Source organism: Pyrgilauda ruficollis, unplaced genomic scaffold (assembly GCF_017590135.1).
Source record: "Pyrgilauda ruficollis isolate IOZ18807 unplaced genomic scaffold, ASM1759013v1 scaffold97, whole genome shotgun sequence".
Taxonomy (NCBI): Eukaryota; Metazoa; Chordata; class Aves; order Passeriformes; family Passeridae; genus Pyrgilauda; species Pyrgilauda ruficollis.
In genome coordinates this window covers 1,182,974-1,325,258 of record NW_024531821.1, presented here as the reverse complement: position 1 = coordinate 1,325,258, position 142,285 = coordinate 1,182,974, and the positions used below count along the sequence as shown (strand labels likewise).

Here is a 142,285-nt window from a genome sequence, read left to right as displayed (position 1 = left end):
AATCATAACACTTCTCCTTGGTAAAGCTCATGCAGATCCTTTGCTGAGAGGAGCTGTTGTAAGTGAGACACTCGTTCACATGGGGGAATTTTAGTTTTTTCCTAGATCTGTATTAAAATTAAATGGAGAAAATCTGTGTTATAGTTCCTGGAGCAAATACCTCGTTCCTACTCACATGGTTTTATCTGCAGGACAGGGAAAACATCCACAGAGAAATGGGAAACCAAGAAACAAAGTGGATTGAAAACAAAGTTTTTTCAATACTGTGATTTCTTACCAGGGATTTTTGCCCATTAAAGGATTGTGGGAAAACAAACAAGAAGACAATGTTTGAAAAGCAAAGAATTGTTTTGAAATTATCTATATCAACTCATGGGGGGGGCCTTGTGGGTTTTTTTTGGTGTTTTTTTTTTTTTTTTTTTTTAATCTATCATTATTTTTTAACAGTTTTCCCCTTCACATGAAAAGGCTGGTTCATGGCAAGCACCACCTTTTCTGAAACCACCTTGCTTCTGAGTCAAAAAAGAAAAAGAAAGCATTCTGACATTATAAAATGAAGAATTTTCTCAGATTAAAGTGGTTTATTTTCTCAGGAGCATAAGGAATTCTATAATTCATGCATATTTCATGAGGAAAGTGGCCAGTTTGTGGATATTTCATGAGAAATAAAATTTCCACATCATTAAATGGCCAGGGAGCAAAGTGAAAAGGAACAAGTGTAATTCTTATGAGAGCTTTTCAAGCAGTTTGTTGCAGTTTTAGAAATTATAACGTGATTTGATAATCCTGCTATTGCTGCCACTCATGGAAAGGTGAGCTGCACCTGCCTGTAGTGACATCCAGGCCCCCAAAATCTGGATAATGGGAAAAACATCCTTGTGCAAAGGGGTTTTTTCACAGTGTGGCTCTGGGAGGAATTTTGGCTGCTAATTGTCTCCTATAAACCTCACATTTAAGGGGAAAAAAAACCCAAAACAGCCCAAAACCTGGGCTTGATCATGAAATCTTTGGAGTGAAAAATGTCTTATTTCTTCTTCCCTGCGTGTGAGTGCATAAAGCTGCCTTTGCCTGAGCTTTGTGCTGTGCTCAGTGCTCATCATTTGCCTAATGCAAAGTAGCCAAACACTGCAGCTGGTATTTGAGCTCCTTTTATCCATCTTTCCTCACACACACACATCCCCACGCCCAGACAAAAGTTGGTTTCCTTTAGGCAATCGGGAGCCCTGGGAGAGTGGCAATTTCTTTGATTGCTTATTGTAGCTGGAGCACTGGAGATAAAAGTTTAATGCATTCTTATTGTCTGGGTGCTTTGAAGTGTTCAGCTGCAGCGAGCAGTGCAGCCTCGTGCCCCAGCTGAACGTGGGCTTTGGGCTGGGCAGATTGGGTGTCACTGCTGCTCCTGGGTTTTGTTGGTGCCCGTGGAACCCTTGGCATTTGGGGGCTGTGACAGCCTCTGGCAGATGGGGAGCAGGCAGCTCAGGTGCAGGGCAGTGCCAAGGAGCAGCAATGAGGGGCTTGGAACATGAGGAACGTTTGGAGGAGCTGGGGTTGTTTGGCTGGAGAAGAGGAGGCTCAGAGGTGACCTTATTGCTCTCTGCAGCTTCCTGAAGGGACGTTGTGCACAGGTGGGGTCGGTCTCTTCCACCAGGAGCACTGACAGAACAAGAGGACACAGTCTCAGCCACATCAGGGAAGGTATAGGTTGGATATTAGGAAAAAAATTTTCACCAAAAGAATGATAAAGCACTGGAATGCTCTTCCCAGGGAGGTGGTGGAATCAGCATCTCTGGATGTGTTTAAAAAAGGCTGGACATGGCACTTGGTGCTATAGTCTAGCTGAGGTGTTAGGGCTTAGGTTGGACTGATGATCTTAGAGGTCTCTTCCAATCTCATTATTCTGGGATTCTGTGAGATGTTGCTGTGACAAAGTGGTCTGGAAAAACAAACAGATATGGAATTTTCCTGCTGTGCTGAACTGCAGGGATGAACATGGCTGGTGTGGGTGAGAGCTGGGCCACGAGCTCTGAGAGCAGGGCACAGCCCTCCTCTTCACCATTTTCCTACAGGGGAGAGGTGGAATTGTTCCAACCAAGACATGAATTGCAAAGCCACTCCCATCAGACAAAAACAAAAGAAGACCGAGGCCAAGTTTTAGGCTGTCCCAATTTTAGACCAACACTTGGATATTTCTCTGGCCTTTTGTCCCAGCCCTGGTTTCCCCTTGCAGCTCCTTGGGAGATGCTTATTGTGCTGTTTTGCTGGCATTTCCTCTGCCCTCTCCAGGCCACCATTCAGCTCCTGTTGCAAGAGGGAGGTCAGGAGAATAATGCCCTTTTGCTGACACACGGGTAACCCAACCCTGCGCCCTGTTGGTCTGCTCTGCTGAATTCCAGCTCATCTGATTGCACTGAGGGCTATTGGAGTGTCCCTGCCATCAGAGCTGGGTAATTGATATGCTTGAAGGGACTTTAATGAGGAAGAAAGCTAATTAGTTAATGTAAGGAGTGAAAAATAAGTCCGACAACCTTGTAGTCCATTTTGTTCCATTGCAGCTTCCCCCAGTGCTCAGCACAGAGCCCAGTTTCAAGCTGGGCATGGCTGAATGGAAAGCTTGGCAGATCCTGGCAGCAACTGGGAAGCAGAACTGGGTTTAAGTGCAGGGTTTGGGTCTGGATGGGGTGTGGTGGGCTCTCTGCTGCATCATTGCTAAAACCCTTTAATTTCAAACATACATTGTGTGGCCTTCTACAATTAATGAAATTTTTTCTCAAGGCTAGACACCTGAAACACTACAAAAATTGTTCCTTCTCTCTTGGCATCTGGTCCCTTTTCTCTTGCTCTCTTCTTCTCTGAGGTCTGCCACAGCTGGAGCCTTAACAGGAGGGATTCACAAACTATGAGTGTCTGTGAAAGGGGGATCTTCAACCACTGAAATTAAGAATGAACTCTGAATCAGGAGTCAGGGCTATGAGGAGCAGCTGAGGGACCTGGGAAAGGGGCTCAGCCTGGAGAAAAGGGGCTCAGGGAGGATCTTCTCACTCTCCACAGCTCCCTGAATCCATCCTGGCATAACACAATCCTCACTTTTTTAGCCACGGGAAAAAAAGTCTGAACTTGGTCAGGGAGATGGGCCTAGAATCTCTCATGGCATTTATTTTGTTCTCTGATTTAATGACCTCCCCATACATGGACACTCACTGAGGTGGTTTCTCTGCCCAGGGAGAAGAGGGCAGAAGGCTTGGAAGGTTCCAAAGTTGTGGAAGTTTCCTCCCTGATTTCAATGGATGCTGACCCCATCCTTCAGAGGGGAAGACAACAAGAAAGGGAAAGCAAAAGGAAAAATAAATGTGATAGGAATACAGCTAAGGGATGTATAAAGAAATCCAGCTGTGTTTGTGCTGAATGAGTTTTGTTTCCCAGTGTGGCCTCCAGATTTGTGTTCTCTGTGCAGAAATCCAAGTCCTGTAAACACCACCTGCTCCTGGTGCTGGAGATAATGAAATGGGCTGGAACTAGACCAGACCTTGGGCACAACTGGGGTAGAGGCTGATCAAAGTGGGGCAGCAGGAGGAGCTTATCAATTATTTGAGAGAAGAGTCAATAAAAACCTTCCTCAGTATAAACAGAGCCCTGCTGAACGTGGTGGGACTCTGGGGAGCGAGCTGTTCACACGAGATGAAACTCTTCTCATTGTTGATGAGCAGTAATGTTTGAAGACCTCTTTGAGATTCTGATCTGGGAGCTGTTGCTGTGTCCTTGCTTGCCTCACTCCTGCCTGGAGAACCTGGAATGGTGCACAGCCCTGCCCTGCAGGGTCAGAGCATTTCCAGGCTCTGGTTCCTTTTCCTTGTCACCAATTTCCTGCTCACCTGAGGTTGTTCATCCCAGAGTCATATCAGAGCAGGAAGGCAAGGAGAAGGGAGTCTCCAGATTTAGGAAAAATGTATTCAGAAAACCCAATTCCTATCTCTGCTGGTGGAGCTGTCACCCTTGACTGTTCTTAGGAACTCTGGGTTGTGCTCCTAAGCATGTCTGGGGTGTTGTGTTCAGGACCAGGGAGATGTGGAGCTACTGGAGGGAGTGCAGTGAGGGATCACCAGATGACTGAAGGACTGGAGCATCTCTCCTGTGAGGAGAAGCTGAGAGTTCAGATTTTTCTGTGTGGAAAAAGGAGGCTCAGAGGGGATCTCATCATTGAGGGAGCTGGGAAAGGGGCTCAGGATGGAGGAAAAGAGGCTCAGGGGGGACCCTGTGGCTCTGCACAACTCCTGCCAGGAGGGGACAGCCATGGGGGCTACCATGACAAGAGGGAACGGCCTCAGGCTGGGCCAGGGAAGGCTCAGGGTGGACACAGCAGGAATTCCCCCATGGAAAGGGTGCTCAGGCACTGGAACTGCCCAGGGAGGTTTGGATCCCCATCCCTGGAGTGTCCAGGAAGGGCTGGAGGTGGCACTCGGGGCTCTGGGCTGGGGACAAGGTGGGGATGGGGCACAGCTGGGACTCATGGGTCAGCAGGGCTTTTCCAACCAGAATGATCCTGTTCCATTCTGCTTTGTGCCAATAACTGAAGGGAGGCTGTGATGAGGACAGAGCCAGGCTCTTTGCTGTGGTGCCCAGTGGCAGGAACAGAAGGAATGAACTCCCAATAAACCACAACAGGATCTGTCTGAACATTGCAAAGCATTGGAACAAGCTGCACAAAGAGTTTGAAGACTCTGCATCCTTGGAGATACTGAGCAGCTGCCTGGACATGGTTTTGGACACCTGGCTCTGGGTGGCCTTGCCTGAACAAATGATGTCCAGAGGTCCCTGCCCACCTCTGCAGCGTGTGAGATGTGATGTGTGTTCACACAGCCCTGCTTCTCCTGCAGTGCTGCCTTCCACATTGACTCACACACTGCCCAGAGAGCAGACCCCGTGCAGAAATCCTTGTCAGGACACACAGACACACACACCGAGACACAGTTGCTGTGTGCTCACAGGTGCCTCACACCTACACTCTCCCTGTGTTGCTAAGGCTGGTGCAGCTCAGTGTTTGTTAGCAACCATGAGAAATTTTCCCAAAAAAGGTCCTTTAACAGAAGAACTCTGAAATTGAAGGCTACTTATCTCTGCTGTCTGGTAGAAAAGGTACAAAGCTGCCATTAGCAAACGGCCAGCTCCAAGGCTTGGGGTTCTCAGGCCTTTCCCACTTGCTTTTGCACTCTGGACCCTGGTATTTTAATGGTATCTATGTCATGAAAATTGCTCCATCCTGTTGTGTGAATATTCATCACATCAGAGTTCTGACAGCCACACTTGGAGACCCAAGGTGTGTTCAGTAAATAGTCTGTGTCAGAAGAACCATTATCAGAGGCAGTACAAATGTGATACTGAATAGTATCTGGGACTTACTGAGGCGTTCTGGGTTTTTGCCTGTGCATTTAGTTGCAAAATTGAGGTAGTTCCTTACTGTCTGTGCTTCCAGCCTGATTTCCACACTGTGCAGCTTGACCTCCTGCCCATCCACTGCCTCCTTGTCCTCCCAGAAAAAGCTTTTGGCCAATTTTCAGCTAAATTCATCAAATCACAGAGAGAATGAGTTCTTACAGATTTTGTGCAAACTGGTGAGTGGATAGCAGAGCAAATCCAGTATTAATCCCCCAGTGAGAGTGAAATAGGCCAAATTTAGAAATCAGCCACTGTTTGTAGCTCCCAGCCAGCCAATAAACAAGTTTGGAGTGGTGACCCAGCTCTTGCTTCTGCTCCCTCTTGCTCTGCCAAGCACAAGGGAGATGTGGGAGGGAGATCCTGGCTTTGGGACAGGGAGAGGCCATTGCACTGGGAATTAAAGTTCAGGGATGGAGGGCACAGAGCTGCAGGGAACCAGGCTTCATTCCTTGTGGTGTGTGTGGAATAACTTGTTTTGATAAGTGGTTCAGAGGCCTTACAAAAATCAATAATAGTAACAGTGCTCCCTAGCAACCCTACAAAAACAAAGCAGTGTGTGCAGCCTGTTTTCATCAGCAACAGGATCTGCTGCAGTACAGCTCCAGGTTTCAGTCTGGGCCTTTCCAGGGGTCCCCAGCAAGCAGAGAGCAGGGGAAGGACACTGGCCCTGAGTGATGGTGCCCAGTCCTGCATTCCTTGCATTGAGGAGTTCATGGAAGAATTGGGTGTGAGGGGAATTCTGACTTCAGGTTTAGTGCACGTTGAGAGCTGAGCAGCAACAGCAGTCATGTGTGTGAACATGAGACAGTTCTAAAGCTCCTCTGTTTCCCTGCCTGCCTTGTACTTTGTCTGTGGAGTACAAAGGATGCAGGAACTTAATCTCACATGAAAGTGTTTCTTATATAATAATTACTGTCAGGGTGCCCAGGAAATGTTCTAGTTAGGATCCAGCACAGGTTGCTTCTCTGAGCACAGGGCTCTCAAAATCCTTCTCCCTCAGCCTGAAACCTTCTCAGTGGCCTTTATTTAGAGGCAGATTTATCAATTTAGGAGAGTTTAAAGAGGCTGAGGAGCAGGGTTGGCTGATGGACCATGCATGGTGCAGGGGGAGAAGGGTCAGAACCCCTCTGCAGGGTTGGGTTTGTGCTGGGATGGGAGCAGCAGCCCTTTGTGTCTCCAGCAGGGCTGAGATGCTCTGACATTTCCACTATAAACAGCCCTCACCACTTCTGTGTCCTGGCATTTGTGTCTGTCCCACGTAGGGGTGAGGTTAATGCCAGTTTGTTTCTGGTCAGGTGATAAGAACAGAAGTGTCATTGTCCTCCTGTCCATCCTCCTGAGCTCGGGTCACTGCTGGCTGACTGCAGAGACACCCCCTGCCCTTTTCCAAGGAACAGGCTGATTGCTTTCAGCTCCTTTCTGGAAAATGAGCACAGCAAAACCCCCTCCTGCATGGAGGACAGGCCCCAGCACACAGAAAAGAGCTGCAGGAAGTGCAGAGCCTGAATCCAACCCTCAAAGGTTCCCATGGAATTTGGAAGCACGGGGAGAAAGGCAGAGCTCTTGGAGGGGATTACTGAGGCTGCAAACCAGGAGCTTTCCCTGTGCTGCCGTGGCAAAGGTGACAAACACAGATGGGCCCTGACTGCCCTGCCAGAGGCTTGGTGTGAGGGACTGTCAGGGTTCAAATGTTCTAAATCTGATTAGCTGGGTTTGGTGGGAGGGAAACCATTTGTATTTCTATTACTCACATGTGGCTGGGCTCGTGGACCCTCAGTGCACATTTCCAAGTCTGTCCCAGACTGCAGCCCTGGTTCAGTGCCTGGGGAAGTCTGCAGCACCACAGGGTCACCCAAACTTGTGCTTCCACCTCCTCCCTGCTCCAGCCTGTCCACAGCACCTTAATGCAGGAGGAGGGGAAGTTTCCCAGGTCTGACACACTGACTGTACATGCTGCCTTGAAAGGGAGTGTGTTCATGTTTTGTAATGACCTCTGGGATCCCTGAACAGATTTGGGCGAAGCATATGAGGCTTCTTTTTTGGCTGAGCTTTTCCCAGATCCAAAGGCAGTTAGCAGAGTGGAGCAGAATTGAGTAACACATGGAACAGACCTGGAAACATTTCAGATGTGTTCAGTGGGTTCTCCAGAGAGCCACTGAGGGTCCCTGGAGCTGTAAACCCTACAAACCGCAGCGCTCTGCCCCAGCAGGACCTGGCAGTGCTATATAAAGCTGTGGTGTCACAGCATGCCTATGTGCCACTGTCACCCTGCAGTGGGCAGCTCTGTGACCTCCTCCAGCAGGCAAATTCCCAAGGGGAGGCATCCCCAGGACGCTCTCCAAAACAGGCAGTGGGAACAGAAAGTTCAGCGCCAGCCCGGAGCGAGCTCTACAGTGTCCTTGAGTGCCCTCCCTCTGCCCCAGCCTGAGCTCCTGCAGCTTAACCCATCCCACCAAACATTCCCTTCTCTCTCTCCACCTTGTCAGGCTCTGCTCCAGTCCCATTTCCTCTCTGCCTTTTGAGATCCCCCTTTCCTGAGATCCGAGGCACGAATTTCTCTGCGCGTCGCGGTTCTCTCTCATTTCGCTCCCTCGGTTGCTTTGTCATGCAAAGCATTTGGGACAGTGCGGTTGTAAGATGTGATTAAAAATAGTGTTTGAACTCTCTTGGCATACAGGACTATTAATCCCTGCTGAAGCTCGGGGAGGAGGGAGGGAGGGTGGATTTGAAGGTGAGGATATATTCCAGTTCAAAAGTACATAAAGGCAATTTGCATTTTAAAGTATTTTGCCTTTCTGGAGTAACAAGGTGCTGTTTTTTTTCCAGTACTCCCTGCAGTATTTATATTTCCCATTGTTAAAATGCAGAGAATTTGTCTCTCAGGATGAAGATTTCTAGGTCTGTCTCCTTAGTGATCTCTGCATCAGGTCATCAGGCTGAGACAGAAGCTTGGAGTCTGAGAGCTGATTTTATCAATAATTGGTGCAGTTGCAGATATTGGGGAATGCTGCTTAATGCAGAGTTTAAAATGAACAAACAGGAACCTCTGTATTCATTCAGTTCTGGTTTGGGAATACTGAGTGTGTGTAAAAGTGGAAAGCTGTCACTTGAAGCAATATCCCTCCAAAATGTCCCCAAACCTAGTAACAGTCAACCTCACAGAGCTTCTCCATGAAGGCGGAGAAGTGCCAAGCTGTTTTTGATCCTCCTTTGCTCTCTGCACTAAAATTAAGCCAGGTTCTGATTTCATCCATGCCACTGGAAATCACCAGAGCTGTTTATTCTGGATAATTAGAAAGTTTTCAAATAGTGAGCTGACAGTTCTAGAAATTAATATGATTAACTTCAGCACAGATACTCTACACTGACACAGAGACAAGTGATAAAGGTTTGGCCCTTACCAAGGAAATATTTTCTGGCTTTTTAGCACACATGGAGAAGAGAATATCTCAGAGATTCTTTCCCCAGGCTTTGCTCAGTACACTTCAGTGCAGCCACCCCAGTCTGGTTGCACCTGAAGTGGGACCAGTGGAGATAAATGGTGTTATGGCAAGAGGATGATTGAGAACAATAAGATATTTTCTCTTTACTTGCACCTAAAATGTCTGATTCCCATCTGGGCAGAGAGCCCTGAGGAGCTCCAGTGTCACTGTGCAGAGCCTGGGCATTGCAGACTGGGAGGATTTCCCTCCTTTCCAAACTCCCTCCTTCCCCACCAGAGCTGCAGCCGAGAAAGCTGCTGGGGAGAGGTGCCAAAGAAACCCCACAGTGTGGAGAGCTCACCCTGGGCTGCGTGGCTGAGTGCCACAGGCCAAGTGACCATCATCCTGCAAAGCAAACACCTCCTCATCCCGACCTTCTGAGCTATGCAGTGAAGACGTGAGCCCAACTCACCCTTCCTGCCTAGGTAGAAGATAAGAAAAATAAACCACATCATCTAAAAAACTCAGAAGTCCCATCTCTAACTCACTCAAAATTCCTTCAAAAATCCCCATAGCCCAGGGTGGAGCCTCTGAAGCGACAAGAAACAACACAGAGGGGGGAAATGAGAACAATTAAAAAGATGAACCTGCTTGACCCTAATTTTGCAAATCTCTAGCTGTCAAAGAACGTACCTCGACTAATTATGTTTGGATGTGAAATTATAGAATCATTATAGCTGTGATTACACAGGTCCCCCAGCTCTTGCCTGCCATGGTGTCTGCGTGTGTGTGCTTTCTAGTGTGATCTTTCATTTTAGATTTGCCTTCTTGTTTTAGCTGTCCAGTTTTCCAGAAATAGGCCTCCAAAAAAGAAAATAGCTGCATCCCACATCTGAAATGTGCAATTCTCAGCTCTCCTCCCACCTCCCTCTCTCCTTTTGGCCTTTAGAGACCAGAGTCACTGCTGAAGTTGGCCAATTATGCTTCAAAGCTGAGGACTGCACTGAACTTGGCCAAAAACTGCTGAAGCAAGGGCAGCACTTTGGCTTTGAACCTGTGGTGTGGAAGTGCAGTCACTTCCCGCTCAGATGCTCTCAGGGTAAGAGCAGGGAAGCTTAATTGCAAATATTAATCTAATATGAATGTTGGGTGGCTGAGAAACAGAGTTGAGGGAGCAAATTAAGCCTCTCTGATGCAAAATGTGTCTTTGGTTCCGGGATAAGGTCTGAGGTATTTTTCAAGATTTCTGGTTGTTTGTGAAAAAAAAGTTTCCAGTTTTTCCAGTTCATCCAGCTCAAAATACACCCCCTCTTGTGTTATTTTTGTTCTGTAACCCAGCTCCTGGCAATGTCCACCCTCCTTTTCACCAGGCTGCTGAGATGCTCTGCGCAATACCAGAATAATTCAGGAATCCAAACCTTTATCTGGGACCTTGCTCTGAGAAATCAATATGAGCTGCCATCCTCACAGCTCTGCAAAGAGCCCTTGCCTGCAGCTCTGATCACCAGGAACAGCTCTGCAGGAGCAAATTAATGGGCATAGCCTTGCTCTTGTCATTCTGAGCCTCCACATCCCCGTCCCAGAGAGGACAGTGGTGCGAGGCAAAGCCTCAGGATCTGTAAGCCCTGTCCTTGCCAGCAACTTCCCAATAACGAACCAACTTTCTGCATCTGCAACAGAACAGCTGGGGAAAAAAAAGCAAACAAAACAAGCCTCTGCTGCAAAATGCCACTCCCAAAATAGATTTTGGAGAGATTATTACATGAAGCAGCGAAGGGAGGGAAGGATGATTCAGAAAATAGCTTGAAACAGTCTTTTAAGCAGCTTGGGATTGTGTGGTAAATAATGCAGGAAGGAAGGGAAACTGCAGGCTGTAAATGGATGTGCTGGAAGGTCTCATCAGCACCTGAAATGCCTTTGGAAACCTTCCAGCAGCAAGGAAACACATCACAGGCATAACCAGTTATTCTAACAGCCCCCTTGGCCTCCCTGCATCCCTGCAGAAATGAGAATTTCTGAGAATTTCGGGCCAGTGGGGCTGAGCCCGGGCTTGAGGGACAGCCTGAGCTCCAGCCCTCAGCAAGTGCCAGGGCTCAGGGCTCTGTGTGCAATTCCTGCTGCAGGGAGCAGAGAGGGGACAGGGCAGGGTTTGGGCATTCTGAGGTGAGGAGAAGTTCAATCCCATCACAGAGCAGGATCCTCCACAGCTCCCCTGCCCTCCTGGCCTCCATGGCATTCCCAGGAATTCCCTTTGTGGGTTGACTGCTGGTCTCACGCTGCTCCACGACAGCAACTGGTGCCAAAAATTTCTCCTCTGGCACCAGAAATTGCCAGGAGCTTTCCAGAATTTTGCCTTTCTGGTCTCCCCAGCTCATATCCATGTCCCAGAATGATGTGATCTGGCAGCACTAAATGAGTTATGTGAGCTGATGGAGAACAGGTATCCTGTACTGTAACCCCCTCCTACGTATTGCTGTTTTTGTCCCCTCTGTTGGATATTTTACACTGTTTTTCTCTTTTTCATAAAAAAAAAAAATATGGTGATTAATTAAAAAAAAAACAAAACCCCACAAATAAACCCTGAGCTTTAATCAGGGAGGAGATGAGGACCTGGAGGGTGTTGTGTGATAAGGACACAGCAGGGTGAGGAACAGGACCATGTGCCCCTGACCCCTTATCACCCAGCACAGCCACTGTAACATGAAATCACCCTTCACTTGTATGACAAAACCACTGAAAAGCAGTTCCAACTTTTCTCCCAAGGCCACTTTGTCCTTGGTTTGCCCCCTTCTAGAATGTGGCTTTTAGGCAGTGCCTGCATGGGCCTGGGGACCTGCTGTGCTGCTTCCCAGAAGGAATTCGTGCTCGTTACAGAAAATGGGCAGCAGATTATTTCGTGGACGTATATCCTGCATCCTGACAAGTGTTTATGGAAGCAGGCTGCGTGCTCCATCACCGTGCCAAGCAGACACTTGCAAATGTATCCTTGCTGAGACATTAATGTGTGTCAATGTGTGTGCAGCAGCAGCAGCGCTTGCATGCTTAATCGGCCACGTGGCCTTTGTTAATTAGACAGTCAGTTAATGCTTTATGTCTGTGGGTCTGCATGGGCAATCATTTGCCCAGAACCTCATTAATTTTACTGGCTGCCCCTCCTGTTGGAGTTCACAAATCAAGCTGAGCATGCACACAAATCCCTTTGAGTGGGTTTCTCTAATAAAGCAAATCAGAGGCAACTCTCAGAGAATACTGAGAACAGCAAAGCTGCAAGGGCCAGCCTGGTGATTTTGCAAGTGGTTTTGTGCTCTCGAATGGGAGCTGCAAAGATCAGCTGAGAATTCCCTTTTGCAGCCAGGGGCAAGCAGGACTCTCCTGACTTTTAGTTATTTGCTCTGTGTGTGCCCACACCCATATACAAACATGTGGTCGTTGTCCCTGTGAATTTTGTATGTTCTTGGTGTGGATGTCTCCTCTGAGGCCTCTGCCTGCAGAGTGCAGCATCTGCCAATTGTCACAACTCAAGGAACAGCTCAGGTTCACAGATTTACCCTGTACAAGGGCAGATTGCTTCCACAGGCTCGTTCCCAGCCCAGGAGAAAGGAAAGCAGCCAAGGGACTCAGTTGAGAGTGAAATTGGAGAAATAACATTATCACTCACTGTCCTAGAGTGAGGTCAAGGGCAGTAATGAGTCCCCTGGGACTGGTGGTGACTGAGGACATTTGCAAGGGTCTATTTTCCTTCTTAGTGACCAAGAGATCTGTGCAGCAGAGGGCTGGGAGATTCTTGTGTTCTCCCAGTTCCAAGGCAATGAGCATCACTGAAACACGGCCTAGCACTGATCCCAGGCTGGGATCCTCAACCCCACAGGCTGGGATCCTCAATCCCACAGCGTGGGATCCTCAACCCCACAGGGTGGAATTCTCAACCCCACGGGGTGGGATCCTCAATCCCACAGCGTGGAATCCTCAGTCCCACAGCGTAGAATCCTCAACCCCACAGCATGGAATCCTCAATCCCATAGGCTGGGATCCTCAATCCCACAGCGTGGGATCCTCAACCCCACAGGGTGGAATTCTCAAGCCCACAGGCTGGGATCCTCAATTCCATGGGCTGAGATCCTCAACCCCACGGGGTGGAATCCTCAACCCCATGGGGTGGGATCCTCAATCCCACAGCCTGCAGTGCAGAGGATTTCACTCAGGACCTTCTGGCCATCGTTCTGTGCTGTTGCTGCACCAAAGATCCTCTTGTATGGACAGGAAGGTGAAAATGCCTCAGGAGGAGCAGCCTCTCCTCCCCTCCTCACTTCTCCGAGCTGCTCTGCTGCATCACCCAGGGCTCTTGGCAGAGGCACAGCAGAGTTGTGACTGTGCTTTTGCCATCTGCACTGCAGTGCCCATTACGGATGCAGTGCTGAGCAGCTCATTTCACAACTGACTGGAGACAAGGGGAGCAGCCTGGCTGTGAGGCTGAGGTTCTTCCCCTCAGCACCCAGACCTGGCTTTGGGGGCTTGGCAAGGTACAAGCTCCACAAGGGCAAAAGCTGCTCACCGAAATGTGCTCTGCAAAAATGAAAGCAGGGGTTGTTGTTTTGTAAAGGGCTGACCTACAGCACAGATAGAAACAACTAAAAATGGGTTAGAGCTGCAGCAAGTGGAAGCATTGGTGCATGTTTCAGCCACATTCATAAACTGAACTGTTTTTCTGGACTAACCCCATGCTAGAGGAGTTTTATTTCTGTACTGCAAATACTCAAGAATATATGTGGAAATGACATGGATCTGTTCCACCTGTGTCTCCAAACTGGACCATGTTATTACTGTGCTAAGGGATAACTGATGGAGAAAGGGAGAAGTGCAACTCGGGTCTTAAAACAGAGAGAGGCTATTTTGCTTTTTTTATTTTCCCAGCTCTACTTGCATAAATCTAGACTTAGTTCAGATGTTACAGGAGTTCCAATTGCATTGGAAAAAAAAAAATCAGTTGTAGTTGTTGTGAAATAAATGTCTCTCTGCCCTGGCTGGGAGGGCTGGGGTGAGACAGACAGGCTGATGTGTCTTTAGCTGCCCTGAAACAGCTCCACAAGTAATGTTTAATCAAAGCAAGCTGACATTTGTCTATTGAATTGTTATCAAAATTGCTTAGTCATTCATGTGCCATTGTGTTTCAGAACTGAGAGCAGGGGATTTATTCAGCTTGACATGAGCTGCTCCCAGCCATTAGCATTTCCCCCAACATCCAGCCCAGATCTTCATTTCAGCGAGTCACCTTGGGGCCAGGGGACTGCTGACCCCTCTGCTCATGGCTCCTGATTCCAGCCTTCCTGGGAGAGATGTTCTTATTAATTCCCCATCACCAGGCCAGGTGTCCAGATTTCTGGGAGCAGCTCAGGGGTCTGCCTGCTCTTGGTTCTGTGCCTCCATAAGGAACCTGAGAGATCTCCAGTAAATATGTCCAGGCCCAGCTTTGCTGGAAATGAGGCTGGAGGATCAGGAGATTGCTGTGGGATTGCTGGCATTTGGGGGCAGTTTGGATCAGAATCTTTGCCCCCTCTTCCCAAGAAACAGCCACACTGAATTTATAGCTGTGTGTGGGAGGAAGAGCAGAGGTGTTATTTGGAGTGGAAGGGAGGGCTGAGTGAGGAGAGAAGGGATGTTTGGTTTGTGTGTGTGAGGGAGAGACAGACAGACAGACAGGGTGAATGTGTTGCTGAAAGCAGCACTGAAATCCAGGCAAGGTGCACCCTGTGCTTGGTAGTAATAGCTCACAGCAGCACAGCCCATTCCCAACCTGTGGGAACCAGAATATTTTGGGGATATTTTAGCTCTGTGCTTGCATGCATCTGCCCAGGGCATGCACAAGCACAACTTACACATGACTGTGGTGAATACACAAGTGTCCATGGGCACAGAAATCCCTGCCTAGTGGCATGGCGCTGCCTAAAGGAAGATATTCTGCAAAGCTGGAGTGGAGCCCTGGGCTTTTTCTTAAAGGAAGCAGAGCAGTGGCAAGGGCCGTGCAGGTGGAGCAGGTAGGGAGGGGAAGTCCCAGCTCAGCATTACCCAAAAATGCCTGTTCCCCTCTGGAAGCTGAACAGGAGTGTGGAAAGAGCCTCCTGAGCAGGCAGAGGATCTTTGCCTGGGTGGGCACAGGGTGGGCCACGGGAGTTCTCCGTGGGCGTGGGTTTAGGCTTGGTTTCAGCTGATCTCAGTCCCTGCTGTTGGGTCATGTGTTCTCTTTGGTGCCAAAATCAGCTCTCGAGCGATCTGCCAGATTAGGAATCTGATCCTTCTGAAAACTAACCCAGCAGAAAGGGAAAAAGACAAGCAGACAGTTTCCAGCTGGATCAGTTCCCTGCCTTGGCTGATGCTCATGCCAACAGAAGGACAAAAGGTAGGGACAGGAGCAGGGAGAAAGTGAAAATACCCATTTCCTTGGCAGTTTGAGCTAAAATCAGCTTACTTACAAAACCACAGCTCCTTGAAACCCTCCTGTCTGCACCAAAAAAAGCCAGGAGCTGGGGTGAGGAGCACAGGGAGCTGGTGAAACACTGCTGTGCTTGCTGGTGCTCAGGGAATATTGGAAGGACATGCTGGGCAGTAACACTGCAATCCCTTACCTCTGATTTTAGGCACAGATTGCACGAAGCTTATTAGTTAAGAGGTCAATGTCCATGAATCTCCACAGCCCAGCATTCCCAGCAGGTCTGGAAAGGAGTCAGGGATTTACAGAATGTCTGTAAATGGGGCTGAAACAATGTTTGGCTGAATCTGGACAAGAGAGAAAGAGAAATTATAGCACCTCTCACCCAGCACACCACGTGCTTTGGGTTGCATCTTTTGTATCGAAATGGAAAGCTGAAAATCTGGGGTCTTCCTGAGCATATCTTTGTGGGGAAAAGAATTCTACTGGAGTTTGATCCTTTTAATACAGTTCCTGTTTAGATATTGCCATGTCTGCTCTGCTGTGTAGTGAATGTGCCAAATTGATGGGTGTCAGTGCAAATCGAACTGATGTCACATGTAGGTGTCACACAGACGGGGGGGTCACACAGACAGGAGTGTCACACTGACAGAGATGTCACACAGATGGGGAGGTGACACAGTCACAGGTGTCACACAGATGGGGAGGTCACACAGCCACAGGTGTCACACAGACAGGGGTGTCACACAACCAGGAGTGTCACATAAGCATGGGTATCACACAGATAGGGACGTCACACAGTCACAGGTGTCACAGACAGGAATGTCACACACACAGGAGTGTCACACAGCCACAAGTGTCACACAGATGTGGGTGGCACACAGGAGTGTCACATGGCCACAAGTGTCACACAGATGTGGGTGGCACACAGGAGTGTCACATGGCCACAAGTGTCACACAGCCACAAGTGTCACACAACCAGGGGTGTCACACAGCCTGGGTGTGTCACAAGCTGCTGGCAGGTGCAGCTGAGCTCAGGGCCAGCAGGAGCAGTGGGGCTGAGGGAATCACTGCTCAGAGCATCCCTGCCTCCAGCCCTACCCCGAAACCAGGCCTCGAGGTCAGGCTGAGGCTCTCGTGGCTCTGCTGGGTTTCGGCTCCTTTCCCTCACCCTCTGTGTTTTTGTTCCTCCCCTCCCTGCCCACTGCAGCCCAAACCCAAAACAATAACTAGAGGAAACCTCTGGCTGCATAGTTCTCATTCCTGAGCCGGGCTGCATATGGCTTTGCTTTGGGTGGAGACCAGCTTGTGCTCCAACTTGGTTTTACTCCTTTTGTTTCCAACCTGAGCAAAGCACGACTGTCCCACTCCCTGACCTCTCTGCATCCACCCTCCCACAGCTGCAGTGGTGGTGAAACCCTCCCAGGCCTGAAATTTGGGAGGCTGTGAGATGGGAGTGTGGGCTGCCTTCAGCCTCAGAGTGCCAAGCACAGGCAGGGGTGAACAGGAACCACCAAAACCTCTGTGCCTCTGCTCTGAGATGCTTTTCCAGCCCAGAGCAATACCTGGGCACTTACCCCTGTTGTGAGCAGATATTGCTGTGTGTGAGCATTAAAACCGTGCCATGTCAAAGCCTTTTGCATTTGTGCTCAGGATGCCCCATGGGTGATCCTGCTTGGGTTAATGGTTTGTGTGAGAAAATAATGGACGTGACCCGGCAGCTCCAGCCTGGGCAAAGCGTCTGTTGGGGAGCGGGGATAATCAGAGATGGGATCTCCTGATTTCAGCCTCTTGGATTTAATGGTAGGTTTTATTTTGCACGGCCTTGCTTTGGAGTAATTTGTGTCTTTGTGCTGCTGTGAAATCAGATTTTCTTTTTTGTGGCGCCGCAAGCTTGGGAGGCGTTTTCTGAGGAAAAGTGCAGAGACAGGACCTCAATTTTTTCTGAGTGACCATACAGCAAATGTGCTGCTTTGAAATGTCACTGGTTCCCCTACCAGGAAAAAAATGAAACAAAACCAGAGTGGATGAAGAAAACAAAAACCAACAAAAAACCCCCAACACGTGGAACTTCAAACTCTGGTATTCTCTTACAAGAAAAGGACCGTGCCCACAGAAGTTGATGTAAGGGATAATAAAGCTGTGCTTGAAACAGTCAGGCAAGAAGCTCTGATGATTTAGGAGGTGACAGGAAATCCTTTTTCCTGCTGCTGGGAAAAAAATATGGAGTGTGAAGCAGATGACTTAGCTGTGTGCACCTCTCTCTAAATGGGATGTTGCAGGAACCCCTCTTTTTTTTTTATTCAGGATTCATTTAGGATTAATCCTCCTCATCGTGTGCTCCCTGGTCACAGCAATGGGCAGAGAGCAGAGGAGACCCCCCTGCTCCACCAGCTGGGCCTCACAGGAGGTTTGGTGTGGAAAATGGGGGGTTCTGACCCACCAACCCCTTCTCTTGGTCCCAGTGTGACCCAGCTCCAGCCTTCAGCCCCTCGTGGGGATGAAGGAGAAGGTCGGGGAACCCCTTCCTAAACTGTGAGGGTTTATGGCATTTTGAGGTAAACTGTCACTTAATTTAGGTTTATCTTTGGGCGCTGGTTGTGAACTGCTCATCAGACACAGCTCCAGGGGTAGGGTAGATGGAGGCAGCTTTACTCTTCTCGTCCCATCTGCCTGCATGGGCCTGGCTGTGATTCTGGCTGTACAGCAGAACTGCAGCCATCCTGGAGCTGTAGCTACAGCCGAGATTCCCTCTATATTTTTCAGTGCTTTCACACCAGAATGGGAACTGCAGTAGATTTTCTCTTGCTTTGTTTGTCGTATCTATTTCAGCTCTAAGCTAAGACCACAAATTACTGCTTTATGCACCATGTCTCTGCAGCAGTGGGGCAATATGCAGACCTCATGCAGTCTGGGACTTCTGGAGTCCCAGGAAAAGCTGTCCCTGCACACTTCAGCTGGACAGCAGTCTTGGGGCAGGGGAGAGTTCAAACAGAGGGATTTGGTCTGGCTGGAGACGACAGCAGCTCGAGGATGCTTGGCTTTCCAAACCCCATGGAAGCGGGAGGTATCACATGGCCCCGTGGCCGGGCTGCTCCTCACAGACCTGCTGCTTGCTGTGGGTGGGCTTGCTCCAAGTCATGCCCTGCCTGAAGGCACGGGCAGCCACAGAAAGGGTTTGTTATCTCCTGAACCCGAGGCTGCAGTCTGGGCAGGATCCTGTCACGTGAGGCCTTGTGGCAGCTCTTGGGCTGGGAGATGTTCTGGATGCTCTTTTGAACTGAAAGAAGTAACAATCCTACTTCCCCCCCCCCCCCCCCCCCCCCCCGCCCCCCCAAAGAAGCCCATTAATCAATTAATCAGTGTGAGCATTCTCAAAATTAGTGAACGTATCCTTCATGTTTATGTCTCTTAATGTGGATGGGAAAGGCAGCTTTTTTTTCCTCTCCCTGAAAGGCCCTGAACCGAGCTGCTTGTGTGCACAAAGGAGAGGCTTTCTGTGTACACAGCAAAGAGCAGCAAACGCTGCCAAAAATTCTGCATCTCCGAATTGAGATGTTCCCTCGCTTTTCCACTGAATTACCCAGAGCTCGTTGGTCTGGGAGGCTTGGGCTGGATGCTTGATGGGAACAGATGTTCTTCCAAAATTTCCAGCGTGTTTTGTTTTGGATCAAACCAGGAATAGCAGGAGAGCAATCTTTTGTAGTAGCTGGCACCTCCTGGCCCTGGCCCCAGCCACAGTGCAGACAAGAGGCTGATGCTGCAGTGAAGCAAGGGAAGAGCAAGCTGGGATTTTCTGGACCCTGAAAAAAGGCTTTAAACCATGTTCCAGAGTTTGTACTGGTTCTGACAGTAATTCTCCACCTTGGCTTTGGTTATTGGGGTGTGGTTTTTTAAGGAGAAATTGGTTATTCATGATGGATCTGGCTCGTGGTGGCTGTGCTGCCTTGGACTGAGACCTTGGTGTGTATTTTGGGATTGAGCTCAATATGGTGAGTGCATCCCTTTGTTCCAAAATATATCTGTGTTCTGGAGAAATATCACTGCTGGTTGTGCTGCTTGAGCCTAGTTCTGACTGCCCAGAGTCCTTTTCTGCACCCAGACATGCAGCTCTTCTCTCTCCATCTCATTCCCAGCTGGTGCCAGGAGCACAAAGCTTTGGAGTGTTTCAGGTCAGTGGGTAACCAACAGCTTTGCTGGAGAGACACTGCTGGAAAACTCCCCTGTAGGAGGACAGAGGTTACTGAAAATGCTGCACAAGTGAACAAAGAAACGCAAACCACAGATCTTCTCTGGGGAAAGCTGCTGAGGGACACACCTGAGTGCTGGTATGGGAGGCAGCTCGAGCCCCTGAGCTAGTTTCTGGTCTTTTCCCGTTCTTATTCCGGGTGTTTCCACACATTTACTGGGATGCTCTGTGCACACGGTGCTTTCCTGGCATCAGCTGAGGCTGCCATGAGCACAGGAACCAGCACGTGGCACCACCCCTGCCTTTGATGTGTTCCTTTGATGTGTCAAGGTGCTCTGTCACTTGCCCTTTTGCTTCTTGCCAGGGAAGAGCTTTTTTTCTTTCCCCTTTTAGCTCCATTTTCTAAGCACAGTGAATCTATCACGTTCATTTGTGTTGGTCCACCACATTTGCCAGTTACTCAGGGAATTCTGTGTCTTCAAATCTGATTTATGAGCTGAGAAACACTGCCCCTCTGCTGGGCACAGCACAGTCTTTTGGAAGCGAAATATAATAATAATCCTGATAATCACCATGACCAATAAAATACAGCAAACCATGATTTGGGTGTAAGGAACCTTTAAAGCAGCAGCCTGGGGTATCTCCATGTTTTAATCTCCAAGCAACATTCCTGGTTACGGCAAGATGAAACCCAGGCTGGGCTGCCAGCTCCTTGGAAACTTGGAAATGCTCTCATTCCTTGTTCACTTTGGTTTCTGCACTGCTGCAGATTGGCTTTAGAGCTCAGCTAGAAATTGCTTTATCGGTGTGAGCTGTAGTGACTGCTGTGTAAACATCCCCGCATCTGGGCCTTTTCTCCACGAGATTTTGATGATTCCAGTGAACTTGCTTTACCTTTATGCAGCACAATGTTTGTCCTGCCCTCTGGGTTTTCCTCAGAGCCAGTGGGATATCCTTATCAGGACAGGATATGTTCCACACCAGCCAAGTGCTTTTACCAGCCTACCAAAAAGACATCACTGCTGGTCTTTTTTCCCCTGCAATTTTTTTTTTTTGGGTGTTTCTTTTTTTTTTGCAAATATATCTATTTGGCTGAGCCAGATTCCTGCTGGCAGGTGCAGGGAGCTCCATTCAACTCTCTGAGCCCCAAAAGCCTCTTCCCTGTGCTGGTGGCCAAGCTGGCCGTGCCTCCAGCCGCCTGCTCCCGGGGGCCCTTGGCACAGGGACATGGGACAATCCTTCCGCTCTGGCCGTGCCCATTCCAGCCCCGCTCCATCTGCTCGGGGACCACGAGCTGCTGCTCCTCACCAGAGGGGAGGTGGAGGCTGCTCATCCCAGTAGCTTTTCCCCTCTCCCCTTTGTTCGTGCCGGGAGCTCTGCGCAGCCCAGCTCCCATTAGCGGGAGCTGGCACAAATTAAAAACAAATTTAGCCCCGGTGACTGTGTTCGCAGCGAATTTCACCTCGGCTGATTATTTTTATGGCTTGTTGACAAAACGGGAACGTGTGTGCGGGGAGGTTCTTGCAGGTCCCTGGAAAATGCCAAATGAGTCACTTTGGGAAGGCTGAAACACATCCCTCCACATGGAGCACGCACACGTGGGGCGGGAACGGGGGCACGCACCACGCTCGTTTGTCTCCGTAAATGATTTTTTTTTTTTAATTTTTTGCTTTTTTTCCCTTTTCTGGCGTGTGTGCTCTCGCTGCTTTGTCGTGATAGCTGCATCTGCTGTTCCAGGCTCAGCAGCGTGGCCCCCTCGCCCCCTCCCCGAGTTGCCAGGCAGCGGCTGATGGCTCCGACGCCCATTGGGAGCCCATTACTCAACTCCTCGTGTGCGCTCGCGATTATTCGCGTTCTGCTGATGATATTTACGGCCGCAGCTGCTAAAACGGTGTTTGCAAATTTATGCTGATTTGATTAGCTAGTTTAGTCATCATAGCTTCTAAGAGCAGGATCTGGCCATAAAATTGCTTTCTGCTCCGTGTGACTCGCTAATGGGGTGTCACATGAGAGCACGAGCCCGGGCGCCGAGCAAGGGCTGCAGGAGACCATATGGTGCCTCAGAGTCCCCTCCACCACCTCCAGAAAATGTTTTACCCTCTGCAACAGCACCGTGGGCACGGGATTATCAGCTCTGTTGAGCCATGTTCATCCACCTTAATGATGTACCAGTGGGTTTGCAGGGACTGGGATAAAACCAGCCCTCAGTCGGACACTGAGCGGACATTTTCCTACCCCGTGTCATCTTTTGTCCTCTGGGCTGCTCAGAGGCTTCTCTGCCACTCACAGAGGTGCTTGGAGCATGTGGATTTTTGTATCCTGGCTGCCCTTTGATTGAGAAATGCCATCCCCAGTCCTGCTCTGAACCTCCACTTGAGGCCTGTGCCTGATGGATTTGGGCACGGCTCACCATCTGCCATTATCTGTGGGTGATGGAGCTTTCTCTGCGTCAGCCACGACAGAAATAAACTCACTCCACCTTAAAATTCAGCTCGCTGCCATTTGAAAGAAAGAAAAAAAAAAAAGGCTAAAACCTTGTTTTCCTCCAGAGAGATTTCTAAATTACTACCAATACTATAGATATTTTTGAACCATCTGTGTAATTCTGAAGTCTCTCTGGGTGAAGAGGAAGCATTCCTTTCATACAATAAGTGCTGCCTATGGTGTGCTCTTAATATTTTTGGTAACATTCATTCCACCTTTCCTTAAAGTGGTTTTTGACCTGGGAGGCAAGGCTGTGGTGGATCTGGAGACACATCCTTCAGCTGAACTCCCTCCTTTTCCCAGTGCCTCCCATTTACTGCTTCCCAGCCACTGCTACCATTTCAAAGGATCCTTTCAGAGGCAGTTTCCTTGCTTTCTTCACCATGACTCTTTTTTAGGGCTTTTCAGACAAGTGCACTCACACACTGCTGTGCCTCGGGTTTTTTCCTTGGTTTCTTTGAGCTTGTCTTCCTCTTCCCCTGATCCCCCAGGCCTTTCAATTACTTTTTAATGTTCTTCTGGCCTTCTTCCTGAAAAGTTCTGTGAGCATTACCTTGCCTGTGGCCCTATCCAGACAGGCTTTGAGCAGGCTATAAAGCAGTTGCTCATCTGGGATGTTGAAATTGGAGTCTCTCTGTCAGACATCCATAACACTGGACCTTCTGCTCCTCCCAGGCGCACTGTAAATGGAAGGGGACTAAGTTCAGCATCAGGTTATGTGGATCTTGGCTCCCCTGCCATCATTCCAAAAGGGGAAATAGGCCCTGTGTGATGGGTAAAGAGGGGAGGTGGTGGCTGGGTGGAGCTGGTCCCAGGTCTCCATTAGGGGACACCCATTTCCCAGTGGGGAATGGTGAAGGTCGAGGAGAACAATTTAAATTTCAGGAGAGGTTGGCAGACAGAAGCAGAGCTAGCATTTGTAGAGGACATGAGTTCATTAGCAGTTAATATTTGTGTTTGGGACTGTTCTGAAGAGAATCAGCTCGTCCAAACCACTCACTCCAAGCTGCAAAGTTCCTCTCCTGGGACCTGTGTAGCAGTGCCTTAATCATTTATAGAGAAGCCCTGTTGGATTCCTTAATTTTGTTCTATTTCAACCAAACGTTTTGTTGTTTTTGTGCCATAAGGATTTAACACCTTCATCAGGGCTTTGCGTTTCCTGCCTTGAACCTGAAGCTGAGGGTAGAGGGCAGGTTCTGGAGAAACGTGCCCAGATTTGTACCAGGTTTTGATGGCGCTTATCCCTCCTGCACAGATTGTTTGCCCATATGAAGCAATTCCCCACCTTGCCCACATTAACATTTCCTGATGAGCCAGTGTGTTAATTTTGTGCTCCATGGCTCTCTGCTCACGGGCTTCTGCTGGCAGAACGGCTGCCTCCCCTTCTGTTAAACCACCCCGTGCTACCCTGCCCTCAGCTCTCATCAGGCTCTGCTGGCTTTGGGAATCCATCCCCCCTTCCCCTCTGAGGCAGTAGCACATTCTCTCCCCCCCCAGATTTTATCCAAGAGGAGCCTTTTGTATCCCCATCTCTTTAATTAAACAGAACGCCCTGACTCGATCGAGACATAAAAGGCATGGCACAGAAGCTCCCTGGCAAACCATCAAGCAGCGTCCCCCATCTGAGCTGATAAACTCAAGGAGAAGCTGCCCTTTCAAGCCTCTGGAAGACTAAATACCAAGCCAAGATGTGATACTGCAAGGCCACGATAAGAAAGGGACTAAATCAAGAGTGCTGATTGTGAGGGAGGAATAAAGGGAGAGAGGGAGCCCCGTGTGCACCTTTTATATAAAAATCATCACAGGGAATCAGGTGGGAGCAACAGCTCTTCCCCATCCTGGCACGAGCACTGCTTCCCATCCCAGATCTGCTGTATTAGCAGGGATGGAAGGAGCCAGCAGGGGAAATGCCAGGGAAAAGATGCACTCAATTAAAAATAGAGAGAAAGTCCCCAAAGCTCTGACACGGTTTTGTCAGACAGGACTTGCAACAGATGATTCCTGTGAGGATTTCTCGCTCTTGGGAAATGCTTTGCGGTTTGTCATCGCCGGGGAACGGGCAGCAGGAAAGACACAGGGAACAGAACAGGCCCAGGGGGAGAGGGTGTTAAAAGAGCCTCAGCTGAAAAATCAACATGGAAATTACATTAGAAATGTTTGCTCTCGCTGTTGGCAACCCGGACATTGCGACAGTAGGAGGCAGGAAGTGAAACTGTCTCTCGACAGCCAATTCCAGGAGCTCAAATGCTGTGGTTCAGCCCTTCATTCCCCTCAAAATTAGGGGGACAGTGCAAGAACCTCCTCCGTCCCCTCAGACAAGGATGCTCTGTGTCTTCTGAGCTCTGCATCCAGGAGGACTACGTGCTTCTTATAGAGAAAATATGAAGTGCTGCAGTTGCTTTCCCTTGATTCCCAGAGCTAGTGCTTTAAGAAACATCCCTCCCACCCACCTGCCCCTTCCCTGCACCTAAAATGTCACGAGTGTTCCAGTAAACCCACAGGGACTGGCAAAATCGCTGCACAGCAGCGGCTCTGTGATACCATGGTGATGGTTGCTACCGAAAATCCTTCACTGGGTGGGAGCAGAGCCGTGCCCGAGCGAACAGCCCGACTGCGCCTGCTAAATTTAGATTTTCCACCTCTGGTTCTTCCCCCTGCCCTGGTTTAGCAGAGCTCTCAGTAATAGCTGCTTGCTAGGAGCTTCTGCTCGCTGCTGAACGCTCCAGCAAAGGGGCCAAATGTGTTGTCAAAAAGCCAAGGAGCCACAATCAATATTTCAGTGGCTCTGCTCTCGCTGGGCCCAGGTGAAGCACTGCCAGCTTTTCCTGGGAAAAAAAAAAAAGCCAGGAGCTTTTCCTGCTGCCTGCTCCGGGGTCCCTCTTTCCCCAGACCTTGCCTCTCAGTTTCTGTGGGGCAAGCCAGAAATTCCATGTAAAAACCACATCAGGATAATCAACACACACTGACACAGGTCTACCCCATCACCCAGTTACACCACGGGGCTGTGTTTGATCCCCATAAGAGAATAGGTTTGTACCTCCAACATCCCTCCCTCTCCGTGTAGTAATTTTACTTTGCCTATTGTGCCTCTGTGAAAATGCTGAACTTCAGCAAAATCCACTTTTGTATTATTTTATACAACAACGCAGTGACTTGATGATTCCATTTTTGGATCACTTCATTCAAGCTGCTTTTCCTCGGCTTCTCTATGCAGATGCTGTCTCCTCTGTCTGGCTAATGACAAGCTTTTAGTGAAAAGTATGTCTGAAAGATGCCATTATGCTCCATATTCTTTGCAGTGCATCAGGACATCTTCTCACAGTGGCCTTGTTTCTTATTAACACTCGACTTAAGCCATCCAGACTGGCTGTGCTGGGGGAAATGAGGGGGCTGTTATTTATTCTGACCTATTTGTCTATTAGTTGCAATGACTATCTGGGAATGCATGGGAAGAAGAAAGCTTCAGATCTTCCTCTGCAGACATGTTGGAGCAACTCACTCTTATCAGATCAGCAGAGCTCAGACAGAGAGATAGGCTGCTTTGCTCTCAGCTTTTTGCATATCCTAATGAATCTCATTTGCTCAGCCCCCAAGGCAGGTCATCAAACGAGTCTGTCCTGCTGCCCAAACCTCAGAGGGAACTGGGGGGTGAGGATGGTAAATCCAGGCCGTGCTGCTGGAGGGGTGGGATGGCAGGAGGGAGCTGGGCTGGCACCATGGCCAAAGGACAGGCTGGGCACTGGGGCTTCTGGTCAGCTGGGGTGAGTCAGCCAAGGCTGTGTGTGCAGACAGCTGTGGGTAATGCCCCAGCAACAGGGCTGGGCTTTGTCTGCCTCCTGCAACAGCTGTTTCATTCCTTAAAGCTTTGCTTTAAAGTTTTTTAAAGGAAAAACCCCTTCTTCCTTTATATTTGCTGGTGCTTTGCAGGATGTAAATATGGACAAGATGGCAGATCAGATTTTGGAGGCAGACAGGCGGCTTGGCAGGATTTGTGCCACACTTCCAGAGCTTGAACAAGCATTATGTTAATGCCCTGAACTTCCAGGAGATGTTATCAGGGTGCTCACTTCATGTACACCGAGGCAGGATCCTGCTGAGCACCACTGTGGGGTCACACCTTTGGACCTTCCTCACCCCTCCTGGTGCTGAGCACAGTTAACCCTCAGGGAGTTGCTGTCTGTTGGCTCATCTCAGTTTTTCCAGCCCCCTGACATGTTCCAAAAGCACAAAGGTGATTAAACTCCCCAGCTTCATGGTTGCCCATTTTCTGAGAGTCCAGCTCCAGGCACACACAGGCGCTGGGGAAGCCTGCAGTTCATTTCTCAGGGGTCATGGCTTATATCAAACAGCTCTTGAGCTTGTTTGCTATTTTAAAGCATGTTAAAATTGCCTGTGAACCACAGAGCTCATAGGGCATTTGGGCTCTCTGTGCCAGCTCTGTGCCAGGTCCAAGCCCAGTCAATCAAGGTCATTTTCATAGAAAAAGAAGAAAAAAGTCCCATCTTGGAGTCTGTCAGCTTCCTTAACCACTCCAAGCTGTCAGTTCTGAAAACTTTTCAACTACCTGCACATCAAATGCATTCTGCCATTCTGATTTTTGGTGATAACTTTAGGTTCATTATTTATGCTGCTTTCAAAGTTCACAGGAAATCTATTGATATCAGAAATGAGCCATCCCTTTATTGGGTACTCTGGGAAATGTCTGAGGACAGCAAGCACCTGAATTCCCCTGTAACTCCCCAGAGATTTATATCCAGGGTAATGAGAACGAACACTGAGCAGCAAAGGGACACCAGAGATGTATAGCTCTGCCTATAGGTTTGGAAGAGGATGACCTTTGCATTCCTGGCTCGTGATTTGAATAGGTGCATGAGGAGAAAATAACTGAGGAGCTGCACAGCCAGAATGCAGCAATCTGAAAATGAACAGCGGGGCTGAAAGTGAAGCAGACATTTATCAGCTTAGATGGGAGGTGGCTGAGGATGAAGTGGTTTGATGCAGCTTCTGGGACTGACTTCCATGTGAACAAGGAATGAGCAGGGGATGTTTTGGGCTGCGCCTTCAGTGCTGGCCACCTTGAGGACCCTGGGGTGTGCTGTGAAATTCCAGGAGAAATGCAGGCTTGAAGCACGCTAGAGGTGAGCTGGGGTGAGGCACTTTGGGGAATTTGACAGCAGATTGAGTTATTTGTCTAAACACAGCTCCTTTCACTCTCCTGATTGTTTTGAGCTCTCAGGTCTGAATCTGGAAGCGCTATCTCAGCTGCATCACTTGCCTTTGTAATGAACTTTCCAGGTGAATGCACGTCCAGGAGAGAACAGAACTCCTTGTGCATTACAGAGCATTTGTTTTAGTGCAGCACAAGCACTACCCACAGCCTGGAAAACAGAGTCAGCAGAGTGTGAATGATGCCAGGGAGAAGCATTAAAGCCAATTCTGCTACAAGGGGAAGCTGTTGAACCTGAGACACTTTTTTCCATGATATTTAAACATGGAGCATGGTGTTTAGGGGAGAACACTGGGCCTTGCTGCCACTTACCACAGCTTTTAAATAGGTTTACAGCTTTCAAACTGGACTCTGCATTGCTGGTATTGCCAGTACACCAATCAACGGGCATTTGTGTCAGGGACACACTGTATGGGGTCTGTCCTGTGCCCTTACACAGACCCCCTCTTTGAACTTCATTTAAAATGCCTCACGAGTCCCTTAAATGCCAGTTCTGGTTTTCTCACAGCAGCCCTGTGCCTGGGTAGTAGATGTCACAAAATATCAGTAGATAGGGGTATAATTTTAGCTCCCTGAGTTGCTGTCCAAGTGGGAAATAGTCTCTGAAAAGCCTGTGTGTAATAAGACATTTGGGGCTTACTCATCTGGGGTCTTGCATGGGCCCTTTTGTGGTTCCTTTTTGGGGTGACAAGGCAGAAATCATCAGTGTCCATTTAATGGAAAGTCCCAGCACCTCGTGCAGATGTAGGGAAGGAGATAAACACAGCTAACATTCAGACAGAGAGGCACAGCCACGTGTGTGCTGCAGCCTCCACCCACAGGTACCGAGCCCTCAGCAATCAGCCATCCTGCCTTTGTGCTCCCCAGCAGATGATGTGGCCATGCATGATTTATGCAGCACAGAGCTGGCTTTGCCTGCCCTGGGAGGTGGCCTTGGTGCCTCTCTGTGTGCTCAACAGCACAAGGCAGGAGCTTAATGAGGGGGTTTTGCACCTCTAGAAATGATCCTGTGATCACTCCGAGGTCTCTCTGAGGGTTTCTCCACATGAGGGAGGGTGAGAAATGATGCTCACTTCCAAAAATTTAAAAGGTTTATTAAAACCTTATCAAAAATACAAGAGAAGACTGAATAGATAATCTTTCCCACCACATGCTCACCCACACAGTGGAGGTTTTTTGCCTTTTAACCCTTTAGCCCCTCCCAAAGTTCTGTCCATTGGCTCCTTCTCTGTCCAGTGGTGGAGATCACTTCTTTACATCTCAATTGGAGGTCAGCCGTTGCCATAGTAACAATCCCATCCTCCCAAATGTCCCAAACCCCGGGCACCCCTGATAACAACACAAGGGGGATAAAACACAACTATAAAACTAAAAACAATAACTAAATCTGTAAAACTTCTCTTAACATATATACAGGATATTTGCCTTTTAATTGTGAGAGTCAGCCATGGCATTACTCATCTATCACAGGAGGATGAGGAGGCAGCCAGTGGCTCTTCAGCCTCCATCCTGACACTTCCAGCTGCATTTATTCCTTTTTTTCCTGCTGGAGGTGTTTGCCTCTGGGCTCTGGCATGGCTGCTCCTCGTCAACATCTCCAGCCCAGAGTTTCATGACAAACCTTGGCTGTGACACACTGCCCATGCAAAGAGCCAGTCCTTCTCATTGAAATCTCCTCCCATCCTTCCAGGCACACAGCATATCTGAATTCTGTGATTGCCAGGGTGTTACACCATGAACTGTACAGGTAGAGCTCACCTTGGCACATACCCAAGTTCTGCAGTTGAGGAAACACCCCCATTCCCTGGATGAGCACCTCAGAAGCTGTGGACAGCCTTGTCCTCTCCAGCAGCTCCACTTGTGACCAGTTTTGCAGCTGTGTGGGTCTTGAGTATCCTGGAGAAAACAGGCAACACCAGGAGGGAAAACATAAAGGGGTGGGCTGGGTGATGTGATAAAGCTTTTGTCTCTCTTGACATCATTTATGGATTGCTACTTAGAGGATGATACAGGGAATAATGTATTGGACTCGTGGTTAGGGAATTTTGTGCTTCATAAATGGTGAGAATGTTTAAAATACACTTGGGTTATCCTGACAGGGGTGAACTGGAAGCATTTACACACACAAGGTACACCTGGGGCAGGTACAGGCTAAATACTCACTGAGGATGCCACACATTGTCACCTCACAGCAGAGAATAGTGAGAGACCCCAAAACATTGGGGTTGAGCTGGTGTGGTGCTGTGTTCCCCCAACACCCCAACACAGGGAGGATTTCTGGTTGCTGAGCTTGGCTGGGATGGGCTGAGCTTGGAGCAAAGCAGGAGAGATGCTGGAGACCTGGACAGCCACAAGTGCACTCCTAGCTCTGGCCTTCCTGCCTGCCCAGTGAAGGAAAACATTTCCCACATCTCCTCTCCCTGTTTTCCTGTTTACTGGGATCCCAAAAAGGGTGTTTCACCTCCCTAGCAGCTGCCAGGCTGTCTCCTCCACACTTCTCCTCGAGGAATTTCACAAATAGGAGGCTGGGGCAGGCTGGGATCGTGCCTGTGGAGCCAGCAGTGTCGGGCTTTTTGTCTCTACCTGCTGATTTCCTTTGTGTCTGTGTGTTTGGGGAGGTTGCTTTGGTTTGGATGGTGGTTGTTTTTTTTTTTACACCGCTTAAAAATAAACTCCAATCTGCTGCAAAAGTTGGCATTTCACTCCCACTGGTTGGGTGCTGACACATTCCTCTAGATGGGTTTTGAATTCAGGAATCTGGGGAGTAGGAGGCAGGTTTGGTTTGTGGGTGCTGGAGGAGCCACTCCACCCTGCCCAGCATCACAGAGAATGTCCTTGTCCTTTGGGACAGCAGGGACCTGCCATGCCAGGCCTCTGGGGGCTGGCTGCAGGTGTCATCTGCAGGGATTTGGGGCAGACAGCAACTGCTGTTCTACAGGAGCAGGAGCAGAAATCAGCCTCCAAACCTCTGTGAGTGCCAGGTCAGAGCACGTTTCCCCAGTTCTGGGTCACAGGTTGGAGCCAAGGGAAGGAAACCTTGGGCCTCCATGGGATGGCAGTGAGAGGCACAGGCTGTCCCATGGGCTGGGCAGGAGTCCGTGGATGCATTCAAGGCACAAATGTGGCAGGAATAAGTGGATCTGGGCTTGCTCTGACCCTCTCACTGTGACTGGCTCTGGAGATGAAGCAGTGACACCATCTTGTCCTGCTTCTCTGGTAGACATCTGCAGCCTGTGGTGGGCACAGGTAACCTGTGGGATGTGTTTGGGTCAGGGCAGGACACCTGCAGTATCACACCAGGGAAAGGCTCCGGGGGAAGTTTTGGCCCCCAGACATCCTGCAGCACCAGTGAGCAGGTTCCCACATCCCCTTGGTGTCCTGGGCTGGAGAAGGGTGGCAGTGACATGCTGGCCACCTTCTGCCACCCACAGCAGCACAGCCTGGTGGCACTGGGACAGCTCGGCTGGCAGCTGCCAGCTCCTGTTCTCCTTGGCCTGGAATTTCTGGACAGGCAGCTTTGGCCAAACTCAGCACCAACAGCCACAGGCACTGGGGTGGCAGCAGCACCCCAAAAACCCAGGGGCATGAGGGCAGGAGGGGCTGCAGGCTGGAAAGCCACGTTGCCATGGCTCTCAGCAGGGCCCCACAAGGCAGCCTGGCACGGGAAGGGGAATGCTGTGTGTGACTGGGTCTGTGCAGCTCGGGTGCAGCAGGTGACAGAGGCTGTCACCCACACAAGGACCAGGCTTAACCCAACACTGAGTGAATGTGCTGACAGGGAGAGAGGGATGGCAACAAAGGAAATGACTGAATCCTATCATGCCAGTCTAAGCATTGCTGAGAGCTCATGGGCCAGTCTTTGTGAACAAACACCTCGCACCAGGAGCAGACTGGGCTGGATTGTCTGAGCACGGGGAGGATTTTGCAGTAGTGAGAGGTGCTGTGTTAACAGCTACAAAACACAAACTCTCCCATCTGTCTTTAAGAGGGAAGTTAAATGTGAGCAACAACAAAAGGCTCCTCTGTGCCATCCCACCTCGGTGCAGGCTGGCTTTCCAGTCTGTTCCCCTGACACATTCCATACGTGGCCCTGGGAAGGAGTGCCAGCCACGGGGACAATAAATGCCAAATGTCACGGTGCTCCTGAGATGGAGACACTTGCCCAATGGAAACTGGCCTGGAGCCAAGCTCATTTAGCATAAGCCATCAAACAGTCATGAATTAATTGTAATCTTTGACAGGTGCAGCAGGAATACTTTTGGAGAGGCTGCTGTTTGCCCTGGGTGCATCTGGAGATCTGTGCCCACAGCGACAGCAGGGAAATGTTGTCACACACTGTGCAAAGCCAGCAAACAAACAGAGGTTTCTAGGAAGTGACTTGCATGCTTGAATGGCCTTCTAGCAAGGCATTTGTGCTGCTTCTAAATATATATTTATATACAATTACCACTTCTAGAGGCCCCATCCTTTGCTGGGCTGCACCTCAGCCACCATCAGTGGCATCCTGCTGAGGGAACTGAGCAAAGTGACTTCAGGTGATGTAGGGAGCCAAGGATGAACCCAGCCCTGGTGCCCAGATGGGAGCTTTAACCACAGAACTCCTTCCTGCTAAGTGTGTCAGCTGCAAATGCAGCACTGAAACTCTCTGCTCTTTCAGGCAGGATTTATGGATGGCACACACAGGAATTGTGAACCCCAGTGGCAGCAAGAGGCAGGAGGTTTAAGTTAATGTTACTGCTGTACATGTCCAAGCAAATGCCTGCACATTGTATTTTTGCTCTTTCAGCCATTTACAGAGTTCTTTAATACTCAGCTCCTCCTGCAGAGCTGTTCAGTGATGTTTTTGGAGAACTTGTGCCTGTGCACAGGCTGTTGATCAACTTTTGCAGGCAGATCTGAGTTGAGTTGGTTCAGTGCTTGTTGGGAACCCCTTGAGGATATCACCAGTCAGTCAGAGGATGATGTTCTGCAGTGAGCAGTGCTTGTGTGGCCACACTGGGAAAATACAGACAGGGACTGATGGGAAGGCATGGGTGAGCCTGGTGATGATGGCTCAGCTCCACCACCAGGGTGTTTGCACTGCACAGGTCACTGAACACAGCAGTGGGTGCTGTGTCACCACCTGGGCACTGGCTGCTGTCATTCCATACAGCACAGAGACCCTTCCCCACCCAGACCCTTCCCCAGGCACAGCTCAGCCCAGGACCAGGCACGGGCACAGGGAAGGGCTGCTGGGATTATGCAGGAGCAATCAGGATGAGCATTTCCAGCAGGCCAGGGAGGGACCCTGCCCTTCTCCCCAGCTCTGGGAGGCACATCTGGGGTGCTGTGCCCAGCTCTGGCTCCTCAGCAGGGACAGGAGCTCCTGGAGCTGGGAAAGGGCCGGGAGATCTCGGTGCCCAGGGAAAGCTGAGGGAGCTGGGGCTGCTCAGCCAGGAGAGGAGCCCCAGCTGAGAGGCGCCTCAGCCCTGGGGGTCCCTGAGGGTCCCTGGGTGTCCCTGGGTGTCCCTGTCTGTTCCTGGGTGTCCCTGTGTCCTCCTGTCTGTCCCTGTGTGCAGAGGTCAGAGCAGACCCAGCTCTGCCCCGGTGCCCAGGGAAGGCTGAGGGAGCTGGGGCTGCTCAGCCTGGAGAGGAGCCTCAGCTGAGAGAGGCCTCAGCCCTGGGTGTTCCTCAGTGTCCCTGTCTGTCCCTGTGTCCCCTGTCCGTCCCTGTGTCCCCTGTCCATCCCTGTGTGCAGAGGTCAGAGCAGGCCCAGCTCTGCCCCAGGCCCAGCGATGGCCCCAGAGCCCCGGGCAGGGCCTGAGCCCAGCAATTCCCCTCCCAGGAGGCAGAACTGCTGCCCTGGGCAGTGCCAGCCCTGAGCAGAGCCCAGAGGGGCTGTGGGGTCTCGTTCCAGAGCAGGCTGGACACACTGCTGTGCCCTGAGCTCGGGGATGGCCCTGCTGGAGCAGGGAGGTGGCACCAGGGACCCTCTGTGGCCCTTCCAGCCTGGCCCATCCTGGGATTCTCCGTGGTTCAGGGAAGATGATGCTGCCCTTGAAGGGAATTCAGTCCCCAAAGGCACTTCAGGGCTCTTCCTCAGGGACAAAGTTGGAGGAAAAGGGGAGCCTTTGCAGGATTTTCCTCGGAGCAGAGACACCTGCTCGGGGCTGCAGGGAGGGCACAGTGTGTGGAAGGAGAAGGAAACAGCAGCAGGGACTGCCAGCACATGGGATTGCTGCTCAGCTGCAGAATAAACAGCACCCAGGGGCTGCCAGAGAAAAAGGAGGCTTGTCAACAGCTCTGCCACCGGATCCCCAGCTTAACTAGAGGAAACTGAAGCCCTATTTCCACTGGGCTCAGACTGATGACTGGAAAAATGTTTCTCTGTTTACAGGAATCTGAAACCTTGTCATTCTCCTCTGCTCTCTCTCCCCCCAGCAGCCAATGGGCAGTGGGCACATTGGGAAAGGAGAGTTGATTCCAACTCAAAACCTCTGTAATTTAATAACAAAAACAGCTTAGGAACAATAGGAACCACAGCAGCAAGATAAACTATTTTAGAAGTCCAGGGCTAGAAAAGTTTGGGCAAAGTGCCCTGAAATCAGAGATGCTGGTGTGTTCTGGGACCAGCACCAAGAGGACAAGCAGCTGAGCCCAGCAGGGCTGGGGAGGGAAGCAGCACCTGGAGAGCAGAGCAGAGCTGGGTGAGCTCTGCTAGGAGCTGTTTGCTCTCTTGCAGCTCTTAAATTTCAGCACCAGAATCTCCTGATCCCGAAATTCTGCTGATTTGAAAAGCTGGGATATGAGAACCATGTGGCTGCTCCCAAAATGTCGGGTCCTGCTGGTACAAGGCTGCGTGCACAGCCCGTGGTGAACACAGGCAGTGAAAAGTTCAGGTATTTTTAGAAGAAAATTCATCTGAAATACAGTCTGTATCCCAGAAAAATCCTGATACTGCATAAAAAAAAAGGCCTCTCCTTGCCTTAATAATTCATTTCCCAGGTCACTGTTGATTTTCTCAGGCTGGGCTCTTGTCTCCTTTCTCAATTCTTGGGTTTTATTTCCAGGGAGGTTGTTGCATCTCCACTAGAGGAAAGTTCCTAAAATTGCCATATCAATCAGAGGAACAGCTTGTCCTTCTGTTTCAGTGTTCATGGGATAGAATAGAAATTATCAGGAAAACAGAAGGAGGATGTTTGGAGAGGCTTTCTCCAAATCCCTCTTGCAATTGCTGTGCTGTACATTAATTCACTTAGCTTTGAGTTCAGGTAAAACAGGAGCTGGATTCCAAATTTGGACCCAGGAATTTTCTCCAAACCAGCAAAATCCTGGTGACGCCTGCCCAAAGCTCCTGGGGTGTTCCAGGCACCAGCAGACAACCCCCAATGCAGGAACACAGCTCAGAAAGCTGCACGTTGCTGCACCTGCTTTTTCCTTATGTTTTCCCCCTTTTTGGAATCCTATTGTGAATTATTTTGTAGGTTAATGCTGAAAGATTCAGCTGCATTAACTCCTTGTTGCCTGTGTGAAAGTGGTAACTGGGAGAGGCACCAGTAACTTTAGCACCCAGAGGTCAAGGTGGAAATGGGAAGGGCTGAAGGCTCAGGCAGCTCAGCAGGAATTGACCTTCCTCAGAGTCCCTCCTATTTCAAAATCAGCAGTGTTAAATCTGTAGTATTAATTGGGGACTGTGAGTGTTTGAACACTAGAGATGCATTATTTACCAGCAGAAAATTCTGGCAGGTCTGAAAATTCCCTGAGATCCTAAGTGAAGCAGGAACCTTTTGAATTATTCAGAGCCTGGATAGACAGCAATCATTGCTGCTGTTGTAACAAGTTTATTATTTTAAATTATTATATTCTGCTACTCTCTTGTGCACACGCATGCCTTTTTAATGCCTTCTATCTTTCTTTTTCCCCCTTACATTCAGCAAAGACTTACAAACTTTCACAGGTGTGAGTTTTGCAAGATTCCCCCCCTCATTGTGAAACTTTGCTCCTGGGGGTAATTGGTTTTCATGGAATATTTTACCCACACCTGACTTGAGCAATTCCTGATGGTTGGCATGGGCAAAGTACCAAGAAAAGCCATGCCCCTGCCCTTCCAGAGGAAGGAGCTGCACCTTTTCAACTCAGTTTTGTATTCTGAGGCCCAAGTTTTCTTCTGAGAGATTTTTCTTTCTTCTTCCCCTTTAAATCTTGTAAATAGGCTCCTCTGCTTCTTGGGTAATTACAGTTATTTTTGGAGCAGCGAATTCTCGTTAAGGCAGAAAGTATTTACAGCAGAAGGCTGTAAAGGCAGGTGGAGAATTCCTGCACGAGGGGGGAGTGGTGTGGGGTGGCTCTGCTGCCCCCCTGGCACTTGAGGAGCCACCTGAGCTGTCCCCTGCTGGGTGGGACATGTGGCTCTGTGTGCAGGGACCTGTCAGAGAGCCACACTGCCGTGACCTCTGCCTCAAGGAAAGTCAGTTAAGGAGAGCAGGGAACAGGGAGTGGCCAGGGGCACCTTGGGCAGTGTGTGACCTGTGCTGGCTTATCTGCTGCTCTCCTGGTGCCAAGGGAGCAGAGCTCCCGAGGAGCTGAGAGCCAGCGTGTCCCCGAGCAGGTGAAAAGGACAGACAGTCCTTCCAGGTAACTCATGGCTCTCTCCAAAGAATTGGGATCTTTGTATCCCTCCTAAAAGCCTGAGCTCCCCTCCCAAACCAGGGACAGATTTGCTCTGGTCTTGCTTTTATGCAGATATCCCTCCATAATCTCTCCCCTCCGTTTTCCCCGGCTTTTAAAAAGTGAATTTGACAGTGGGAAGCACTGCTGTTGTGATAGCCTGTAGACTGGACTCCTGAAAGAAAAAAAACCCCTATTGTCATTAGAGAAGAGCTGAGGGAGCACTGTTTGGATTGAGTTGGATCAGTCTGGGTGATAGGATTCAGCATTCAGGGCTGAGCTGGGGCTCAGCCTCTTGTTTTACAGCCATCCAGTCCCATGAGCTGTTCCCCTGAGAATCCAGCTGTGGATACCTTATCAGACACCTTATCAGAACTGCCACAGCCCCCCAGGAGCTGCTGCATTTTCAGCTGAATCTCTCAGAGAAGGGCTTTTAAGATCAATTCTGCAACTGATTTTTTTCCAGAAAATCATGGAATAATTTAGGTTGGAAGGGATCTCTGGAGGTCCCCTTGTCCAACTCCTGTTCAAAGCAGGGTCAGCTTCAAAGTTAGATCAGGTTTCTCAGGGCCTTGCCCAGTGGAGTTTTGAATATCCCCAAAGCTGGAGATGGAACAGGGTCTCTGAGCAGTGCAAACACTCTCATAAATTTTTTCCTATATCCCATCTGAATTGTCCTTGCTACAGCTCATGGCTGTTGCCTCTCCTCTCTTTTCTGTGCACCTCTGAGAGGAGACAGCTCTGATTTTTCACTTAGGTTGTGAGAGATTGAATTAAACACCTCCAGAGTTTCTCATGAGTGCTCAAACCCCTCAGTCCCTCCCCGTGGCTGTGTCCCCCTGCTCCCCAAACCTCAGTGCTCCTCTGCTCCACTCTCTCCTGCTTGCCAAGCTCTTCCCTCTCCTGGGGAGCCCCAAAATGCCCCAAGTGCTGAGGAGAGAAGGATAACCCCATCTTTTGGCTGGCTATGCTCTTGTTAACAAAACCCAGAAGGTTACTGCTCACTGCTCTGAGGGCACACAGTGAATTTCTGTTTATCTCAGTACCAATCAGGATGCCAGGCCCTCTTCTCTGTTCCCCAGGCAGATCCCTCCTGCTGAAATTATCCTTTACCAGTGCCAGACTGGGATGGGACCCTGGGCTCAGTTCTGCATGGCCAATACACCTTGGAAATTCCCTTTTGAGAGCTCAGCTCCAGGGGCTTCATGTGACAGTCACATCCCTGCTCAGGCCAGGAGATTTTTCTCCAGTGCCTGTAAAGCTTGCGGAGATATCAGTCACAGGAGAAGAAATAGGAATAAAAACTCAAACCTGGAGTCAGGCACGCTGTGCTGCTGTGTCAGACCAAGGGGTTGCCATCCCCTCAGACGTGCCAGCAAAACTGAAAGTGTAATTGCTTCTTATCTCAGCTCTGTCACAATATTTGTGGTTCCTTTGAGTGCAGGGGAAGGAGATGATGCTGCTGGCAGAGCAAAGATAGGAAGGTGACAAAGGGACTGCAGCTGCCTTGGGGATAGGAACCTGCAGGCAAGGAAAACTCCAACCTTTGCCTCTGGAATATGGAAAAGCCAGAACAGGAGGCTTCAGCAATTCCATGAGAAGGCTCTTATGCATCCCAGGTATTTGCAGGTTCTGCTTTTTCCCACGTGAGAGTTTTGAAGAGGTTTTTCAAGAGCACAGATGGGGGTGAAGCCCAGTCACGCTGATTTTTTTTTTTTTTTTGAAGGGCACATAATTCCCTTGAGCATCTTTGCAAAACCGAGTTAATTAAATTAGACTTGCTTGAGAATTGAGGGGAATGAAAGACTCTTGTGGGCAGAAGGATGTGCTGTTAAATTGCACCAAAATTGGTCATTTTGCTGAAGTTTCTCAGGTAGACTTGGAGTGGAAGGGCTCCATTTGTGTGTCTGGAGCAGCAGCTTCAGTTCCCTTGGCTGGGCTGTGGCTTGCTCTGGGATTCCAGCATATTTGGGATGCTGGGAATAGGAGGCAGCTCAGGGCAGTGTTTTATGTAAGGTAGCACTCTGCACTGTGTTTAATTTTTTATGATATGTTCTAGCATTTTAATAAAACGAGACACGCTCTTCCTTTTTTTTACAGCAGCAGCAAAATCTGCTCTGGGGCTGCCCTGCTGGACAGCTTGTGGCAGGATTATAAAAATGAGTTTATTCTGGGGCTATATATAAATGCTACACGTGGGTGGAGGCACAGAGTTGTCTGCTGGGTCACATCCAGGGTGCAGAGCACCCTTTACTCAACTTTCTCCTCCAGATGCTGGCTGTCAATAGCATGGAACTTGTTTTTCCCTTTTTTAAAAAAATTAAATATCACAAAAGTGGGTCTGTAGCTGTATCAGCCTCTTGGTAGGAGGTTTATCTGAATCATAAGGAATGTTTAATCTCAGGGACGAAACTGTGCCTCACATGCGGGCATTGGCATTGCCTTCTCATTGCTTCGGCCTCCAAATAAACCCAACTTCTATGTCTGGGACATTTCCCCCCAATTCTCCCTTCATTTTGTCTCCATAAAGTAAATTTGGATATATTTACAGACCTGATTCTCCAGGGTTTTCAAGTCCAAAGTCATTTTGTGAGAGTTAAAATAAATGTGCGCCCCCTTTAATCATGTGAGCTCAAATAATCATGTGTAAACTTCATCAAAGTTAGCAAGAACTGGCTCAGGTTGGAGAGTTTAACTGTGTTCAAGTGGGTTTTATCAGATTTTCCTGAATGATTCACCTCCAGGCTAAAAATAAACCTGGAGTCACTTTGGGTAATTTACAAAGGAAGGGAAGCAGGGTTTGAAGTCAGAGCATCTTCTCCTGCACAGCCAGCCCTGATAATTCTGTGTGAACAGAATCTGGAGAAAAACAACGAGGAGCAAAATTTGGCAGATTCATGGGTGTTACTCTGTATTTTTACTGTAGGAGCTGATGATAAGAACTTACCCAGCAGGCTTTTAAAATTCAATAATGATTAAAAAAAAAAAAGGCAAAAACAAACCCTCATCAGTGTAGGAAAGGACAGGGAAAAAAAAATACCTCAAGACAAGATAAGTCATTAGAGATGCAAGGAAACACTGCTGCTGTCTCCAGGCAAAATCTATGGGAACAGGGAGCCATAAATCCAGGATTCATTGCTCCCTCTGCTCATTAGCTGTGTGAAACTGTGACTAAGCTTGAAGGTTAGTTGGTGCAGCTCAGGATTATTGTCCTCACTGCTCTGAATCAGGCTGCCATGATTCACACACACTGCCTGCCCTGCCAGGGGTCAAATTTCCAGATTTCCACTTTTTTTTTTTTCCATGAGGGGGAAGATTCTGCAGCCTTGGGTGTCTTCTGCAGCCTTGTGTGTTCTTCTGGCTCCATTAATTTCTGCCTAGACAAAAGGAAAATTATTTGAGTGGATCTCTTGTTTATGAAAGAAATTGAATTTGTTCTCTAGACTAGACTGGGAGTGTAGCAGGCAGAGATGGGAAGGATCTGAGCCCAGTGGACATTTTTATTCTAACAATGAAAATATGCAATCTGTCTCAGCAAAATACAGCTGCTGAGCAAATTAACTTGTGTTGAATGCTTATTGGGGACCCACAGCTCATTCTTTTGTTCTTTCTGTTCAGCAAATGTGTTTTTCTGACTGGGAAATAATAGACTGGGGCTCTGTGGAGCCTTTCATCAGATGATCTCCAAGCACTTGGCAAACATCAGTGGTTTGCTGCATATCCAGTACCTGGAGAGCAAGGTGAAAAGTCCACTGCAGCTGCTCCAGAGGGCTGCAGAATGTTCAGAGACCAGGGGATGAAGGGAGACCAGTCCTCTGAAGAGGTGTCTGCTGGTAAAGTCCAGATATTTCTATTGTCACTTATGGCAACATTAAGAGAATATAACAGTGAGGTTCTAATTTTTTTTTTTCCAAGCTAAGGTGCATGTACCCACCAAAGAGATAGATAACTCCAGTGTCTGTGAGGCCTGGCTCCCATCCAGGGCTTTGTTCCCCTTTCCCCATGGAGAGCAGCCCATCCCACCAACCAGCTGGGAATTTCCCTGACACATGGGCATTCCCTGGGTAACCTGAGATGGCAAATGGTGCTGTGCTGCAAGCCCCTCATCCAGGAGGTGAGGAGTGTCAGCAGTGACTCACGTTCAGAGTCAAAAGGCTTTGAGCTGCAGCCCCTCCCTGCTCTGACCACTCCACGGGCAGCAGGAGCTAACCAGGAGAGCCCTGGTAGGGACTGGAGCAGTCTCCAGTCAGGTCCAGAATTAGAGCAGAGCCAATTTTCTGTCTTCCTCATTGCTCCTACTGAAGTTCCTCCTGTGTGGAGTTGAAGCCTGTAAAAGGCAGAGCTGGCATTGCCCCTCTTTGCAATTTTCAGGCTCCTGTGGCTGTTGTGCTGCTCATTTCATCCACCATTCAAACCCAAGTCTGCAGAATTTCAGCATCAAGTATCTGCTCTGCTGTTGGTTATTTCACAAGCTTGGACAGTCGTGGCTTTGGAGCTAAAGCTGCAAACCTGAGCCCCCCTTTTCCAGCTGTCTGAAACCCACAGAGGAGGAAAGGAAAACTTCTGGATTAAGAAATTATCCCCACAGCTCCCAACGGGTAAGAGGACTCTCCTGCTTCAGACCAAGGCAGCAGAATCCTTAAATAGTGAAAATACCACTGGATAATCCCTTTGGAAGCACAGCCTTAGGAGAACAGCTCTGACTTGTGGTAACATTGGACCCAAGCACGTGTTCTCTTTTAGATCCAAATTCATTTGTAATGTGACTCTACCATGGAAGTCTCAGAAATCTGCAAACCATCATCTGACCCAGCTCCAGACAGAACCTGTGAGAGCTGAGGTTTCATTTGGTGTTGCTGTAACCCAGTGGAGCAGAGAGAGAACGGGGCAGGACTGAGCAAAGCACTGAGTGCAGCCCCAGAGAGAGAGAAAAAGAAAACTTCAGCTCTGCTGAGGGATTTACATAATGTCAGGAAAAGCGATTTAAATGCAAATAGCCTGGTAAGATTGTTAGAAATTTTGCAGTGGCTCTGGCAGCCAGGTGTAGCATAATGAGAATAAGAGCTAAACAAATATTTCCTTCCTTTGCGAGTTCATTTATTCACAACCCAGGTTCATCTCTTTGGCAGGTGTATTTTCCCCTTCATCTTGAAGAAAACAAACCTGATAAAAACTTAGAAAAAGGCTGGCTAATCCCTCTTTCCTAAAAACACAGCAAAACTCACACTCACCTGCAGACAGAGATCAGCCTCTCTAGCTGCAGTGTGAAATATGGATTTACTGAATTTGCCACCAAGTTCCATCAGGTGAGGCAGGCATCAGTGTTTTAAAACAAATTCCCTTCTCCCTCTGTTGTGTCATGGAATCATGGAATGGTTTGGGTTGGAAGGGACCTTAAGGATCATCCGGTTCCTGCTTTTCCACTGTCCCAGGTGGCTCCAAGCCTTGTCCAACCTGGCCTTGGACAATTCCAGGGATCCAGGGGCAGCCACAGCTGCTCTGTGCCAGGGCCTGCCCACCCTCACAGGGAACAATTCCTTCCCTAAGTCAGAAATTTCTTCTGGCTGATCTGAGGTGACACTGCTGATGTTGCAGCTGCAGCTTTCTCGTGGCCACTGGTTCCTTCTGTCAAGATTTTGGGAAGATCTTTTAAAACTCCTAAGGGTGAACCTTGGCTGTAGTGCCATCCAAAGATCTTTCTGCACCTTATTAGAGCCAGTTAAGGTCTTCTTGCCTCAGTTTCCCCCTCTATACAGTCTCTGGAATTCTGTGAGAGTCTCTTTGTTTGCTGCTGCTACAAGGGACACCTGAGGATCTGTTCTTAAAAAAAAAAAAAAAAACAAAAAACAAAAAACAAAAAAAAACCCCAAAAAAACAAACCAGGAAAGAACCAAAAAAAAAAAAAAAAATAGACTGTTACGTAGGCAGTAACAGCACACACTTTTCCAAGACACTTTTTCTGTGAATTCCCACAAGAACAATAACTTTTTCAGCACTAAATGACACCTTAAACACTCAAACACCAGATTGTATCGCAGAACCTTCCATGTACAAATAGAAGAAGTATCTCTCAATGGCACACAACAATTAGTTAATAGCCAATAGCAGAACTGAGCTGTTTCTTTAGACTACCAGTCAGCACTTATCTCAGTCACCTCATACTAGATTTTATGGAAAAAGGAAGGCAGAGAAAAGAAAGGTTTATTAAATCTCTTATACAGTCCCGGAAAGCGTTAATAGGAAAATCTGCCCTTACAAAATTGTTTTGATCCTGAAAGAGATTCAGTGTAGCACGTGGGGAAAAAAGCAAGGCTTCCACTTTTCAGAGCCATGTGACAGGAGAAGTGGCTGGACATCAGGCGTAGCAGGGTATTGGAACCACTTGCACTTTCAATCCCTAAAAAAAAAACCAAAAAAACAAACCAGGAAATAATTAATTGCACAATTTGTATAAATTAATTATCATTCACATTCATTGTTGTAGCCTTCCTGCTGCAGTTACTGTAGAGGACACTTGCACTGGAATTGCTCTGGAATTGCACTGGAATTGCACTGGAATGCACTGGGAATTGCTGGTGTCAATCCCTCCCCAGCAAATGTTTCACCTGCAGGGCCACTTTCTAAATGGCATTTTTGTTCTTTTAGAGATGCTGCATTCAGAAATTTGCTGAGCCTCCAACATCTCATCCTCCAGAATGAAACCATGGACAATTTCTGAGAGAAAAGAACAAGCTGCAGAAAGGATCCATTTCACTCTGCCAGTCTCTCAGTACCTGGGCACATTTCAAGTACTGCACCCATCAGGCAGAGAGGAAATAAAAACATCCTCAGAGCTAAAACCAGGGAGCATCTGCTCCAATTTCTGTCAGCAGAAACACACTGTGCTTCCCAGAAAGGCGAGCTGCTTCTCCAGAATAGCCTTCACCAAGATCACAGGCAGCCTAAATTGGTAGGATGGAATATTTTGGGATTCAGGAAGGACTCACAGTCGGTGTGTCTGTCTCGTGTCACCAGTGCAAGGGCTGGTGGAGAGGGAGTGGGAGTGAGGATATTGGAACACCTCCCTGTGCCCAGAAGGATTCACACAGAGGGGTGGCAGACTTCGTGCAATTTCAAAAAGAAAACCATTTGTTCGAGCAGGGACCTGCATCCCAACTTTCTGAATTTAGATTTGGAGGGAGGGAGGCTTGGGCTTGTGCTGCCAGCACTTTTTCTCCTCACAGACCTACCAGGGAGCCTGACCTGCTGTGGCAGCAGCCAAAGGTGTCCAGAAGTCTCTAAAGAAGTGAAGTTTGGCTTTTAAGGAGTCTCCGGGCATTTTTTCCAAAAAAAAACTGTCTGAGAAGGCAGTTGGTGCCCTGGCTGTGCTCCCTGTGCCCAGGGTCCATGCACAGGCAGCTTTGGTCCTTTCTGCTCCTGCCTGGCTTTGGAAGTCCTCAGTTACTGCCATGTTCCCATGTCACAGGTCTGTCCTGGCCCAGGGAGATTTTTTTGGAGTTGTTTTTAGACCTTTCACAGCATTGTTTCCCCCTTGTGAACTTTTTCTTTCTCCAGACTCTGCATTTTGCTTGTTGACCTTTCAGTCAACTGGCTCCAGTCGGAGTCCTTGGCTCAGCCAAGCCTGTGAAGGTGTTTTGAGATAACGAGGTGACTCTGCACCTCCATGATGACATTATTTACCCTTTAACAGCCTTTGGAGCCATCCACCCCTCTCCTCTCCCTCCTCAGCTTTTCCCAGTCCACCCTCCTGCAGCCACAGGGCTGGAAAAAAAGCTCTCCCTGAGATTTGCAATCTAATAGGGGAGCATTAATCTAATCTAGCAATTATCTTCCCTGGTGAGGGCAGATGGGATGGCTCACCACGGGGAAGGTCATCCCAGCAGAGCCCAGGCACCACGTGCTGTTTGCACACCCTGATTGTTGGATTATTGCAGATATTGGGGCCCAGGAGGAAGAGGCATCCCAGAGCTGATGGGATCAGTGGGGTCTGCCCATTGTGACTGGATTTCTCCTGGTCACACAGGAATGTTTGCCAAGGTGTCCACGCTTGGTGCTGCATTTTTGCATGCTCCACGTGGTCGTGTATTTGCTTGGATCTCCAGTGAAACTGTGACATTACAAGGGGTGGTTTGCCCTTTGTTGGTTCTCTCAGGGTTAAAAAAAGGTTAATTAATGATCTAATATAAAATCTTGCAGAAAGAAGATCTTATTTTTCCTATTTTTAAGCACTGTCATAGTTTATCTCCCCAAGTGCTCAGTTGGATTTTGCAGTATTTTTATTTATTTTATTTTTGTTGGAGTATTTGTGTGTGTGGCTGGATCTGTTCCCTCAGTGAGAGAGAAGGGGGGTAGGGATCCTTCCTCTTTTTGGTAATCTTTATGATTTTCATATGCTTAAATCTGCATGAATAGCCAAGAGTCTCCAGACCACAGACTGGAGAACCATCTTGTGTTTAAGAAAGTTAAAAAAGACACAAATAAAAAATTAGTCAGGAGCAAATCATTGAAGAGATAAATTACCCTCTTAGAAGAAAAGTTTTTCTCCCAGGCTGAGTGGATTTCTATGGGTACAGTGTTGCTGGCTGAGAATAATTAAAAATATCTTTACAAAGCAACAGCCACTCTCTGGTAATAAAGTAAGTTCTGCTACTCCTAACCCAGATTTTGCTATCAAATACACTCTAAGGCTTTGCTTGGTTTCATTTTTCCTCTCTAATTCATTGTTGCTTCCTTCAGACAGGTTAATCAATACTCTGAAGGCTATTTTTAGATTCAATGACAGACTGGCAACATCCTCAAGGCAGAAGGGAAAGTTTCCAGGTCTCTCTCAGCCCTTGGTGGGTTTTCAGAATATTTTTGTAGCAGAGGGAAAATGAGACTTGCCAACAGCACAATATTTTTAAGCACAGTTTGCTCCTAACAGGCCCAGGTTTTCAAATGTCTCACTAGTAGATAAACATGACTGAAGCTGCCATAAAAGTGCAGGGAACAGTCTTAAACCTTTTCCTGCTGATTTTCAGTGGTTCCTGGGCTGTAGGTGTTGTTCTCTCTGGGCTGAGGGCCCTGGCCCCAAGCTCATCCCTGCCCTGATCCCATCCCAGTCTCCAAAGCCCCTGGGTCTGGGTCCAGCTGAGCTTGGGGTCCCTGTGCTGAGCAGCTCCTGGATGCCCACCCAGGCCTGTCCTGCAGCCCCAGCTGCCCACTGGCTGCTTCTCCTGGTCCCTCTGGGTGTCTCCCATGGATCCAGCTCTGTCCTGTGGCTCTCCAAGCTCTGCTCTCTGTGTTTTCCCCCTGTGGTATCAGAGCACAGGACGCAGGTTCAAAGTGTGGGGTCCTACAGGCACTGCCTGTGGTTTGTCTCCTCAGCCTCTGCAGTTCCTTTTGTCTTTAACCTCTACGTGTTTGCTTCGCTGGGGTTTGAGCAGATCACTGCATCCTTCTGCTAATTACAGTTTAATAATTAGTGCCTATCAAAACACTGCCTTTCAACTGCCATTCATTTTGCTCTTTGCTTGCCAAGTAACCTCACCTTCCCCTTGCTGCAGACACTGTGTTCAAGGGTGACAGCATTTCTTAATTTCACATCCAGTTCCTTCTCTATCCTGTACTTTACCCCCTCAGTGTTCTCAGTTTTACTTCCCAAGCCAGGAGACAAATCCCTCTCAACAGACAGGAAACATGCTGTGAATAAACTGAAATAAACTGAGCCCAAAGATCTCCTGCACAGCTCCAGAGCTGATCCTCCAGCAGAACAAAAGCAAAAGGGATGGCAGTCAGGCTTGTCAGGGCCATTTGAGGCTGGGGAGACTCATTCAGGTTTAAAGTGTTCTTGTGAGAATTACAAGAGCCAAACAAGGGGTTAAAGTGAGCCAGCTCTCCATTCCCAGGATTTTAGATGCACTGAGATGGAAGAAAGTGGCTGAGGAATTCTAAAGTCAGAGGAAGATGACTCCCTGACCTTTTAGCCCAGTGATCAAACTGGCTGGCAAAACCAGGGAGGGTTTGGGAGCTGTGCTGGTGCCCTGGTGCCTTTGAAGCCTGGGGATGTGTCCATTCCCATCTCTCAGGATGTCAGTGTCCTCTGCAGCAAATGCAGCAGCTGCTGCTGAGTGCCTGTGAGCGTGCTCTGGAGTGAGCGACTGTGCACCAGCAGCAGCTGGAGAGAAAATGGATTTTGCTTGCAGTGGAAATCATGGATCAGAAGGAAGCTGAAAGTTGATTTGAACAGTTTTCAAGGATTTCGGTGCTACATCTCATTAGTGTTAATTGCAAGCTTACGCCAGTGATTAATCAAACATTAGATTGATGCAGGCCAGAATCTCCATTATGTGGGCTTTGAGCTCTTTCATCACTTCTTGCTGGGGGATATTTGATCAGTTCCTCTTCGTTTTACTTTGTTTTAATCAGCACAATCAGCCTGTCACTGGCAGCAATGCTGCAGAAGCCCCTTGTACTTCCAGTGGTGGATCAATAAATGTTCTCTCCCTGCTGTCTGCCCATTCACACATTTGTCCTCCAAAACTGGAGGTGTCCGGACCTCACCCCAGGGCTCTCAAGTTGCAGCAGCCCAGAGCTGTGTCAGTGATAAGCACACTGAAATAGTTACTGCACTGTCACTTTCTCTACAGTTCTGAGGTTAAAAAAAAGATCAGAAAGGTGTTCCAGCAGTCATTAAAACCAGAAACCCGACCAAGAAAAAAGAAACCAAAACAACAAAAACTTGTTTAAAGGTGTTGTAGCAGTAGTGTGGGTGTTAGACATAAAGCCAGGGTCTGAGTGGGGCCAGGTTGGCCACGCTGGGCTCTGCCCTCCCTCCTCTGACCCTGTGGGGAACTGGGGCTTGATCCTTCAGATCTGTCAGCAGCACTGAAGTTACAGAGCTCAGCCAGCGTGGTGCCACTCACAGCAGGCAGGGAGAGGCTGCAGACCAGCCCTGGATGGACCAGACTGTCTTGGTCTGTGAGGCAGCACTGGGATAGGTGTGGGAGGGGCTGGTGATGGAGCCAGGCTTTGACACATCTTCCTACACTGCAAAAATTACTGCTGGACCCACCCCTGGGGCGTTGTTCCCACTTTCCTCCAGTAGGGAAATAAGATTTCCCACTGAAATGAGCCCAGTTTGGGTTAAAAATGCAATGCCTCCTCAAAAGATTCATACCTCTGAAATACACACACTTATCTGCCCCCTCTACTCTTTTCAACCATTATGAGCACAGGAAACTTAAAAAACAAAAACCCCAAGTGCAGATATGTTCAGATCTTGGTTGGAGACAGGACATGCACTCTTCATCCCTGCCCTTATCACCAAGGGACTGCTCAGCTCCTGCTGGCCTGAGCACAGAGCTGGGTGGAGGGAGGGAAGACCTGACAAAATCCAGATCTAAATGATCACACCAGTAAATGCTGAGTGCCAGAGTGAGGATCTCCCTGCTTCCTGGAGATACTGGGCTGCATTAACGGGGCAGGACAGATAAGAGCTGCTCAGGGCAGCAGGATGTGGGCTGCACCCCACAGCAGCTCAGCAGCTGATCCCTGATCCTTCTCCTTCCCCCCAGCTCCACAGGAGCTCCTGTTTGTCCCAGACACAGAGGGAAGAGAGCCCCCAGCAAACCCAGGCTGTTCCTCAGGAGGGACCAAGTCTTGGGGGCAACACACATGTACTTTCATAATCCTAATTTCTTCTGCAGTGCTTGTTCTCACATTAGCATCAACAAACAGGCTCTGACCTTGCCTGTTGATGCTTTAAATGCCCTGTTACACAGCAAGCATGGGAATGAGTTAGTCACATGGAAAGTACTTAGTCTCACATGGGCTGTTCATGTGCAGAGAGGAAAAAAAAACCCAGTCTCACAAATACAATAATCTCTGCAGGAATCTCTCTGTCCCCCCCTTTCTGGAATGATGAAATGCAGGCAGGATTTTTGCTTTAAGGCAGAACCATATCACGGTCTCAAGTCATTTTCAAAACACAGACAAATCAATACTTTATTCTTCTTAACAGCCATGGCATTAACTTTGTCACAAAGGCCACAAACTGCCTTAACAGACAGTTAAGAACCCACCTTTCAGCACACAATGCTTCTGCACCTCAGCAGGGCAGGGCAAGAGTCTGAAAACCAAAATCCCAAAAGCTTCTGAAGGCAGAGGGGGCAGAAAACAGCCCAATGTATTTCCCCTCCTGGCTGGCTGTTGCCAGGCCAGAGGTGAGCTGCCAAAATACGTGGAATTTGTGGAAATGCAAGGAAAGAGGTGGCTTTTCTGGCTGTTTTTTTCCAGGAACACGCACTCAGCACGCAGCCAAGCCAAAGGCACTGCAGTGCTTGTTCCAGACCCTTTCCTCACTCACCTTCACCAAACAGCCCTGAATTTCAGCCATAATTTAACAATAAATCTGCTTTAAGCACACAGATCTGCAGGAAGCAGCAGGTTTGGGGTAGGTGGCACAGACACTGTTGTTGTGTAGATCAGTCTGTGAAACTCTGTTGTTTCTTTGGATTTCATTCCTGTGTGGTGGCTCTGCCAGGTACAGAATTCACTGGTGACACCCAAAAAATTCTTTCCATGTCTCAGGGACACGGCAGCAGGTGCACGGACAACATAACCTTTCCTCAGCTGGAAAACCTTCCTGAACAGCTGCAGGGGGCTTTATTTGGGTGGCAAGAGGATCCTCTCTTTTGTTCCAGCTCCCAGAATAGCCCCTGGCAGCGGGGCTTGGCAGCTGAGGCTCAGTGTGGTGCTGGCCCTGTGGGATTGGGATCAGGATTGGGATCAGGACTGGGATGTGCTGGGTGGGCAGAGCCAAACACACATCCCTGGGCCCACCTAGGGTCTGCCTGCTGCTCTGCTGCTGCCCCTCTGTGTGGGAGCAAATCCACAAAGCTGACTTAGCCCTGGTCTGGGCTGTGGGGTCCAGCCCAGCCTGTCTCTGTGCTCTGTGTCCAAGAACTTCTGAGTTTCAGGAATCCCCCTGTTTGTTCCTGCAGCTGTGAGGCTGCAGCCCTTCTGCTGGTGACAGATCACTTGGCTGATCCTCCCTGGCTGTGCTGGAGCTCCAGCAGCTCTGGGATGTGGGGATGCTCCTCTCTCACAGCCAAGAGCCAACGCCAATGGTCCCTGTGGGATTTCATGGAAACCTTTGGCTTCTTCACACCCCATTGCTCCTGTTTATGATTCCTGCACACACGTGGGTGCCTCTTCCCCCTGCCTTTCCCAATCCTGCTCCAGCCCTTCCTACTGCCTGAGATGCCCCCATTGCTCCCTGGGGCAGGATGGAAGCAGCAAATCCACAGCCTCCATCTCCCTTTGGCTGGAGCTGTTCCCCATGGGTGTCCTTGCAGTGCATTTGTGTTTTAAATCCCTCAGAGAGTCATTTCCTTGGAAAACAGTAGTTAGAAAGAGTCTTTACCTGCAATGCTTGGTGCTGCTTGTTCTTTCTGGAGCAGAAAACCAGGTTGTGCAGTGGCTGCCACGACTCAGTGCTGCAGTGCATCAGAGAACTGGCAATTGCTCCTGCTTTCCCAACCTGTCTAATGCCAGCTGGCCTATAATACTGTTTCTTTTACTTTTTTTTCTCCCTCTTCTGGTACTAGAGTATGATTTTATGTGGGTTCAGGGCTTGCCCCTGCTCTGTGGTGCAGATCCTCATGGCAGGACTGGTGGGATGTGTGCAGGGCTGGGCTCACGTGGAGGCAGGAGAGCTGTGACACCACTGCCAGAGCAGCCTGCAGAGAAGAGAGGTTGTACTTTTGGTTTTTTGGAGCTGCTGGGCTAAAATATCAGCCTTGCCCCCACAAGTGTTTATTCAGAGATTGTCTCTTTCCACACCAGCCACTGGACTGATTATATCAAGGATGAGAACTGAGGCCTGATCACTTTTGACAGTCCTCTAAAAGTGGTTCTGACTGTAATTTCCCTCAGCAAAGGGTTATCCCCTCCACAGGCTCCTTCAGAGAGGCAGATGGGTTTGAGAAATGAAAAGGGAAAAATGAAAAGGGAAATCTAATCCATTTTTAGTAATGATCCTCAAAAGTGATGTGCAACTCCCCTTCCTCAATGGGTATTTATATAACATAATAGAGCAAAGCTGAAAATACACCTGGGAACCCATGAGGGAAGCATGACAATACTTGCTCATGGCATTCACTTATTCCCAGTAGATTTGCCACTTGAGCAGACAGAATCCAAAGGGTCCTGTCTGCCATTAAAAAATAAATAAAATCTGTCATTTTATTACAAGTGCTGTAAAATCAGACCATGTATTTTGTGTACTGAACTTGGAGGGTACCACAAAATAAGTTCCTGAACGAGCTCATATAAATGCAAAGCCTTTCCCAGGCACTCAGAGAAGGGAATGGCAATGTAACATAAACAATATCCTATCAAATGGAAAAAGGCACAAGGCTTTTCTTACTCTGGGAATGCCAATATACACTGAAAATATTGAGTTTTGCTAGGAGATGAACTGTTTTCTGATGACACTTTGCAACTGAGCCCCGTTGCTGACCCTCTGCCAGCTGTAGGGAATCCATAGGCAGCACCTTGGCACTGCTGCCTGTTTATTGTAGAGGGCAGAGTGTGCTGTGTGTAAGTCCTGAGCAGGAGGGGCAGCTTTCCCTGCTGCCAGGCTGCAGAGGTGGCACAGCCCTGCTCACGTGTGCAGTGCTGCAGTGCCTCGGTTGCTTTTAGCCAGGCTTGACATTTAGCGTCGCCTTGGTGATTTTCTGGGTTCTGCAAAGTTAGCCTGAGCTTATAAAACATTGTCTTGGAAGGCAAAATTAATTTTGTGACTGAAACCATGCGCCAAATCAACCTTTAGTTGAGAGAGCAATCCTCCTCATCGCTCTCTCCCGGGCCAAAGATGCTTTCCAGATTCAGCTGATAGGCAGAGGACTTTGCTGAATAGCAGCAAGGACATCTTAGCCTCTGAATTGTTTGCAAATTGGGTGCTTTGATGATCTGTGGTGGCTGATGGGCTGCCAGAATCTCGATGCTGCTCACAGGAAAAGCAGCTACAAAAAAAAGCTTCAAACTGGAGAATGTTATTGGACTTGAGCAGGTGACTGGGACGGAGGGCAGCTCTGGCTCACATACTCCATGGGGGTTCTGAGAGTTCCTGGAGTTTTGTTTTGTGCTACATTGGCTCTCAACAAGGCCAGAGGCTGGACTTTGGCACTGAATGAAGAAGTGGCCAAAGTCCAGCCCTGTGCTGCAGAGGGTGAAGTGGAGGGTATGGGCAAGGTATGGAGAATTAAGTGCTCCAGGTGGTACCTTCAACTTCCCCAAAAAACTGGTAATGAAGTATTTGGCAATAAATGATAGAAGCTGTTTTGGAGGAGCAAAAGCTTCTCTAAAGCTTTTTTTTTTTTAAATTTTCACCCAGACCCAAGAAAGCTTTGTCTGGCCACTGCTCACCACAGGGACCATCAGGAGGGAAAAGAGCTTTTTTTGGGACCTTATCCTTTTGTCCTCAGCTCTTTCAGTCTGCCTTGCCTGATTCCGAAGACCCCCCCCTCTGTGTGGATCCTGTCCTTGGGCTGCTCAGAGCAGCACCACAGCCCCAGAGGGCCCTGGGCAGACCCCATGAGCTGCAGGGTCAGGTCAAGTTGTGCTCGCTGTGGTCACCCCTCAGCCCTGCAGAGCAAAGTCTGGTGACTTGTCACATGGAAAGGAAAATATAGAATATCTCTTTGTCTTTTAAATAATATTAATTAAGGAGCTTTTGCTAATGCAGTTGCCCTCCCCATAAACCAGTTCTCTGTGCCTGCACCCACCAGGCAGAGCTCCCCAACCTGGAGCCTGCTGTGATTCCCCAGGGAACTTTTTGTGCACATCCTAATCACGTGCATTAGTGGAGGAATAAAAACTGCTCTTAGCCTGTTTCAGGGGCTGCTGGTGTCCACAGCAAACTCCCCAGAATAAACAACAGGGCCCCAGTAACACTGGTGTGATCTCTGGCTGCTCAGGGGGATCTCTCCTCCACAGGACCCTTCACGTGCTGCCTCCTGGCTGTGTTTGCACTCAGGGACTGTCCCTCCAGCCCCCTCATCCCTCCTCAGAGAATCTTGTTCACTCATCAGGCTTTTCACTTGGAACCATTCAACCTTGCTGCTTTGATTTTGTAACAGGACAAACTCCATGTCCTAGCAGGATAAACAAGATTGCATGGCTAATGATTTGTGAGCTCAGCCTGAATGCAATTTACTGCAGAAATTCCAGCCTATGAGACTTTGTGACCTGCTAATAAAGCACTTTTGGCAGAGGCTGTACAAATACAAAGGATTCCACAGCCTCTCATTCCGGGTTCATATAACTCTCTCAACTTGCTGAAATGCTGGTTTAATGCAGAGTTTAAAAACCAAGTGACAACTGTTGGAATGAGGCAGCCTTTCACCCCAATTTGATTTCACTTAGGAGACGTAAGGGATGCTAATTTTTTAAGATTTTTTTTATTTTACAAACTGTCTGCTTGTAGCAGAGTCCAAAAATGCCTCACAATTGCAGTGAGATCCTGACCTTATCAGGCTTCAGGCAATAATAACCATCATTACGTGGTAATGCTGGGCTAATCGATGTCAGGAACTGTGGCTGGGCTTTATCTCTGCTTCCCTGGGCAGGGGACACGGGGCACTGGTGCAGTGTGTCACATGAAGCTGGATCAGGCATTTCCTCAGGAGTGTGGCTCTGTAACCGTGGCTCTGTCCCCTAGGATGTGACCTTGGGCACGTCAGTGTGCTTGGAGAGAGGAGCCATTCATCCCTCTTTGTGAAGAGAAGAGCCTTGAGAGTCTCACAGTCATTATTTTAAGAGGTGGTCCCTGTCCTGACCTCCTCGTCTGGTGCCGCTCCCACAGGCGCCAGGAGCGAAAAGCAGCCCTAGAGCCAAGCACAGAAAATCATCAGCCTGTCCTCTGTTCTTTACACTGCTGAAAACCTGAGCCTGCCCTGGGATCCCAGCTTTGTTGATTTGCTGGGATTCAGGGGCCAGCTCCATTTTATTGACTGCTCAGAGCCTCCCCCCTCATCCACGGCCGCCGCTCTCTCCCAGATTTTCAGATGGCACGATGAGGAAATGTCTGGTTATCCATTTCTTTGTCAGAGTCAGAAACCTCTTCCAAACACAGCATTAGCTGACACAGGCAGACTGGGAGCTAGACAAACACTGGGCTGTGTGTTGGGTTCGAGTAAATACCTGCATTTGATTCCAAAGGGCTCCATTGATGAGAGACAATCGTCACAATGGCACGCTGAGCCACCCAACGCTGCTCCACAAAAATGCTGCTGCACCCTTTCATGTTTGCTGCTGTTCTTATTATTGTTGAGATCTGGAAAATTACCCATCAATCACTCCTTAAGCTGCTCGTGGAAGTTTTGCTGAACGTGGGGTCTGGGTTTGCTGCTGAATTTGTTAATCCTTGCTCCTGAAAAAGAAATAAAAGCCATGGGAAGCACATTGCACTTCCATTAGGCTGCCTCAATAGCTGTTATTTCCAGCCTGGTTTGCAAATGCACTGATACTGTCCTGTGAGATAAGGCACACGATTTGGGATTATTTATTGTAACATTTCCTACAGATGTCATTTTTTTTCAGTGCTTTGGGTAGAGTTCCATGCTGTCCACATTGGTTGGTTTTCCCCCTTTTTATTGATTTTGCCAGAGAGCAAAATACTGAGAGCAGAGTGCAGTTTGGATCAGGCCAGGTGTTCACCCAGCCCAGTTTCTTCTCCTCAGCAGTGCTTCCAAAGTGGATGTAACATGCAGAGAAAAGTACATGAGTGGGCTGAACAGGCAGTGAGAGCTCCTTAGTGTCTTCTTTTAGCCTCGAGCAAATTGTGGCTGAAGTATAAATCCCCTGCAGTTGGTTTTGGTCTATAAATTTGAAAAAACAGAGTAAAGTGGAAAGACATCTATCCTTGGAGTAACAGGCTATCAAATCTTTTATTTATCCTGCAGCATGCATAGCTTATAACACATGGAACTCAGCAGGAAAGGAGTCAGGGACCCTATCTGGCAAACAAAATGCCTTTGGGATAAGGTGGGTAACTTGGGGGATGGATCTGGGGCACTGGGGTGATGATTTTTAGGACTCAGTCTTGCAGTAGGTGGCAGGGAAGGTAATTTTTGGGATTGACAGGTAATACCAGAGGAGGCTTCACCTGCTAATTGCAGGGTGATGAACTGGGACTGCAGTGCAGATAATAAATAGATAACCTTCCCCCCAGGGAAGGTTATCTATTTATTATCTATTTGTCTATCTATCTATCTATCTATCTACCTATCTATCCATCCATCCACCATCCATCATCCATCCATCCATCCATCCATCCCTCCATCCCTCCATCTCCTGTCTCTCACAGCCAGGGAAGGAGGGTTTGGCCACACAAGGACAGTCCTGCCCAGGAGTGGGTAAAGGAAAGCACACACAGAGATGTGGGAAGCTGCCCTGAAGAAACTGGAAGTGATAAGGGAACGAGGAGAACGGGGCAGCAGAGGAGCAGACATTTTCCTCTTCCAGCACTCCTGGTGAGCTGTGAGCTGGAGAAGGGTTGAACTGGGGATGGAGAAAACCCTGCAGCTGCTGGAGTTGGGGTCAGAGGGTGACATTTTCTACAGAGTCTTGAGATGTGATTTTCTCACTCCAATCCCAAAGCAGAAGTAGCTTATTTCCCTGTCTGGATGTGGCCAAAACCTCATAACAGCCACTTCTGCAAGATTTGACAGATGATATTGTGGGACTTACAGGAGTGACTGGTGAGATTGCCATTGTTTTTTGGAAGGATCTCTCAGATCAACTCTTATGATAATATCAGCTCTGAAGATGAACTTGAATTTGAGGCTGAATTTGATTCCAGATCTTTCAGTCATTCTAAAATTATCTCCCCCTTTCAGCTCACACATAAGGAAAGCGGGGGAACAAAAAGCCCTCATGAAATGTTTGTTAATCAGGGAACGAAGCACCTGTGATCTCCCATGTATTATTTCTATTTTCAAAGGCGAATGCAAAGTCCACTGGGTGGAATTTAAACCGCTGTCACTGAGCTAACTGCAGGAACACGGCGTTACTATGGAAAATTCCTGATTAAAGTCTGCAAAGAATTTCCTATGCAGAGGCTGTTTATTAATAGGTACCTCAGCCTCGCATCTGACATTGACAATTCTGCCCTTTAAACGCATCATTTTGCAAGCAGTGTGATAAAATGCTGCACTACTTCTTTTTTCTTTTTTTTTAATTTTTTTTTGTAGGAAGAGGGAGCCTGTCCCAGCCCTCCCCCTCAGGCCTCTGACTGCTACAGTTTGCTTTGCTAAGCACAGGAACAAAAACTGCAACCATGAAATTATTTTAACAAGACCATGAAAAAGAGGAAAAAAAAAAAAAAAGGACGGCGACAACAACAACAATTTGCCCAAGTGATGCTTAAAAAAAATATAAATTCCTCTCTCTAAACTAATTAAACTGTACTATGTGTCCTTGTGCAGTTCCTGGCGTTTTTCTGGTTCACTCAGTTTCAATAGATGCACAAGGAGCGGAGCCAGAGCTCCTGAGTGACTAGTTCAGAACAAAAGCAGCTCTCCTGAGTATTCCTGAGCAGCCAGCAAATTGAGGGAAAGTTATTTTGGGTTAATCAATGTACTTCAGTTGCAATCACATTTAGCTTCTTACAGAGGAGCCTGCAAACAAGGAATTACTGTTCTGGGCTCAGCTATGGATGGCACTGGAAAGTGTTACTGGCTAAGTGCCCAAGGCCAGGCTGGACAGGGCTGGGAGCAGCCTGGACTAGGGGAAGGTGTCCCTGCCATGGCAGGGGTGGGATGGGATGATCTTAAAGGTCCCTTCCAACCCAAACCATGAAAATTATTTATTTAGACAGTCACTTCTCCTCTGGAGTATCCTGAATATTGGAAAATGTATTTCCCTCCCCCCAGGGCCTTTTGCTGATCTGAGGTGCCAAGAGCTCACAGGGGTGACCTGGGTGAGGGTCCCTGATGTGACCCTGGGGTGTCAGCCTCATGTGCCTCCTGCAGCCCTTCTGGGGCAGCAGAGCTGCTGCAGTGCCTGGCCCAGCCCCACTGAGGCTTTCTGGCCCCATGACCAGAAGTTTTGTAGGTATTTACAGCCCTGCAAGCCATCATGTGTTAAATGGGCTCCTAAATGATTGCTCCTGCTGCAGCGTTTCATTCATCCAGCCACTCCTTGTCACTCAGGGCTGTGCTGTTCCACACAAAAATGCCAGCTGTCTGGGCACTCAGGCTGGGCTGGAAGAACCAGTTCAATAGATCTGTATCTACCAGTTCCTGCTCTCCCTGCAATCCCCAAATCCAGCTCCTCCATCCCTCAGGAATCCAGACTCTCCTACCCCCAGTGAGGGTCCTGCCTGCTCACACTCCAGCCCTGATGTTTCATTCACCTGCTCAGAACTTGGTTGGTTACAAAACTGAGATGCCCAGAGCTGACTGAAATCATGCAGGATTTTGGGGTTTGCAAACCACAGGTCTGCATGTTACCTAATCTCTTGCAATTAAATTATATGGGAAGATAAAAATCCAGGCAGCTTCCCAGAGAAGTTTGGATGTTTCACATCCCATCTGTTGTCCCAGGAAGATACATAACACTGGTTTATATCACCTGTAAATTTTCACTTCACAAGGTTGCTCTCCAGGTCAACAGAATCCTGTTGATGGGGAGGCTTTTTGAATGGAAAAACATGTTTTCTTTCTGCTTTGCACAAGAGCCCCAGAGCAGCATCATTGTGCAACAGTGCTCAGAAGGTGGCTGTGCCTCCCTCCCAGCCTGTGCCTCCCCAAACTGGGCTGCACAGCAATGGCCCAGCTCTCTGAATGGTTTAAAGTGTGATTTCAGCTCCAGCTACCAATGGATATTGGATCTAAAGCCGTGCTTTGCAGCTTGATGTGCCTGGATGAGTTAAGCTCAGCTGGCAGAGTCCCTCTGTCCCCATCCTGGGCAGGGTCCCTACAGAACACCCTGAGCCGACCCTCGGGCAGGCTGCAGTGGCACTCTGTGCCACGGGCCTGGCAGCACTCAGCCAGCTGGTCAAAGCCCACACTGTGTGCTGAGGCTCAGCCTCACACAGGTGAGAGAACACGAGCACATCCAGATCCACAAACGCCGCTCTTGTTGTTGCTCATACTCCAAGGAAGGGTAGAAACTTCTGTGGGTGAGACCTTCTGTTTCAGAGACTTACAGTCCATCTGCTCTGGAGTACATGTGAACGTTTTCTAGTTCAGCTCCTTCTGTTAATTTTTGTTTAGAGGGGCTGTTTAAAAATGTCTTTATCTGGGTTTGCTTGTGCCATGCTTGTGGGATTCTTGGGTGGAAGCCATGTCTTGGAATCCCATAACTTTCTCAGGCATGTTTTTTACTGCTTACCGTGCTCTGCTGCCATTATTTCCTTGACTTTGAAATAAGTATTTTTATCTTTTTTTTCCCATCCTTTTCCTTTAGCCTCAAAAAGCAGCGTTCCTCTAGCTCCCTTGATTAAATGTACAGTTGGACATCCTGCTTTCTGGAGCTGCATCTGAACCAGGAGTGCAGACCTGAGTGCTGAGCAGCAGGCCGAGACAAAACTCTGCTTTGTCCTTGGCACTCACATTTTCTGAGACTGTTTTGTTGAGACCACATCAAAATGCAAAACAGAGATCTGGACCTGTAAGTGTGAAAACTTCCTTACTTAATTGCAGGTGGTTTTGAAGGGCTGTTTATAAACACTTGAAAACTGAGTGTTACAAGAGTCACCGTGCCAAGGAACAGTTAAAACTTTGAAAAGTCTCAGTGATTGAGAGAAACTAAAGGTTTTGGCATGGAGACCAAGCTTTAGTACCTCTAGGCAATTGTGTAAGACCAAATCAGTTTGGCCTTGAGTTCACCCCCTGGTTTTGGGGTTTTATACACTGAAATACTTGGTCTGCCAGGGCCATGTCAAGGCTTAAACACTCCAAGCCCTTCACAGGGTGTTAACCACACCTTTAAGGCAGCAGGAAATGTGCACAACCAACCCCAAAGACTACACACAGAGCTGAAAGAAGGAAAACTTGAGTTTAACTTGTGCTGGGAGAGGAGAGAATTTGACTTGTGAGTGCTTGTTGTGCTCCCACGTGCCCCCAAAGCCAGCACGTGTCAGCTGGAGCAAAGAGGGGCCAGGTCAGGAGGGTTCTGCTCCAAGGGCTCCCCAGTGACCAAATGACCTCTTTGAGCTGCAGATTTCCATCCAAACTCTGCTGGCCTGAGCCTCAATCAATGCCAGCAGAGCTCTCCATGGAAAACACTCCCTGAGCCTGGGGTGCTCCTGCAGCTGCTGGGCCTGGCTCAAAGCAGGGACAGCAACCAGAGGTGTCTGTCCTGTGTCTGTCCTGTGTCTGTCCTGTCTCTGACCCTGCAGCTTCTCACTTCTGGGTCAGATCCCTCCTTCCCTCCCCTTCACCTTCCCCTCACACAGCTGCCTGCACTCTCACTACAACGAGCATCCATTTGACTCCAAGGAGTAGCTCTAATTAAATTAAGCTGCTTCTATGACCAGCAGGTCAAATTTCTCAACTACAATTGGCATTTCCATTCTTATTGTGTCTTCCTTATTGGATTAAGGCTTGATCAAGGAAGATCATTTACTGGGGCAGCATCCAGAGGGACACAGCCACGTCCTGGAGCCTGGTCCCTGCTCGTGTGGTGTGAGAGGATCTCAGGCTGGGGGGTCACACAGGGCTGTTTTCCACAGCCCTTTGCTGGCCAGTGCTCAACTACAATTTTTCTTGACTGAAAGCTGTTAGCATTCAGGTAGGTTTATTTATAGGCTTGTTTGTGCTGGCTGTGTCATGGATGTTTATGATTTTAGCTCCTCTGCTCTCTCCAAGAATGGGACATTCTGCTGGCAGTGTTCACAAAGGCCAAGGGGAGACCATGTCTTGACAATAAATTCTCTGTCAGGAACCCTTGCAAGGTCAGACCTGAAATATCTCTTATGTAGATTGCATTATGTTTATTTTTGTGTGTGACACATATATATATATATTCTGAATGTTGAAACACCAACACTTAGCTCTGCAGCCCCCAGCTTCTCCTGCAAAAAATGGAAACCTTCTGGTTAAAAAATGTCATGAGCTTTAGCTTCTCTCATTCTCTCACTTTTATTTTTTTAATTCATTTTCTTTAATAGGGATGTTTGGGCTGGGTTTAAAAAAGAAAACTATTTAACTTCTGATTTATGAGGCTTAAGGGCCATGTTTTTAAGCTTTTCTTTGCAGCCATGATATCTAGGAAAAAAATGAAAGCTAAGACTTTCATTTTTTCCTAGATAGTTAATGAGAAGAGTCCAGCAGTTTAGACTTCATGAAAAATACCAAATTCCACAAGGCTTACAGGAAAATTGCTGGGAGTGTGAACCCAGCCATCCCCTGGGGAGGGCTGTGAGGAAACACTGGCTGGGCTTCTGCTCCTATGAAGTGAGGGATACAAAGAGAACGGGTTTGTCCCTCCAGGGCAGTGGTGCTGCCCAAACCTTGCTGGAAAGGAGGCTGAATTATTGATGGAGCCCATCCTAGCAGAGGTTCCCAGCTGCATCACAGGCTGGCAAATCCCCAAGCAAACCTTCAGGGCCAGGCTGGACAGGCCCTGGAGCAGCCTGGGACAGTGGAAGGTGTCCCTGCCATGGCAGGGGTGGCACTGGATGGGATTTAAGGTCCCTCCCAACCCAAAGCACTCTGTGATCCCAGCTCACAGCAGCACCTCCCCTCCTCCACCTGCAGCGAGTGATCCTGTGCTCCCCAGGCAGGAATCCACAGCTCTCCTGCTCTGCTCAGGTGTCCAGCTGTTGGTCTCCATCCTCCTCCATCCCAGGACCTCCAAGCCCTGTCTCCTGGATGGCACCAGAGCACTCTGCTCCCTCCCAAAGCTCCCAGGCCATCTCCAGAGCTCAGAGCCAGCTCTCCCAGGTGTCCCAGGAGCAGCTGGAGCCCTGCACACCTCGAGGCCAGCCAGCCTGGCCAGAGCCCGGGCTGAGGCAGGGATGCTGCTGTGACAAACGAGCTCTGTGCAGGCAGCTCCTCATTTCTATGGTAACGCTGCTCCTGCTCCTGCTCCTCCCTGAGCTCGCTCAGCCCCATCCACCATTCCCAGTCCTTGTGGTTGCACACTCCCAGGCCTTCACCCCTCGGGCCAGGAGTTAGAAATGTCCCTTCTCCTCAATTCCTGTAGCAAGGAGGAAACAGGAATGCTCAGGGTATGGGATTTCTCTGAATTATTCATTACCAAAGGTTTTCTGACCAGGAGTAAGGCAAGCAGAGCATGGCTGCTCCTTGGGACTTTGCAGGAGGAAAGGTGATGGCTCTGCTACAAATGGACTGGTTTAGCCAGCTTTTGATTGTTTTGGATACACTCAGGGATGCTGCAATGACTCAGAGAAAATTGCTGCTTTGTCTGAGAGACACGTTTACTTCTCAGGGTAATGAGTTGATCTCCTCTCTGATTAGATTTCTCTGCAGTGCTCCTCACCAGTGGGTGTTGGCAGCCATGGGAGTGGTGGAAGGTTTAACTCAAAGGGGAGAGCAGAGAGGAACCTGCTCTGCAAAGGGATATTAAAATAATAAAAAGGGAGAGCAGAGAGGAACCTGCTCTGCAAAGGGATATTAAAATAATAATAATTTCTTTTTTTTTTTTTAAAGAACTTTAATTGCAGCTTAAGCTATAAAATAATAAAAATTTCATTTTTTTTAAAAAAAAAAAAAAGAACTTTAATTGCAGCTTAAGCTGATCATATATAACAGCCACCTCTTCCCACCTTGGTCAGCTTCTTCAGCTTGAAGCAGCCTGATGTCTGTCAGCTCTGGAGACCAGCAGGAAGCAGAGGTGATTTACAGCCCTGCCAACACTTCCCTCAGCTGGCAGACTCATGGGTCCCACCAGGGCAGCTCCATTCCCAGCACAGAGGGTGCGGAGAGGCTCATCCCTGGCAAGGTGGGGTGGGAGCTGCCTCAGAGCAGGGAAGGAGCTCAGGAATGGCTCAAAGCAAAGCACATCCAGCCCTGTGGAGCTCATCCCAAGCTCCAGCTGCTGGGGAATGTCACTGCTGAGTATTCATCTTCAATATTATGATTCATTCCAGAGCAGGGGAGAACTTTGTTTCAGGCAAACATGACATAAGAGTACAGCTGGCTGAATAATAGCAGTGACATTTTCTACAGCAATTAATTAGAACTGAAATTCCAGTCGGATCTGCCCCTCTTCAAAGGCCTTCTCCAGGCATTCCCACACAGCCACGTAGTGCTTGCACAGGTGGAAATACTGAGCTCACGTAGGCAAGGGCTTGCAGAGGAACAAACTTGATTTGGGGAGTTTTTCACAGAGGGAAAACTCCCCAGCAGTTTTATTTCTCAAGTTACAGAGCAGGAAAGAATTCCAGCCGACACCTGAATATCAAATAATAATAATTAGAGGGTGAAAAGTAAATAGCTTGTGAAATGGTTTTGAATAATAGACAAAAGCACTGCTTGTGCAGGGGTTGTTTCAAATGGAGGGAGAAAAGGGCTCCTCTTGCCCAGGTCTCCCAGCCCATGTGTGACAGGCCAGCAGGGTGGTTGTACTTTCAAGGCTTCCCTCTCCCTTTCCACTTTCTTCCTCAAAATCCTCCTCAGCCCAGCAGGGCACTGAGAACCTCAGCAGTGGTTTGGCAGCTGCCATGTCACCTAGACAGCAAGGCTTGTTTCCATGTCATCTTTGCAGGGAGTGGGATAAGATGCTTTGCCTCCAGCCCAGTTGTTTCTTCTTGCAAGAAAATAAAATTTGGAAGGCCAAGATTTTCCAAAACACCATTTTGGCTTAATTTTGAAAAAGGCACAGAAATGTCCAGACCATTTCAATTGACATTTCAAACACTTTTTTTTTTTCCCCTCTTTTTTTGGTTTGTTTTTTTAATCCTTGTTTAAAACTGTTCTGGAGTTTGGTTATTCGAAGTCCAGCGGGAAACATTTTTTTGCCCAGTGCCAAGCTGCCACTTTGTAACTTCTAAAATATCAAACAAAATTACTCATTTGTGTTTACAGAATTGTCAGCCATCTGAAAACTCCCATGCTCCCTTTCCTGATGTGTCTGTACCCACTCATCCATCCTTGCCACATTTTGGTTGGGAAGTGCTGATGTTCCACAGCTCAACGGAGCCTCCTTCATTCCCAAGACACATTGGGCTGTGTTTATTACAATAATAATAATAATAATAATAATATGGGATTTACTCCACTTCCCTGGGAAGCCAGGAGATGTCCAGCATTGTGTCTCTTCCCATTTCAAGCCACACCATCAAAGGTCTGAGGAATTCTCACTTTGCTGCAGTTTTCAGCCCCTGTGCTGCCCCAGAGCTCAGTCCTGGCTGGGCAGAGGCTCAGTGCCAGCCTGTCAGAGAAATGCTTTCCAATCATTCTCCAGAGGGTTTTTCTGGGAGCAGGTAGAAATTTCAGTCTCATTTCAGTCTCTATCTGGTACATTACAATCCCAAATCCTATTACTGGCTCCTCTGCACCAGCAGAAATTGCCTCTTCAGCATTTCAGAACACAACTAGTGATGCCATGTCACCTAGACAGCAAGGCTTGTTTCCATGTCATCTTTGCAGGGAGTGGGATAAGATGCTTTGCCTCCAGCCCAGTTGTTTCTTCTTGCAAGAAAATAAAATTTGGAAGGCCAAGATTTTCCAAAACACCATTTTGGCTTAATTTTGAAAAAGGCACAGAAATGTCCAGACCATTTCAATTGACATTTCAAACACTTTTTTTTTTTCCCCTCTTTTTTTGGTTTGTTTTTTTAATCCTTGTTTAAAACTGTTCTGGAGTTTGGTTATTCGAAGTCCAGCGGGAAACATTTTTTTGCCCAGTGCCAAGCTGCCTCTTTGTAACTTCTAAAATATCAAACAAAATTACTCATTTGTGTTTACAGAATTGTCAGCCATCTGAAAACTCCCATGCTCCCTTTCCTGATGTGTCTGTACCCACTCATCCATCCTTGCCACATTTTGGTTGGGAAGTGCTGATGTTCCACAGCTCAACGGAGCCTCCTTCATTCCCAAGACACATTGGGCTGTGTTTATTACAATAATAATAATAATAATAATAATATGGGATTTACTCCACTTCCCTGGGAAGCCAGGAGATGTCCAGCATTGTGTCTCTTCCCATTTCAAGCCACACCATCAAAGGTCTGAGGAATTCTCACTTTGCTGCAGTTTTCAGCCCCTGTGCTGCCCCAGAGCTCAGTCCTGGCTGGGCAGAGGCTCAGTGCCAGCCTGTCAGAGAAATGCTTTCCAATCATTCTCCAGAGGGTTTTTCTGGGAGCAGGTAGAAATTTCAGTCTCATTTCAGTCTCTATCTGGTACATTACAATCCCAAATCCTATTACTGGCTCCTCTGCACCAGCAGAAATTGCCTCTTCAGCATTTCAGAACACAACTAGTGAGTTCTAGCTCTGAAAAAGAAAAGAAGAAGTTTTATCAGGGTTTTGTTTTTATTTTATTTATCTGAGATGATCCCTTCCTCTTACAAAGTGCATCCAAGTCAGGATGTTCCCCCAAGCTCATCCTGCTGGGATGAGAACTGTGCCTTCAGCTGAGGGAATGTTCCTCGTGGTAGGAAAAATGTTTTCCTCCCTCTCCCCCTCTCTCTCACGTTCTCCCTGTGCACTGACAAACCCAACAGCAGCGAGCTGTGTGTGAGCACAGGGGATGTGTTTGTTCTCCTGCAGGGGAACAAATCAGAGATTAATCAGGCTTCTGCTTCTTTCATTGCCCAAGGAAACCTGCAAACCTTAAATAGCATTTGTGGTCTTGTTCTTTACGTTCTGGAGGGGATTTTTACAAATTGCTCAGTGCTTTGCTTTGGTGGGCAGGTTAGTTCATGTTGCAGCACTGTTGGCTAGTGCTGGCAGGGCAAAGGATCAATAGCATTTTCCACTGGGAATGTGCCTCCCCTCCTTCTCCTCCAGTCCCCTCCAGCCTTTTTGACTTTGTGGATTCTGGCTTCAAGGCAAGCAGTTCCCTTTGCTTTGGGAAGCAGCATCTTCTTTCACATAAAAAATCAGTTTAGCTTAGGATTTTCAGTGCAGCCTAAGATGTGTAGGTGCCCAAATCTCCAAATTAGATTAATCTAAATCCCAAAGCAGCTCTGAAGCATCTCTGTCGAGGTTCCTTTTATCACTAAGGGACTTAAAAGCAGAATAAGTTGATGATGACTTCTGGTGGCTGATTTAATGCCTAGAATGTGTTAGTTGCTTGTTTTTTATGAATTTCAGGGGAATGGATGGATGCCTCAGCAGGCAGTGGGTTCACCACTTGCTCTGCAGGGCTCAGACCTTCTCTGGTGTTTGGGCAACATTGTGAGAGTTTGGGGGCACTGAAGTTGACATGGAACAGAAACAAAGCTGGTGGAGAGCAGGCCAAGTGGAGCTGCTTCTCTGTGGCATTGCCACGTCCACAGGTGACACAGAGGTGACACAGAGGTGTCAGAGGTGGGCACGGACCCGAGTGGGGCAGAGCAGGGTGCTCTGCACAGAGGTGCAAAGCATCAGGAGAGGTTCCAGGCAAGGACTAAAGCATGAAAGCCACGCGGGCAGGGCCAGAGGCAGGTGGGGGAGAGCGCTGCTCTCCCTGCAGGAGTGCTCTGGCAGCTGTGGGAGCTGGGAACTGGCAGAGCAGGGAGAGCTCGGGGCAGGAGCAGGGGTGCCTTGGCAGGGCTGAGGCAGCCCCTGGTGCCAGCAGAGCTGTGTTTCACTGCCCAAAGCTTCCTCTCCTCACCCTGCATCTTCCTTCCACCTGCTTTTCCATCAGCACTGCATGCAAAATGCCTGCATGGGAGGGCGTCAGCAGTGGGAGGCTGTGGAGCAACAGGAGGAACGGTGGGGTGGCTTGGAACAGGTAATTCTGGTGGTGTTGGGGCAGAAGGAGGGGCTGGCTGCAGGCAAGGCACCAGGCAGTTTGTGTTTGGGTTACTGCTGGCACTGTGGGAACAGAGGAAAGGCTGAAGTGGAACGTGGGGCAGGAGAAATGACGCGGATTGCACGAAAGGGTGAGTCAAAGACTGAGACAAGGAGGAAGCTGAGGCTCGGGCTGGTAAAGAAGGGACATAAGTACCTTCTGCAAAATAAAAACACACAAGGATTGAGCACATCCTTGGGATCTTGGCCTCTGAGGACAGTTGTCCTGTGCTGTCACCCAGTGAAGTGAGCCCTGGCTATCTCAGAGTAGGAATTACCTGTATTGAGGTGGGTAAAACCCACCCCTGTCCTAAAAAAAGACAGAGAGACAAACCCAGAACCTCCCCACTGAGCATCTCCTAAGGCAGTCACTCACAAAACACTTTGTGAAGAGCTCAGAAAGTTATTCCCAGAGGCAATATTCCTCAGGGGACTGTCACAACACACTCACTCATGAATTCTCTACACGTAATAACAGGTGAGGAATGTACAGAATAAAGCTTTTTCTGAAGACAGCTGAGAAAAGCTGAGTTGGTTCAATGTGGAGCTGCAGATTTTTCACTCAAATCACAACAGGGCCTGAATCAGGACCATCCTGTTTGGAAAGCAGGGCCCTGGGAATGGGAACAGGAACAGGTACATAAGCAAAGTGGAAATCATTACACTACAGGCTTGCATGTGCATGGCTTAAAGAAGGCATTCAGGTCAGTCTCCACCCAGGAGGGATCCAAGCACACTCTGTACTGGGAAGGGAAAAGTCTGAGCCAACTATGTAATCATTCTCCACCTTATCATTGCCCCAACATGACTAATGAGCCAGGACAGACTGCAGGGAATGAGGAACATGGAAGCAGCAGCAAAAACAAAGTAGGTGTTTGCAACACCTCTCGTTCTGAACAAGTGCACTGAAATCATTGCCACGCAGCAATCCTTCCTGCAAAGCAGGGGAAACGACCCTAAATCAGGTGTTTGAGTGATTTTTTAACTTGTGCCCCAAATTAGCAGTTGGTTTTTATCCCACTGGGGGGGTGTGAGGTGAGAATGAAGGAGCTGCTATTCTAAACTTAACTTTTATCTGACCACCTTGTCTCGAGCCTTCATTTCAAACCCTTGCAGCAGACCCCAGAAGTGGAAATGAGATCAGACTGACAAGAGGAGCTGCTGGCTCTGTGCAGAGGTGCCCAGCACATCCTGCTCCTTGCTTTGGAGCCAGAACTGAGGCAGGCCGGGCTGTGAGACCCTGCAGGGCAGGGCTGTGCTGTGCTGCCACTGCTGCTCATCTTTCTTTTCAAGTGCTGGATCCCACAGGTCAGGGGGGGGAGATCCTCATCTCCAGTTATTTATAAAGTGTCTTTTGACAGAGCTGTGAGTGAGGGAGGACTTGGGAGGACTTGGCTGTACTGTCAGTGACCAGAGGTATAAAAAAAAGCCCTGGCTTTCAGGAGCACTAAATTAACTGTGAAATAAATAAATAAAATGAAGAGCTCACTCTCGTTATTGTGCTGCAGGCATCATTTATTAGATGCTGCTGTGCTGTGGAGTCCTTATCTCTCCCTCCAGATAGTGTAAATCAGAACTCCTGTTGCTGACACCCCGAGAGCATTCTCATCTGTCAGAGATTTAGCCGCCCTTTCCTCGTGTGTTTTCCTGGAGAGTGATTTTTTATTTTCACTTTAACCCTCGGCGCTCTCATCATTCATGGCTTACACTCTCAGCAAATAAAGGGCTGGGGAGGGATGCTCCAAGGTCTTTTGTTGCTGTTGATGAACGTTTCTCTCTGTCCTCAGTGAGAGCATCTCTGTCACAGGCAGATGCTTCAGCCACACTAAAAATGTGCTGCTTTATGCAGGGTAACCCACAGGTTTTTTCCTCTTTTCCCAACCCAGCTGCAGCCACTGAGTTTTCCCCCTCCCTGCACTCTGCCTTTCAATATTATTCTTTTAATGGGCTTAATGATTTTTCCACTCCTGAAACATGAATCAAATATACAAATTGCTCTTGAAGGTACTCGGGAAAAGCTGTGGTTTTATTGAACTCTCAGTGAGAATCAGCAGCACCTCAGCCAGAGGCAGGAGGAGCAGATCCCACGTGAGGGGTGATCCATCTCACCAGGCAGCAGATTTGGTGATTCATCACTGTTTACCACGTTTAAACACATTTTCCATTCATCCTGATGATTTACTGTGGCAATGGGGCTAAAAAATCTACTTTAAATGAGTAACTCTCAGACTAGCTGGACTCTAGGAAAGATGTCAACTTCTCTTCACAGTGCTAAGGGACTTTGTGCAAAGTGACAGAGCATGGGCTTTAAGTGATAACTCTGCTTTTAAATACTTGTGTGTGTGCATACTTTTATGGCCTTTCTCATTTCTCTCTTGCCAGTGGGTGTCTTGGCTTTATTAAAATTTATGTATTTCTCCGAAGTCAATCCAATCTTCCCTCCTTTTGCCGTCATGCTCATAACATTCATAGCTCAGCTGTAAAAGCTGTCAATAAGGAAACAATTGAGTTTTAAGGGGGAAAAGGGCAGTGCCTTCTCTCCCATAAAACTGTATAGAAACTGATTGGGTAAAAGCCCCAGATTTGGACTGCAGCAAAGAAGTTTGTGCCTTCCTTTCAGCAAAGGTCCCGAGCAAACCAATTTGATGGCTCTATTTCCACCCATTTTTAATCTGTCTGTGAAACAGAGATGTCCTCAGGTTCTACTGTCCAGCCAGAAGGACAGAAAGGGACTTTATGAGGAACTCAAATTAAAAATTAAGAGTAACGTGTTGGCAAGTAATGTGAGTTGTGATTGAGACATTCAAAAGTGTAAACTGATATCATTTTGGTGTCCGGGGACTATGAAAGATTAGGTTGTGCTGGCTCTCTTGGGAGTGTTCTGACAGCTAAACCACACACCTGAATGCAAAACCAGGTGTGTTTGTATACTCTGTAAATATATTTATATACACCTGTGATGATAGAAGTGTATATTGTGTGTGTGTGCTCCACACATTCTGGACTGAGATGCTCAGCCCTAATCTCAGTGCAAACAAATAGTGCCAAACCCCCTGCTTTTCATGCTTGAATCTTTCAGAGACAGATTCAAATTGTTGTTTTGTGCCCAGAAAATACTACTCTCAGGAGATGGAGGGTCACCAAATCCAATTCCCTTTTATGGTGATTCTGATCCAGCTGTATTTAGCTCCCAAAATTGCTTAAAAATCCAAACAAAGCAACCCATCATTGGAAGAGAACTTCAGAAAGCAGCTCTGAAGCCTCCCAGCAACAGCTGCTCCCTGCTCTGCAGGTTGGAGTTCCTGTTTTCTGCACGGGGAACACAATCCATCACAATCCATCCAGTCCCAACACCCAGTGCTGCAATTCCCAGCCCAGTTGCTGGGGCTCAGCAGGGTTTGACTGTTGCAACACATTTTGCACAAAGAGCAAGAGTTTGGCTCGAAGATCTACAGAGCCTTGGATGAATTTCAGCCCACAGCCTGCAGTAGTAGGAGAAGCCTCAGGAAAGCTGCCAGAATTAAGTCAAGGTTGCACAAGAAGTGGGTTTTTGCTGGCCCAGCAGGTCAAATGTAACACCTCTGCTGTCCTGAAGAACCATTTGTTAGGATCCCAAACCCTCAGTTTGTTATTTTGGGTGCCAGCAGATGACCTGGGGACACTTGAATTACTTTGCTACAGATTTATTGGGTGAACTGTGTCCAAGTCAATTGGGTCAAGGTAGTAAAAGATGTTTAGAGGCTTGAATACAGTTGATACCAAGACAGATTAAATTCCCAGTTCCTGTTGAGGTGCTCACCTAATCTCCTTCCACTCTAGCTTGTCAGATGTGTCCTGCTTCATTTCCTTGCTCGTTTTTCATGGGATGCCAGGGATAAAAGAACAAGAGGCACCTGCTGCAGGGGTAAACAGCCATTTAGAAGATGTGTATACAAAATTAGGTCTGATAGATCACAACTGATGCAGCAGGAGATGATAAAACCACAGGTCAAATTGGGCTGGCCTGTAACAGATTGGGATGTGGCTACTTTTCCTTATTAGTGTTGTACTGTAGAATATGTTTGGGGTCTTTTTTCTTTTTTTTTCTTTTTTTTTTTTCTAATTTATTTTAAGCTGATGCTGTTAGTGCTGTGATTAAAAGACCATTGTCAGAATGAAAATTAATTACATGCAGTGCACTTGGTCCAGGTATCGTGAGAACTTGGAAAACATCTCAGAGACATGCCTTTGCAATAGAGAGTGTTCAAAAAGCACCAGGACACCAACCCCCAAAGATGATGCAAGTGCCCTTCCAGAGAGGATCTGCCTCCAAAATATAAAATTGTGTCGACACTGAAGCTTAGCAAAGGTATTTGCAAACCTGCCAGCATGGTCTGGCTTGGAGGATTAAGTGTCAGGGTTAAATTTACTGATAATTGTTGGTTTCCCTATGTTTTGGAATAAGCTGTATTCTGAAAAGGTGGACAAAAGTGAGGAATGAATCAGATGCAGGAAGTCAGCAGAGTCAGCTGTGGGTAACATAACCTGGAAACACAATACAGCTCAGAAATGGCCCCAAGGATATAGATAGCAGCTTTTATCTCCCTCGGATATAGGCCAGAGCAGCAAAGTTCAGATCTAGTTTTGGATCACTGAACTAGTTCAATAACATCCAGCAGGAACCTGACCCCAGCAGATTCCCTGTCTGTCTTGGGAGGATTTTGGATCTGCTCCCCTTGCACCTCCATCAGACCTCGTTTCACCCATAGCAAGTGTAAAACTGGGTCCAGATCTGCCATCCACAGAACAGGAAACCCACAAAGAACATCTTCTGCCTTTTTAGGAGGTGGAGTTTAGTCTGCAGCAATGGGAAACTCAGTTCTGCTGCTCAAACATTCAATTATTGCATTTCTGCGTATTGCTAGAGGCTTTTGGGACATCAGTATCCTGTGGGTTATGTGCAAACACAGGGGAAGGAATGGTCTGGAGAAAGCAGAGGGAGAGAGAAGGGTTGGAATGAGCTGGAAGGTCCTCCAAGGTAGAGAAGCCACCATGGTATGCAGGATGATTTGTGTAAGGCAGCAATGCATGAAGCTGTGGCAGAGGACACTTGAAATTTCAAACCAGAACTGCAGATATTGGACATTTTATGTTCCTGATGGTTGGGGTTTTTTGGTCCTCTCCCTTTGCATGGCACACCTTCCATTTATTTTTCAGAATTTCAATTGTAAGCTTCTAATTTTCCCCCTCATCCTGCCTTTCTCTTATTTACATCCCAGAGATTCTGTGCTTCTCTGAGGGCTGACATGCCCTGGCTTAAACTGGAGCTGCCCTGAGGATGATTTTATATTTAGTAGCTCCTTATGAGCTGCTCTCATTTGAAGCAGCCCAGACTGCCTGATACAATATTTACTGCAGAAATCTCTCTTGCCTCCCCTGATTGCAGTCTAATGATAAGGCTGAGCTTGAGAAGGGGCCAGGGCCTTACCCAAAGTGTGCCAGGGCAGCAGAGCCTTGCAGGGCACAGTTCCTACCCCCTTTATGCCTTCAGAGTAACCCACAAGATCCACGGTAAGGGATGAAATTCTGTCCCACAAAAACTGCTGCCAGGAGAGCACAGCTCTCAGCTTCTACCATTCAGACTGTACATCTAGGAGAGGCCTAACCAAGTGCAACCTCTGATCTTTTCCTCTCACACGCCGATATTTTTCTGCATTTATTACAGGTTGGCCTTTTTTAGAGTGGTGTATTGATTTAAAGGATTTAAGAGAAAGATGTCTTCTGCAGCAGGGGCACAAACACAAAGTCACCTGGCTTCTCCCGTCCTTGGGGTGCCAGCTTTTAACAAACAGGAAACTTTCAGGAATCTGTGTCTCAGTTTTATACAAAGCTCCTGGTTGGAGTATCCAGGTGCTCTGATCTGACTCTTGCCAAATCCTGATAGTGATGGGGTGAAGCTCTGACCTGCAGCTTTCCTTTTTTCAATGGAAAAGTCAGCACTGCAGGTTCACAGGACGGTGCAAGACCCTCAGCTCTCCCTCCAAAGATCCCCCCGGGCTCTAGGCTGCTGCAGACAGACCAATCCCTTCTAAAATAGTCCCAATTTTGAGCCTGTGATACTTTTAAGCCTGTGAGCATGCAGTGGGGGAGGTGATGCATCACATGGAGCACTGCCTCAGCTCTGACATCCTGAGCCTCTGGAAGAAAGGAACAGCACAGCATTGCCTCTGTGGAGAGCTCCCTTCCTGGAACAGCAAGCGAGGTGCTAACACAGCCTGCTCTCTCCTGATTGTGTTCCTGGAAAAGCTGCTCCATTATCAAAGAAGTTTGCACCGACAGCACCAAAAGCCAACGAGGCTCTTGCTGGCCTTTAATAATTTCTTAACTCAGCAGATGTTTCGCTTCCAGCTCAGCAGAATGGGCACTGCAGGCACATCAGCTGAAATACAATCTCTGTGCTGGAAAGACAGACTGCCAGGCTGTTCCATTTGCAGACTGGGAAGGAATACAGGGCTGGCACCCTGGGCACTCTGCTCTGCACAGCTCGAGCTGCCACGGTGCTCTTGGCACTGCCAGCTTCTCTTTTCTGCTGAGAACGTTTGGTCCTTGTTCATTGTTCACAGCTGCTCTTGGGTTCCTCCACCCCCACTCACCACATCTGCTGGAAAGGAGGATTTCCCAATAAAGGTGAAGAGAAGGGACTGGTACTCACGTTCCAGATCTAAATCAATTTAGCCAGCACTGTTCCAGCTAGGAAATCTGCTGCTGTTTTGTGCCTGGTATAGTGCTGACAGACAATGCAGGGAGGAGCATTAACCCCCTCTGTCCCTTGCAGGAGGTTTATTATTCCAAAATACCGTTTTTCGTTAAAGAGAAAGCTTTAAGCCTAAAAGTCTCTTTGAGATCTCAGAGTGTCCTGGGTTTGTCCCTGTGAGTGTGCCCTACAGAATCACCACCAAGTGGGAAGCAGACTGAAGTTTTGCAGGAGTTTGGGCCAGAAGTTGAACTGTCACCTGAAATAAATGCATATGGAAGGGTTCCTTTTTTAACCTGTATTGTTCATAGACATTTCTCAGTGTCCTGGTGGCTGCCATTCACCTAGTTCATGGGATCACTAGCTGCCTGTGACATAAGGAGGCTAATGACTGAGGCTCATTAGAAAAAGGGAGAGACTCTTGTATCAGCAGATCTGAATGTCAGGCAGCACTTCCCATCACTTTCAAAACGTGAGAGCTGAAACTTCCCAGAAATTCCAGGTGGTGCTGCAAAATCCAAACAGCACTCCAGGGTCACACCTGGGGGAAGATCCTCCTGGCCGTGGGCTTTCACTGCAGCATTTCCATTTTGTCTGAGGTCACTGCAGGAGCTGCAGGCACTCAAACCACCTGTGTGGTGGCTGCACTCCCACTTGCCCTCAGGTGTGACAGCCAGGAGTCCCTGGGCGTTTAAGGAACCTGTTTGGGTGCCCAGGTGATGTGCCAGGCTCCAGCTCCTCACCTGCTGCTCTGTTGGAGGTAGATGCAAACATTGGGTTGCCAGCGCTGCTGCGTCACTGATACAAACAATTTTCATCAGGGCAAAAGCCCGGATGAAACCACCATGGCAACCAATTTTAAATAGAAACAATAGCCCAGCTCCTTTGCTGAAATAAAGGCACAGGACCTGGGGATCTGGTTCTATACTCCTACAGCAGACAATGCCATTTTTTGAGCATTCATATTTTCTGGGTTTTTATTGCGTCTTTCTGAGCATCTCAACGAGCTGTATGCAAATTATATGCAATAAATACTGATGGAATGAAGCCATCTCTGTGGGGCCAGCAGCAGTCACAGAGCAGCATGGTGGATAAAGCAAGTTCTTGCCAACTCCTTTATCTTTCCAGTTCCAGGATCTCTTAAGTCCCACGCAGAGAAGTCAGTCCAGTTTTTCCCTTAAAGATCTGCAAAAAACAAACAACAAATCATTAAAGCTGAAAAGATGAAATGCTGAATCATGCCTTCCACTCTTTAGAACCCTGTGTTCCACTGAGTCTAATTATTTCACACTTGCTACCTAAATCTTTGAGCAGTCTCTCCCAAGAATATTTACTATGAGGGCTGGAAAAGAGTAAGTTCTGATGAACAGTATAACAGGGGGACAATAGTTCTGGTCAAACTCCCTGGAAATTAATGTTGGCTTATCTCATAAGAATGGGATTTTATTTGGCCCAAACAACCTCAAGCAAACTTGAAATTGCACTGAGGGCAGTACAGTCAATGTGCAGCTGAATGAGCAAAGAGAAACTGCCAGGAAATGTCAAACATAATTTTAAGCATTTAAACCAGTGTCTTTTGAGTATCTGAAATGAGGTGAAAATACATTAAAATCCAACCAGATCCCTCTCTCTCCCTTGTTATAGCCAAAACACTCTGAAGATAGCCAGTGGGTGCAGAAATAAGAAACTACATTTTGCTTTTGCTTAGGTAGTGGGGGCTTACTGTTTAAAAAAATCAAAATAAAAAACGTCTGACCTACAGCACATTCTGGAAGGGCACATATCAAATATCCTCAGCTCTTAATCTAAGAAGGAACTTCAGCGCTCTGGCATTGTTCTCCCCTGTGCCATTCTTATCTGACACGTAGTATCAGTTGCCAGAAAGGCTGTGGGTTTATTCTGTACTTTGTATTCTAATATAAATGGAGCTGAATAGTTGTCATAGTCCTCTGGGCAGGGCTCCTTGCTGCTGCAGAGTTTAATATTGAGGTTGGCAGCACGAGGGTGGCTGATGTAATCCCTTCCATTACCGATATTTACGACACACCACGTTACAATGCAAAGGTCTGGAGACTGGGAAGATGTGACAAGCCAAAAAAGCCATTCAAAACTGAGCCTGGCTCTGCAGGGGTCAATTCCCCTCACTGGACGTTCACTGAAATGTCTTTTAATGCCTGCAGGAGCATTTGTGATGCAAAATTCAGGCATAAAGCGCTGATGGCAAAGTCCCCATTGCACACCCCCCATCTGACTGCAGGTCTGACTTTAGCATGAGCCAGTGACTCAGGATCACCAGCAAGTGCTGTCCAGAGCCACTCCAGGGTTTCACCATTCTTTGGCCAAGCATCACAAGCCTTGGTGTACTGTAACCCAGGGGGAAGGGGCAGCGCAGAGGAGGGTTTGTTCCTCTTTCCAGCAAACTCCTTCTACTCCTGCAGCAGCCCAGGAGCTGATACAGGGACGCCCAGGTTGGGATTTTGGGGCTGTGCAGGGACAGGAGATCCCTGGGATGATCCTTGTGAATCCCTGCCAGCTCAGGATATTCTGTGCTTTCACAAAACCTCCTCAAGCAGCTCTTTCAGGATTGAGGGTGGGAGCTGAGTGACTCTCTACATGTTTAAAAGCCCATTTCTGTCCCAGAGCTCTCCTGGAGGATTTGCAGCATCTCTTCTGCAGAATCAGCACTTTTGTTGGTCTTAATGGAGCCACTTCTTGTGGAAGACACTTGAAAGGCTTCGGGTGGAACTGAGTAATTTCTATTCCAGAGAATACAGCCCACCCTGCCCGGTGCTTGTGATCTGATGTGAAAATAGCTCTGCTGGTGTGCTGTGAATGCAGGGTGGTGTTTCCCACACAGATGGGCCCAATCCAAGGGTTTTTTCCCCCAAATTTCTTGAAGTTCAAAGGAGGTTGGAACCAAAGTGCTTCCCTGAACAGTCTAATTTTGTGTTTTAGTTGCCATGGAAGTGGCAAAATTGACTTTATCAAACAAATGCTCTTTGCCATACCATTCAATCAGTTTCTTGCCACTTGCAATGGCTTCCTTGTGCTGTTGGTAAAAATAATGTTGCTTTTCCAGTATGTCATGTAAAGTGATTTCAGCTGTGTTTTTTCCACTCCTGACCTCTGCAATGCTTGCATTTCAGGCAGTTTCATACATTTATTGATTACATGAGGTACTGTTCTAATTTCTAGGAAGTAAGAACATAACCCTTAAATCATCCAGTCCCTGAAATGTTTTAATTTCCTCAAGTAAATAGAGCATATTTTGCCAGGAATCTTAAACGTATGATACATGGATTTGATTCCACTTTCACACAGGTCTTGTATAACTCTCTTCACTTCAGTGAATTTACTCCTGATTAGCATTGAGAAAGAGGTCCAGAATATGGGGAGGGGAGTGGGTTAATGCCATTTTTTCTGACACTGAGTGCTCTGAAAGCACTCTGAGACTGTAAACCATTACCATTTCTCAGTAAGTGCCCTCTGAGAGGACTGGGGAGGATTGAGCAGTTTTTAACCAGTAAGTCACCTCAGTTCTTTCACAACGAGTAGAGATGTAGCCTTTTCCACCTCATGGCTGTCTGCTGATTACGTGGAGTCAGAAAACTGCCGGTCTTGTCATCTGCTGAGACCACAACTGCTGCCATTGGGTAAATTCCCTTCCTGACAGCCTGGAAGCACAGATCTGGTCTTTCCAGGCTTTGCAAGTTTTTCTGTCAACGAGGAAGGGAAAAGTTTTACAGAAGAGCTCTAGAGAGGTGTGTGATGTGCCTGCCGGGCTCGTCGTGCCTCAGCGCCTCGACACGAAGGCTGCTATTCTCCAACAACGCCGTCAAACTCCCACACCTCGATGACTGCTCCAAGTTATGAGCACTCCCAAAATAGGGCTGGATTTTCACAGTGATAATTGAGAGCCATAACTTTCCATCAGAGAGGCTCTGTAGGTGGGAGCCGCAGCACAAACAGCAGTATCAACAGAGTCAAGGGTTTTTATCAGGATGATATCTAATTTTATTGCAGTATTTATCCCATAATCCTATCAAGGTAGAGCCTTTCTTTAAGGGGTGTCTCCTGCGCACAGTTTTGGACCCATCTTTGGCCTATGTGAGAGAAACCCTATGGGGAGCTAAAAAAAAATGACTTGATGAGGACCCTAAGCCTTGGTTCAGGAAAATGTTCATATTCAGGAAGGGGTTTAAGCTTTTTGAACATTGTTGAATAGTGCTGGCTTCAGTGAGCTGATGACTAGAAAAAAATGTTCATGCAGGGTTTTGTTTTGCTTCAAAAGAACTTCCACTGCTCAGGAAACCCACTCATTAGCTCACTTCTGATGCAAATATCAGAATATTTAAATGCAAGTTAATAGCAGAGCGATATTCTCAGTCACTGGAAAAAATAATTGTTCTTCTTTTGGGGCTGTGTGGCCAAAAAGGCTGAATCAAAGAACATTTATGGGTCGCATTCTTATCTGGTGCTCTGCCACCTCCATCAAATAACACCAGAGTAGCACTGCAGCAGTTGCTGTTGAGATCAGAATCTGCATATAGATATTGTGTCTCTCAAGTTCTAAAAGTACTGTTACATTTGAAGTCAAAGAAAAAAGAGAGAACAAATAACACAATTTACTGCTGCAGATTATTTTTATGCCTGTGTGCTCCACTTAAGAGAATACTCTGTAAATGACTTATTATCAAGAAAAGTTATTTGTTTGCACTAATCAAGCCTTAAACTTGGAGGCATAATACGGAACTAATTATTTTTAACTAACTAATCAACATGTTTCATTCATAAGTTGGGATTTATCAATATAGCACATGAAAGGAGAGAACATATTATTATTTCAATTTAGATAATATGCAAAAAGCAGTGTGTTTGTAATGACCTGCTTTCACTGAATATAATCAAGCTCCAAAGCTCTATTACAGGCTGGAAATAGCAGCAGCTTACTTTAATGAGATTTCTGGCTCTGGGCCCCAGCTGTTCTACGCAAGGCTCTCCCTTTGCTCTATGACCTACCAATATGTGCTGTCACCAGTAATGAGACAGGACCTATTTCCTAACATGGGGAAAAATTGGAAAGCACGAGTTCATTCTATTCTGAGGAAACACACCCTGTTCCCCCTGCAAGGCACGAGGAGGGGCACACTGAATATGCAACATGCCCCACTTCCCTCGCCAGCAGAAATGTGACAGGAAACCCATCAGGTAAGGAACTCCAAGGGAAAACTGGAAGTCTCTCCTGAACTGCTTCCCTCAGCACACAGAAACCCAATATTCATTAAACTCTTCCAGAATATCTTTGTCCCCTTCAAGGACCCCAGCAAAGGACCTCCCATTACCTGCAAGGCACGGGAAGGGGGAACAGTGGCAGCCACGGGCTCTGAATCTTATGGATTTTGTGGAATTATGCTCATCTCAGGGCCGCATTGGGAATGTGCCAGGAGCCAAAGAGCTGCACTTCATTTGCCTAAAATGGAGCAGATTACCACTGCTCTCCTGTTTAATAATGGAGATGCAGCCTGGAGACTACAGATTCCAGCAAGCAATGCTCCAGAAGGAGCCAGGAGATCCAGGGGCTGGAGGTACTCTGGCTCCCAGGTGGAAAACAAGGCCAACCTCATTCTGGTCTCTTTGAATCGGACTCCTAATATTGTTCTTTTTGCTTTTTTAAAATTATTAGATCCCAGACTAGTCAGAAATCCTGTTCTAGAAAATGTTTGATTAGCTATCATTTCAGGGGGAAGGGAGGGTTATGCTATTTTTATTCTTAAGCTGTCACTTGGGTTCATTAACACTTTGCACGTGAATCTGGGTTTTTTAGGACAAGAAGCCTGTGTTTTCTTCCCCTGAATAACATTGTTAAGTATTTCAGGAATCTAAAATCCACAAACTATTTCTGTGCCCTGAATATAAACCTCTTTGGAAAAAGCCAACGAACATTTTAGTCAGAAAATTGGAAGGCGTGCGCTTAATGCACTTTGAAATTAAATGATTTGATGCTTTTCAATTTGTCTTTTTGCCCTTCCCAAATACCCAAAGGCACTAGCCCACTTTGTAAATGAACAGGCTATGAAATCTTACTTTGAGAAATGGAGGTGTCACCGAGTTGCAGTAAAAATTATACTTGGCACCAGCGTACTTTGCAAGCCCTGACTAATTGGCCCCTGACACAGCCCCGCATTCCTCCTTTATTAAGAGGAATTAAATAAGCAGTTATTTATTTGAGAAGTAGAGGGAAAAAACTTCCAAACCCCAAGAGATTGAGAAGCTTAGTCTCCATGGGATAAACAGCTTCTTTCCCATGGAATTCACTGGATGGCCACTGCTTTCCAGGTGCCCTGGTGGTGTCCCTGGACACGCTGTCCTGGCTCATCCCCTGGCTGCTTCTTTCCTTCTACAATTTTAGAAATAAGATTACAAAGTGAGTTTTCAAATTTGAAACTCTGTGCCTGTGTGGAGTTGTTGGTTTTTTTTTTTTTGCCCAGCTCAAGGAAGAATTCTTAAATGAGAGAAGAAAAGCACATTTGCAAAGGTCACATCGATGGATTTTGAAGTGCAGTGGTAAGAACACCACAGCCTTTGCAACACTACCTATTTCCTCTTCTCAATTATTTATGTATTTATTGTATTTTACATGAGCCATGGAAGCTAGAGGCATTTTTGCAGTGTCAGGTCATTCTGAAGTACATGCCACACAAAGAATAGGGCTAGAAAATAGTTGTATGTAATACTGTTCATTAATATTACATAATTACTGCACGCAAAATAGTTCTCTGGGCAGTGATAAGGATTTTTTTCATAAAAACTAAAGACTCCAAGGCAATGTATTCCATTAAAGGGTTGCTTAACATATGAGGGTATAGCAATATATAGTACCTTCACCCAGCTGCAGCAAAATGACGAAGGCAGCTTAGTCAAATGAAGCCATTAGCATGTATAATGTGCTTTACACAAGAGTTAAAAGGTTTATAAAATCATACTTTGATATTGCAATGACCAAGCTGAGATAGGATCTAGCAAACAGCAGTTGCAGCTGCATCAGCACAAAAATGAACAGTTGGGTTTTCTCTGCAGTCTAGAGAACATTTTCTGCAATCTTTGGAAATTGCTCTGGAATTAAAAAAATTCTGTATGTGTAGGCTAATATTAGCTACTGACAGCTTGCCTGGGGTTTTTAGTTCAGCCTTCCTGGAGCAATTGTTTAGGATAAAATGTTGATGCAGCTTTTCAGGTCTGTTGGCTGCTTCTATTACCATTGAATGTGTATCTTCTGTGATACACCAGACCTAGAGGAACGTGGAGGAACATCTGAGTGACTAACAACACCACAAACAATCCCTTTGAATTTTAATTTATCCCACTGCACCCTTCCTAAAATCCTGTGCTGTAAGTATAGGGTTAATTTTGACTTTAAATTTTATTTACTAAACTGTGTTAATATGCTGTTGGCTGGACAAGATACAGCAAGGATGTTTAGTATAAAACTGGAGATCTGAACATCCTAATAGCCTTTTGACAGTCAAGAAAACATCAGTTGCAGTTTTTGAGACATAAGAAGCAGCTGATAATTCTGCCTTTAGAAAAGAGATTCTTATCCTCTTTCTGCTCCTTTTCTTCTAAGGCAGAAGATGACTTAAATGAGACTTGAATTCTGTGTTTCCCCACCAACAGTGTGAAATAGATGCAGCAATCTGATTTTCTGCAGTGTGAGCAGTGTCAGTGTTTGATGTTCGGGTGTTGAGTCACCGAGGGCTCACCTTTCCCTCCGGATGACACCGTGACAGCTGCAACCAGCAGATGCCTGAGAGCTGGCAGTGCTTTGATTTAAAAAAGAGAGGGTTGCTGGCAAGGCATTTTCACAAGGAGTTCCTTCTCAGCTCTGCAAGTCCTTTCACTTCTTCGCTCAATGGGACCTTGATTTGATAACACTGGGAGCGTATCACAAACGGCACATCTGCTCTGCCAGGATGAGCCGTGTGACTGAGCTGGAGAGCTGCTTCCTGGGGATCCCACTTGCTTTCAGGTTCAGTTTATCTGTGAGCTTGTCCTACTAAATTACCATCAGAAATTCCACTTCTTGTGAGGCACACGGCCTTTTGAGCACACCTGACAAAAGGGATGTTCCCCTGTGCTGTGTTGCACTGGTGTGGGGCACTGAAAGGCTGAGCAAACCACAGACCTCAGGGTGCCCTCATCACTCCCTACAGCTCCTGAAAGGTGCCTGTGCTCAGCTGGGGTTGTCTCTTTCTCCAGGCAGCACTGACACAACCAGAGCACACAGCCTCAAGCTGCACTAAGGAAATACAGGTTGGATATTAGGAAGAAGTTTTTCACAGAGAGGTGATAAAGTTCTGGAATGGCTGCCCGGGGAGGTGGTGCAGTCACCATCCCTGGGTGTGTTTAACAAAGCCTGGATGTGGCACTGGGTGCCAGGGTTGAGTTGAGCTGTTGGGGCTGGGTTGGACTCGATGATCTTGAAGGACTCTTCCAACCTGGGCATTCTGTGAATTCTGTGATTCTGTGATTGTTTCTGACTGAGCAAAAGCAAGCACACAGATTTCTCTACATCAGTTCAGCCACGCTCAGTTTTTCCTGTGACCTGAGTCACAGTCAAGCATTTATTATGTGACATTCACAGCGAGAGTAGCAGAATAAAAACAGGCTAAGAAATCTAATCCTCAGAGGAGAGCAATATGTTCCCACTTGGGGTTTAGTCTCGCAGTGAAGAGGTTGTTAAGGGGTTTGTGATCCTGGAGATTGATGCTGGGGGGAGCCTGGGTAGAGCACAGAGCCACTGGCAGTCGTCAGCTAAAGCTGCCTAATGATGGCAGCTGGAGTGGCCAGAGGAATCCTCTCCTCCAAGGAACCCAGAAGAGTTAAAGTGCTTCCAGAAATGAATCCATTAGATGCTGATGGTGATTAGCAGAAGGTACTGTGATGATTTAAAGTACTTCAAGTGTCATTCAGACTGAAACCTCTTTCAGGTGAAAAGTTTGATACATCAGGACTGAGCTGCAGGGACCGATTTGGAGGATGTGGCAGCAAATCTGGGCATGAGTCTCACCAGTGTGTGCAAGCAAATGCTACTGAGAGAACTCTCCCCTTTCCTTCCCATTTCAAAAGTCTTGAATATTTACTGTTGTGGTGAAGGTTTTCTAATTATTTGAATCTTATGTTTCAAATTTCATCCAAAAGTTAGGTCATGGCATAAGTTACGGCAAAATCAGTGTGATAAAGGAGTTAATTTGACTCTACAGGGATTTGAGCTTGAGTGATTTAAAAACCTGGAGCAACCTGGTCTACTGGAAGTTGTCCCTGCCATGGCAGGGGTTGGAACTGGATGATCTTCAAGGTCTCTTCTGACACAAACCATCTGTGATTCTGTGACAATGTCACCCTCTGTATTCTTTGAGACTCTCTCTACATCATCCAGCCCCCAAAGTGAGAATTTCCTCACTGGTGGTTAAATCCACGTACTTATAGACAACCCTGACTTTCTTCAGTAATTGATTCATCTTGGTATCTAATGCCTGCAATCCCTGGACATTGGTCAGGCATTTTTTTGTCAAAGAGGTTGAATAAACAGCCACAAATCCTGCTGGGCAGCTGAACCATCCCAGCACCGGCCCTTGAGGAACCTCCCATGGTTTCAGCAAACAATGTTTGTCAGGCAAAATGATTAAAGTCAGATTTCAGAAATTCTGCTCGTATCACTCCAGTCCATCTGCATCTACCCCAATGCACTGCAAGGGTGTGCCTGAAATTAAATTAAGGCCATAGACTCAGTCTTTCCCAAACTATTCGTGGAACAGCAATCTGCTCCTGGAGCCAGGTCCGTGGCATCCGGACAGAAGTGCCTGCTAACCCTGAACCTTAAGATGCTGCTAACAACATTATGACTAGAAAAGTGCAGAGGAAAATAATGCCCAGTATCAGATGAGCTCACAGAAGCTGCAAACAGTAAACGAAAGGGGAAATTATAACGCAGTCATTACATTTTCAGAATGATGTTTTCACCGTATGTAAACAAGGCTGTTTTCACACATAGAAACAAGGTGTCTGTGACCGCGAAGAAAAAAGTTTATTTAATAAAATTGTTGGGAAATAATTGGTTTGGTAAAAGTATAATCCAAATTACAGTCGTGTCTGAGAAGAAATCTCGGAGCAAGTAGAGAACAGCCCTCTACTAAGAGAAAACTTTGGAGTAAATTTCTCTGCATGTTTCCTTTTAAACTTGATTTTTCTATGGTGAACCTACATATTATTTAAATGTCACGATATTTTGATATTACATTTAAAACTGTATTTTCATTTGCATGCTGTAATCTGTCGGTGTGCAAAAACAGCACTCATCCCCAAAATGAAGTAGCGTATAAACCAGATCTGTAGTAGACTTTTTGATGCTTGCCCTTGGACTACTTAGGCTGCACGTACGGAAGAAATTCTTTGCTGTGAGGGTGGTGAGGCCCTGGCACAGGCCGCCCAGAGAAGCTGCGGCTGCCTCACGCCTGGAAGTGTCCAAGGCCGGGTTGGACGGGGCTCGGAGCAGCCTGGGACAGTGGAAGGTGTCCCTGCCATGGCAGGGGGTGCAATGAGAAGCTCTTTAGCGTCGCTGCCGAGCGCGGCCGCTGTCTGTGACACCGGGCTCCGACAGTGACAGGTGACGCCCTGCCCTGCACAAACATGGCGGGCGCCGCGCTCCTCACTCCAAGATGGCGGCGCCGCCGGCATCCGCCTGACCTCCCGCCCACACCTAAGATGGCGGCGGCGCCGCGGGCGGTGCGCGCCCAGCCCCGGGGTGGCCGCCCCGGCCGGGGAGTCCCTGCCCGCACCAAAGATGGCGGCGCAGCGCCGGGCGGAGCCGGAGCCGGTGCCGGGGGCGGGCCGGGGGCGCGGCCGCCACCGCCCCGGAAGCGCCGCGCGGCCCCCGCCAGCTGGTTGTCATTTGGTGCGGCCGCTCGGTCCGGGCGGCACGGGCTGGGCAGCGGCCGCGCGGGGACCAGCGAGGCACCGGCTGCGGCGGCCGCCGGGGGGGTGGGGGGCGGGGAAGGCGGCAGAAAAAACACACGGAAAAAGACGCAAAACGAGGCGGCGGCAGCGGGGGGCTGCGCGCCGGGGACACGTCGCCGGCTACCGAAAGCTGTCGATCGCCTCGTCCTTCCAGCTCCCCGCAGCATCGAGCCCGCGGAGAACCCCCCGGTGCGGCCGGTACATGAGGGGCACGGCCCGGCCGCAGCCCAGCCGAGCCGCCGCAGGGCAGGGAGCGCCCCGAGCCGCCGCCGGAGCCCCGAGCGCTGCGCCCCGAGACAGAGCCTGCCCCGACCCCGCCGGGCGACCCGGGAGAGCCGCTTAAACACCTTCCATGGGGGAGAGAGGAGCCCGGCCGGCCGCGCCTTCCCCTCCCTGCCGGAGGCTGCTGCGCTGCTGAGGTAAAACCCCTCCTGCCTTGCCCGGCTCGAGCGAGGGCGGGGGACGCGCGGGGCACCCTCAGCCCGGCCCCGCTGGATGCCGAGTGCCTGAGGAGGGAGCGCGTTCCGGGGGCTCGCTGGGCTGCGGGAGCCGCGATTCCCGGGGAAGGAGGCGAGCCCCGCACCACAAAACACCCTCCCGGCAGCAGAGAGCGAGAAAAAACCTCCTTCCCCTTCCTCCTGCACAACTCGCTGTCCCCTCCCTTCCCTTTCCCGAACGGTGAACGCTGATTTCTGAGATGAAAACGTTCCTCCTCGGACAGTCAGGACTCATATGAAGGACACGCAAATATTGGATCATAAATAAGAAGCGAGTCTGGCGAGCTCAGAAACCCAGCCCAGAAGGAGCAGCATCAAGAATCCACCCTTCTCCTGCACAACTCACTCCCCACCCAACACACAGAGAATACTGATTTCCTGAGATAAGATCTTACCCCTTTAAACAACCACACACGCACACACACGGTGTATATTATTGCTAAATATAATAGGTTAAACCCAGCAGCACGGGATAAAGCCTCTTCTGCAACTCACTCCCCCATTTCACCCTTCTGAATGCTGAGATCCTGAGGTAAATTTTTCCCTTGTCCACAGCAAAGACTCTTTTTGAACAGGACACAAATATATATTAGATTATAGAGATGTATTAAATTATTCCAGATTTAAATCTATTTTTTGCTGCCAAGGGGTTGAGGGACCAGACGTCATTGTATTTTTTTTTTCTTCCCTCTTAACTCATTTATGGGCGAGTCAAGGCTGCTGAGGAGGAAAAAAACAGGATAGTTAGAATCTCTTTATCCTTATTTCCCAGAAGCTTATTCTCTCATTGCTGTGCATTTCCTTTAGAAAAAAGGAAACCTCTTATTTTGTGAACCAAAGATTTATTTTTCCCTTCCTCCTGGCCAAAGGAAGGAAACGGACACAAATTGACACATTGAAATAGTTGAAGAGATCTATCTTTTGCAAAAAGGAAAAAAAAAAAAGCAAACATCTTTATCCAAATCTGAAATAAATAGCGTGGAGGGAGACACTGGAATATCTAGCGAAAACCAGGATACTTGCTAATCTTGCCTCACAAGAGGACAAGCTAAACACTAAACATCAACTTGTTCTTACAGGGAGGATTCAAACCCTAAATATAATAAATGGGGGATTACGGGTTTGGAGTGTTAGTGCAAAACAACACTGGAAATAAGTCAGCTTTTCCAGTCAGATTTCATCCACATCTGCAGCCTCCACACCATCATCAAAATGCAACCCCCAGCCCTGCTGCTTTTATAAATAATAACACAGCTGCCAATGGCAGTAGTGCTGGGTCAGCTTGGCTCTTTCCTGCTCCAGCTGCCCATAATATTCAGGATGAGATTCTGGGGTCAGAAAAATCTAAAACTCAGCAACAGGAAAAGCAAGAGTCCCTAGAAAAACAGCAGCTTTCCCCTGGTCAAAGTCAGGAAGCAGGCATGCTCTCTGAACCCGAGAAAGCTAAAACTGAAGAAAACCAGGGCGATAATTCTTCAGAGAATGGCAATGGAAAGGAGAAAATAAGAATAGAATCGCCGGTTTTAACAGGATTTGATTACCAAGAGGCTTCGGGGCTCGGTACTTCGACACAGCCCTTGACATCCACCGCATCTTCTCTGACTGGTTTTAGTAACTGGTCTGCAGCTATTGCTCCTTCTTCTTCTACAATAATCAATGAAGATGCAAGTTTTTTCCACCAGGGAGGGGTCCCTACTGCCTCAGCTAATAATGGTGCTCTGCTGTTTCAGAATTTCCCACATCACGTCAGCCCTGGCTTTGGTGGTAGCTTTTCCCCCCAGATCGGACCCCTCTCTCAGCACCACCCTCATCACCCCCATTTCCAGCATCATCACAATCAGCATCAGCAACAGAGGAGGTCTCCTGCAAGTCCTCACCCACCTCCATTCACACACAGAAATGCTGCTTTTAATCAGTTGCCTCATTTGGCCAATAATCTTAACAAGCCACCTTCTCCGTGGAGCAGCTACCAAAGCCCATCGCCCACCCCGTCCTCCTGGAGCCCCGGCGGCGGCGGATACGGCGGCTGGGGAGGGTCCCAGGGCCGAGACCACCGCCGGGGACTGAACGGAGGGATCACCCCCTTGAACTCCATCTCGCCCTTAAAGAAGAATTTTGCAAGTAATCATATCCAGCTGCAGAAGTATGCACGACCCAGCTCGGCCTTCGCTCCCAAATCCTGGATGGATGACAGCTTGAACAGAGCTGACAACATTTTTCCTTTTCAGGTGAGCGCACTCTGTTGTATCCATAAGAAAAAAAAAAACCAAAAAACCAAACCTCCCCAAAGAGCATTAAAATGCCCTGGTTGTGGCATTTCTGTGCTTGCAGCTGAAAAAAACCATATGGCTAACTCAAAATGTCATAGTGGGAATGATCCTCCAAGTTGTGATTCATGGGGTTTTTTTTAACAGTGATGGTCATAAATATCTATTGCACACCAGCCATCTGTATTGGCCCCTTTACTTCAGCTTAATACTTACACACAGACAGAAATAACCAATGGAGAAATTCACTGACAAGTATTTCAACAAAGAGGAAAAAGGGAAAAAAAAGTGCCTGGTGGAGTATGAAAGATCTGAGCCTTTGAAAGCATTCAGCAGTGTACCACATCTGAGAAAAAGTATGGCATGATTTTATTTGGTTTTACAGTATCACATGGGCTTGCAGTGCAACATAATTTTTGTAGCATTTTTGGGGGAAACTTTGCTCTTTACAAATAATGGTAATCAGTGCAGTTTGCTCTCCTCAGGAATGGCAGCAAATTTTGGTTACAGGCCATTAAATCAGCACTAAAAATAGATGTGGATGAGATCAGTTGGTGGTCTCCTGTATTTTGCTGTGGCCTTCTCCTGGCAGGAGGCAGGTTGTCTGGCAGCTCAGCCTCTCCTTCTGGGCTGACTTGTTATGAATTTGAAAAGAACTGTATAATGTTGAACCTAATTTGCAGCAGGAATTAAACCAGAAGTCCCCTTCTTTTCATCTGACCACCAGTTAAACCCAGCTTTTATGTGTGTGTGCGCCTTTTGTAAACTCCTTTAGGGTGAATTAAAAGACCCAAGAGTTCTTTTACGTTTCCAGGGTTGTTTTTCACGCCCTTCAAATGAGGGCAAAAGTAAAATTCTCAACGTGATTGCAGTATTTCTTGCCATGCTGCAAGAACTGGGGTGACCTACTTAAATACAATTTCAAAGATACAAACTGTGCAATGTGTCTCATGATGTAAAGAAACAGAAATACATTTAACAGTGACTTTGGATGTGGGGATAGTTGGGTTCTTTGCAGACTGCAGGTTTTTGGTGGTGTGCAGGCCCTGCTGACAGCACAGCAGCTGCTGGCAATAACTTTCCTTCAGAGCCTTTTTTTTTTCTACTGCAGTGCTACTGACTGGTTCACTGTCAGGTAGAGCCCTTCCAAATTTAGAAAGCAGAGTAATAATTGATTTTAATGTCAGGATTTATAATGAATATAATGAAGCTGTGTCCAGCATACCCAATTTATCCAGTGAAACCATTAGAAAAAGGGACCCAGCTGGAGCTGGTCTTTTTTCAGCCTCACTGCAGCGAGCCTTGGCTCACGGTTTGATTCACTCTGTACCCTGACACGTAGCTGATGTTGAGAGTGACAGAATGAGATCAAGTGTGTCCTTGCTGCTGTGTGTAAGCCCCAAATATATACACAGGCAGAGCAATGTGCTTGGATTGGCATCAAGGAAATTTCAGGAAACTGGCAAAGTCAACCTTGACTTCTGGATGGTGTTCCAGACGCAGAACAGCAGACACACGTAGTTTGATCATGGTAAAGAAATCATTTTGGTGTATTATGTTGGTGTCTGTTTACATAAACACTCTGATGGAGCTGTACATGTCAAGACCAAGTCTGACACTCCTTCATGCCAAGAAAAGGAAAGTGTGGAGGGAAGTGCTCTCCAGCCTGTTACCATCACTTCTGTGAGGAAAAGGGCAGGGCAGCAGAGCAGGACTTCAGCACTGCAGCCCTAGAAAGATGCTGATTAATTTTGAAGCCATCTTGGACAACTTTTTTTTTTCTTTTGTAGAAAATCTTTAGCTCTTTTGGTCACTTTAACTGAGAGTTGAAAGCACAGTGAATTTTTGAATCACTGGAAACAAATGATGTAAAATTTGACCTTTGATGTCTTTTTAGTTTTTTTCTTGACTGTACTGATTCTATTCCTGTCTCAAAGCAGAAATTTGCTTATTACATATTTGTGTTCATGCATCTCTCTCTGTCTTTCTCTCTGCCCCTGAAGTATCCTTGCTGATGCAATCATGTACTGGACAAGGCTATTTTGTTACTGGAATCTTCTTAGATTCCTGTTTAGGAAATAATTGAAAGCTGTCTTTGCTGCAGCAACATAATGGAGTAATTTGATACAACAATCCCTTTCATTTAATATTTATGTTTTGCTGCTTAAATCATTAACAAGTGGTGCTGCAATCTAGTGAAAATGAGTTTCTTTAGAAGGCAAAATGTAAACCAGCAATTGCAAATATTTGGGGATCGCTTTCTTTTTTCTTTTCCTCAGAGGTTGTGTCTGTTCCAGAGCCTGGTGACACACAGGATTCTGGCTGTGCTTTGATGGAAATCTTGGGGTGACCAGGGCTAAGAGCTCTTTTCCTCTTTGGAGAGGATGGTGTCACATAATTTCTCTTTAAGCCACTGACGTGAACTCCCGCTCCCTTCAAACATCCCTGCCCAAGGGATGAAATGGGTGCTCCAAATGGTGCACATGAAAGGAAAATACTGTGGTGATCAGTTTGATAACCTTGCAATTTGATGATGCCTTGCCTTGGCACTGAGAGCTGCATGCAAACCCTGTGCTCTCTGCTCTAAGTGTTTTCCATTTGGAATCCTGTCTCCTGCAATTCCCAAGCGACAGTGTCTGTAGGAACCTCTTGCAGGGAAGGTCAGAGAAGATTTAACCAGATCTGTTAATGAAATTAAGTTTTGATGTTGTGCTTTAGCCACTGGGCAGGCTCCCCCCTTCAAAGATCTTTTGAAAAGAGAAAAGCCATTGTTCTTTGTGTGTTCGTTTGAAAAGGAAATGGTCTCCAAATGAAAAAATGGTTCCTGAATTCAAATTAAAAAGCAAAAAACTGAGTCTTTTGGCTTTCACAGCCTTCCATGAGAATTAATATATGAAAATGCTTTGACTGTGACTGTGGCACCTTACCAAGTTAGTGATTTTTCAGAATAATTCCTTGTCCTTTTCTCCCAGCAGCACTGACAAACTTGGTGCTCAGTAATTGCGTTTCACGGCAGCGCTGCCTTCAAGATTGTTTTGGCTTTCCTTTGGCTGTGTACTTGCACTTCCTCATGAGTGGAACATCCTGCCTGTTATGCAATGCATAAATCTTGCTTTGATAGGCATTTCCAGCTTTCCAGATCTCATCTTCAGTGCGTGATGATGTTTTTTAAATGGCTCTCTGAAGGCACAAGCAAGTGAAGCAATAGCCCTCAGCTTTCTGTAAAAATGCTTAAAAAGAATTTGTGTTTCTTCCCAGAATCAGGCTCGAAAATAACTGCCCATTTCAAAGAATTTTGTACATGAGAGCGGTTCATTGTATCCACTTGTTCAAAATGTTTTTTCCTTTCTTCCCCAGTGGCTGGTTTCCAGGTATAAACCCCTTCCAAATCCAGCCAGGGCCTGTGCCAGGGAGACTTGCTCTTCCCCCAGGCAGATATGGAATGTTTGAGAAAACACATTCGTGATTACAAAACGTGTTTGAATTCCGACCTCTACGTCAGCATTTGTTTGCCCATAGAAATGGCCTGATTTAATAAGTGCATTAAACAAATTCACAGGGAGCTGGAATTAAAAAAAAAAATAGCCTCTTGAATGAGTTTGCCAAAGTTTCCTCTTGAAGGGGTCTTGCAAATACATTTCTTTACCGTTCCTCTTTGTTTTAATATTTGGGTTTGGGGACCCTTTTCATAACTCACGATGGCTGGCTGCACAAAAAGAGCTTATTTGTTTTGCAAAATTTAATTTTTTTTTATTCTAGCAACAGCAATTATTCCCAATAATTTCAAGGCATCATTTGAAAACAGAGCAAATCCTTGAAGCTGGATTTTTAAACCCGTTCCCCCATTTTTCTGTAACTCCATCAGCTGTGCAGTAATTAGTGTTTTGTGTGCTGTTCCCCACAGCTACTGATCTGTGGGATTAGCAGCACTCTAATGTGGTATGACATGCACAAGTTAAGTGCTGTGGAAGTTAACACTGTTCTTGTTTGATAAACTTACTACTGACGTTCATACTTGGGCTTTGGCCCTCCTGTGTGTTTTTGACCTCAGGGTTTCTGTTTAAAGAGAGCTTTTGTTAAGAAGCTATTTGAATTATGTTTGTCTTTTTCCTAAGATTAAAAGGACTACTCTTGTTAAGCATTTTGCTTTGGAAGTTGCAGCCCAGCAAAGAGTGAGAATGCAAGATACTGTGGAAGATGCATGATAAACTTAATGTGCAGCTAAAATAGAATCACACATATTAACAAACATTTCCAGTAAAGGTTTGTCATTTCTAACACTTAAAAAGTTCAAATTGGACTAACTTTGTGTTTTGTGCCACTTCATTTTTCCAGCTCTTTCTTATTGTTCCCTGGTGAAGCTATAAAAGATGATCTGGGCAGAATACAGCAACATCCTTTCAGGAAAAACCTGTTTATTCAAAGCCTTTAATTCGCTGAATACTGGACTGGGAGCTGGGATACAGCATTTGCAGGGTGCTGGGAAGGAGGAGAAGCTTCCCCAGAAGCAAAATCCTCTCCAAATTTGTGTTGCAATTGAAAGAGAAATGTGGAACTTGTGTTTGTGATGGTAAATGTGGTGACACTGGCTCTCCTGTGCCTGAGACACGTGGCTTTGGAGTTGTGGGAAATGGGAGCAGGGTTCAGAAAGTTTCAGGCTTCTCCTGCTGTAATTAAGGTACAAATGTAGCTGTGAGGTTTTTGATTTGCACAAATGTTCTGGCTGGACAAAGATGTAAATGTCGAAAACAAGCCCCACTTTTACAACTACACCTACTCCATAAATGCTGATCAATAAATTGCTTCATGCAATGACATCATTTGCATTATTATTGATGCCTTGGACTTCAGATCAACCTTCAACCTTATTTTAAGAGATCAGGTCCAGCCTTAGCTACCAGGAAGTGTTCATACCTTGATTTTTTGGTGCAATTTGGGATTTACCACTGGGAGGCCCATCCTGGGAAGTGCTCTCAGGTTCTGGCATCTGAATTATTCAGGTGATGGTAATGCTGTGGGTGCAGACTAAATATAGTGACTCTAAAGTAATTTCTATTATATAACATTTAATAGTTAAATTAAATGTGCATTTTTCTGATGTGCAGGACAATGAATGTATGGGATTTTTAAATTCAAAGCATGATCTTCCTGTGCAGGAAAAATTCCCATGCAATTTCTTTTGCATGGGAGGATGACCCAGTGTATATCATACATGTTATGCACCAAGTGACTTCCTTTTTAGGGATGACATATAAATAGGGATGTAAAATAAAGTTGGAATAGGGATTAGAATTGAACTGTTTTGTAGGCAGAGATGGCCAGGGTAGAGTTCACAATGGTTTGTTGGTTATTGTAGACATTTCCAGGCTCAGTAACTCATTTTTCACCAGATCTGCAGGCTGTCACCTCTTGTACATTGTGCAAACAGCTCTGCTTATTCCAAATTATGTTTCATGAATATCTTTTAAAATGTTGGCTGAAATTTTCAACATAGTCATGTATTAAGACTACAGGTTGATTTCTTTCTTTTTGCTTGTTTTGTGGCTTTAGTTTGTTCAATTTGTTTTATGTTTTGTTTGTTTGGGTTTTCTTTTTTTAAATTTTTTATTGTGGCCTCGTGTTTACCTGATGTCTGTATGCTTCAGTTCTGTTTCCCAAGGGTAAAAGTGTGTAGCCTTTGACCCTCTGATAAAGCCACATTTTAGACACCCTAAACAAACTTGTGTAAAGCCAAGTTCTTTTGGAACTCAGGTAAATAATATCAGGCTGTGGTTGCCACATTTTGTTACTGAATTGTGCATACTCTGCTTTAGTCCAGGGTAGTCATTACCCCTGTATATTTTCTTTATAAATAAATAAGTGTACAGTAGCAATCCAGCTCCAAAGCACTGCAACTTTGTGAATTGCTTCATTAAAACCATCACCATATTGTTATTAATTCTCTCTACATGAAATATTTTAAAGAAAACTTCTTTTTTCCTAAGTTATGTATGGTTTATGTGCTTTATAAGCATTATCTATCTGAAAAAAGCTCACATTTAGCTACTGGTTTGTGAGCAATATCTTGATTATTAGAGCTATTTTTGGATTAATTGTTAGAGCTATTAGATGGATTAGCTATTATTTAGATGGATTATTAGAGCTATTTTTGGATTAGAGCTTTTGGGATGAAATGCAGAGTTTCACATTTCCTCAGGGGTTTGGCCACTCCCACTAACCTTCACCAGCCTTTATTTTTTCTTTAGGTGCATAATAAATGAATATATTTCAGATGTGGTTCTGGTAAAATGTCTTGCAAGATAAGACTGATGAAATCTGTGTTGCTGTTTTCAAAGGAGTTTCACTATAAAAAGGACTTTAATTTGTATAAAAATTATCAAAACTACCAATGGGGACTTTCTCTACTAATGTTGAACCTGTCAGCGCAAATAATAAACTAAATTAATGGATTTTTTATAGAATAATAAGCACTGTGCAGACCTGTGACCCAGCTGAGCTTGGCACCTTGGCTGGTCTTTATTTAGGCCTGAATCTTTTCACTGGGTGGATGTACAGAATCTTCCTTATCCATCCCAAGTTTTAGCCATTCCTCCTATTTCTGGGAGGAAAATATCAGTTAATCTGTTGTATCTTGGTGCAGGGTTGTGTTTCCTTATCCATCCCAAGTTTTAGCCATTCCTCCTATTTCTGGGAGGGAAATATCACCAGTTAATTTGTTGTATCTCAGTGCAGGGTTGTGTTTTAAAGTGTTTGCAGTGTGATTTGCAGCTTATGGACCTCACCCTGGAAAAGGGACAGCTTGTGGTTCACTTGAAAAGGAAAATAAATTCCTCAGCACCAAAAGCTTCCATTGGAGAATGCACTTCCTTGTGAACCAATCAGTTCAATTCCACTTTTTCCCTTCAAATGTTTAAATTCTCTGTTCTTAATATTAAAAATGAGCATTGCAGCAAGCCCTTTGTTACTCCAGCTCAGGCCAACATAACACAGATATTTTAGAGAGAAGAGTTGCTTCAGGCTCAGGTGCTCAGCTCAATAAACTGGGAATTACTTGGCCTGGGTCACTTCCTTTGTGTCTCTCACAACTGAAATGTGAAGTGCCACAATTCCACAAAGATTTGGAATTACTGAGGTTCTGCACTTTGTGAAATTCGAGTTTTGTAGCTGTTCATGGGGTGGGCTTGAGGTTAACACAAGAATTCAGGAAGGAGAAGCTGCTGAGGGACATCAGGTTTGCAGTAAATGCTCCCACCTGTGTTTTAGGCTATTTTTGTCATTTTGTGAGGACTGTTGGAAATGCAGAGCTTGCCTTTTAATATCCATTCCTGAGTTACTCAACTGTTGGATCCTAATGGATCCAAAACCTTGTACTCACTCCTGCTAAGGGATTTTAATGTAACTAGAGTTTGAAATAGGTAAGAAATAGCAATGTTTAAACCAAACCAATAAATTAAATCTGCTAGGACAGGCAGAAAACTGTAGGAAACCTATGAAAGAAAAGCACAAAATGTAAGGATTTGAATGCTCCTGATATTTTCTCTAAGGTGCCTCAATTATCTTGTAATAGAAATGACCACGGAAATCAATCCTGTGGGGAGACAGGGCAGTGCTGTGCTTTTTATAGCAAATTTGATATTTGCTAGACTTAATAAAGGAACTGGTTCCAAACTCTGGCCTTTTTAATGCTATTTGAGACACAGCACATCCGGGTTGGAATACGTGGCCTGTTCTGTCTCAGTAATAAACTGTTCTGAAGAGGGGAAAAATACCAGGAAATTCGATTGAAAAATGGTAGTTTTTAGTGATCAGAATGTAATTTACAACTTGGAAATGGATCAGGAGCTGGTGAGTTCCTGCTCTTACAATAGTTTGAGGTGTTTAAAGTCCAGAATGAGGGATCAGTGAAATCAGGAATGGCCCTTGGAACACACAATCACTGCTGCACTGAAATAAAGCACTTTATAACTCACCACTGCCTTTAAAAATATTCCAAGCTGGATCTGTGTGCTTTGGAGAAATTTCAGCTTCACAGCCAGTGCTAGGGACAAAAAACACACTCAGTGCTGGAATAACAAGAGTTGTGGAGAACGAGTCAAGAGCAAAAATGTCCAAGATTTCTCTTTCTTGTTTGAACAGAGACTTCCCAATCCTTGAGCTCAGTTCAGAGGGGATTCCTTACAACAGGAATGAAATAAAATCTTTAAAGCTGATGGTAGGGAGCTTCTTGGACAGAAAAAAAAAATTAAAATCGGGGTGGATTAGTGTAATTCTGTCCAAGTCAAATGTATAAATACACAGAAAGCATGGATATGTGAATAATATTGGGAATTAGAGTGATTTTTGCCTCCTTTTGGAACATTTTACTACACTTTTACCTTACTGTAAAGATTTCAGAAATTACAAGAAATTTCAGTTATTCTGAATTTGCCAATTAAATTAAAGCAGTGCCAGGGTATTTTATGTTGTGTTTTGCTTCTATCACATCAGATTTCTACTATGTGGAATTGATTGTTTGGTTGAGCAAGTCTGACCTGGGCATGTGTAAAATGCTGGCTTTGGTTAATAGGAAGGAGAAATAATTGGTGTTAGACTTAATTGGTTATTATTAGATTATTATAGATCAGATTCATATTTAATAATATTGTAATTTTTAATATTCCTCTATCAGAGGAAATTTTTAATATTCCTCTATCCTTTAGTATATGTTTTTTGCTTAATGCTGCTGTGGTTATGTAGAAGAAAGTGGAAGTTTTTGTGTTTCAGGTGCTCGTGTTTAACACCGGCTCTGTTTGTGTTTGCTTGCAGGATCGCACGAGGACTTTTGACATGCACTCACTGGAGAACTCCCTAATTGACATAATGAGGGCTGAAAATGATTCACTGAAAGGTAAATTTAGACAGAGACTATTTCCTGCAGCAAATAACTGGGGAGAGGGGCTTACTGAAAATAAGAGACTGCAGTTTTGGGTAGGAAAAGTGAATTTCCCTTGTGCACCTGATGGCTTTTTTTTGGCTGTGTGAATGAAGCTGTTTCAGCACAGGAGCACTGAGGGTGTCTGTGCTTGTCCAGAGCAGTGCAGAACACAAACACAGGCTGAGCTGTTGTGTTACTGGCCAGGGGTTTTGATCAACTTCAGCAATTCGTGCAGCTCAGCAAGAAGTAACTTTTTGCCTAATAGGGTTTTCTTGATGAAGTCGTAGTTTTTTCTGTCTTGGGAAAGAATAAGGTTTATCCATGTCCTTTTGAGAAAAACAGAGTATTTTGTCTTATTTTTTACCTTTTTGGAACCATTGGGAAAGGAAAAGGGAGATTGAAGTGATTTGGGATTTATCTCTTTTTCTTCCTTCTGCTTTTTTGGCAAAGGTAGTCGTGCTTTGGAAATACCTCAGCTTACAAAGTATTCATAGTATTGTCTGCACATAATTTTGTCTGAATAAAAACTGCCTATGGTCAACAGTTCAGAGCTGTAGTTTCATGTCCTGTAGGATGAGTAATCCATTGCAGTTCAGTGGTTACATGTATGAGTGGAGTAGTCAAATTCTCACACACACTTCTTATCTAACCACTCACTTTTGTTACCAGTCATGAGACCACTAAAAAAAAAAAAAAACAAACCTGCACTTGTGGTTTCTGCAAGTAAATTCCTTTTGATATGAAGGCTTGTGGTGGTAATCAAATCTGACTTGTTTTAATAGTGATTCTTGCTCAGAAGACCAACCTTTGATAAACTGGCAAGAACTTGTGTTTGTTGCCTTCTCTGTGGTCTGGAAATGCAACTCGAGTTTCCCATCCCCAGAGCTGTGCAGAAATTCAGTGTGGGGAGAAACACCACAAAATACTTCTCTGTTAAAATGACAGGGAGAGCCTGATGTGGATAAAAGTGATGCCAAATGAATTAAAACCCCAAAATACCTTCCCTCCTTATGCAATGGGGACCAGGTTTTTATTAATGCCAAGTATTAACAGCTTTTATTTGGTTTATGTTCTGTCTGGCAACATCCTGTGTCCCCAGAATTGCATACAGAACCAAGAGTGAGGTGCTCTTCCTTGACTGAGCACCTGGGATTTGCCCCAAAACCTTCTATCCAGCTGCCAGGCACTCCAAAACCAGGTTACAGCTCTGAAATCTGGCCCAAGGTGATGTGGCCATGGGACAAATAAAATCTCCCTTTAAATCTGAATTTAACAATTCAGCTTCATATGTATTTATGGTCAGCTGCTAAGCAAGGGTACTTCTGAAAGTAGCTTGATGTTTAGTTTAACTGCTTTGAAAAGGTTCTTTGCAGTTGAAATATTTCTTTTTGAGTGCTTAGCATGTTTTAAGAGTGATGGAATAAGTATGTCAGCAAGGAATACAAATAGTTCTGACACGCTTTAATTCCTGCTTTAGCCTGAGTGTTAATCCCCTCTACAAAGTCATCCGTGCCTTCTCCAAATTCTGTGTGCCTTGTCTCACACTGATTGAGACACAGGGATAGCAGTCAGGTCCTGGGCTGGCAATTATTGCTTAGATTCCTTGTGAATTATTCTGTTTCCCAGTTAACAGTTACATAACTGTACAGAAAAAAGCCTCCAAGCCCAGATGAGACATTTAAGTGACTCTCCATGAAATACTTTGTTGTGAAGCCTCATTTCTCAAGGATCTCCTCAGCAAGAACATGAACTTTGCTTCCAGTGAAGTGTGCAGTGCCTGAATTTGGCTGTGCTGCTCTGGCACAGCACTCAGTGACTTAATTCCTGTCGGGTATTTAAGGAATGGATCTTTATTCAACCCAGCATCCGCCGGGCCGTGCTAACTGCAGAGATCATCCCTGCCTAGGGTGGGGTCTGCAAGGAGAGGAAATACCTTTAGTTAAACCAACTGATACAGCTGGAAAAAAACTGTAAACTGCTGGGACAAAACATTCCACACCAGGCCTGGAGTGGGGCTGGTGATCACGAGCCCTTTGTGTTTATTTTCCATCTGCTAACACAGATCCTGTCTCATGTTTTCTCTTTTCTTGCCCCATCTTTATTTAAACCTCGGATATAGAAATCTTTAAATAGGACAAATTATGGCTGTCAGCTCAAATCTTGTTTGCTGTTTCAAACACCTGCATTTAAATCAGCAGCTCCATAAGAAGTTTTTCAGTTTGCATTTTAAATGGGTTAATCAGTGCATGCAGTGCTTTGAACTAAAGTTGGATACTCTCAGAAAGGAAAAGCTTCTGGGTTTGAGACTTTAAAAATAGCCTGGGCAAGACAGTAATAAAACATACTGTGGAGAGCAAGCTCAGAACGGCATGGAAATAATTCAGATGATCTAATAGGTCTCACTGCTATCTTGTGAGAGGTTTGATTCTGCCTCAGCATGAGTTTAGTGTGTAACACTAACAGCACCCCCTTTCATATTGTCATGGACTGCCAGAGAAAGAGGAACTGTGTAAAATACCCCTTCAAAACCACGGGGAGAATGGGCATGGTAATAGCCATCAGTCACAGTTTGGAACCTGCTGTCTCTGGGACATCAGCTCCATCTTTAAATGATATGTTCAGAGCAGCAGGCTGGGAATTCTGTAATACAATCAGAAGTAGGAATTCTTCTAAATGTAAAAAAGTCCATCCATAGTGTGTTCTTCGTGACTGAGGTGATTAAGCTGTGCTAGCCTTGGATTTGTTTAGGTCAGTAATAATTACATTCTTAGGTTGTCTTGCTGTATGAAATAAATAATATTTTCTGCATGAGGTTAAAAAGGTGAATCTTACAGTGATTCAGTACACTCAGTATTACCTTTTAATGCTTTGAATAGGCATTTTACCATTTTCTCTCTTTCTTTTAAGGTATATTTTTATCCCTGCTCAAATCCTCTTCCTTTGCTGAGCAGCTGCCATTTCAATATGTTATTTTTATCCAGCCCAGTGAGTGTGCTGCGTGCTGCACAGCCAATGTCAGCCTGCAGAAGCCTTTCCCTGGAGACTTAATTGCATCTTCTTTACAATGAACTCGGCCTCCCTGAGCTGAGCCTGGGATCCAGAGCCTGATTTTTGAATCTGGGTCTTCCAGATGGCAATTTGAGCATTACTGTAATAGTAGTAGATTGACTAAATATTTCCTTGTTAAGTGACACTGAAATGTCTTTAAATGCTTTGTGACTGGTTTGCTACTGAAATATCCAATATTTCAGTTCAGAATATCAGGTTATTATTGCCTGGAAACGATGCAAGGTGGGAGGATGAAAGCAGCAGGCCAGGACATCTGCTTCCAACATTGCAGAGCACTCCTGTAAAATCTGGGTGTGAACAGCTCAGTGTCTGCAGGAATCCTGTGGCTGTGACAGTCTGAAAAACTGAACACGCTCCTGCACCAAAGGGAAGGAATTGGGAGTGGAGCAAGGTTGAACTGCAGCCCTAAATTTTAATTTTGAAAAGCCAGAATGCTGCAAAGTTGCACCATTCAGGATTTCTCTGAGCAAGCAGAGAGACCAAGCTGTATTTTAAATCATCAGGGCCTTAATATTAACATGAAAAACCATGGCAAAATTGAAGAAAGCATGTAAACCTTATAAAATGTTCTTTGATGAAAGGGATCCAGATAGTTTTGAGAGCTTTTTTGAATATTGGATAAGAATCTGAACTGGATTTTTTTTTCCCCAAGTTGTATGGATTATGCAGCATATTAATATTAATTGAGTAGAATGGGACATTTGGGTTTCTGTGTGATCCAGAATATTATTGAGACCCTGCTGAGAATCAGTCCCAGTTCTCTTGAGGGAAGTTTAAGGTCCTCTATATATATGGACAGGACAAAATCTGACCTGTTTTAAAATGTAAAATAATAGATTTTGAGGTTTTCTACAGCTGCTGTGGTGGCTGCACCTCAGACTTTGGGGTTGATCTCCTTGGCCAGAACCTAAGAGTTCCTCATTTGCAATTTTTTAATTTATCCAGCTTCAAATAAAATGAACAAATCCTTCCTTTCAGGCTGTTCAGGTTTGCCTTCTTTTTCTTTGGAAACTGTTGGTGAGTTACTGTGTGAATGTTTCATTCTCAGGATCTTCCTGAATTTTATCTCCTATGCCAGGAAAGGCTAATGGCATTTGCAGACCTGAGTGCCTATTAATTAAGAGGAAAAATAATTGGTTTACTATGTCAAAATGCAGAACTGGGTTTAATAGCACTGAACCCCAGTCCATGCTGAGGGAGCTGGGATGGGGAAATTGTGGGAATTTGATTTGAAATCAACTGTTCCTATTCCTGTTGCAATCCACTGATTTCAGATGGGTTAAAGTAGAAATATTACAACTGCTGCTATTCTAGATTCTGAAATATTAACAAGAAGGGCCCGCTTTCTCTCCAAATGCAGCTAATATTCAACATTTGGGGGCAATACTCAATATTTTAATTTTTTAATTAAGCGAAGTGTTCGTTGAATTTTCCCTGCCTTTCCAATATTAGGGATTTATCACAGCTTTTGTTTAGAAACAGCCAACAATCTTGTAAGAGAATGAAATCACCTGGGCAACAGGAAGGGACTAAAATCTTCTATTAATAAACACTGAGATCAGATGCACAGACTGGATTTGAACCTGCCACAGAAGTAATGAATACAAACCATACATAATGTATGATTTTACACTCATTACCTCCTAAACTTCCAGTCATTTAAATGGACATTTGGGTTTGTGGCTTCAATGAAGTTGTTCAGAAGAGATGCTGGATTTGAAATTATGGAGAGGATTAGAAATGGTTAGAATTAGAAAGGTAAAAGTGGACTGGAAAGAAAAATATCATGTCTGAAACTTGCAAAAAAAAGGGGGGGAAAATAAAAAAGAGGAATTAGCCTTAGGTAGTACACAGGGAGGAAAGATCTCCAGTGAGGAGAGACTCCAGGAGCTGGTCAGTCTGGGGAAGGGAAGACTGAGAGGAGATCCCATTAATTCCCATAAATATCTCCAGGGGGTGTCAGGGGATGGTGCCAGACAATAATTCCTGAGCAGCTGAATATTTCTGATAATACCTGTCTGTTATAGAAATGCTGGTTTTGACAAGGCACATATCAAACAACCGTCAAACAACTCTGGTTTTACTTCACCCCTGCAGGATTTCGAGGTGGGAAACCTTGATTTACGCTCTGTCCAAAACGGAGCCATTTAGTGCTGAGCCACAGGGTACTGATGGAACCACCCTTTGAGACCAGGAAATTCCTTTTTCTGCCACCTCAGAGCAGTACAAAAATCGCAGGGTTTTCTGATCTTAATCCAATTTGGGCATCAGTGTGAGGATTCCTGTGCAATTCACTGGAGCAGACCTGTGTTTTTGTGTGCAATCATTTCTCCCAGGCCCCTTGCCATGCTGTCCCATCTCCAGAGCCTGCATGGAAAATTAAATACCTCTCATACTTCTCAGACAAGATATTTCCTTGGAATGTATGTGCTGTAAATGATGTGGCAGGCAGAGCTCTTTAAAACACAGCAAAACACTGAAATAGTGCTGAATATTTTCATGTCTACCTCGGTGATTTGATCTTCAGAAGTGGTACAGCCAACAAAATCGTTCTGAATGCCGTGACAGCAGCCTTGCTAATCTGATTAAAACCTTTCTAAGGTTTTCTTGCTTCCTTTTTTATATCTGTGGCCTCGTGAAATTAATTCCATCCCTTTTTTTTAAGAAGCGTGTTTAATCTTCTGCTTTGTTTAATGTCACTGTCCACCAAGTAGGTTTTGTTTTGGGTTTGGGGTTTTTTTTTTTTTCTTTTCTGAATTCTTGCTTTGATAATCTCTGACCATTCTGGATCATCTTCAAAGCTGCCTTTAATTTGGAGCTTTATTTCATGAGTGGTGTCTGTTCCTTGTTTTAGAAGACACTGAACTCTTCCTGCCTCCCTGCCCAAACTGCTCAAACTACCTGTCTTTTTGCTTTTTGCTCACTTTGTTCACTTTTTGCCTTGATGTTGAATCGTTTGAGTCTTTTGTTAGCCACGTTTTGCATGATCTCTGCTGTCATGTTTGTGAGCCTTGAAAGGGCATGAAAGAAGCAGGAAGAAAAGCCTGAAGTGCTTTTTTTAAAAGTGGAGTTAAAGAAGAAATGGGTGTAATGAGAAAGGGAATGAGTTTTGAGCAAAAATAAGGAGGTGAGTGCTGAGGTGTGAGTGTACAAGGGAAAAATTGGGTCCTTAAGAAAGTCATGATTTCTTTAGTCGTGGGCAGTCATTGCTTATACCCAGGAGTGACTAAAATCTGAATTTTGCATCAATTATTTAAGTTACTTCAAGAAAGAATCACGATGCATATAGAATTTTTCTATTGAGTACCCACTTATTTTAATCCAGCATTAGCTAGAACGATAACAGCTATTGCTGAGGTGAACTTGAAAACACATTTTACAGTAGATTTACCCATCCTTGGCTTAATGCTTTGTGTGTTGGAATGCAGACTGGTCAGCTGTGAGGGCAGGTTTTTTCCACTCCAGTGTTGATGGTTGGGCTGCCAGGTGAGTGGAGCAGTGACGTGCTGCCTCCAGATAGGCACATGTCAAATGAGGTGCAGGGAGTGGGATTTCAGCTTTACTCAGAAATCCCATTAGCAGGAATCCCAGCTCAGCACTCAGATTGGGTGTGAGAAAAGGATAAATGTTGTGCATGGAATGTGGGGATACTTATATAAATATGTACTTATATAAATCCTGCTGGTGCCTGGTTCTGTGCAGCACTTCTGAATCCAGGCAGGGGAAATGGGGATTCTTTTAAAATAATGTTTTCATTTTCTCTTCCCATTTGGATTGAGTGTGGGGAAGTGTGTAGCACAGTTTAGTCAGATGTTACTGGAAAATGAGTGTCCTACCTGTGCTCTTCACTGGAAAAATGAGAAATGGGGAAATGTTCCAGTGCAGGGACTTGAGTGTGCTTCATCACAGAACCATGGAATGGGTTGGGTTGGGAGGGACCTCAAAGCCCATCCAGTGCCACCCCTGCCATGGCAGGGACACCTTCCACTGTCCCAGGCTGCTCCCAGCCCTGTCCAGCCTGGCCTTGGGCACTGCCAGGGATCCAGGGGCAGCCACAGCTGCTCTGGGCACCCTGTGCCAGGGCCTGCCCACCCTCACAGGGAACAATTCCTTCCCAAAATCCCATCTGACCCTGCCCTCTGGCAGTGGGAAAACATTCCCCCTTGTCCTGGAGCTCCATCCCTTGGAAATTGTCCCTCTCCTTGTTTCTTGCTGGCTCCTTCAGGCACAGCTAGGTAACCCCAAAAATCCTTCTCTTCTCCAGGCTGAACAATCCCACTTTTCTCAGCCTTTCCTCATGGGTTGCTGTTGACTTGCTTGTGTTCCTGTTCCCTTCTTGTTTGGGAGTGAATTAAGAGGATGGTTAAAAAAGGAACCAAGGCCTCGTGTTGCATTCCAGGCTGTCTTGTGATCATTCCTTCCACAGACAAAAATAAGTTGCTTTGAACCTATTATTGTACTTAAGGAACTGCAGGTTTAGATCTTGCAGTGTAAATCCAGTTCTTGCAAGTCTCAGGCAGGTGATCCAGGAAAAAGCCTGGACAGAATTCCTGGTGCAGGAATTGCTGATGGGGTGGACAGATACCAGAGCTCCTGGGGGGAAATGCTGCATATAAAGAGGCCAGGAGCACAGTGATACAAACCATGACAGCAGAGATTTGGGAAGGTTTTACACCTTCTCATAAGTCTCTGTTCAATAAATTCTCTACCAGGTTCAATAAATTGTTCTTGTCACTTACAAGATACATTTTATCTAGCAATTTTTAGCATATGACATCCCATTCCTCCCTTCCCTCCTGTCAGAAATTCTGTCATTAATGAAGTTACCACGTTTGAAGTAGTTTTGTGGCTGAGAAGCTGATTCCTGTAATGCTTTTCCTTCTCCCAGCTGCAAACTCTGCCTTTCATTTCTTATTTTTCAATTGAATACAGTAATACTTGAAGTGTTCAGAAGATAAATGCTGCCAATTATTCCATATCATAAACTGGAAGATGTATTGAGGCAAAAGATGGGATGTTTTTATAACTTGGTGTCTATTCTCCAGCAGTCATACGTGAATATAAAATAAAGCTCAGTGCCATGAGCAGCAGGGTGCCTGCTATCCTGAAATACAGTATAATTCCAACTAAGATCCAGTCTCCAGCTGCTGGTTGTACTCCATGATTTGCTCCTCTGCTTTTGGTTTCTTATCTCACACCCTGTGGGGGATCCTGGAGAAGAGTTGTAATCAAATACACACAATATTTAAAGCTCCCACTTAAATTGATTTGCAGTATCCCACTGGAATATAATTGGAATTAAGGAACAAATATTGATCCCTGGTAGACAAAGCTGGAGCTGTGTCTAGGATTTGTAGCAGGTTGGTTTAGGAAATTTCTCTGTGTTCTGCTGTCTGATAGCAAAGAAACTTCAAAGTTACCTTTGAAGCTTCTGTAGTTTTGAGATGAAGGAGACTGAATTGGGTTTGTCACATTTCAGGAGTAGTTAAGTGCTTGTGGAAATGGAGGAAAATCCTGTCTGGAGGTTCCTTCAGTCCAGGGACCCTGTTGGTGTGACCCAGCAGCAAAGCAGTGACACTGAGTTAACCTTTTTTGTCCCACTTCCCCTTCACCCTTAGGCTTGAACTGTGGAGTGCCCATCCCTGGAGGGCTCCAAGGAAGGCCTGGACGTGGCACTCAGTGCTCTGGCCTGGGTGACAAAATTGGGATCAGTCACAGCTTGGACTCAGTGGCCTTGGAGGCCTTTTCCAACCCAAATGATTCTGGGATTCAGTAATTCCTGGAAGCATGGCCAGGGCTTTTTGGCTCAGTTGCCCAGTCCAGGAGTTACCTCGAGCTCCTGGCAGAGGTGGGTTTGGAGCTGGAGTGGCAGAGCTGAAGCAGGATGTTCCCTCCTGTCCCTGCAGCCTGGGAATCAGGGAATGCCAGGGGCTGGAAGGGACCTCTGGAGATCATCCCAGGCTCACCTGGAGCAGGTGACACAGGGACACATCCAGGTGGCTTTGGAAAGTCTCCAGAGAGGAAGAAGAGCGTGGGGACTCCTTCCCAAGGGTAATTCTTTCCTGGCTGTGACTGCCCAATCTCTCAGTGGGGCAGATTTTCTTCAGGCAGATTAAAGCCATAAAAACTTGCAGCTCATGGCACAAGCCTTGGAAACAGTCACTTTCCTTTCAGTGTTCTCAGCCTCTCTCCAGCCCTGCTTATTTGATGTAGAAAGTTGTCAACACTCCCTGTTTGCAGCTATTATGCTGAGAATCTGCTTTCTGCCACTCACTCAGGTTCTACCTTTCTACCATGTGAACCCAATTAATTCAACATAATCACAGGTAAAGCAGTGTTACTTACCAAAGGATTTTGCAGGATCATTCTCCACAGGGTTCCTGAAGGAAAGAAACCTGTTTACTTTTTGTCTGTCAGTTGTTTTGTGACAGTGACCTGGAACTGAAAATTAAAAATTCTAGTCAGACCTGTACTTGAGTGCTATGGAATAACAAAAACTTCATTTTATTCCTGTTCTTGACAGAAGGAATGGTAAATACTTGTCTTCAGGCATCTGGCTTTACTTGAAATAAAGCATAATATTTGCATCTACAATAGTACTCCTGTTTTTCAGCATTTGTTTGGACATTTTGGACATAAGGTAGAGCTGTATTTAACAACATGTTTTTTAAAATCTCTTTTTACATTGTGTTTCTTTAGAAGTAAATAAGGAGGAAAAGTACAAGTTTTGGCAACTCTGCTGCTTAATTTTGCAGAATCAGTCATTCCAAAGGTGCTAATCCTTGGTTTTACTGTGCAGCAAAATTTAGGCTTCTTTGCTGGTTTCATGCTGACTTTGACATTGCTGAAAGTGTGTCAAATATACATTCTTCAGATGTACATACAGAGCTGCTTAATTTTTTTATGACTGTTTTAAGATTATTTGAATAGTTTTCACTCTTTGAAGTTTGGTAGCGTTTGAAATCCACAAAGGGAATCTCTCATATTCCCTTTTAGTGGCTTGGTTTGGAAAACCATTTTTAGGACAGGGATCTCATCTGACAGTGTCAGAGATGGCTGGGACTGTAAAATACAAAGTTCTGACATGGAATACATTCAGTGTCAGTGCAGATGTGTTGGCATTTTGTTCAGTTTATTCTGCAGTGAGAGCATTTCTCCTGGATCAGGTGTCCTGGGCTGCTGCCATGGATGGGCTGCTGTTCCACAGTCAGCATGCAGTAATTCCACATCATGTGCTTGGAATAATTTGCCTGGAATGAGATTAAGTGCCTGAGCTGGGCAACATTTCTGCACACATCAAATGTCTCAGTTAACACTCACGGAACTGGTGACTGATCCTTTTGTGTTTTAGAACTGAAATCAAGGAATGCATAAAAAACAGCACTCTTTTTTTGCCTGCCTTAGAACCTCAGAGTCACAGAGTGGTTTGGGGTGGAAGGGACTTTAAAGGTAATTTAGTTTCATCCCCCTGCACTATCCCAGGGTGCTCCAACCCTGTCCAACCTGGCCCTGGGTACTTCCAGAGATGGGGCAGTCTCAGCTTCTCTGTGCCAGGGCCTCCCCACCCTCACAGGGAAGAATTTCATCCCAAAATCTAATCTAAACCTTCTCTCTGTCAGTTTGAGGCCATTCCCCCTTGTCCCATCACTCCAGTTGAGGACAAACACAACTTTTCATGACATTATCTGCTTTCAAGCTGAAAATGTCATCTAAGAATTAAATTGTAAGGCCCTATTAAATGGAAGGAAATATTTGTGTGTAATACATGCAGGTAGATGAAATTTTCTATGTTCTGATTTAACAAAGTGTGTACAGTTCTCTGCAAAGTCTCTGCTTGGGTCTCTAAATTTAATAGAGCTAATTTAACCAAATATGCATTAAATGGAGATGTTATTTAGAATTTTCTTAATTTTCTTCCCTTGGTTTGGTTAAGGAGATGTTTAATTTGTTCCCTGGTGAAACAGGGCTTGAGGTGACCTTACAGAACCTCTTGTGAAACGCCCTCTTACCTGTGGCAAACATGTGATCCATGTGAAACGTTGTGAAATACAAAGTGATGATAAAATCTCACTCTGGAGTAAGAACCAGCCCTGCCTGCCCTCAGAGAGTACTGGGGGGAAAAGGTAGTTAAATATTAGAGTTCATGTTTGTAATGGCCTTGTGCACAGCATTGGCAATCTTGATATAATTGCAAAGCACAGTTGAGTGTAAAAAAATAGGAAAAAAGCTCTGCTGGTATAATGGCTAAAGCAGATTGTGCTGCAGTTATTTTTCTATAATTTAAAAGTAAAATTCAGGCAAATCAAAATGTTTTCTCTGGTAGACTCAAGGATATCCAGCTCACTTTTAAAATAATCCTGTGGAACTTTGATACTTCTATTTCTGTAAGTTAAGTCCCAAGGGAAACAAAAGACAAACCTGGCCCCAAATCACCTTCCCAGTTTCAGTAAAAGCCTGAAACTCTCTGATATTGGTCATATTTAATTTCCAACATAAACAACTGCTCACCAATGTCAGGAACATTGGAATAGAGTAATAGAGAAAACCTTATTATACCCCTTAAAAAAAAAAAAAAAAGAAAATCTGCCCTCTGGCACTTTTCTCCATTTGTGTAATATTTAACAAACAGTTGCTGATGGTATAAATACAAAATACACCTGGAATCAACCAGAACCAGGTGCCCAACCCGGGCACACTTTGTGCAGCACAAACTTGGAGCAGGGTTGGGGTTTGAGTGATTTAGGATCCCTGCAGCATTTTTCAGGGTTTTTCAGCAGAGTGTGTTTGTGGGGTTATACCCAATGTGCTGACAGGTTTTGTGGTGCTTCTTCCTCTAGAGGGAAAAGAGCTCAGCACATTTAATTGGAGGTATCAACACAAAATATATGAATTTTTAAGAAAGAAAGGAGAAAGGGAAGCGGCCAGGAGCCTATTAAGTGTCTCAAATGAGGAAAAGACAAAAAAAAAATCTGAGTGGGTTGATTATTCCTGATGTTCTTTAAAATGAAAGTAAAAGCAGCAGATTTTTGCAAAAGATTATTGACTTTCTCTATGGCTTTATTTCCAACACAGAAATAAAGGGAGGGCTGAGCAAAATAATTGAAGCAGCTGCTAATAGCATTTTAAATTTCAGGCTGATTTTATTGGCAAAACGTCTCTGCATTGGTTATTAATGAGCAGTTGAACCAGTTGCATGAACACTTTGTATTTTTTAGGTTTTGTAGCAAAATTTTGCTCAGATATCTCACGAGATAAATAAATCTTGGGCCCTCTATGCAATTATCTGAAGCACTGAAGAAATGGGGAAGGGAAAACCGACCTTGAGGAATCCAAACCAAGGCTGCAGTTGTCTCATTTCTCAGCAAAGGATGAGCAAGTGTTGTGATCTACAAATTAAACCTTTTCCTGTGCTCGGTGGCAGTTTAAGGATTAATTTGTGCAGCAGCTTAGCTGGGTTCTCGTGTAGCAAAGCCTTCTCTTAATCTGAATTTCTGAGAGCCAGAAGGGGGGACTCAGCTGCCTTCCTGGCCTGCCAAGAGAGCATTCCTTGCCTCAATGCTGTTTGTATTTCACAGAGTTTCACATTGTGTGAAATTAATGGCGTGTGATGAACCCTGTATGCAGGGAGCAGAGAAAGTTTGTATCTGTGCTGTGCTGGGCCAGTTTATAAACTGTGGCTCCTGAGAAATGTTTTGGAATGTCAGATGTTGGTATTTTGTGGCTTAGATGTGAAGCAAACGCTGAAAACAAGAGGCAAATTAAGAAGAGGAAGAGGAAAAAAATCATAGTATTTTGTTCTCCAAACCTAGTATTTGGCACTGGAAATAATTCCTAGCTGGTGGCTAAGGTTTTTTGGGGTTTTTTTTGTCCTGGTAAAGGAGAAAAGTCCTCTTGTCTGGAGTGCCTCAGGTGGGGAAGCTGTGAGGAGTCCCCTGGCCTGAGCTGTGGTCTCACATCCACGGTGCAATCGTGTCTGGGTGCTGCTGCCAGCAGCGAGTGTGCAGGGAGCAGGAGGCTGTGTGGTTTTGTCAGTAATTCAGAAACCACAAGCAGGATTTTTCTGGCTTTATAGGCAGAGCTGGCTTTGACAGTGCTTGATGTGCTCCGAAACGTGCAAAGGCTGCTGGGCTCAGGCAGGGACACAGCAAGATTGCTGATGCTCTGTCATTTCCTTCCATTTCTTCTTTGAGGACTGTATCAGCCTCCTGCGTTTCAAAATTCAAATTTAACATGGAAAAATTGTACTTATAAAGGCCCTCAGCCCTTAAGATTCTCCCATAAAGCCTCAAGAATATTCTCCAGTCTGAAGACCAGGACTTTGTTAATTTGTGTTCTTGGTGTTAATTGTGAGTCTCTACCAGAGGAGTGAAATGATCTTATGGATGTTAAATAATCATGAAGTAAATTGGATTGATACAATTTTTATTTGGAAAGAGGAAATGACTCCTGTATTGTTGTGGTTTACAAATATTTAAATGCTTAAACTAATTGGCGGCCTCAATTTTGAATGGGGAAGCAAAATCAAACACATGATGTGCTCAGAGTTTCTCACAGCACTTGCCAGGAAGAATCCAAGTTTTGAAAACAGTTGGCCTGCTTTCAGAAAGAGATTTTAATGAGATTAAAAGAGAAAGAATGTGCAAGTTTGATTAGAAAGTTTGGCCGTGCTCTGACAATGGGTTTTTGCAAGCCAGCACAGCAAATGCTGTTGTTTGTAGGGCTAGAATTGATTTGTTCTGAAACATGAAAAGTAGGAATGAGTGGGTAACAAATTATTCCAGCACAGTGTCCTGGGTTAGTGTGAGAGAATCTAGAAGGCAACTTCAGTGGCCCAATTTTCTCCTTGATTTTCAGTTTTTCAGCTGGTTATTTGCCAGTCAGAATTGAACCGAGGATTTTATGGGTTGTACAAAGCAACCTGATTTCAAAACAGAAAGTATCACACCAGTCTTTCCCTTTCCTTGTGTCAGGGCTTCTCCTCCAGCTGGGGTGGAGAGCAGTGTTGGAATATTCTGGAGCTTGGCAAGGCAGGGAGAGCCTGGTGCATGAGGAAAGATCCATTTGCCTATAGGCACACCCCCAGGAATAGCTCGAATAAATAAATAAATGTGCAAATTTGGGGCTGAAATCGCTTCCAAAAGTCTCTTGGATTATCCACATCCACTTGGTCAGGCTCCTGTCACCGTGGTTTATCAGTAAGTAACAGAGCTGGGCTGAGGAGGCCATGGGGGGTGGGAGGGGCAGCTTGTGAACACTTCTTTTAAATGACCTGGATCTGCAAAGGCTTGAGAATCACTGAGTCAGTATAAAGGCAATAAAACGAGGTCTTTTGGTCCTTATAACAATGATTGAAAGGCTGTTTTCTTTCTCATTTAACATGCAGCAAGGACATATGGGAGAAGGCGAGGTAACAATATTCCTCTTTAATTTTCTAATGTTGACAATGTCTCATGGGAGAAATAACATTCAGTTTTTACTAGAGGGCAAAGTCCAAACTTTAAGCTTATAAGGGAGCAGTTTCACATACATTTACATAGTCTGCATGCCATAAATGAGCATTTTAAGTGGATTAGGGAGTACCTGAGGCTGAAATGATCACAGTGGACATCACCTGGATGGTTTGTGACCCTGGGGGGCTGTGTTTGTGTGTGTGTTTGTGTGTGTGTTATGAATGCCAGTGCTGGAGGAGTTTATTGTGGGAATTTTGGGTGCTGATGGAGCATAAATACAGTGAGTGTCCGAGCTGCTGGGTTCAGTGTGTGTGTGGAGTTCTCCAGCAGCAGCTGAGGAGCCTGGAAAGGGGAGTTAGGTTTGGGAATTGCTCCCTCCCAACGATACCTGCAGTACTGGGTCTTAAGAGATGAAACAAATCACAAGTGCAGCAGTTCCCTAGGGAAAAACAACGTTGAAGTCAATATTACAATATTTTTATCATAGTAGGAATGAGGTTTGCCCAGCTACAGAGAGAGGTCTGATTATACTTGACTGTTATTTTTATTAAAGGTGTGTAAAAGATTCTTGAAATTTCAAATAAGGCAACCTGACCGAGCCTTCAATTTTTTATTCATAGAAATTCTATGGACTGTGGATTTTACTGCTTTTATTTTTTCCTTTCAGCTTCTTAGCTGTTTGATTTTTGTCACAGAAAATATCTGTATCTTGGTCAGATTTTCTGTTTTCAAGATGTTTTCCTTTTTAAAACCATTTTCTTTCAAGGGGAGGAAGCAAAACCAGGATAAATTAACCTCACCAGTACATTTCTGTGGTAGATTGGGATGAATTCTGAAAAAACAGACACAGTGTATCACATCATAGACAAAAGGAAATGTATCCTAGAACTTGCAGCACGCCTCATTACTTACTCTCCCTATATATATTTATTCCTAAAATGCTCCTTAAATGAATAGAAGTCTCAGTTTGCTGTGTAGCTGTTGAATATTGGAATTAAAGAGGGAATTCATGGCAGAGAACAGCTCCTGTGCTCTATTTATGATATTATACAGTGGCATTTATAACAAAGAACCTTATTTAAAAGAAATATTATTAAGGAAATCTATGATAAAGGATTGTCATAGAAAGATGCTGGACTGCGAGGGGAACATTTCTCATTTTACATTTTCTCTTAGAGTGAGGCCATTAACAAAACTCTGTTGTAACACTGAAGTAAAGTTGTAGGGGGGACAAAATTTCCAGTCTGCAGTAAATGACAGTGTAATGTTTTCCTCAGGTTATTTTTGTTATTTACTAGTGGGTGGTTTATGATATGTTTTGATATCAGGTAATTTAAATGTGTAATATATTTAAGTGGTAGAATTCTTGTTTTCCCATTTTCACCTTGAAATTTTATCTATTCCCTGCAAGAAGCTGTTCACTGGAAAATGGAATAGATGGCTTGATATTGTGAAAGCCCCAGAAACCAAATTGGCTGTTCCCTTCCCTTTTAATACTTTTTAAAAGAAACCTCATTGGAAACACAAAATATTATGGAAAGCAGTCAGCTCGAGCACCCGTTAGAAATCCTGGTTTGTATGAGGAAGAACCTTTCCTCTGAAATGAAGCATTTGAGCTGCTGGATGATGCTGGAAACTGAAAGGGTGCAATGAAATCGAGAACATAACTGCTCATTCAGAGGGCAAATCACTCCCAGTTCTGCTGATGCAGCAACTGGTGCATTTTCCCCAATTATTCCAACAGTGTGCGCTTTGTTCTGTTAGTATGGTTTTTTTTCCCTGTTTTTCTTTTTTTCCAACCCCCTCTTCAGGTCAGTCCTCGCTGTTCCCGATGGAGGATGGGTTCCTGGACGATGGGCGTGGGGATCAGAGCCTGCACAGCGGGTTGGGGTCTCCCCACTGCTTCTCCCACCAGAACGGGGAGCGCGTGGAACGCTACTCCCGCAAGGTCTTTGTGGGAGGGCTGCCTCCGGACATCGATGAAGGTAAAATCCCCAGCCAGGGCAGAGCCTTTTGTCTGCCAGCTCAGGGATGGGTGTTCTCTACAAGCTTTGATATGGAAATGGATCTTTCTTGTGAGTTTAGGCCCTGGTGTTGTACTGCCACTGAAGAACAAAATCACATTGTCATGATTAAACTGACTTCAGCAGGATAAAAAAGTACAAAAGTGCAGAATTAAACAAGCCAAAATCACCTGTGGAAACTCATAAATCCATTGCAATCATTGTACAGGCCCCAGAAGTCAGCAGCAGGAAAAGCTGCTCCTAGTTTTGTAAGGTATGTGTGGGGTAGCAAGTCCTTGCTCTGGACTTGGTCACTCCTGTGTAGCTGAGGTTGTTTCCAGCAATGATTTTTGTCCTGTGGTAGCTCCTGACCTGTGCATGGTGAGAACCCAGACAGGAATGAATCTGTGCAGGGCATCCTGAGGCACCAGAGGTTTGTGGTGGTCCACACACAAATACACGTGGAAGAATACTACAGTTGTTGTTAAAATAAAATTTAACAGCCAGGTACAGGTGTTCTGAAGCTTCGTTTCACCAGAGCTCTGTGTTCTGTCTGTATGAGCCTGCTGGGATAGTGGTTAGAAGAAATGCAACAATAAAGCTGAAAAGTTTTTTTCTTAATCACAGAATTGTTTTAATCCCCACTTTTTTTTTGTGTCAGAGCTTGTAATGCACTGCTGTGACATAGTAACCTGAATTTCATGTCACCTGAGAGCAGTTGATTATTATAACAGTATAGATGCAGTGGCTCAGCTCCTGAGAATTAGTGGGTTATGAGCTTTTATTTATAAGTAGAAAGGAAAGTTTGAGCTTTGGCCTGTCTTGTTTTATAAGGAGTGTTCTGCCTTGTCACAAAGATCCCCCATCAGCTACTGAGCACTGCTGTGAGCTGCTGAAGCTGGAGGGTCACAGAATGTTTGTTTATAGGATGAAGCTGCCTGAAATCAGTGTCTTTCAAATGCCTTAAGTTCAGTTTATTTTAATGCCTTTTCCCTTCTCTCCTGTTCCAGATGAGATTACTGCAAGTTTTCGGCGCTTTGGACCTTTGATTGTAGACTGGCCACACAAGGCAGAGAGCAAATCTTATTTTCCTCCTAAAGGTAAATACTGCAAACCAATAAGATGAGCATGTTAGAATAATTTTTTGTGACAAAGCACAACATTGGTCTGGCAGTGACACAGTGTTTAGGGGGAAAAAAAGAATTTCATCCTTGGGATTGTTCTAAACTGGTGAAGTTTCAAATATGGCTTTGCAGTTATTATTCACTAAAAGAATTCTTCCTTAACTTCCTGTTTTTACTTTATTCCATTTTCTCTCTTTCCCCCTGTTGTTGTACATGTAGTAAGAGCTTTTTAAAGGCACTAAATGCCTTCCACAGCAGCTGGGAAGGATTTTTCCCTTAGAAGAACAACCAGAGCACTTGTGGGTTGGAAATGTGTGCTGAGAGCACCTTAAATCTTTTCCCTTCTTGTGTGGCAGCGTGATGTCAAACCCAATTCTGAGTTAAATTCTGATCCTGTAGACAAACAGACAGCAGCATTGATGTTTGTGTTTTCCCTTGGCCAGGATATGCATTTTTGCTGTTCCAAGATGAAAGCTCTGTGCAGGCACTGATTGATGCATGCATTGAAGAAGATGGAAAGCTCTATCTCTGTGTTTCCAGCCCCACTATCAAAGACAAACCGGTAGGTGGAATTGTCAGGCCCTGCACAATTCCTGAGTGATAATCACAAATTGGGCTCTTCAAATGCAGTTTTTTCTGTCTTCAGAATGTTAATGTTAAAATTTCTTTTAAGGTGTCAAATTAAGAAGAGAAAAGACCAACTTACTACTTTTGAACTAGACATAAGAAAGTTTTTTAGTCTAGTTACCATGCTTATTTTTATCAGAAAAAGATGTATTTCCAGACAGGTATTTTATGCTTGCTAATGATGAACATGTAGAATTCATATTGTTTGAATGTTATATGTAACAGATAAATCCTAAAAAACATACCATGGCATTGAACTGTAAATTATTCATATACAAATGGTTGGGGGGCTGACACAAGTCTGTCAGTGGTTGGGGAGAATTCTGCTCTAGTCCTGTGCTTCAAATTTTGGCCAGCTGTAACCAAATACAAAGCAGCACAGGAGCTGAACAGGCATCTCTGAGCCTGCTGCACTGAGATAAGGCTGGGACAACAGGAGCAGTGCAGATCTGTGTGACCAGGGGGGTTGTACAGCACAGCTCAGTCATGATTAGGTAAATGTGTGAGCAGAGGGTGAGGGCCTTTTTCCCCAGAAATTTGGGTAACAAGGAAGTGATGAAATTTAGCATCCTCAGATGGTCTGTCTTAAGAGAGCTCGTTACCATTTCATTTTGAGAAATGATTGCTGAACAAGTAGAGTTTAGAAAGTACAGCTGTTTAAGAAGTTTTCTTCTCTGTAGGACGCTGTTGTAATTTATATTACTGAGACACTTTGAATTGTGAATGGTTAAAAAAACCAGGCTTTTTGTCCATAGGTTCAGATCCGGCCTTGGAACCTTAGTGATAGTGATTTTGTTATGGATGGTTCCCAGCCTCTTGACCCAAGAAAAACCATTTTTGTTGGTGGTGTTCCTCGGCCTTTACGAGCAGGTACACACTGCAGCACTGGGCATGTTGGATGTGCAGCCTGGTTTGGGGAGCACTGGGGGAAGCGAGCCTGGCAGCGAGGGAAATCTTGAGCGTGGTGACACAGTGGGGGACACGAGCCATCCTGAGGTGGTGCTTTGAGAGAAACAAGCGAGCCTAGAGCCCTGTTTGGTTTTGCTTTGTGCTGCAGTGGAGCTGGCGATGATCATGGACCGGCTCTACGGAGGGGTTTGCTACGCCGGCATCGACACCGACCCCGAGCTGAAGTACCCCAAGGGAGCTGGGCGGGTGGCATTTTCCAACCAACAGAGCTACATTGCTGCTATCAGCGCCCGCTTCGTCCAGCTGCAGCACGGAGAGATTGATAAACGGGTAAGGCCTGCTCCCCCCTGCTCCTCTGCAGACGGCCTCCCTGCCTCAGAGGTGTGCTTGCAGTGTTACAGCAGGTTAATCCCGTTTTTAGTGCTGCTTAGATGCAGCACGGGGTGAAAGCGGAGTGGTAGGGAGCTGGTGGTGCTGGCACGTGGGAGGTGACTGTGAAAAAAAGTTTCATGAGTTGCTGAGTGTAGTGGGAAGTGTGGCAGCTGCCTTGGCCTTTTCTAAGAATATTGCGCTCCTCAGATGCTCCCGCTGCAAGGATTTGTGGTGGTTGTGAGATGCAGGGAGGGAGGTGCCTGCCAAGGATGGGGCAGCTCTTATCCTGCTCTGCCTCCTTTGGGAGAAGAGGCAGAACCACCCCAATGTGTGCTGGGTGTCCAGGAGCATCCTGGTAATGCCTCGTAAGCTTGGTACTGTGCCCTGCAGCCACCCTCCACAGCCTGTGCAAAGGCTGTGCTTGCTTATTTCATTCCTTTATTATTGTATTCCTTATTATTTTAAATTAGAGAAATATGCCAAATGGATCAGCACTTTGCTTTCTGCCCTCTTCATCTCTCTAAAATGTAATGCCAGTTACAGTGATATTCAGACCACAGTTTTGGGAAACTCAGATGCTCACATCTCTTCTTGTAATTCATCCTTTGTCTCTGGATTTTTCCTACATGACTGTCACTGCTGATCTTAATTTTAAAGTTAATACAGTGGAAAACCTCCAAACTTGGCTGATTAGCCCATTATCTTTTCACTTCTGCTCTGGCTATAAAGCAGAAGAATTGTAACAACAATTTGACTGTGGGCCTGTGAATTGGAATGTCTTTGTTCTAATCTTGGCTCTGAAAATAAGTTCTGTACAGCTTTGAACAAATAATTTGGGCTGCCCTTGTGCAACTTGTGCTTGCATAAGCAGACACTTGGGTGAATAGGTCCATTGAAGCTGGTGGGACTACAAATTTAAGTAAGTACTTTTAAACTCTGAAAAAAAATTTTGCAATCTATTTCCCCTTCCTTCTCTCCCACCACTCCCTATTTCCTCATTTTTTGTGCAGTTTTTGTGTGGGGAGATAATGCTCAGAGAGGAATCATTATAACAGAAATCGGGTGCATGAGGGAGGTAAAAATACAACAACACTAGTTTTTATTAAGGTTCTATTTATTTTTAGTTTCCCAATACTGTTTTTCTGTAAAAAGAAAAATAAAACTAATAATAAAAAAAACAGTAACAAGAAGGGATTTCCTGTAAAATTAGGCAAGGAGGTGCTGCTAAAGGGTGTGCTCTGAGATAATGCACAGGAAGGGTTCAGTGGGCCTGATGGAGCTGCTGTAACTGAGGCTTTCCCTGGAGCTGGGAAATCCTCTGTGCCCAGCTCAGGGAGCAGTTCCAGCCCTGTCACACTCGGAATTAATGTGACAAGGACACCTGAGCTGCAGTGTGGCCTCTGAAGGTGGCTGAGCAGAGGGAATGGAGCAGAATCACCACATGAAGGAGGCCTGTGTGGCATCTTTGTCCTTTTAGCACTTGGAGAAGGCAGCACTCCTCAAAAAATCCCCAACCTCCCACTGCAGAGCAGATTAGGGGATGGGGAATGTGGTGTTAGGAATATTTGCCTGCTTCTGCTCTTCTACAAATTGACTGAGTTGGCAGGGCAGGGTTTTGGGAAATGCAACTCGAGCACTGCAAGAGGAGAAAAACATGTCATTAAAAAGGCTGCTGTGCTCTGTCTGAGCAGTTTATGTGTCCTGTAAGCAAAAATGACATCAAACTACTGCAGTGCCATCTGGGCTGTGATAAAATTGGGTGGGTTTAAAAACCCAACATCTTGTGAATGTCCTTATTTGCCTGAGGTGTGTCCGAGGCCTGTGAGGTGCAGAGGGGAGCAGCCCCAGGCCAGATGCAGAGATAACAGCAGAGATATCAGACACAGCCTGGGTGTTTGAAAATCGTGGTGAAAGCATCACGTTCAATGAACTTCAGAGAAGGTTCACAATTCTAGAGCAGGAATTTGCACCTATATTTATTTCTGCTGTTCTGAATTCCTGCTCATCACCTGGCCCTTAATGCCAGCAGCGTAGGAGGGCATCAGTCCTGTGGTAAGCCTCTCATTAGATCCCAACAAGATCAGGTGGATTTCCTTTTGATGAGAGGACTAAGCCATGGAAAAAATACAGAAATGAAGTGTTTATTTAGAGAATAAATGAATTGTCTTAATGCTGGAAATTCAGACATGTGCATATTTAATCAGCAGTTACAGTGTTGTATAAAGTTTCCATTTCTGCCTGAAAGGGACAGAGCTTAACTGGGCATCAAAAATAACTCCCATAATTATCCGAGGTTTTGGTGTCAGTCAATACATTGTTTGAGCCTTTCTGTAAATCGGTGACAGCAGGTGTGAGACTGATGGTCAGCACTGATTTCTGGGGTTTTTCTGAAGGATCAAAGAGGGGGTAGAAGTGGAATTTGAGGTGTTCAACAGCCACGTTCAGGTGTCACAAGGGAAATCTTGGTTCTAGCATTCCCTACTGCATAACTGCTGGCTACCCTGCTAAAACACAGGTGTGGAGTTAAGAATTTGCACTGAAGAATGACCAACCTGTCTCGTTTTGTGGCTGCAGGTGGAAGTTAAGCCATATGTCTTGGACGATCAGCTGTGTGACGAGTGTCAGGGCGCCCGCTGCGGCGGGAAGTTCGCCCCGTTCTTCTGTGCTAACGTGACGTGTCTGCAGTATTACTGTGAATATTGCTGGGCTGCTATCCATTCCCGTGCCGGCAGGGAATTCCACAAGCCCCTGGTGAAGGAGGGAGGGGACCGCCCGAGACATATTTCATTCCGCTGGAACTAAAGGATCGCTCATTTGCAAGCCTCCAATTAAGTGCACTCTTCTGTTCCTCCCCACCCCGCCCCTCACTCACAGCATGTCCTTTTGTAGTAGTCTGTAATTTAACAATAGTCTAATGAAAGAATGACCTATAATGGGTATTTTATAGAATCTTGTCATTGAAAACTGTATTGGGAACTCCTTTTCGTATCGATAACATGTTGCAAGTGAGTTGCATTCTCTTGTCTTTACTACCGAGAGAACACTTAATTTCCTGCAACGTTTTCTTAGAGGAGAGAAAAACTATTAAGAGAAGAGAATTGAAACAATAGAGTATTTTGGTTTTTTAATTAAATTATTGTTAATAAAGAACATAATAATACTTTTATTAAATAACCGTGTAACAATAACACTATCAGTCTGTTCTGACACTTTTCCCCCAGGGAAGCCTGTTTTTGCCTCTTTTTCTTTTTCTTTTTTTTTTTTTTTTTTTTCTTTTGGTTTTGTTTTGTTTGTTTTTGGATTTTTCCAGCAACAGATGAAGTTACATTTACCTACCAACAGGAAAGAGCATGTTTAAAGCAACAGAAATGCATGAGCAAAGTTGAAGCAGCACTATAATAATGATCTTTTTTGTTTGTTTTTTTCTTTTAAACTCTTTTAAGGGTTTTGAGGCTGAAATTTTAGCTCGGTGTGTATCTGACCGTGCCTCTGGCTACCACCCACATCCAAATTACTAATGAGATAGGCAGAGCTTACTATATTTTCATCAAAATGATTACATTTTAAGAATTCCTGAATGTAAAAGTTGAGTAAAGTTACTACTGAGGGGGGAGTGCACTTTTTTTTTCTTTAAGAGAACTCAATTGTCTGGTTACAGCCCTAGATATCCTACCAAAGCTAGAGTAATGACAACTAGTGAACTGGCATTTCCTCTCCTGAAGGATAAATATATAGATTTTATTTTTGATGGCTATATATAACTCTATATCCTAATATACTAACATTCATCAGGGGCCAGCCTTTGCTCTCCATTTTGACATGAAAAAGTAGAAAACCTAAAGATACCTCAAGGATATCACTGATTTTTACTGGAGTTTTGCTATTCCATTGTGGCACACAAACTCAAATTGGCTGCTTATTGGTTTCCCATCTTGGCTGTAAAGTCAGTTTTTGATCCCCTCAAATTTAGCTGTAACAGAAGGCATGAACCCAAGGCGTTTCCAAATCCCGCTCTGCACCGCCGGCCGAATTTTGTGCACGGAATGGTGCAAGTGTGCAGATGCCTTTCTTACTCTTCCTGTAGAAAGAATCCCAGCTCAGATCCCAGCTCTTCAGAACTAATTGTGGGGAGATAAAGACACGCAGGTGGAAGTGCCAACATCGCTAATTAACGCCGGCTTTATTGGAACTCAGTCCTGCCTTGAGAAGAATCAGCCCGGGACACGCGAACCGAACGCTGACGAGTGGGTGCAGAGGGTTTAGTTTGAAACAGATCAATGAAGGAGTAGTTCTGAAAATTTATTTTTAGTACTTTTGAACTAAATGCCCTGGCCAACTTCTCCACCAAGGATGTAGCAGTGTGCAAACAAAGTGATTCTGTGGCAATCTCTGCCCGGCCCCCGGGGCCTGGGACCACCCGAGAGTCTCCCAAACCAAAGATTTGCCCTGGCACTGCTTGGAAAACATCTGCTCCCTTCAAAGCCCCCCTCATCCCTTTCCCCAGCCCCCATTATCTTTATGAGAAGCAGTTTTTCTGTTCAATACAGGCTTTAATGAACTGATACCTTACCAAGTTCCAAAGGTCAAAATGGAGACATTTGCTGTCTATTAGTCAAGTATAGCAAGGGAGCTGCTTTTACTGAAATCCCTGAAAATATTGACAACAGTAATGCAAATGCAGAGTGCTCTTGTGTAGATTGTCAGGGACTTTTTTTTCTCTGAAGTACATAATTCTAGTTGGAATGTTCCTTTCATTTTTTTAATGCTTGTAGGTGGCTTGGGGTGTGCTATTGTGCCGATCCTACCCAGCAAACAGGTGAGGTGGGTTTCCATTACAAGAAAATAACACTGTTTGAGAACTAGCTTTGAATAATAATTTTTTCCCTTTGTACATGACCTGCTGAATTTCGGTACAGTGTTTTTGTAGCTAACTTATTTTGTCATGCACATAATGTATATTTGTTATGCACTACTTTTGTATATCTTGTTTTTCCAACAGTGAGCATTTTTAGGCACACTTTTCACTGACGGGATATCTCTTTATGCAATACCTCAATTTTTCATATTGCAAAGAGTAGCTTTTTGTACTTTTATTACTGAGAGATCTTCATATACTTCATTTTTTAATATAAATAATTTTAATAAATTTTATTTTCTTATATTCTGCTTTTTATACATTTCAGTGCTCTGCATACATTTTGAATTATGGATGTTGTGCACTGGCAATGCTATTTTAGAATCTGCAGAGAAAAGAAAGCATGTTGCTTAAACATCTTAGCCCAGCACCAGGTATTTGGTGTACATATAATTTAAGAAATAGTATATGTAAAGTTGAGAATTAAAGAAGAAAAAGCATGAAAGTGACAAATGACACTTGTCTTTAGACCCATGAAATTTAAATGCATAAATATAGTGTAGAAATTTAAAAGTCAAGAACCATCAAAATTGTCTACCGCTTCTTACTGAGTTTTTAAAAATTATACACAAATGCAGACGTTTTTGGTGAATGTTTAGCCATTTTTATTATTAATAAAGAATCGATGTTAGGTGTTTGATGCAGAACCGTGTCTGCTCTTTTAAATTATATTTAAAGAATAAAAGAGAGCCTGCTAGGTGGCAGGCATGTAATGTTAGTATGCATGACTAATGTAAGAAATCGTTATTCTACTAATATTCACTTGTGATTGTGTGACAAGCGTGTTTACAGATCCTTTGGTTACACTTCGATTTACAGGGCATAAACAATTCTCTCCATTACTCTGTGCTTCAACAGTGCTGGCCAAGCCTCTGATGGCACGGGGCTCTCTGGGGTTACCGTGTAGCCCCAGGCTCATTAACGTGTAATTAGCTACCGGTGGGGGGGGTGTCATTAATGAGCAGCGGCGTTCCCGGGGGAGTGACAGAGTAATTCCATGGTTATTTTTGCAATGTAAAATAAAGTGTTTCTGATTATTTTATATGTAAAGGAACCCCACTGCCCCGTGCTTTTTTGGTATAGTCTCTACTTCTCCATACACAGACCTCTGCAGAATGCAAATTTCAACCTTGCAGTGACTGAATTTAGCGTTTTATAAGGATGCTGTTGGAAAGACTTGATAATTCACCCCTTGTGTTTTTGAAGAGTTCAAACCTTCTGTTCAAAGGTGATTTAAAACTTGAATGTGATGGATTGTGGCAAGTTAACTTCAAGTTATGTGCAATACCTATTTCAGACTTCTGGAAGATCTTTGCAGTGTAATTCTTTGTTTTTAATTGCAGACATTTAAAAATGTCATTTTCTACTGTTCTAGTAAATCCTCTTTCTTGCTGGTGTTTCTAAAGAAAAGAATCAGAAATCAATCTTTCTACTAATGTAAATTTGAGATTATTTTTAAAAAAAAATGGAATAAAACGTTTTGGTCATTTGCTTTATTTTATTATCTTATTTTAAAGCTACTGTGATAGCATTGTAAGAATTGGGACAATATTGTATTCAACTGTTTTATTTTTTATATTTTTAAATTTTAAAGTATAATTAGTTTTTATAATTTTCATCAGATTTTTTTGTTATATTTTTTGGAAGTGAAACTTTTAGCAAGTGGGTGTCTAGTTTTTACTAATCCCTAATATGTTTTTCCCCCAATGTATTGCTCATATTATCAGAAGGAAAAGTTATTTAAGTATGTCAGTTAATTGTACTACTTGGCTGAATTTCCATATAGTTTTTACTGTGTATGGGGAGGTTGTAGTATTTATTATAGCATTTTAAATAAGGGTAATTCATTTTTTATTAAAGTCATTTTCACGTTTAAGTTCATATTTTTGTATGTTCTACTCTAAGTTATATAACACAAGTTACTTTTTTTAAAGAGTTCATTTGTTGAAGTGCTAGTGAAAATTAATGTTATTAAATAGTTTGCAAATGACTATTTATACCAGTATGCATATAATTTTTAAATATTTGTAATGTGAGATGTTGAATGAATAAAACTTTTAACTCAATGTTTCTTCTTAACCTTTTTCTTTTGAGCCTCCTGTAGGAACTCGTTCCTTTGTGGCCGAAGCTCGCGGGGCTGGGGAGGGAATTTTGTTGAGCTGTGTGGGGTGAAAAGAGCTTTAGGGCAAGTTCTGCTGCCCTGTTCTGCTCACAAGTGCAGCAAAGATGCCTTGGGGAGGTGAAGATGCAGCAGCTGAGGAGAGAACCACCGAGGCACAGGTAACCCCACAAGGGTTTGGGTCCTGTCCCTCCATCCCTTGTAAAGGTCCTCTCTCCATCTTTCCTTCAGATACTGGAAGGCCACCGTTGGGTCAACCAAATCCTTCTCTTTTCCAGGCTGAACAATCCCAGCTCCTTCAGCCAGAGAGAGACCAGAGACCACGGTGCAGTGGGACAGACAGAACCAGAGCGAGGCCAGAGCAGAGCCCAGCAAGGCAGGGACAGACAGGGAATCCTCTTTGATTGTTTCACGCTTGTGATCTGACAGTAACAGAGGGAAGGCATCTGACATTTTAGAGAACTTGCTCGTTTCAGCCTTTAATATAAAATATCTGAACTTGAAATACCTGGAAAGTTGTGTGGAGTGTTGCTACCTTACAGATCTGCTCTTGGAGGGCTGTTCAGCAGCTTAAGGAATCCCAGAGTTGTGCTGCTAATCTCCAGTGCCATCACTGAAGGAATTGTGGTGCAAATGTTCAGTGGATGGTGAGTCTCCTTCCTTTGTGTGGGTGCTCCCGAAATGCAGGTCCTGCAGCTCTGATAGGATTAGTTCTGATCCCTTCACTTGCTTTTGCCTTCACCTGGTGCACGTGGAGCAGCTCCAGCCTTGGGAAATTGGTTTTTAACAGCAATGGGAAGCTTTGCTGGTGGTTCCATGCAGATATTCCCAATTTCCTTTGCCATGACTGTTAGAACAGAAAGCTGGGAGGCTGGGATCAGGAGTGGCTGGAGGTGCATTGCCTGCCCAGTGAGTCAGGAGTTCCTCAGTGCTCGGTGCCAGCCAGGCAGCACCAGACACTCTTGACCAGCTCCAGCTGTGACTTGGCTGGGAAACTTTATCCCTCTGTTCCCTGCACTGGGATTGTTGGGAAATAGCCACAGTTCTTGACATTATTTTCAAGTGAAAATGGTCTTTTAGACAACATATGCTTATTTATGTGTTTGTGTTTTTTCACAAGTGTGACAGACTTGAAATCTGGTCCTGGAGTATGAAAGGTTTAAGGCTTTGGATGCCGTGGTGGTGGAACCAGCAATGTCCTTCACAAACAGGGCACTCCCTGCCTGACTCCAAAGTCCTGAAAACTTAGAGAGTTTCTCAGGGTCCAACATCTGATTTACAGTTGGGAATTACAGTGTATATTCATTCTAGAATCCTCCTATTCTGAAGATTGCAGAATCCTTGGTGAATGTTTAAGTTTTCTTACTAATCAAAGTGTAAAACATTGAAATCAATAAGGGTAAAGGTCTGTATCATTCAAAACTCCAAATAATCTATTGGGAGTGGTGGGCTGATTCTGAATTGCTGGTAAGTTTCTTGGGCAATGACACAACAAATCCATTTTGGGTTTCACTTTGCACTGAAGCTGCAAGTAAATGCTACAGGCAGACTCCAGAAGATGGAGGTAAGCCCTGCTGGGAGGAATTCCAGAATTTCCAGTGTGTGTGATTCCCAGCTTTTTCCTTCCAGCACAGTCCCCAGGGGCCCTCTCGGGTGCCAATGGCACTGAAGGAGCTGCCACATTCCAGGCCGGTGCAGGAGGTGGATGGACCCAATCTCCCCCTGATTTAGAGGCTGAGCTGATCTCCAGGACGTGCTCTGAGCTGTCAGGTTGTTGTGGGACACTTCCTGCTCAGCCCTGACCCTCCAGCTGCTGCTCCCAAAACGCTCAGTGCGGCTCCAGGGAATCTGGGACGAGCCATAGCCTCGGAAGGGGGAGATGAGGAGAAAAGCTGCCATCCCTTCCTCTGTGTGAAATAAGCTGATTCAGTTTGTCAGAGTGAAAAACAGCCTGTGGGATAAGAATATCCTCACAGCTGTCTGTGCACTCAGAGGAACTGAAGGGGGTGAATCAGTGCTCTGAATACACCACTGAAAGTCTTCCTGCACCCCCATGCTCTGATTGATGCCATCACATATCACCTGTTTTCATGGCACAGGAACTACAATTTCCTGACTTCTTGTAGGGCTTGTCAGAGAGACAATTGGATACTAAATGCTGGTTTACTTGAATGCATCTCTCCCTAAGGGAAGCTGTCTCTGTCACTTTGTTTATGGAGCGTGGGAGACCGTGTTCTGTTAAGGTTCCTCCATGAAATTTGCTGGTCCAAAGTTCTCAGTCCTCCTGGTATACAAAAAAGACAGAGATGTATTAAGTCAGTGCTTGATTACGTTTTTCCTCCTGAAATTTAATCTGGTGAGTCATGAAAGCTGAGATTAAATCCTCTGAGCACAGCATAGGTCAAGGATGACTGTGAGGACACATTTTTGGGTTTGTATTCTCAACAGTGTTTAAAATGGATGTAGTTTTGTTGCTGTCAGCTGTGGGATATTTCTTTATCCCAAAACTTTGAGTTGCTTTGCTTTTCAAGGGAGAAGAACATTGGTTTTAAACGGCAGTGATGGGGTAGATGCAGTGGACACACACTCTGTGCCTCAGTAACTCAGACCAGATCTGAAATCCATGGAAGGAGAGCAATGCATTAAAAAAAAAGAAATCTCTGCCAGCTTTGTCCAACCCAAGGCTTGAAAAGAATGTTTGCTCGGTGTAAATCACCATCTGACATGGCTGCTGACTCACAGACCAGGATCAGTTTGCTCAGGGATTGTTCAGGCCTTGCTGTGCATTAAGTTGTCACTTTGGCCAAGTGTCACTTTGCAAGGCAATGCTTGTGGCTTTAAGCTGATACCCAGTGCTGGGCTGGGTTGGGAGCACGTTTCATTTTTCTGAGTTTAAATGGGATTCCTTACGTTTCTGAGGCATTCTCCTGCAAGCAGCAGCAACAGCAGCCCCCAGCTCTGCTGCAGTGGGCCAGCTGTGCATGGACAGATGTTGCTCTGTACACACTGGCAAAATCAGCCCAGCTCTTCACTCAGTGGAAAGGGAATTTGCTCAAGCGTTGCTTTTGCAGGGGGTGTCTGTGGAGGAATGTGAGGGCAGAACAAAGCAGTGACTGCTTCCATTTTCTCTGCAGAGGGAGCAATCCATGGAGACAGAGCCCTGCTCTGCTCCTCTCCTGGCAGCATCCTGATGTCTCTGTGGGAGGGAGGGAAGGAGGAGGGAATGCTCAGTGCCATTACAGGGTGGCCTTGCTGCTGAGAATCCCAGAACCTTTTGGGTTGGAAAAGAGCTCAGAGTCCATCGAGTCCAAGCTGTGCCCCATCCCCACCTTGCCCCCAGCCCAGAGCACTGAGTGCCACCTCCAGGGATGGGCACTCCTGCAGCCAGGTGTGTTGGTGGTCACACTTTGGCCTGGGATCCTGTTAGATCTCAGAGGACAAGTAAGAAATTGTGAGCTTTCTGTGCCTGGTCTTGGGTTATCCACTTTAATGCTGAATCTGGGGATGATCTAGTGTTTTTTGCATTTTACATCCTGCATGAGCCAGGATTCTTTCAGCATCTGGAGGGTTATGGCAGGTAGGGCTGAACTTCCTCAGCTGTGTGTTCTCTCAGAATCTAACTGCACATTCCCCTGAATGGAGACTTTTAATCTTTAATATCATAGACTCTGCAGCCTAAAACTTGGTAGAGTTTCCCTACCTCTGATTTGGAAACAAATATTGATAGCTTGCACATTTAGTTCATTTTTCATTTGGAAAATGAAATCAGAGCAAGTGAAGTCCTCACCTGCCTTCTGCTTCATCTATTTGCAAATCAGGCTGTGTTATTCTGGTGTAATCTCAGGGCTCATTTTGTCTCCTTGTTTTCTCCACAGTTTTATTTCCAATTGGCAATCTGTTGAAATACTGTAGCACAAAGTTCTGCTAAGCCAGGGGTTTTGATCTCCTTGACGTGGGTTTTGTTGTAAAGCCCATGGATCTTCTCAGTGATGTGGAAATCTCTCCAGGGGAGGCTCAGACTTTTATGTAACACAGTTTATAGTCTGCTAAATATTTTTATGCACAGCATGAAGAGATGGGAGAACTGGCTTCTCCTTATGAGTGGTGTGGAGGAAGGGATTCCCATGTGTGTGGTTTGTAAAGCAGTGGGAGCTGTGCAGGTTCACTGCTGTGAAATGCAGGTGCTGTTCCATTTTTCTCTGCTGCCCCATTACTGCTCACACAATTAACTGAGAGGCAGGCGAAATGATGAAAGAAGTAAGAAGAAACTGAAGGCAAATTCATTGCTTTGACTTAGCAGAAGTCGTGACTTTTGTTTTTATAATGATTCCTGGTTACACTAATAAATGGTCCCCAGTGTCTTTTGTGCAGTAACCACATACTAATGAAATCCCTCACTCCAGTGACTTATTAAATATTCTGTGAAAATGAAGGCGATAGAATAATTGTTTGTACTACTGCTGAGGGTGTAATTAACAAGGTCTGAGTGTAGCTGTTGTCAGAATGAGCACACTTTTCCCTGTTCAGTGTCAGAGTCCTCCCTCAGTCCTACCTATATATTCACCCTTTGCAGTTGATCAAGGCAATGTTACACTTAATGAGCAATGACCTTGCCAGAGTTACGTTGAATTTTAGGGTAATTTTAGGTGAGATGCATGGAAGAAATTGTTCCCTGTGAGGGTGGGCAGGCCCTGGCACAGGGTGCCCAGAGCAGCTGTGGCTGCCCCTGGATCCCTGGCAGTGCCCAAGGTCAGGCTGGACGGGGCTTGGAGCCACCTGGGACAGAGGAAGGTGTCCCATGCCATGGCAGGGCCAGAATGAGATGATTTTTAATGGTCCCACCCAATCCATTCTGTGGTTCCATGAATTCTGTGGAATCATGTGAGTACTTTCCACTGCAAAGAATGCTCAGAGAAACCCGAATCTCCCCCAGCAGCAGAAGGGTGGGTTTTTTCAGTGAATCTCTGACCATGCGTGCAGCAATGTTCCAATGGCTCCTTCCTTCCCTCTCCTTGGCATCAGCTGCAGGCACCAAAAACTGCCTCATTTTAAAAGGACTGTCAGGGCTCACAGATGATGACACATCCTTGGCCAAAGCAAAACTGAAACAATGGAATTCAGGAACCAAGGGGTGAGATGGAGGAGCTGCCATTGAAGCACACAACAAACACACAATGAGGTGCAGGCTGAAAGCTGGAATCTGGGCTATTTTTAACCAGACAGTTGCAGCTGTGGTGAAAAGCTGAGATGTTTGTTCAGGGTGATTAATACAGAGATAGTGGCCAGCTGGTAGTCAGTTCACACATGTGGAAAGGTGGGTGAAGAGCAGTGTGCAGCTAAAATAGCTGAACTTGACAGATCTGCAGAGAGATTTTAGGTGGCACTGATTTTGCTGGGTAGCAGCAGATCCTAAAAAGGATCTGAGCTGAATTTGCATTTGAGATCAAAGTGCTGGCAACGTGCTGTTGGGAAAAGTGGACAAAATGTGCCCCACGAGGTCTGTGTGTTTGCATTAGCAGGGTGGAAGCATTTCTGTGAGTACAGGTGCTGAGAAACCACTGCCTTGGCAGCCGTGGTGCCCTGAGGAGGCCGGAGGAAGGAAGCAGCTGCCAGCTGGCACAGGCAGCTCCTGCCCTGGCAGATACAGCAGCGAGTGTTCCTGCACAATGCGGAGACAGTCATGGAATGAACACGGGGCTCTTTGGGTTTGTGTGTGAGCATTCAGTGGGGGGTTGTGGTGTGGGCAGCATTGCAGCTAAAGAAGGGATTTCTTTACCAGGGCTTTGGGATGGATGCACCTGGGGAAGTCTGTAGGCCAGGAACAATTTTTAATGAAGCTTTTGGGTTTAATATCTCTAACTGAACTCACTGGCTGCTGCCCCTCTGGTACAGTTGGTTAGTGCAGGTTTAGACAGTGGAGGGAGTCTGGGTTTGTGGAGGAGTGGAATTGAGAATTGTAGAACCACAGAATATCCTGAGAGGAAGGGACCCACATTGATCCAGGTCCTATCCCTGCACAGCCCCAAAATCCCAGCCTGGGCATCCCTGGAGTGCTGTCCAAACCCTCCTGGAGCTCTGGTAGCCTCGGGCCGTGCCTGTTCCCTGGGGAGCCTGGGCAGTGCCCAGCACCCTTTGGGGGAAGAACCTTTCCCAAATATAGGAGGTCACAGTTGATGTTTGAAGTCACAGTTCATTTCAAGGCTCCTGACTCGGTGGTTGTGTCAAACCTACAACCTCCTTTTCAGTCCACAGCCTGCATGAGATGCCCTTTTATAAATAGGAAACAACGAATTACTCTGTCAGGCTGTGCCTCTGCGAGTTGTTTTTCCTCTTTTGCAGCCGCATTCACGACATGCCTTTTGCGGGCAGTGTGTACAAGAGCCGGCAATCCAGGGATGCTTGGCAGGCCGCGCTCGCTCCCGGCCGGAGCGGCGGCACCGGGCAGCGCCGGTTCCGCGGGAGCGGCCGCCACCTGCCGGGGCCCGCCCGCACTGCACCGGCCGGGCCCGGCGCGGGAACCGCTGAGGGAGAAGGAGCTCCGGGATCACCGAGTCCAGCCTGTGCCACATCCCCACCTTGTCCCCAGCCCAGAGCCACCTCCAGGGATGGGCACTCCAAACCTCCCTGGGCAGTTCCTGTGCCTGAGCACCCTTTCCATGGGGAAATTCCTGCTGATGTCCAACCTGAGCCTCCCCTGGCACAGCCTGAGGCCGTTCCCTCTTGTCATGGTAAACCACCTGGCTGTCCCCTCCTGTCAGGGAGTTGTGCAGAGCCTGAAGTTCCCCCCGAGCCTCTTTTCTACAGGCTGAGCCCCTTTCCAGCTCCCTCAGCTCCGTTCCCTTCTCTGAACACACACAGGGACCCTCAGCCTCTTCAAAGCCTCGGGAATGACCACAGTTTGCTTCATGGTCTCTTTGCATCCATTCCCGAGGGCAACACCATTCATGCTGCCATGCTGCTGAAACAATTAGGAAAAACAGATATTTTCATAGAATTTATTATTTGTAATTTGCAACTCTGTGCAAACTGAACTCTGGGAAGTAATCTGGAGCAGTATTTTAGTGACAAAGAAAACATCAGTGGGACTTGATGTAAATTCTCCCCTGTGAGGGTGGTGAGGCCCTGGCACAGGGTGCTCAGAGAAGCTGTGGCTGCCCCATCCCTGGAAGTGTTCAAGGCCAGGTTGGATGGGGCTTAGAGCAACCTGGGATAATGGAAGGTGTCCCTGCACATGGCAGGGAATGGAACTGGATGGTGTTTAAGGTTTCTTCCAACCCAAACCATTCCACGATTCTATGACTTGAGCTCTTCAGTGGTTTGAGAATGCCAGTTGTCACCGTACGTAGCCAACAAAACCCATGGCTGCAATGGGACCCTGAGCATCTGCATGGGCTGGACTGACCCACCAGGCATCCTGTCAGTGTCACACATCTGTTGCTGCCTGAAGGTCAATAAGGTATTTGATGTTTCATTACTGTTCAGCACGTGGCTGGAGCGGGTGCACTGTTTGGAGAGGAAATCCCTGTGTCAGTGCAGGCACTGCAGCAGCACCCACACCAAAGGGATGCCAGGGTTCCCCCGCTGTAGAGACAAACAAGCCATCAAAAAACCTTCAGCCCGCAGTCCTCTTAGCACTGGTACAAACAGATCAATAACTTGCATGAAATGTATCAATACGTGGCTTCGGGCAGCAGTAATGTATGCTAAACTCCAGCCCTGGCCCAGGGACAGGGGGACATGCAGCCACTCAGTCCCTGCTCCACTCACCGACCCCCGGCTCCCCTCAGACCCCAACTCCTCTCACCAACCCCTCGCTGCCCTCTCAGTCCCGGCTGGTCTCACAACCCTGGGCTCCTTTCACTGAGCTATCGCCGGTTCCCCTCACAGACCCCCAGCCTGGCTCCTCTCAGTCCCCGGTTCCCCTCATTGACCCCTGAATTCCCCTCACCGCCCCTCAGCCCCGGCTCCCCTCAGCGACCCCTCGGTCCCCCGCTCCCCTCGCCGCCCCTCAGCTGCGGCTCCTCTCAGCCCCCGGTTCCCCTCACTCAGCCTTAGTCCCCGGTTCCCCTCAGGCCCCGCTCCCCTCACCAACTCTCGTCTCTCCTCACTAAGCCTCAATCTCCGGCTACCCTCACAGCCCCCAGCCCCGGTTTCCCTCATGCCCGCGGCCCTGCCGCAGATGGAGCCCGGCCGCCGCGCCCGCCCGCCCGTGCCGCTCGTGTACGTGAACAGCTTCGGCTCGCACCGCTGCGGCACCGTGATCCGCCTGGGCCGGGGCTGGCGGCAGAGCCCCGGGCAGAGCCCCCCGGGCCGGGCTGGGGCCCCGAGGGCTGCCCCGGAGCCGCGGACCGGGCGCAGTCCTGGCCCGGGCGGCAGCGGGAGGCGAGCGGGCAGCGGCGGCGAGGCGAGAGCCGGCGGCCGCACCAGCAGCGGTACGTGAGACCCCGGGACACCCCCCTGTGCCGGGTTCTCTGAGGGCCGGATGTGGCTCAAGCGTTGTCTTAATTGTACCAGGAACAGCAAAACCCGCGAGGGTGATTCTTCCCCTCTTCTGGGCACTGGCGAGGTCACTCTTCGATTGCTGTGTCCAGTTCTGGGAAAGAGAGGGAATTAAAAGCTCCCTGAAGCCTGTCGTCTAATGTGTGGGTGCTGTGTAGTTTTGAAATCTGTTTTGTGGTATTTGAGAGACACTCACCTGCCCCACGGTTCTAATGAAGTAAAGAATGGAACAAGCTGCAGGATGTAAGGACTGATACCCTGTAAGGTGACCAGAAATAAGGATCCCTCCGGAATTATAGAGTGGTTTGGGTTGGGAGGGACCTTAAAGATCATCCAGTTCCACCCCCTTCCTAGGGACACTTTCCACCAGACCAGGCTGTTCAGAGCTCCATCCAACCTGTCCTGGACACTTCCAGGGATGGGGCAGCCACAACTTCTCTGGGCAACCTGTGCCAGTGATCATCATCTTCCTCAGGAACATATTCTAAATACTCAAAAAATGCTTTCTAAACTCTTTTTAGGTGACCCTCGAGAGGCTAAGGCTGACACCTTTGACTTTCCCATCCCTTCAAGAAACGTTGATAAAGTCATTAAACGAAAGAAGAAAAAGGTATAAAGTGTGGCAGGTCAATTAGCTGCCTTGGCATTTGAGAAAGCTGCTTGTTCTCTGGGTGTGAGAGCACGAGGGAGATTAAAAGATGGAATTGGTAGCCTGTTACTGAAAGCCTTACTTACAGAAAAGAAAAAATGGTATTATCTTCCCTCTCTGGAGGCTTTAAAATTCTGGCTCTTATTCAATAAAGCACTTAAGTGTGTGCTTACCTTGAAAAATGAGAGTATGCTGTTGACTTAAAAAGCCTGTACTGAAATGCTTTGCTGGATTGGGGCCAAGGTGCAGCACACCTTGGGGTGAAACCCAGCAGGAAAAAGATCTGCAGCTCCTCTTCCTCTCATGTTTTAAACAAAGAAATCCCACGGGTTACAAATAAGCGAAGGCAGGAACCTGAGCTATTAACGCCATCCTTGGAGCAATGCAGAATTACTTTCTGCTTCACAAATGTGTTTCTGTTCCTGTTCAGTAGTTCGACAAATGCTTAAAATTTTAAGAGGAACATTTGTTAAGCAGTAACTCATTATGAGATTCTGTAATGTGTGAAGTACAAGTAATCAGCTGGACTAGAACAGAGCCATGTCGTAGATACTTGATTTAAAAACAGCAAAATGCTACCAACTGTAGAGGAACAGCTAATAACATCCTGGAATATGGCTCTCCTGGTGCATTGAATAGTCTTCAAAAACAATGAGGAATATATAGAATGCTTTAGCAATAAACGTCCTCAAGAAAGGAATTACCTTTAGATTTAAGCAAGTTTCTCAGATGAGGTCTGGCAAAAGCCCAAACATCAGCGTGTCAACAGCCATTTCTATTTGTTAGGCCACCTCTGCCTGAATGCATTTGTCCACAATTCCAATGTAATCTTTCCAATGCACAAGTTTGAAACCTCCTCACTACAGACAGAGCTTTATGCCTCTAAAATAAAGGTTTTCAACATCTATAAAACAAATGAATATGGATTTGATATGAGATAGGCAAGAGCGTTGCTATTCTGGAATCTGAGTTTGGGCCTCGGTTATGCTGCTGCTGAGGGACCACATGGGAAACTTTTTGCTCCTGGAAAACTACACAATCTTTTTTTATCTCCCATTTTGGATGACTTTGAATAGAGTTTAATGGCTCTACACATGTTTTCATGAGCTTTCTCAAGTCCTGGATAAACACAAGAGTTCTAGGCAAGAAAGGAGGTGGAGATTTCATGTGAAAAATCATGGAGGTATTTATGTTTCTGACTTTTAAATAGAGGTGATTCTTTCATATATCCCACATTCCTTCTTCCCTTCTTTCCCAGTCCTCAACAGAAAAACCCAGCTGGACTTGATAGTCATTGTGGAGAGTTCAGAGTTCTGCCCTATAGATGTTTTAATGCAAACTTTTTATATGCTTCACATTTTATCTTTCAGTCCAAAGTCTGGCACAAAGTCTGGAAAGTGATTTCAAAAATGCTTGAGGAAAATGAAAGGTTCAGAAGTCGACTGTTGACCTGCAGCCAGTTTGATGGAGAAGGTAGGAAATGAACTGCTAATGTTTTATTTTACTAGAGAAAACAAATTATTAATACAAGTGAAGATTCCAAGGTTTAAGGTCCATTCAGCTGGGTTTTTTTGGGTAGTAGGTTTTACAACTCACAAATGGAATTCATTCCATGCTTCAGGCACCTCCAGCTTTTTTGGAAAAACTCCTTTGTTTCATGGAGGGTCTTGTGTGTGTTAATTTGGAGGAAGGATGGTGGAAGTGTTTGCTGCAGCCTGACATTAAAGACATGCACGTCAAACATCTGCAAGTTTTTCTGAACATGTGAAATATGTAATTAAACTTATTCACAGATGGGTCCAAGGCAGTAGTTGTATGAATAATAATTCATTTTTTCACGTAGGAAAATAGTGGTTGATTTTATACATACAATAAATAAATTAGATGCTCCCCAAAGGTTACTGTAACACAATTTAACAAAACCATGGAACATGCTCTCACTCTGTGCCCTGAATGCAGCTCTTTCATTACTGGAAAATGACTTGGGAATTAAAACTGGTGCTCTGCATTCAGCCAATTTCAATTAGAGGCATTGTAGCTGCTGCACAATTTAAGATAATACAGTGTATGCTTACAAATGGAATTGGAATTTCTGGCTTCACAGTTGGATGAATTATTAGGAAGAAGAATATATAATCCATGAAGAGCTACCAGGCAAGTTTAAAATGCCACTTTCAGCCACAGCACTTTTTCTTCCTTTGCATTGGTGCTGATGGAAGTTTTCCACATGGGGGCATGTTGGGGTGGATCCCAAAATGTAGGACCATCCAGGCAGTGTCTTATTTGGTAGAATGTTGGATTAGATTTCCACACACATGGCAAGAAAATACACCCTCAAAAATCTTCTTCATGAGAACAAAAGAAGTGCAATTCTGGTTCAGAACAGAAATCTCTACCCCAGTGGATGTCATTGAATAGGAGGAGAAATTTCACTGAAATATGCTTCAACAACTTCTTCTGCAATTATTGTGCAAATATTCTGCATTGTGTGCAAAAACACTTCTTCTGTTGGCTTTAAACCCAGTTCCTGATTAATTCTGGAATTATTACATGATATTAATTATTCATCATGTGCTATTCATATTCCTATTCAAGGTTCCATTGGCCTCTGTCATATTTTTGTGCTAAGATGTTCCAACCTAGTAAATCTCTCCTCCCATGGAAATTGTTCCATGTGCTTTCTCCCACAGCTGAGATCTTTGCAGAAGTGTGTGTGCAAAACTATTAATGTATATGTTGGACAGATATCTATGTGTAAGACACACACATCCATGGATGTGTAGAACAGTGAATTTAAAAAAAAATCTTCCTGGATTTGTCTGTTTGATTTCAAGAAAAAGAAGAACAAGTTTGAGAAAAAAGGAGGATAAATCTTTAATAGGTTATTAGATTTAAAGTTATTGTAAGAAAAAAAAACCCCAAATTCTGCTTATATATGATTTCCTGGGTGGATTTGCCATCTTACTCTAATGGCTGCTTTTCTGTTTGTTATGGATCACTATGTGCTGTTTAACCTTGGATTTATGGACAGGGTTTTTCCCCTTTTCAGCCACTTATTTCTTGTAAAGAAAAAGCATTTTCTTTATATATAATTTCCAGTGACTTGGAAAACCTCACCAACCAACCAATCCCTCCTCCTCCCCTCCTACTCTATCCTTAATTGTAATTTTACCCCCTTTCTCAGGAGTTTTTACTGAGAATCTCCTATTAAGTCCTATTTCAGTGAAAACCATCAATTCTAATACCTTCTTTCTAATAAGCAGATTTTGCTTAACATCAAATCTAGGAGATAAGTCTCCTATTGATCTGAATTTTTCATTAATCAAGAAGCAAATGGAATAATTCTAGAAGCTATTTAGATAGGGATCAACAAGTCTGTATAAACTGGGTTCATTTTTATCTTCTTTTTTATTTTCCCTAGATTAATAAATCTAGAAAATTAATGCTGCATTTTATTGCCTCTATAAATAGGTTTTTTTGAGAGAACAAAAGTCTACTTAAATTTTAATGCTACCTATTTACTCCTTGGAATGTTGCAATTAAGATTAGATTCCATGTGACTGCAAATGATGATTTTCCTCCACCTGATGTTCTCCTGCAGGCTCTGACAGGATCCAGAGGTCACAGAATGGGGCATACCTGGACAGGGTATGTAGGCAGTCTATTAAAGGCCAAAAACCCCCTAAAATATTAAATTATTTATATTAAAAACATGCACTGATCTTGTTTAATGTGTTATTATAATAAGTGTCAGTTATATTCTAAAGTATTACTGACATTGAGCTCAAATATTTTCAAGATTTCAGATCTGGGGCCAGAGCAGCTCCATCCTCACAGGGAGGGCTCTGTGCCTTGCCAAGGCAAAGGGAGGTTTTTTGCCTTCTTCTTGAGCCAAATCCTTCCCTGGTGGTGGTCTAAAGTACAATCTAAAGCATCTGAACAGTTTTCATTTGCCCCACTTGATATAGAGATTTTTTTTAAATATTAATGGGAATGTACCAACTCATTTTTATCACTTTTTTCCTCTAGGATGAGTCCATCTTTGGCTGGGTATAGCAAGGAAATAAAGGAAGATTCAGCCCCAAAGGAAATATAAACAAAGTGAAAGCTTTTATTTTGATCTAGTTCTTCCTGGAGTCAGTGCAAGTCTGCAAAGTGACTTCAGGGAACACAGGTTCTCTGTTGTTTGCTTGGTGTTTGTGCTTCTGCTGTTTAAGAGGTTTGTTTTTACAGTGGCTTAAACAGCTCTGTTGCAAGATATTTATCTCAAGCCATTAAGTCTAGTGTTTCACTGAGCTATTAGTTTTAGAAAGCTTTTTAATGAGCATAATATTGTGACAGTTTACTTGCAAAAGAAAAGATACACATTTACTGTTGTCTCTGTATTTATATCTTTTATTTTTGTAGCTTGTCAGAATAATAAACACAAATTCAGGAAGGCAGAACTCCACACAAGACATAAACCCCACTTTCCTTTTTTCTTGGTTTGCATAAATTTGACTTTATGATATTAAAATATTACACAATAACCCTCTCTGTTCTTTCATCCATTTATACATGAATCTCAGCAAGTATTTGGAATATGAAACCAGGTGAATGTTTTCTCTCTCTGTTCATCCTGAGGCACATAATGGTACCATCACAATCAGGAGGTGTTGTTTATCTACCTGACTTCAATAACACAATATAATTTTCTTCTGTTCTGCAGCTTAATACTTGAACCCTTGATTGACTGTTAAAGCCTTTTAAGCCAGAAAATTGTGTAAATGGAACATGAAAACTGCATAAAAATAGTTATGTATATGGGGTTCATCTCGGGAGTAAAACATTCACCTGTCACAGTGAGACCTCCTTGCTTTCAATAAAAGGATTGTTTTCTCCTGCCATAATGTCTTGGTGTTTGCAGATATAATGACTGCAGTGTCAGAGTGTTGAGCTTTAATAACATGCTGGTGATGGTGTCATTAGGCAGCAAAGCACTTGGAAAGGTTTCATCTCTGTTTTCTTCATGGTAAAACTGCAAGTGTGGAACTGGAATGCACCTTTTCAGGGACAGCTGCGGCAGCAAGGTTCTCTTCTGGTTTGTGGTTGGGTAATATTCGGATTTTACTTAAAATAGTTGACATTTCAGCTTGGAAAAGGAAATGAGAAGGCAAAGTATTCAATCGAGATGTGATCATTTTTCTGGCAGAACAAAAATGTCATAGTTCTTTGGTATTTTCAAACACATGTTTAGAGTCACACGTGGGATTTGGGTGGGGGACGGGTGTTGAGGTTTTTTTTACTAAATGAGATGATCTCCCTGTCCCCACAATTCTATCAATGAAATGTTTGCATTGGGAATATTTTGTTTATAATCCTGGTTTGTAAATTGTAGAGTTGTTGCTCTAACTTTTCTTTTCTTGTAAATTGCAGCTGCAGTTGGTGCTTTACTGGCACAGACTTCAGGGGCCCTGGAAACACTTTTCTTCCAGATGCATAATTGCTACTTTAACAGGATAGATTAGCTGCATTAACCTAAATCTCTGCCTGAAGTTTAGCCAACACATTAAGATTCTTTGGATAAATACAGACCTCTGTCTGTGGGGCTGTTTTAAAAGAAATTATAAAAGATAAGTATGGCCTTAAATCATCCCCTATGTACCTCCTTCAGTCTAAAGGGTGATGATGAGATAATTAATTGGTTGGGATCTACTAATCCAGAACTTTCATTTGGCAGTACTTTGAAAGGCTCTTACATTTTTCAAATCACTTTGGGCCAGAACAGCTGTTGCAGTGGGGAAAAGCTGCTGATTCAGGTTGAATTTTTGACTTTTTGGGTAAGGAAGTCTGGCTTTCTGCTGTAGTGACCAGATTTCAAAGGTACAGTTGGGAACAAAGGTCATCAGAGCAGTTAAACTGCTGAAAAAAGGGCCTGGAGAAGAACCCAGCTCAAGCTCTGCAAACCAGACCACCATCCCCATGCACACAGACCTCTGTGCATTCTTTTTTAATTCATGTGATAATTTAAGTGTAAAATGCAGAAGAAATGTAATTGCAGTGTTGCATTAAAATACCTCCAAGTAAGTAATGTGCTCAACAAGGAGAAAAAGGGTTGGATAAAGATGAAAAACTTCATTGAAACCCTCTTTGTTAAAAGGGGTGAGAAGTAAATAAGGGACCTTCAGGGCACTGGATCACAGAGTAGAGATTCAGAAAAGAACTGATTCTTTGAAGACTTTAATCTTCACTGCAGAACCAAGAGCAAGTGTCACACTGTCCTGCTGTGGCTCCTGGGCAGCACTGCTTCTCCTTCACATTCTTCAAAATGCAGATCAGTTACCTGAAGTTTTTAATAACAAATCTCCCTTGGAGTGTGAACTGAAGCAGATGTGCAAATACAGAGGTCACGCTTTGTCTTTGCTTTACCCTGCTCTCAGTGCATAATTTACCTTTCTATAAGAACACAAACTCCAGCTTATTCCCAAAGTTTGACATTTCTTCATCTCAACTCTGTGAACAGTTGCCAGGAGATCTGAGGAGGCTCCTTGTGGTGTGGAGGTGGAAGGGAACAACCAGGGCACACAGAGCAGTCAAAGGCATTGCTGCTGAGTTTCTGTTATCTGTAAATAATGGTGTCAGACGCTTATCTCATGATCCAAAAGCTGGTCTGGATAAGCTCTTTTCCCTGTGTGTCATAAATACAAAAGACTTTGGATGAAGGTAAGCAGTGGAGAGTAAAGCCTTTGGGTTTTGGAGTGGAGAGTAAAGCCTTTGGAGATTAACTGGTCCAAGTTTCACTGGAAATAGCACATCCTGACATGTTTTCGTTGAACTTATCCCATTTGAGGAGTTCTTTCCTGGTTCCTGGAGCAGCTCAACCCAGGCAACTCTGCCGTGGAGTTCTCTGTCCAGGGTCTGGGGGCTCAAAACTCCAGCTGGTGGCCTTGGGCTACCTCTTCCAAAGGCTGTGAAGCTGAAAGCAGGGAAGAGTTGGGAGCCTGAACTCCACAGTGATTTCCATGGCTGGGTGCACTAAGAGCTTGGCTGAGGCTGGACTGCTGGAGCTCCTGCACTCCCTGCCGTGGAGCTGTGGCTCTGGGCAGCCTCCCCAGGGTGTCCTCAGCACCCTCTGCACAGGAGCCAGGGAGCTTTGGGAGCTCCCTCAGCTGCTGTGTGCTGCTGCTGCTGCTAGGGACAATGTCACCGATCAGCTGCAGCCTTGGGAATGGTGTTTTGATGTTTCTGAAGTGACCCTTCTGGGAATTTCCAGTTTGTGGGCATTTTCAAAAGGGTTTGTTTCCTGCTTGATTTGGCCCAAAGCCATCAGCTGAGATAAAACCTCATTTCCTGCAGGCTGGAGGCTTGGCTTGCCCAGCAGCTCCTCTGCTCATGCCCCATCTGCTCTGGAGCTGGGATGAATCAGATTCCTGTGTCCCACCAGCTGAGGCTCTGCTGAGCGTCCCATGGCCTCTGAGGTTATCATAACTTGGCAATTACAACGTAATCAATCACCAAGGTTAATAACATTTCACTGCTGATTCCTTCCATGAAAAGATTTCGGCTCAGAAGCAAAACCTGAGAGCAGGATGTAGAGTTTCCAACATGGTTTGATTTTGGGAAAGTAGAAGGTGACCTTTGTCTTCACTGAACATTTACATTCAGTAAATGTCTTTGTCTTTAGGGCCCTCCCTGGTAGTCAATGTTCATGTTTTAACTTCAAAGCTTCTAATACAATTTTGCATGGACTTTGACTAAGGAATAGCCTTCAGCAGGCAGCTGAATTGTAGTTTTCTTTTTCTTTGGGAGGGGGAAGTGGCTGAAAGCAAATTTTGGGCATATATGACATTTTGCCTGTGCAGTAGGCCCTTAAATATAAAGCAAAACAGAACTTTGATTTATAGCTCTTGTAAATAACTCTCAGTGACATGAGCAGGTTTGTGTATTATGTTTCTTTTCATTGCATAAGAACTTATATAACTCTGATGGCTGGAATTTGCATAACCAAAGCAGCCATGGATGGGTTTAACTTCATGGGCTTTCCAGAAAACTGAAGCAGCAGGAGAACCTATGGTTTAAGAGGAATTTTTCTTTAGGAGGAAAAGAGTGAGTTTTATTGAAGTATATTAAGCCACAGTGGATTTTTAATAAATTTTCACTGGAAGTTTCTCACTCGTTAGTGATGGCATCAGGACCCTCTGATCTGAGGCAGAAAGATTCACATTTGAAAGCTTCAGCCTAGAGAAAGTTAATGTGGATAACTGCAGTTTCATTTTATTGGGGGAAAGTTATGGAGGCCCCTAAGGGAAAAAGGAATATGCCTTGGTCCAGGGAGGTGATCACCTCCTGGAAGATGCTGAGTGCTCTGACCTCCCAGTGACTGTGGTGCCTCTTTTATCTGTCTCTTGTGCTGAATATGTGGAGCAGATTAAGAGAGGATCTCTTCTTTTTTCTCTAAATTTGGACTCCACATTTTTGTCTCACCCAAGGCACTCAGCTGAGCTGCGGATGTTGCTGGGCTGGGCTGTGAACAAATATGATCTGTGTCATCTCCCAGGGGTCATGGCAGGATCCCTCCATGCTGGGAAGGTGTGAGATTTATTGGAAGTCCTCCTTGAGGAGGAAAAGGGCAGATTGAAAGAGCTGTGCAAGAAGGCTCAGGATGGCACTGACAAATGTTCCCTCTCTTCCAGAATCTTTGTAATCCAAAATCTGGATTTTGAAATTAATAATAAACTATCATGGCTTTTAGTTTTTTCCCCTGTTATGTAGGATTGTTTTCTGGTTCCTACTGTGTGTGACAGGAAGTCAGTGGTGCTGGTGGAACCCTGTGGAATGGGTGAACTCCTCACAGCAGTGAGTACGAGTGGTTAAACCCAGCTCAGAACAGACACGGTCATTTTTTACACCTCCTTGTATTTAAATTCCTTCACCTACAGCAAGGGTAAAAATTTTGAGTATGATGCTAAGCTGTCTGTGATCTTCCAAGGAGAAGAACACTGTGCTGGTTTTCACTGCTGTATTGGACTAATTTTGACATGAACTCAGGTGAAAGTTTGAAAAACAAACACAGTCTTTTGGTAGAACAGTCTGAGGTGGATGATGTTACTCCTAGGATTGCCCTGTCATGACTATTGTGACTTCCTGAAAATTTGTCCTCACTCAGTGCCTTTAAGTTTTGTAGTTTCTCTTCTTAGTAACCTCTACTTCCTGTTCACACATTTTCCAGTGCTTTCATTGAAAGCCTGGTCCCAGATTTTCAATATGTGAAACCAGATAAAATATTGTTCCTTATACTAATGAGCAGGAACGTTGTTGAGAAAAATGCTTGGTGTGCAGGAAACGTATTTTATGAAGTGAGACAATAAGTGTTTCATAGATCAAGGAGCAAGTGAGTAGAATAATATTCATTAACATTGAAGAGAAGTTAATTTATGTGTTCAGGCTTGAAGTGGGGAGAGGCTGAACTGTGCTGTGACTGATGTTTTGTTTACAAGCCGCAATGAAATGAAATGTTTATACCCAAGCCGCGTTACCCTCCTTTCTTCCTGGGCTCAGCCTCACTTGGGCTTCACCTTGGGTGTCAGGGGAATCTCAGCTCTGGCACCTGGAGCATCTCCTTCCCCTCATCCTGGGTCTGCACAGCTGTTCCTCTCACTTTCTCCCTCCTCTCTCCTGTCTGCAGCTGTGTAGTTCTGCCCCCCATTCTTAAATCTGTTTTCCAGAGGTGTTACCCCCTTGGACCAGCTCTGTGTGCTTCCAGCAGCTTCTCACAGAAGCCACCCCTGCAGCCCCCCTGCCACACAAACCCACAAAGCCAGAGCATTAATAATTGTGGGAGACTTAGGAAAGGAATAAAGAGAGGCATATATTTTTGTTGACAGAAGAAATATATTGTTTATTCCTCTGGAGTCTCCTGTTGCTCATATTGCTGCCGTGTCTTATTGCCTGTCACTGAGCTGTGCTGTGTGGGCGGAAATGTCAGGCTCTGAATTGGCTCTGTAAGAAAATCTGTGTGTTACTCTGATTTCTCATACTCACTTGGGCTTGCTTTAATGTTGTCCCTACAGAATGTTCACTTTTAGCATCTTGCTGGCAACTTCAGACATCTATTTCTGCCATGAAGCATCCTGCTAAGTAAATTTACTCCTGATAGTGTCTTTGTTTGTTTGTTTGTTTGTTTCTGAGAGAGGGATTTTGCAAAGAAGTGTTTTCAAACTGAAATGGGTCACACTGACCTGAACTAGTCCCAGGGCTGGTTCAGTCTTGTGGAGGAAATGGAATTTACTGGATGTAATTCCAAGGGAGGCTTTGGAGATCTCTCCGCTCATCTCCCTCCACCACACTGCCAATATTCTCAGATGGTGCCAGTGAAAAAGGTTGCTTGAAATGTGCTTCCACCCTGAAAAGTCAAAAGGTACAAGCAGCATCTGTTCATTTTTCACAGGTTCTTGCTGCTGGCACTCAGAAGTAGAAGGCTTTTGGGGGAAGAGTGGTTCCTGGTGCCAGTGCTGGAGTGCTGGCCATGCTGAGCTGGGTTCTCTGGGTCATGTGGAGTATCTCCAGCAGAGCTGAGCTCTGGTTTTAGTTATCAGGAGATTTGCAGCTACAGGAAAGGTGTTTTACAGTGGGAGCAATGCACAAGAAGGAAGGGGATTCCTCTCATTGTCCCTTAGGTTTGTTACCATGAAGAGTATTCAGGCTTAACCAAAAAAAGTTAATATATTAAATTCTGTGAGTTCAACTGAGTAGAGGTGTGGAACAAGCAGGTAACCTTATCTGCAATCTTATTTTTTCATGATGCAACTCCAGTTTCCATGGGTTTGCACAGGTGACTCTGGAGATTTCACATCACTGTGTTTGTGAAGTGTTGCTTAAGACCTCTCTGAAGTCAGGGCACCAGCTTAGGTGTCATTACTGTAATTTTTTGGCTAAGCAGGATATTCATTGCCAGTGTTGATGTGGATGAAAATTATTTGGCGTTTAGATCACAGGATGTATTTGAAAGCTACGAAAGACATCACTTTGCATTTCAACAGAGCCCTCAAGTTGGTAATTACCAGATAAAGGTGGAAAACCCCAATGCCATTTTCATGGAGTTGCAATGCAATGTTTCCTTTGCATTATTTAATAATATTTCCTATTGCCTCCATTAAAATTAGCCATTTTGCTGACAGAGGAGCTAGAGTAGCTCAAATCCATATGTTCAGTGGGAGGTAAGTATAGATCTGTTAATCTCTGTGGATGGTGAAATCACTGCAGATCCTATAATGTGATATACTGGAATTTGGGGAGAGTTGCTGTAATTGCACTGTCTTAGTTGGAGCATCTGCCCCTCTGGGAGAGGCTGATGGAGCTGGGATTGCTCAGGCTGGAGAAGCCTCTTCTCAGCTGTGCCCAGTGACAGCGAAAGGGACAAAGGGCCCAGACTGAAACACAGGAAATTTCATTTAAACATGAGAAAATCTACTTTACTGTAAGGGTGACTAAACACTGGAACAGGTTTCCCAGAGCATTTGTGTCTCCACCCATGAGAGTTATTCAGAACCCAACTGGAAACAGCCCTGAGCCTCCTGCCCTTGCTGTCCCTGCCTTGGGCACTGCCCGGGCTCCAGGGCTCCCTCCAGCCCTGGGCACAAGGAGCACCAAATGCTCTGACAGGAGCCTCTGGGACGAGGCTTCTGACATCACTTGAAACGTGTGTGCTCTTGGGTTTCTTACAGCCTTCACATTTTGAAGGTCCTAATGATCATCCTGGGCCAAACCAGCAGAGGGACATGAGAAAGGGACTTTGCAGGGTGTGTAACTTACTGCATCTCTGCACAGATCCTATCCAGGTGGGCACGGATGGCTGAATTCTGGTATTATTTAATAAATAATCCTTAGTGAATGGTTTTTTTATGTGTTTCCTCAGACCTACAGAGCCTAAATCCTACACTCTCCCTATCTGCGGGATGCAGCCTGCCAGCTTTCTTTGTAGGCATCTCTCCCTGATCTGCTCTGCAGCAGCATGGAGTTGTAATTTCAGTGGAAATCTTGTTCAGTCTTGAGCTGAACACACCTCTGATGGATCAGATCTAAGGGGACCCCTGCTTAAGAAATTGTTCCTGAATTTCCTGAATGTGAACTCCCCAAATCTTCTGATGTGATTGATTTTTTTCCTCCAGATATTTTGAGAACATCAAAAAACTACCTGCCAAAAATCTGTAACACTCCAAGGAAAGTTGTTCAAGGTTAAGTTGTATCTGTGGCACAACTTTATTCTTAAACCCAGAAAAAAATCCTCTTGGGTGAAATTTATTGTAGAAGTTTGGCCTGATCCAGAAATGTGATAAAGAAAATTCCAACCCAAGCATGAAAAACTGGTGAA

At 45.7% G+C, this 142,285-nt stretch overlaps 2 protein-coding genes across 5 annotated transcripts; both read left to right on the top strand.

Moving 5' to 3' along the window:
• The first annotated feature begins 82,434 nt into the window (after positions 1–82,434).
• Positions 82,435–121,322, top strand: CPEB4 (cytoplasmic polyadenylation element binding protein 4). Of its 4 annotated transcripts, XR_005957042.1 has the most exons (10): positions 82,437–85,247; positions 94,092–94,173; positions 110,531–110,704; positions 111,733–111,822; positions 112,290–112,408; positions 113,229–113,343; positions 113,531–113,712; positions 116,329–118,570; positions 120,764–120,949; positions 121,067–121,322. XR_005957042.1 is itself a non-coding variant. In XM_041489986.1 (9 exons), exons 2-9 carry the CDS (start codon positions 85,203–85,205, stop codon positions 116,554–116,556), a joined length of 1,035 nt encoding a protein of 344 aa, XP_041345920.1. In that variant the 5' UTR covers positions 82,731–82,941; positions 84,750–85,202; the 3' UTR covers positions 116,557–120,735. The 4 variants fall into 4 exon arrangements, 3 of the variants coding, with proteins under 3 accessions (XP_041345919.1, XP_041345918.1, XP_041345920.1); XM_041489986.1 differs by lacking the exons at positions 120,764–120,949; positions 121,067–121,322 and having other exon boundaries at positions 82,731–82,941; positions 84,750–85,247; positions 116,329–120,735; XM_041489984.1 differs by lacking the exons at positions 120,764–120,949; positions 121,067–121,322 and having other exon boundaries at positions 116,329–120,735.
• A 7,523-nt stretch (positions 121,323–128,845) lies between these two features.
• CUNH5orf47 (chromosome unknown C5orf47 homolog) lies at positions 128,846–134,755 on the top strand. The gene is made up of 5 exons (XM_041489987.1): positions 128,846–129,220; positions 129,809–129,897; positions 131,307–131,409; positions 133,538–133,584; positions 133,966–134,755. The coding sequence occupies exons 1-5, from the start codon at positions 128,947–128,949 to the stop codon at positions 133,990–133,992; spliced, it is 540 nt and encodes a 179-aa protein (XP_041345921.1). The 5' UTR covers positions 128,846–128,946; the 3' UTR covers positions 133,993–134,755.
• Positions 134,756–142,285: the final 7,530 nt, after the last annotated feature.

What these genes read in the sequence shown, in the direction of transcription:
- CPEB4 (XM_041489984.1), top strand. Translation starts at nt 84,126, where the DNA reads ATGGGGGATTACGGGTTTGGAGTGTTAGTGCAAAACAACACTGGAAAT. An exon ending in ACAACATTTTTCCTTTTCAG is followed by an intron (nt 85,248 to 94,091) that starts GTGAGCGCACTC and finishes GTTTGCTTGCAG; the next exon opens with GATCGCACGAGGACTTTTGA. An exon ending in ACGGAGAGATTGATAAACGG is followed by an intron (nt 113,713 to 116,328) that starts GTAAGGCCTGCT and finishes TTGTGGCTGCAG; the next exon opens with GTGGAAGTTAAGCCATATGT.
- CUNH5orf47 (XM_041489987.1), top strand. Translation starts at nt 128,947, where the DNA reads ATGCCCGCGGCCCTGCCGCAGATGGAGCCCGGCCGCCGCGCCCGCCCG. An exon ending in TTAAACGAAAGAAGAAAAAG is followed by an intron (nt 129,898 to 131,306) that starts GTATAAAGTGTG and finishes TTTATCTTTCAG; the next exon opens with TCCAAAGTCTGGCACAAAGT. An exon ending in CAGCCAGTTTGATGGAGAAG is followed by an intron (nt 131,410 to 133,537) that starts GTAGGAAATGAA and finishes GTTCTCCTGCAG; the next exon opens with GCTCTGACAGGATCCAGAGG.